Genomic DNA, 127,161 nt, shown 5'->3' with positions numbered 1-127,161 from the left:
TGATTGTGGCAAAACAAAGAAGCTAATATTTGCATGGATACTAGCGAGAGTTAAGATGAAGATAGAGGGTTGGAAGGAAAAGCTATTGTCTAAGGCGGGAAAAGAGATCTTGATCAAGACAGTAGTCCAAGCACTTCCATAGTTCTTCTATCTCAATTTTTAAGATTCCTATCTAAGTGTGCAAAGCTATAGAACAAAAGAAGGCCAATTTCCAATGGAAGCAAAACTCGGCAAAATCTGGTATTCATTGGAGGAAATGGGAGATTTTGAAGAGTATAAAGCTAGATGGGGGGTTGGGATTTAGGGATATGGTTGCCTTAAATAAGGCTATGTTGGGGAAGCAAGCATGGAAACTTGCTCGAAATCCATCATCCCTTTGGAGCAATATTTTCAAAGGGATTTATTTCCCTCACTGTTACCTTTGGACATCAAAGAAATGGGCTAGACCCTCTTGGGGTTGGTTGAGTTTACTAGTAAGCAAGGACTTCATTGGCTCGGACACAAAATGGGCGATCGGTGATGGGGAAAGAATTAACATCAAGGAGCAAAAGTGGTTGCCCTCGAGTGTTTCGGGGGGGCCTGCATACAAAGGAGACCCTTGCAAAGTAGCTAATTTGTTCATTCTAGGGACCAAATCCTAACATGAGCAAAAATTGAATTTCTTTATTCTAGAAGCATACCAGCAACCCAAAACCGAGCCAACCACCATGTCATATCAACCCCTTCCAACCCTATGGAAGTCGATCCGGAACACCCTCACCCTACTAAAGATAACAAATTTTCTATGGAGCATTTGTCAAAATGCATTACCTTCGAAGGATAACCTCTTCAACAGAAAGCTCCTCCCTAACCCGCTTCGTCCTATGTGCCATCGGCCCCTTGAAACCCTAGAGCACCTCTTTCTACTATCGACCGAATGCAAATTATTTGGGATGACTCACGGCTTAAGTTAGATACCTCTCCCCTCACAATCATAAGAATCAACATGTAGGTGGGGGACAAACTTATAGGTCAACAGAGCAACCCACCTCGGGAACTCGTCGAGAACGTCCTCCGGCTCCTCTGGAAAGAATGCAACAAGGTTGTTTTCTACGTCCGCTCCCCTAAACCAAAACTAACCGTAGATGATGCGATCATAGAGGTTGCTAATTATAAGCGAATCTCGGCGGAGAAGCTAAATCAATGTGAAAAGGTTCGAACTTTACTTGCACATTGGGATCCTCCGAAATGGGGACAATGATGCTTCAATGTAGATGGCTCTTGGATTGAAGGAGAGAAGGACAGATTTGTGGCGGGAATTTGTTGAGACGGATAGGGATGTATAATCACCAGCTTCACGAGCAAGGAGAAGGCCAAATCTATGCTTGAGTTGGAAACCCTAGAGGTGTTGCAAGCCATTCAAAGTTTGAAGAGAGAGAGAGAGAGAGAGAGAGAGAGAGAGAAGGCTGGACTTCAAGTGTGGAAAGTTACTTGGACATACAAAATGTTCAAGGTGTTGAGATCCTCACTAACAATGTATCTATTGTTTCTTTCTTGGCTAAACCCAAAGATGGCCCATGGGCTTTCGGATCACTATTCAATGAATGCCACTCACTCACTTTTGGCTCAACTTAAGTTAGTGATCAAGTCATACACCCTTCACGAGGCTAACAAAGAGCCGGATTGGCTTGCCATGACTCACTAGAGAATTGCACTTCCGTTTAATTGGATTATGAAATCCCCAACCTTTTATGTGATTTGTTATGTTTTGATTCCATAAACACTAGTTCATGTAAGCCCTCTTTTATTGGATGAAAGGAATCACTTGATTTTCAATCACACAAAAGAATCGAGGTCATGTACAAGAAATGACAACATTTTGGCTATCAATGAAGTTAAGGACCAATTTGGGTGGTTCTATATTCACATTTTAAGGGAGAAAAATCAGGAAAAAAACAGGTTTAGTGTCATAATTTTCCTATGACACTCATTTTGGTGCCAAATTTTTTTTTCAAATAACCTAAGTGCCACTTTTGAAAAAAAAAAGGAAGAAAAACTTGACTTAAGTGCCAACTCCGATTTGGGTTGCTGAAAATTCGATGTGACAATCTTTTATCAATTACCTCAACCGATATAGTTCGCTGGTATATCCGGTCAGCATTAATAAGCCATAAGATGTCGTCTACATGTTTTTCCCCAAATATAAAAACTAATTTGGACAATCAAACCTTTTCCAAATTGTTCGAACCCTAATTGACTCCCAAAATTAAGAGTTTATTCTTGCAATGGAGAACAGGAGCAAGGCAAGGAGCTCAAATTCGTATTAACGAAGCGAAGAAGAAGTTCATTATTATTGTTATTGTGGGCTCTTAAGTCCAAAAAGAACATCTTGGACTCCGTTTAATCTTGGAAGAATATTCCATGGACGTGCCAGGTAAAGCTCGATAAATCACAATAAAGCACTTACCTTTTACCCATTACGAGATTCCTCTTTGAGTACCGAGCCCCAATTTTCCCTCTAAAGACCGAGCCCTAATTTTTTCCCTCAACCACCAAACCCTAATTTTTTTTCCCTCACCAATTGAGTAACCGAAAGAGGATGATGATGGTCGAGTGAGAGACCGAGTGTGTGAGAGAGAGATGGCGCATAAAGAGGAAGAGGGCGATAAGCCGACGACTCCAACAGCCAATAAGGTGTGTAGTTTGAACAAGCGAGTGGCTCGGGAGAGATCTTAGTGTTGGAACCAAAGACAATAACGATGATTTTGGAAAATTTAGAACAATGGCACAAAATAAAGATCGAAGGGAGAAATTTTTTTTATTGGAATGCTTTCTTTTTTTTTTTTTTTTTTTTGGGTAAGGCACATCTCATCCATATTTAGTGATACACATTATGGATACATGAATTTGATTCAATCTAACCAATAAAGGATTAAAGCTAGTTGCCAAATACCATTTTGATCGTTTCCAATCTTATTGAATGCTTTGATGGCTAACATACAACACTCACACTCACACACTTATATAATAGCAAAATACGCTTGTTATGAACAATTATAAATGAACCAACAAAAAATTCAAAAAATTACTAATAAAAAAAGACAAACAAAAGATACAAAAGTCAAATAAAAGATAAGATAATGAATGTTGAAAAAAAATGTGGCCTTTTTTCTTCTTTCTTCAACATTATCTTTCCTTTATTTATGATGAATAGTGTTTTTTATCTTGTTACTACTCATGAAAAGTTTTTCTTCAATAGCCGTAGCAATCCTTCCTCTTCTCTCTTCATTCTCCTTTCCCGGCGCCTACCATGAATCAAGGCAACCGATAACCAATCCATAAACTACGACAAACCAAAAATCAATTTTATGTTATTCAAACACTTAGAGGGTGCATAACAAACATTCTATTCCATAAATGGATTTCCGGCTATAGATAGATTTTTTATTTCTATTTTTGGATGAGTTTTTGAGTAAAAAAATGCGTTTGATAATGGCATAAATTTATGATCTTGGAACATAAGTTCGTTTGACAACAGTTGAAAATTTTTACTTCTAGAAATTATTATTTACTATTTAAAAATAAAAAAATATTATTTATATTTTACTCCGATGATGGTTGCGGCGACCGTGAGAGGTTGGCGATGGTTGGCGGCAAGCGCTGGTTGGCGGCGACGGGCGGTGGTAGGTGGTGGTCGGCAATGGTCGGAGGTGGGTGACCAAGGACAGTGGTTGGCGGAGGTGAATGTCGGCGGTGGGAGGTGGTTAGCGATGGCAGCCGGCGGTGATCACGACCGTGGGCAGTAGCAACCCACGGTGGTTGGCGGTGGTGGTTGGTGGTGATGGGCAGCAAGCTACCGGTAGTGGTTGGTGGTGGTAGGCGCGGCGGCATGAGGTTAAGTGAGGGACGATGGTGGGAGGTGGCGGTCGGCAATAAGAGATCGATGATAGTGGTTAGCGGTAGCGAAGGTCGGTGGTGGAGTGTGATTGGTGGCGAAGACCGGTGGAGATCGACCGCCGGTGGCGGCGGGTGATGAGGCGGGGGGCGACGGTTGGCAGAAACGGGTGATGGACGACCGAGAGCAGTGGTTAGCGATGGCGAAGGTCGGAGGTGGTTGACGGTGGCTGGTGGAGGTCGAGGGGGGGTGGCGATCGGCCATGGTTGGTGACAGGTGGTAGTGTGCGGCGGCGGGGTCGGCAGCAACCGGTGGTGGATGGCGGCCGGCGGTGAGGCAAGGGGCGGCGGCGGGTACTTCAGAAAAAGTAAAGAGTTATTATTTCTGATTTCTATTCCTCTAAGAAGCTAAAATTTTTTGTTTTTGATTTCTCTTCCAAGTATATTTCTAGGATAAATTTTTATTTCGGAAATAGAAAAATAGAATATGTTACCTAATGAGTTTCTGCTCTCGAAATGAGCTTGGAATAGAAATAGAAAAGTAGAATGGTTGTCATGCTCCCCCTTAGTCTTTTGAGCGAAAGACTTGAAGGGACATAATTTCCATCAACCCAGCACCATCCTCGTTATACCCGCCCCCCCTTTTTTTGTTAAAATGCGACGTAGAAATAAATAGTTAGCACAAGTCTGATACCTTTATCCAGGGAAATCACCAAGAAGGGCAAAAGTCCGATCTCGTTAACATATCCAATCAAACACACCTTCACTCAAAAGCTTAATTTAATGAGTTATGGGCCAATATGAGAATATTAATTGCTATATACCAATTCGATTATTGAGCTAATGATTTATGGGCCAACATAGGGATATTAACTGCTCTATGCCACTTCAACCTTTTCGATATGGGATTTCTTTAACACAACTTACTCACACGTATTTTCTAACAATCTCCCCCTCACGTGTGAGCTCGGTGTTAAGTCTGCTCCCCTTTAATTCAAGTATTCTTCCCATCAACTTATCTCAAGTTGAATCTCCATCAAAACCCAACTTTATAACCATGAAGTATGCCATCGAGCCCGCCCAAAAATCGAATCATTGACTCTGATATCATTTGATGAGAGTAAGTAGCATCTCAAGTTGAATCTCCACCAAAGCCAAACTTTATAACCATGAAGTTTGCGATCGGGCTTGATCGGAAATCGAATCATCGGCTCTGATACCATTTGATAAGAGTGTGCAGTAGAAGTCCCGTACCTTCACCCGGGGTGATTACAAAGAGGGAGCCCAAGTCTAAGTTCATTAATATATCTAGTCAAACCCACCTTCACTCAAAAACTTAAGCTAATGAGTTTTGGGTCAACATGGGTATATTAACTACTCTACACCAATTTGATTTTTCAATATGAGATTTCTTTTACACAACTTACTTACACGTGTTTCCTAACAATGTATGAGTTTTGGATGCAATTTGTAGTTGAAGTAACTTAAGTGATCGTTTTTTTTTTTTTCGATTTGGCACTAGAGTGATCCGGAGGAAAATTTTGACATCAAAATGAGCTTTATGACACTTCTAGTGCCATTTTTCCAAGAAAAATTAGAAACACTAAAAGTTTTAGAAGCTAATAGTTGCTAGCTTCCACAATCGTTTTTGGTTAGCCATTCTCTCGACTATTAAAACATAAGTTTGATCTTTTCAAGTAGTGAGGCCAAAGTTTCTAAATCTCTTAATGAGGTAAGATGGTTGGGTTTGGCATTTGCCTTGGTTTAAGCCGATCAAACTTTTTTTGGGCAGGTAAACCGGTAAACAGTTTAAAAGGTCCCGAAAGAATTTTTGCCCCTCTTGAAACGATCTTTATCCAACCTTACTTCTCGGGTTTTGTTGCCTAGTCATTGATGGGGAAAATAGCGGATAAATTTCCCTCTTTGACTGAACCCGTGAGAAAATGAATCGAACACAACCAATGAAAATACACAAACAAAAAGAAAATTGACACAATAATTTTTATGTGGAATGCTCCTCCAATGTGAAGGATTAAAAATCACGAGACTATTTACGCAGTCCACTCGAATCTCCACTATTGATAGTTTAGGTACAAAACCTCACTGATTTCAACAACATTGAAATCCCAAAACTATAAGTGAAGAGCGAGCATCAACATCACCTTTAACGAGAGAAATGAATGAAAAACACACCAAAAACGTAGTTTAAAACCACCCACTTTAAACTGTAGTAGACAACTTCAAAACACTATCCAACCATTCAGAATCAAGAACAATAAGTCTCGAAGCTGCTGACAAAATTTCAGCTCGATCGGACCATGAATGGACTTCCAATCATCGAGCTCATCACCGCTATACGGATTTGTTTTTCTAGAAAACTGCTACTGTCCCATGTTGTTTCCTTTTTGTCATTTTTATGTTTATGATATGTTACCCTAGATATAGTAGCCCCTTATCCAACGTAATAAGAGGCTGAGGGCTTACTCAAATGGGCTGGACCGGCCTAAACGGCCCAACAAATCTCCTTCTCTAGCTCATTGAGGGAGATTTTCATACAAAAAGAACTCAATAGAAATCTATGCTGGCTTGGCGCCGGCAAAACTCATACTTCTTTGTGGTGAGAGCCTTTATCATCATATCTAAAGCATTATCTTCTGTGTGTACTTTCTCAAGTTTCAACCTTTTGAATTCTAAAATTTCTTCTATCTAATGATACCTCACATCAATGTGCTTTGACCTGGCATGAAAAGTGGAATTGTTCGCAAGATGTATAACACTTTGATTACCACAAAATAAAAAAGACCTTTCTTAAGCAAAACCAAGTTCCTATTGAACTCTTTCATCCAAAGCAATTCATTACATGCTTCGGTTGCTGCGATGTATTCTACCTTTATCGTCGACAAGGCAATACATTTTTGTTGTTGTTGAAATAGAAGCTATTGGATGCGGTGTGAAAACTATCGCTAAAAAATATTGACAAAATAAAGTCACCAAATTTTTTAGATTGACCGTGGTCAATAGCTTTGACAAACCATGAATTTTTATATAATATAATGCTATAATGAATATAATATAATTATATATAAAAGAAAAAAACGTGAAGTTGATGATTTCATGAACTTACCGATCACTACCGTTACTAATTCTACTTTTGGTGTTGCTGATCTTGGAGCTAAAATATTTATAATAATAAGAATATTTCGAAAATTTGCATTCATCATAGTATTCTTTGAGGCATGAAAAGATATTTATGATGTATGAGTCGAATATACTTCGCTTGGACAATGACTTGAGGAAAAAAATTGAATGAATAATGTTGTCATGAATATTTCATGAGCACAAACTTTGCATGTAAAGATTATGTTTCGTCATCCACATAATGGTGGCGACGATGTCGCGGAGTTACGATGCCCCGTGTATCGGGAAGCCTCGATGAGTGTTTCGGGTGCGATAGAGTGGCGATGCCCATTGTGTCGGGATACCCCGTGGGCGGATGTTGCGGGATGCCTTGGAGTCGAGATGCTCCATGTGTCGGGATACCCCATGGGCGGGAGTTTCGGGATGAAAGATGAAGTAATAAAGACGATGCATGCTTACATATATACATTTGATTGTATGAATAAGACACTAGGTAATACTTGTGCATTGTGACATAATGTAACATTGGCTTGCATCACATGTACAATATTATAAACATATTATGGAAGAAGATCATGCGAATGTTCATGCACTCATTTATTACTTTGAATGCTTATGATTGTGAATGAGGATCATCTGCCTTAGACTTAGAGATTTCATTTACTTGGACCTCGACTCACCCATTATTTTTCAGATATGTAGGATGGCTTTACCATTGCCACCATTATTTAGAGCCCCAGCGCATATAGAGTATGCATATGAAGATGTGGTGGTGCCCAATCTAGATTTTATATATGTTAAATGTACTACTACGGTATGGGTTGACATGTGACTTACCGAGTGGGTTCCTCATCGGTATATAACTTGGTATACCGTTGCTGAGGATATTTGGGTGGGACCACATAGAGGTTTCGACGGTCCTCCAGGTTATACTGCCGATGAGCCCTCGACCGGAGAGGTGATTGACCCTTAGGTACGGTTCGATGATGTACAAATAGACTTTTGGATCGATGGGGAAGTAGTATGTCACGCCTCGATCCCCGGACCCTCAACAACCCTACCAAATCGCCTCGGGTCAAAAGGACGACGTCCTATGCACGTTATCGACCCATTATTCTTTATCTTTTAATTAACACGGGCAAAACGTGCTACTTCCAAACAATTGTAAAAATAATAGGAATAGAAAAGTACGATATCATCAACCACAATAGTAACAAACTTTTATTTATTTTATAGATACTTCTTAACCTCGGGAGACATAGTGATATCTATAAGCCTACTCTCTAGGGCGGCTCCACATGACCAACAAAAAGATACGTAAGTCATCGGGGTTAACTCGTATCTACATCGGCTAGAGGGGCCATCCTCACCCTCTCGAGTAACAACAAAAGGCCACATCAAAAAGTCTCTACGATCGCACCCGGGGGTGAAAACACAGGGGGGTCCAAGGGCAGAGTCCTCGGAATCCATATCGCTGTCCGGATCCTCAACCTCCCCGTCTAGAGTGTCTAAGTCCATGGGATCCCGTGATTGGCTCGGGGTCGTAAAAGGTGGTCTATCAAAACCTCGAAGGGGTGCATATAGGATGTCACCATCACGAACGAACCAAGCCTTAAAAACATGAGGTATCAAATGACGTAGTCATTCTTCGATCCAAATGGTGGTAGTGTGGTGCTCCCATAACTAGTCAGATCCGGGAATAGGGAGGTGGATAATATCAAAAGATTGGTCTACGGGAACCCCGAACCTCACGGGGTACACTAAAGGCATCACAAACCCGAAAATATTTAACAACAACGGATGAGTTATAAAATTTCCGTGAGTTAACGCCTAAGTCCGAGCGGGATGCTAACTAGCTCAAGGCATCCTATGCGAGCAAGACAACATTGATGGCAAAGTAATAGTGTGCAACTCACATCATATTATAATTACCACGTGATCAAGCATAATATTTTATTGAATTATCAATCACATGCAATCTTACCCCACATTGGCCCACACATGAACAGTTTATAAATACATGCTATCAATTGCATACAGCTAAGGCATATAACAAGAATACTTATTACAATTTGCATACACAATGCACTACTTATGTTCCAGTTATTAGTGACCGATCCCGGTCTAGCAAAACCATGCTCTTTTGGCAAAACCGGGCTTCTTCCCATTCCTTTAGCGACGGCGACTAACCAGCCTTGTGGTTCCATGTACCCTCAGCATGGACTAATAATCAAGCATATCCTATAAGGAGCGTCGACCCATCACAAGTTGCGACCGACATTTAATAAATCGTGTGGTTCCCAATACCCTCGACACAAACTTACCAGGCTCGAATCGTCGTCCTCGGGGGTCTCGACCAGTCCATTACTGCTTCTATCTTGGCTAGATCCATGGAGATTCCTTCAGTAGAAATTACATGGCCTAAGAATGCCACATGAGTCAACCAAAACTCGCACTTACCGAACTTGGCGTATAGCTCATGTTCCCTCAAGGTTGTCAAAATCGTTCTCGGATGTTGTTCATGGTCTTCAAAACTTCTCGAATACACCAAGATATCGTTAATAAATACTATGATGAATTGATCCAGGTATTCTTTAAATGCCCTTGCTCATCAGATCCATAAAAGCAGAACGCATATGTTAGACCAAATGGCATTACGGTAAATTCATAATGACCATAGTGCGTCCTAATGCCATTTTTGGTATATCATCCTTTCGAATTCTCAACTAATGGTATCTTGTCTACAAGTCAATCTTGAAAAATACCGACGCCCCTTGGAGATGGTCAAACAAATCGTTAATCCATGTTAACACACAACGACAACCGTTATTCCGACAAAAAAAGCGATGCACTAGAGTGAATAAACCCTTTATTCTTGATCTAGCTCCTTTAGCACGATCATGTATGGAGCTTTAGAAATTGGCTCCATTTCGGGTTAACTCAATCACAAATTCAATTTCTCCATCCGAAATGGAAACACAAATGCAACCGCATATCTTCCATCCTTGGCTCCCCTACATACGTTAACTACGCAAATTTCCTGACAACCACTTTCCAAAGACAATTGCTTCTAACAAAATCAACAGCTTAGTTCCACCGTGGCTTGATGAACCAAACCTAGAGTGAATAAACCCTTTATCTAGTAATTCCTACAGCTGCCCTTTTAGCTCCTTTAGCACCGACAAGGCCATCATGTATGGAGCTTTAGAAATTGGCTCCATTTCCGAGGTTAACTCAATCACAAATTCAATTTCTCCATCCGATGGCGGACCTGGTAACTATTGTGGAAAGACATTGGGAAACTCGCATACAACCGCGATATCTTCCATCCTTGGCTCCTCCACATACGTGTTAACTACGGTTGCCAAATATCCATGACAACCACTTTCCAAAAGACGAATTGCTTCTAACGACGAAATCAACGAGATTGATGTTCCACCTTAACTTCCGATAAACTCAAACCTAACCCCATTTAGCGGGTTAAATTGAATTGCCTTACGGTAGCAATCCATTGTAGCTCTTTGCTTAGTAAGCCAATCCATGCAGATAATTATATCAAAATCATGCATTTCTAGCACGATCAAATCTATCATTTCCTCATGACCACATATTACTAATTTCCAAGCGGGACAACCTACAATAGATGCTCTACTATCTTTTAGCGACGTAGATATCTTAAAAATCGTTCCCAATGATTTCGAACTCAATCCAACTAATTTAACAAACTTCTTAGCAACAAAGGAGTGTGTGGCTCCAGTGGTCAAACAATGCATAAGCAACATGATCATGCAAGAAAACCGTGCCTGAAATAGTAGACGAATCCTTCGCCTCATCTCGTGTCACTATATAAACCCTTCCTTGTCTTTGGGGGTCGGCTCCGTAATTTCGCGGCTCATTTCCACGCAATTATCCTCCCTACTATGGTGGCGCTGGAGCTCCTCCTCGCACTTTGAGGGCAATCTCTTAGTAGATAGCCCAACCGGCCACAACCAAAACAAGCTCCATTCCTAAAGGGACATGGGGCGCTTTCATGCCTCCGATTATAGAATCGGCATATTCCACCATTACCAAAAGCTGGCTTCCCCATAGCATTTTTCCGGTTAGGCGGAATGGTAGACCTTCCCTTAGACATTGGTCCTTTGTTAAACCTACGATTATTCCTGCCGGTGGACACAAATCGTGATCCGGATGCGGCAACCTTTTCAATCATATTTCTCTCAATCGGTTGAGCCCTTTCATACGGCTCATTGTAGTTTTTCGGGTTCAGTGGCACCAATTAGTCCTTTAGCTCCGGTTTCAGCCCGTCCCCGAATCTTCTTTCCTTGTCCACTGGAACTTCCACCGTTTTAGGCATATACCTTGACAGTTCAGCAAACTTAGCCTTGTATTGGTCCACCGACATCCGGTTCTAACGCAGTTGCATAAACTCATTCATCTTTTGTTCCCCGGTACAATCACAAAAGTACTTGTCATTAAAGGATTCCATGAAGGCATCCCACATCGAGATCGTACCCTTTGGAAAGATCCGTCTACATGAGGCTTCCCACCAGGTGCTGGCATTCCCTTACAACTAATACACTACTAAGGTCACCTTGTCCTCCTTATTGCATCTCAATAGAGCAAAAGCCTTCTCTAACTCTTTTATCCACAGAGTGGTAACCTCGAGGTCTCCGTGTCACAACTCCTTCCTAGTCCCACATTGCCTAGGAGGAGGTCTTGGGAAGGCTTTATAAGCCTTGGGGTGCCCTTATACTTGCAAGAGGCCTTTTTCGGGCTGTGTGCCAGGAAAAATAAAATCGTGTGGGTTGCAAAGCCCAAAGCGGACAATATCGTGCAAGTGGGACCCAAGGCCCTTACGGTTGGTATTGAAGCCGACCTTCGACCGCATGTGGGGGCCACGGTGGGCGCTCGTTAGTGCTAGAGGGCACAACGGGGACGTTGTGCCTTTGAGGGGGGAGTTTGTCACAACTCCTCCCTAGTCCCACATTGCCTAGGAGGAGGTCTTGGGAAGGCTTTATAAGCCTTGGGGTGCTCTTATACTTGCAAGAGGCCTTTTCCGGGCTGTGTGCCAGGAAAAATAAAATCCGTACGGGTTGCAAAACCTAAAGCGAACAATATCGTGCAAATGGGACCCAAGGCCCTTACACTCCAACTCCAAAAAATTTTAGCGACTTGAGGTCCAAGAATTGCTTCACTATTTTATGCATTAGTTGGCCACCATTCCAGTTTCCAGCTAACGGGTTCTCGGGCGGAGCAGCTGCTTTCTGGTTTCTCACCTACTGCCCAACAATGTTTCCCAATGCTTCCATCGCTTGTACCAATCCATCTACTCGGGGACCTTCTTGTGCTGCTCCTCCTCTAAGAGCTCCGGCATTACGATTGTTCATCTTGCGGGTTGATTATGGAGTCATGTTCATCCCAAAGTGACACGTAATAAGAACTCAAGCTTACGACCTTAAAACCTTAAGTAACAAACACATGCATGGGATTTCAATCCTACTAACTATCCCAAAAATTCGACGCTCCTTATTACTCAAGGCCAAGACCGGGTAGTTCAAGCTAACCTTGCTCTGATACCACCTTGGGCGAGGTTGTCACGCCCCGAACCCCGGACCCTCAACGACCCTACCAAATCACCTCGGGTCAAAAGGACAACGTCCTAGACACGTCATCAACCCATTATTCTTTATCTTTTAATTAATGCAGGCGAACGTGCTACTTCCAAACAATTGTAAAAATAACATGAATAGAAAAGTAGGATATTATCAACCACATTAGTAACAAACTTTTATTAATTTTATAGATACTTCTTAACCCTCGTGAGACATAGTGATATCTATAAGCCCACTCTCTAGGACGGCTCCACGTGACCAACAAAAAGATACAAAAGTCATCGGGGTTAACTCGTATCACATCGGCTAGAAGGGTCATCCTCACCCTCTCGGGTAACAATAAAAGGTAGCATCAAAAAGTCTCTATAGTCACACTCAAGGGTGAAAACCTGGTGGGAGTCTAGGGGCAAAGTCCTCAGAATCCATATCGCTATTCGGATCCTCAACCTCCCCGTCCGGAGTGTCTAAGTCCATGGGATTCACGATTGGCTTGGGGCCGCAGAAGGTGGTCTATCAAAACCTCAAAGGGGTCCATATAGAATGTCACTATCATGGACGAACCAGGCTTTAAAAACATGAGGTACCAAATGGCCTAGTCCTTCTTTGACCCAAATAGTAGTAGTGTGGTGCTCTCATAACTGGTCGAATCGTGGAATAGGGAGATGGATAATATCAAAAGACGGGTCTATGGGAATCCCGAACCTCACCGGGTACACTAAAGGCATCACGGATCTAAAAATATTTAACAACAACGGGTGAGATATAAAATCTTCGTGAGTCAACGCCTAAGTCCGAGCGGGACACCGACTCGCTCAAGGCATCCTATGCAGACAAGGCAACATCGATGGCAAATCAATAGTGTACAACTCGCATCATATTATAATTACCACGTGATCAAGCATTATAACACATCGAATTATCAATCACATGCAATCTTACCCCACCTTGGCCCACACATGAACAGTTTATAAATACATGCTATCAATTGCATACAGCCAAGGCATATAACCGAAACACTCATCACAATTTGCCTACGCTATGTACCACACATGTTCCAGTTATTAATGACTGATCCTGGTCTAGCAAAACCATGCTCTTCCGGAAGAACCGGGCTTTGTCCCATTCCTTCGGCGTCGGTGACCGTCAAGCCATGTAGTTCCAAGTACCCTCAGCATGGATTAATAGTTAGGCATTTACGTAAGGAGCGTCGGTCCGTCACAAGCTGCGACCGGCATATGATAAATCGTGTGGTTCCAAGCACCCTCGACACGAATTTACCGGGCTCGAACCCTCATACCCGAGGGTCGGCTTCGTCTTCACATACTTGAGAAGACGATATCCATTATGTGACCACACAAGCATGATAGTCAATCATCCAATTTACATCTTTGCATTTAACTCAATACACTCTCAAACAATCGTGCTCAAAACTTGGCTCGAGGCCCTTTTTATGCTCAAAACTCTAGTTTACATGCGGTCACATATACACATATATTACCCACTAAACTTTGTATTTACATACGGGATAATCAAATGCACATTAATCATGATATTCCACAATCATCATATAATTACCCAATAACATGTAGTAATTACTCGAGAATAATTATTTAGTAAATAAATTAACTATTAACTATTTTTTCAGGCCATATTTAATTAATTAATGCGGATTCTAGTTAATATTATCACAATATTTAGCGAGTTCGATTTCGGACAAATAATTCGATCTCAGATAACTAAATTATCTAGCCCCAAATTTATTTGCAAATAGCGATAATAAAACTAATCCTTTAACGTAGTTAACGCCCAATTCAGAGTTTAGGGGTTAATTCACTACTACCGCGTTTGATGTCGGGTGGGGTTCTCGATTTAGTGTGACGTCACGGTTTCAAGCATCGGTTTGAATTGATTCAAGTCCACAGCGACCAACGATAACCGCGGAGGTTACAAATGATGCATCCGAGTCGAGCTTGATGTCGGGTCGATGGCTGGACAAAGATAAGGCTCGGGTTCGGCGGTAATTTTGTGACGAACAACAAAAGAACTGCTTTGGTTTTGGGGGGCTACATGGGATGTGGTTCGGCGTCGGGGGTATGGAAGGTCTCAAGATAGTGAGCCGGCGGCTGAACAACGGCTCTGGATGGAAGAATTAGCGGCAAGTTGGCGTCGGTGCAACAAAATAGAGGCGTTGGGGCTCTGGTCGATACTGTTCACGGCATGGAGGCGTCGGAGTGTGTGGTGTCGCGGGCGGAGCACAACGTCGGACTAGGCACGGTGGTGTGAGTCGCGTTGGCCCTCGGTTTCGTGAGCTTTCACGGTTCAAGGGTGGCACGACAGCAAAATAGGAAGTTCAAGGGAGGCACGATGGCTTCAAGGTGAGACAGAGGTATAAGGGTGAGTGGCATCGGTGGTGTGGGTCGAGCGGAGGTGAGCTAATGGCAAAGTTGCATAATAAATAAGGAAGAAGATGATGATGGATGGTGAAGACGAAAGAGAAGATGTGGGGGAAAATTTTCGTTTTATCAACAAGAACAAAGAAAAAAGAAAGAAAGAAAGAAGATTGAAACTTGGGGGGTTTATCTCATTTGGTTAGGTATTCAATGAGAAAGGACAGAAAAAGAAGATAAGAGAACAAGAGAATAAGAGATCACGTGAGATAGGGACATAACTTGGGCTACAAGGGAAAAAGTAATGATGTCAACAAGAAGATGAAGTCAGCAAAATAAAAGTGAATAGGGAGATGTCGGCTGATTTGAGCATAAAATGGGGCCCACTAGATTCAGATCAAAAGAAATAAAATGAGACCCACTTGTCTAACTTAATTTTGATTACTTTTGTCTTTGGTAAATCAAAATCAAGGGTGAAATGGTAATTTAGTAAAAGGGATATCGATAATCATTTGGCCCAATCGACTACGGGAAAAAATGATATTTTTGCATTTAAAATTCAGATGAGATTAAATTTTACGTGCGACGAATCTCGATACTACGAGCCAAAGTTTAACGATTCAAACTTGACTTTTTTTTACAAACATCTTGGAACAACCAATCGTCGACTTCTAAAACCTCAAGATCAAATTTCACTTTGCACGTTGAAATTTATAATTTTCTTACAATCATCTAAATTTCAGGATGTCACATAGTACATGGAGATAGATGACCCTAACTCTCTTGCCATGACTTTTTTTTTTTTGTGATATGATGTTACTAGCTATGTTGTAATATAAAAATAGTATTAAGTACATTTGGTAAACTAGTAGTACAAATAAATGTTGCATATGTATTTAGGAAACTTGTGCGAAGATGTGTCGGGGATGATGATGTGAGATTTTTTTTTTATTACGCTTCCGCATTCAAATATATAATAAAAGATATGAATAGAGATGACACGTGTAGTGTGTGATGCTCTGGAGCGTCACAAAGAGAATCATGATTGTGTAGAAGGCTCATTTGTCATAAAACCCTATTGGCTCAAATGGAAGGTGTGAATAGTGAGTTAGGTTATTGGCATCATTTCATTTAAATAAATTTTTGGCATACATTTTCATGGGTGGCCAGCCATGTAGGGGTAAAAATGCCCATTTGCCCACATTATCTTAATTATGTACATTATGTACATTAATCATTAAATTGGACTATAGTTTTCTCTATAACTACTTGGCATTTTTAATTACCATGTAATATTAACCTCATTACCATATAGTTAGTCACATAACATGTTTAAATTAGTAGGATATCAAATTGACTATAATATCAAGTATTATGTTCTTGATAATTTTAATTATAAGCTAATGCATACTATAGTCCTTTAATTGATTTGTTTTAAACTATACCATAGAATATTAACTTAATTTAGCACATAATTAATCATGTGATGCACTCTAGCTATTAGCTTACTCCACTAGTTCAAGCATCATAAATAATGTCTTAGGCAATTTCACTTTTGAAGTATAATTTACACTATAGTCAATTAGTTGGCCTCGCAATACAATCAAGTTAATAAAAATCGTATATATATATATATTAATATATATATTAATATATATAATCGTACTCAACTAGATATTGACATTTTTAGAGTGTCCCCTTTGTATGACGATTACTTATCATCCATCTTTCCGAGAAATTAATCTCGGATTATCAACTCTCTAAAATTACTCGACATTAATCAATGCCAAGTCGGATAATTTGACTCCAATATAATTACCATCCTTAATTAATTAGACAAGAAAAATCAGGATGTCACATCCTATACTCACAATTGTAGCCAAACCGTCATTGCCCATCATTAAGGTGCCAAAATTTCTCAACCTATAGGATGTAAAGAACTCCTTCCTGGATGTGATATGAAGGGAAGCTCCACTATTAATAACCCAATTCAAATCATCATAGGCAAAATTAAAATTATCGTTATAGCAAACAATAATAAGTTCCTCGGTAGTAGTAGCCACCCGATCATCATTACCATTATCTTTTTTCTCATTGTTGTCATTGCTATTTTTCTTCTCATTTCTCTTCTCGCTGAAAATATTTTTTTCTAATATGACCCATCTTACCGCAGTGGTGACACTCAATACTCTTTTTCCATGATCTTGAGTTGCTTCGCCTCTTGTTTCTACGTTTCGAATCTCGACTCTGACTTCTTTGCCTGTTTTCAACAACTAAAGCTTTGGAATGAGAGGAAGAACCATGTGTTTTTCTTCTCATCTCTTCATTCAAAACACCACTTTTTGCAAAAACCTTGATAATAGTATCATCATGCACGGCATTAATCAAAGACATACAAAATATCTCTCAAGATTCCGGTAAGATACACAACAGAGACAAAACCCCGTTCTTCATCATCAAAATTAATATTCATGGTAGAAAGTTGGTCTATCACTCCCTAAAACTCATTTAAATGGTCTAATATAGATTGACCATCGTTGTAATGCAACTCCATAAATTGTTTAATCAAACATATTTTGTTATTGCCAATCTTCGGTGCATATAATGACTCAAGCTTGTTCCACAAAGTTCTGGCATGTGATTCTTTGTTGATGTGATTCAAAACATTATCATCGACAAATTGTCGGATAAACCCACGCACAATTTTGTGCTCAAGATTTCAATTGGCATCGATCATGTTATCGGGTTTAGCCTCGACAAACACCGGTAAATGCCAGTACTTCACATATAGAAGTTATTCCATTTTTCCTTTCCATACATGATAATTATTTCCATTCAAACCGACCATCATGTTCATATTTAGTTCAATCGTTCGGTCAAAAAACCAATACCACTATGATGGGAAAAACAACGGATAAATTTCCCTCTTTGACTGAACCTGTGAGAAAACTAATCGAATACAACTAATGGAAATATACAAACCAGAAGAAATATGACACAAGAATTTTAACGTGGAATACTCTTCCAATATGAAGGATAAAAATCACAACACTATTCATAGAGTGCACCCAAATCTCCACTATTGATAGTTTAGGTATAAAACTTCACTGATTTCAACAACAATGAAATCTCAAAACTATAAGTGAAGAGCAAGCATCAACATCACCTTTAACGAGAGAAACGGATGAAAACTACCCCAAAAACGTAGTCTGAAATCACCCACATTAAAATGCAGTAGACCCCTTCAAAACACGATCCAACCATTTAGAATCAAGACCAATAAGTCTCAAAGCAGCTGACAAAATTTCAGCCCGATCGGACCATGGATGGACTTCCGATCATCGAGTTGATCGCTGCTGAACAGATTCATTTTTCCAGAGAATTGCTGCTGTCCCATGTTGTTTCTTCTGCCTTTTTCCCGTTTTTATGTTGCTGATACGTTACCCTAGATATAGCAGCCCCTTCTCCAACATAATAAGAGGCTGAGGGCTTACTCAAATGGGCTGGACCGGCCTAGTCAACAGCCATATACTTCTTCGTCATCATTGAGGACTCCTCCAACTGTGTGTGTATATATATATCCAGTGCAGTGACTTCAACAAGTGGCTTCTGGGGAAGTTCATCATGGAGATGAACTTCAGTTCTTTTTTCCCTTTTTTTTTCTTTTTATCGAGCAGACTTGTCCAGAACTGTACGGTGCGTAATGTTTAGGAGAGGCGACTTTTTGAAGCTGATGTTAAAGTGGTGAAGAGATTTTTCAAGATAAATAAGGGCTTATGAACAAATGCATGCGTCCTAGTCTTCTTTACGCTCAATTAGGTGTTCTTAAGATCAAGATTATGCAATTGAGTGCATCAACGATGTGATGTCTTCCATATCTCTCTTGCTTGCTCCAATGCGACTAGTAGGAGGTTCCAGTCAACCACTCTGGTGGATGGATATGCGAATTCATCTTGGCTCATCCAGTCGTATTCAGCCGAACCTAGAAATGCTTCCCGGTGTCGGTCAAAAGGACAGCATCCCTCAGACTTGTTTGTCAATTTCTTTGGTGCTTTTCGTTCTGCCAAGTCAATTACAGCTCAATAACTGTTTGGACGTGACCCGTTTTTTTCGACCTGATTAAAGTAAAGGACCGAGGGACATGAAGCAGAGGAAGAAAGACAGATTTCTGAAGCGAATTTATTCATTAGCATTCATTGTACAAGACAACCATATAGGTACAAGATCTGCATCAAGAGTCTGTGATAAGTCTTGTCATATTATTGTCCTTATTTATTTAGGATAGGATGACAGGGAGCTTTCTTCTGATCTGGTGTCTAAACAGCTGCTTCCCTTAAGCCTGCAAAACCCAAAAGTAAGTTGTTAGACTGGGAGGATGATACATTTGAGTCTCCGATAGCAATGAGACCATATTTGTTAAACGGGTCACCTTTTATGTGAAATAGTTAACCGTTATAAGCCTGTTTGTTAATCCTTGAGTTTTGTGAAATACTTTACCACCTGGTTTTCTACCTTTTATATCTTCACCTTTCAGCAGCGGTCGTTGTCGCTCTCACTCTCGCTGCTGCTGCTGCTATCACCATGTTTGCATTCCCTGGAATTCCTCTTGAATATGTTCTTCTCTTTCTTCTTGGGTTCGCCCTTCTTCTTAGACTTCCCATGGCATGCAGAACTCTCTTTCTTGTGGCTATGAGCTTGAGTAATGCAGTGAGTCTGGGCATGCTGGCCGAGGATATGGCCATTGTTTTGGCCCGTGCAGTGAGTCAGGGTTTCGGCCATGGCGTGCTCGCTGGGGTGACCATGAGCTTGAGCCATGTGGCCATGGCCTTGAGCCATGTAGCCATTGCCCAATGGAAGGTGCTTCTCGCTCTGGCCATAGCATTGGGTCTGGCTGTGGCTCATTACATGCTCCGTGGGATGGCCGAGGTGGCTCTGTTGGTAGTAGGTTTTCTCAGCATTCTGGAAGCACTGGACCGAGGCCACGGCAACCGAAGCAAGAGGGCTTTTTGTGCAGCTCTCTCAGGCTATTTCTTGTGCTTGCTTGGCACTGTGAGGCAGTCTTGAGCAGCAATTTATAGGCACGGCGTTGAGTGGAATTCTCTCCTTTTGCAGGATGGGGACTAATAGCATTTATTCTGTCTCCAGAAGGTAAAATTCCAAACTTTATTCTCAATGGACCGTTGGAGAAATTCCGATGAATATGGTGGAAAATGGTTTCCAAGCGGCACTAGTTTGTCTACCTCCATCCAAATGATTAGTCTCTCCACGATCAGAAATCGCGTGCAAGTCACGGTCATGAATCCAATCGGGAGTGTTTGCATGAAAAGAGTGAGAATAGAGCTCTTTTGAAACGGGTTGGATTCTGTCTGAGTCCTACTGCTGTTTCCTTTTTGTTTTCTTTGGTCGATAAAATGGCGATTCACTCGGCTTTCCGATAGTTTGTTTTGGAGCACGATGCAGCATAGCCTTCAATAAAAGAAGCAATCGCGACATGTAGATTGTAGGGTGATCATGGTTAGTTCCTTATGATGATCCATACCGGCATACAATTAAGTCCGTTTTCATACTCATCATGATGTTATAAGTGCTCTCAGATTTCATCTTCTCTTCCAAGGGAATAGTAAGTTCGAGAGAGCGACTGCTAACGTGATGATCAGATTCGGCAGACGGTCGCACCTCATTTGGAGGGCAATCTTTCTTTGATAATAACCCTCCTGACATCTTCGTTCGAACCCTGAATTGTTTACCTGAAGAACCGAAATATGTTGTCTACAAATTCTCGTGCATTTGCAACGTCTGTGCAAGCTTCCTTCTGATATAACCCTCCGTGCAAATGAAATACCATAGATCCATGAACTGGTATAGGAAACAATAGGTTAATCACCTGCGTAATCTCCAGACCCTTTGGGCTTAGTTCATGTCCCCTACAACCTCTGTAAATAGAAGGCATATGTTTCTTTCTTGAAGGTTTTAATGGATAAACCATGACCTAGAACTAGTAAAACTGATGCTTAAGACATTTGAATCAATGATTGCAAGATAATCTGATCGACATTATTTTCCCAGGCCCATTCTACCTCAGAACTAGCCTCCGGATCGCTAGAACCGCTCCAACCGAGCTGGCTTCAAAGCCTAAACTGAAGACCGAACCTCCCCGACCAATTTCAAGCTTTGGAAAGGAACCTGCGAGGAACAAGCCCGACAAGGTCGGCCTTGGCCAATTCCTGATTACCCCCTCGACCATTGGTCACCCCTACACTTCGAACAGGCCTCCTACCACAAAACAACTTGTAGAGAAAACTCATTAAGGACCATAAACGTCACCAAACACAATAGCAAGGACTAAAAACCGAACACCTACTGAAGTTCAGGGACTTCTAAAAGTACTACCATACATAATTGCCGGATCACATGAGATGGAAAAGGGCCATTGCGATTGACCAGACGAAGAAGGCAAGAATATGAGGAAGGAAACCGGGCCCCGGTTGGTGCAATCTACCCCTTGGTTTCATCCTCAATCATAGAATGTGCGCTTTCTGGTAGGACCATGATCGCAGCCAGAGCTGTCCATCATTTTGGCGGATAACTTTTCCCCGTGAATGATACAAACATCTTTTCCTAAACTACCACGAGAGATGATGCTAAACGTACTGAAAGAAAAAACTCAAACCGATATGGCAAAGAACAATCAAACCAGTATATCTAATTGGCGAGTGGATCAATCCGATGATGAGTGAGAGACTTTTGTCCTAGACAGCGATCTCTTCCATGTTGTCCGACCAAACATCCGTTTACAGTACGAGTGAAAAAGCTAAGTGTACCCAGTTGTGTTTCTCAATGAGTGACAATGGTGGAATGACATAACTACAAGTCAACACACACACACTCTCTCTCTCTGCAACATACTGCGTGTGTCCCGGTCGCTAGCACCAGCCATTCCATGCAAGACTTTGCATGATAATCATTACCTTCTCCAAACCCAAGTCTTCAAATTCTTGGGCTTCTTGTGCAAATTTTTCCACATTTCTTCCATTTTTTCTTGTCTTATTGCTGGTTGCACTTATTACTAAAATACACGCGTTAGTTGTGTTAGAGAAATCCTGCATCAGAGAATTGATATGGTGTGGAGTAATAAATATATTCAAGTTGGTCCATAACTCAATGTCTTAAGTTTTTTAGTGAAAGATGTGTTGATGAGCTCGGACTAATGGTCTCTCTTGGTGATCTTCCTGGTAAAGGTATCAGACTTTTGCTATACGCTCTCAATACTTATCTGATGTGTTGCACGATATATATATATAGAGAGAGAGAGAGAGAGAGAGAGAGAGAGAGAGGCTTGTTTCTTTGTTGAGGCCCTCCATTTCAAGCGAGAGTTGCCACTTTAGCACCGGACATTTTTATAAAGCCTCCATCTTCTTCCCTTGTCTTCTGTTTCATCGTTTCTTGCTGTCGGTGATATCTGCCAAGCTCACCCTTCTGTTCCAGTTTCTTCCTTCCTATGTTGAGTTAACTCTTTTTCCTTCTCTCTCTTTCTTCTCTGAACTACTTAATCGAGTTGATTCAAATCCTAACCTAAACTCTCTCTCTCTCTCTCTGTGTGTGGCATGAGAAGAAGAAATGGATGAACGTGCACACAAGCAAGCGAAAAAATCAACTACTTCAAGCACCGACTCAGAAGGTTCCCTTCTTACACTACCATCAAACTTTGCTCATTTGCTTAAAAATAGAAGCTCCTTTGAGGGTAAGGATCATAATCAGCTGTATCATTCTCTTAACGCAGTAAGTATCATGGTCTAATTTGCAGAAGTGAGCAGCATCGAATGGGACTTCATCACGATGACCGAGCAAGAAGAAGATCTCATTCACAGAATGTACAGACTAGTTGGAGACAGGTAATGATGGAGATCTCAAGCTCAACGCATCATGCTAATCTTTTTACTGGTTTGCATGGTTAATCACAACTGCAAGCTCTCGTGCGCGTGTGGACGACCCCATCATAAAGATCACTGGGTTTGAAAGGGGATCCAGATGGAAATAACTGTACTTTTACTACTTATTTGATAGCATGTATAATGTTGGGTCATTTAACACCTCCTTCACAGACCCCAAAGGACTGTTCTAAGGAGGCTCATGCTCAGCCATAATAACTTTTCATGGGGTCCACTAGCAATGAACATTGAAGGAAGCATGCACTTCCCAGGCTAGGCTGAAACACTTTTTACTTTCCGTCTTTTCTCACTTTTCAACCCAGAGGTGAACAAATAAACGAATCTTCTGGTCACCCATGAGAGGGAGAGAGAGTGAGGTGATGATGAACAGGAAAGGCAGAGGAATAATTACAGGAAAGGCACGCTATGCAACAGCATCATATCAAAAGGTTAAGACAGGAGGACCAAGACCAGGAAATATACTATTCCATGGAAAAATATAACCAATTTGGTTGTGATAGTATGTACTTTTGCAGTGACTCCAGCTAGCAGATCATCAGTGCTATCTGTTAATATGAGTATATTCCAATTTGAAAAGGTCTTAATAAGTGATGTGGGGGCAAATGGAGATCAAAACAGGTAGACCTATCGTCTGACCATCACTCTAGTTCGACCTTGCCTTTATTTTTTGCCAATTTTTGTCGTAGTACAGTTCAAGGACACATGAATTGGATGGTAATTCGTCATAGTTTCATGCTTTTACGGCGTGTTGTTATACTGGCAAAATGTCGTAAAAAAGAGGTACGGTACACTGATGTTCAATACAAGTATTTCAAATTGTTGACTTGGAGTAGTAAAAGATGAGCTTTTGCTATTCTTCGATATGAGCAGAGATTATTTATCTTTGATCTGTCTGGTGAAAAGAAAATCACTAGGTGCTGCAAAATTTGAAGGGATGATCTTTACACGAAGGCAATTCACCTTTGATAATCACTAATTAGTATCTCCAATCTAGTTTACTATCTCCTAAGACCTTGAGAGGGTGCTTCTATCTCAAAGTGGAGTCACCACGTGTCGTGGAGCATTTTACTCTTACACTATCGAACAAGTCAGAGCTGGCGACTGAGTTTTCCTCTAATGATCAAATTATTCACTGGGAGAAGGAGATATTGCCGTGACACACGACAATGTGTCATATGAGTGCAGGTGGGATTTGATAGCGGATCGGATCCCAGGTCGCAAAGCGGAAGAGATAGAGAGGTTTTGGATCATGAGGAATGGAGAGGCGTATGCAGAGAAGAGGAATGAGTTCAACTCCAAGACTGGATGATGATGTTGCTTCTGGAGCTCCTTTTTCTCGGGGGTGTTTCACGACAACAGGTTCTTCGGATTGGCTCTCCTCCACACAAATCACTTTCACAACTACCATCTTCAAATACTTCCTTACTTAGATTGACTTTGTAGAGATTCAACCAGTCCCTGGTAGTGGATATAACATGTCCATGTGGATTTCTCATCTTCATTGTGCATAGTAAAGTTGATGACTCTGTTTCATTGCTATCCAAGATAATGGAAAATTGGTTTATCATTGGATCATCCTCTAAATCGAAAGGAACTTGATTAAGACCTAATTTGTTTTCTCGCAGGATGGAGCTTCTCTCTAGGTTCAAAACCATTCTTGCCATGCATGTAAGGGACATTCTTTGCTAATGTAGTTTGAAAGTCGACAAGTTTGAAGAAGCTCTTTTGTCTCCTTCAGATGTTCTATCATCCCATGTTCCCCATTTTGTCCCAGTTGTCACCATGTCTGTATTGCTAGTAGAGTCTGCAACACAACAGGAGCAGCGATAAAACAAGTTCTTAGATAGACCTTCAATGGGAAACTATCAACAACAACAACCAAAAATGTCCTAGGCATTTTGAACTTTGAAGTTGTCAGTAATTGCATGGCAGAACAGTAAATTATTCTGGAGCAACTTTTTTTTCAGGCCCAGCTAGAGAAATTTAGGAAGAACAAGCATGTGTTTGCATGAAGAGCGGAATGCTGGAGTAGCAATTACTGTAACCCTTGAAGTTGGGCTTAATCATTAGCAGAATAAGATAAGGTTTCTACCTGCTGCTCTGGCGATGTGTTATTCTACACTTACACTTCCTTTTATCTCAAAACGACTGGACGATGGATTCCATTCACATGCATCTAGGTTGGCCTAATCAGTGCCTGTATTGTCGTTTCAACCGATGGAGCCAAGAACGCTGCTGATTACCATATAAACTATGGCTTGGGATTACGGTTGATTTGGTCCCCCCCCCACTCCAAATGAACAGACACTATGCAGACTTGCCTGGGTCAATGAGAGCGCGCTCGACGTGCCAATTGTCGTTTTCAATACAGAGGTTGTGTCGTATCGTCGGTTGTCTGTCCAACAGGATGTGCCTATTCTAGCTCTCTACAGATGGGACGAGGAGTTGTCTCCTTTCTCTGTCCATTTTGATTTTGGATCATTGCATGAACGTCGTTTTCGGAATTCGGTGACCTGATTTTGCCCAGAAATACGTGCTTGTCCGAAACCAAGACCGTGAAATGTTCATCGTTCTGTTACAGCGTTCCAATGCTCATATGCATCTGGTTTTTAATTACTTTCTTCAACATCTTTTTTCGGGAGAATTACCAAAAAACTTGTAAACATATTGTAATTGTGTCAATTCAATCATAAACCTGTTTTTTTTTTTTATTAATACAGTCATATATTTTTTTACATTTGTGTCAATGCAGTCTTTCCGGTCAATTTTGGCCAATTGGTACTGATATGGTGCTACCGACGCCGACGTGATAATTTTAAATAATATTTAAAAAATTTAATTTTTTTTAATTTTTTTTTTTACTTTTTGTTCTCTTTCTTTCTTTTTTCCATCTTCCTCCAGCCAGTCTCCTTGAGCAAAGCTCGCCCTCGCTATTGCTGGGCGAGCTTCAACCGAGGTCCACCTCACCGGCCCGCCTGCGGCCTGTCACCAAGGCCCGCGACCGGTTGGAGGATAAAGATGGAAAAAAAAAGGAGAAAGAAAAGGAAAAAAAGTTAAAAAAGAAATAAATAAGTAAAAAATCACAAAAATTAAAATACATTTACAATTGCCACGTCATTCCCGACCAGCCAAAGTTGATAAAAAAAGCTTAAGACTGAATTGGCCAAAAAAAAAGTCTTAAACCTATTGTAATTGTGTCAATTCGATCATAAACCTATTCTTTTTTTTTTAATCAATACAGTCATACACTTTTTTGTATTTGTGTCAATTCAATCTTTCCGATCAATTTTGGCCAATCGATACTAATATGGCACTACCGACACTAGTGTGATAATTTTAAATAATATTAAAATATTTTTTAATATTTTTTTACTTTTCGTTCTTTCTTTCTTTTTTTTCCATCTTCCTCCAACCAGTCTCCTTGAGCGAAGCTCGCCCTCACTGTTGCTGGGCAAGCTTCACCCAAGGTCCACCTCACCGGCCCGCCTCTGGCCAGTCACCAAGGCCTACGACCGGTTGGAGGAAAAAGATGGAAAAAAAAAAAAAAAAAGGAAAGAAAAGGAAAAAAGTGAAAAAAGAAATAAATAAGTAAAAAATCACAAAAATTAAAATACATTTACAATTGCCACATCGATCCCGGCCAGCCAAAGTTGACCAAAAAAGCTTAAGACTGAATTGGCAAAAAATAAAAATTTAGAACTGAATTGACACAATTACAATATATTTAAGAATTTTTTATTATTTTCGCATTTTTTCTCGTACCATCCATCAAAAAATTGGATTTCTGTTAGCCAGTGATTAGTTCTTGTTTTATGAACAAATCACAAAGGATCCAACCTTCCAACTTGAGTCCACTGGCTTAATGGTTGAATGTCATGGGGAAGATGCTCAAGAAATTTTTGAAGACTGATTTGGTCACTTGTAAGCATGAGGGGATTGGGTTCTGATTCTAGCAAATTGGGTGAATAGATGATCAAGTACTAAAGCGGATATTAATAAGCCTTAATTGCTTGAAGTCTGAAAAATATCAAGATCAGCCACCAAAGCTTTTGTTAATGACCTAGCCTAACTAACCCTTTGCTTTTTGCAAACTTCCTTCCTCACAAGATACGATTACAATTACCGCAATAAACAAAACAGACCTCAAAAGGATCAGTGCAGTTAAGTAGGCACAAATGTAGCTTGTTCCTGCCATGAACCCTTCAAGTTAGATTGCCACAGTTTCACCGTGCCATCACTTGCAGTTGTTGCCAAGGTCATTCCACTCATGTCCCATTCCATTTGCCACACCTAGTCGAGAAAAATTCAACACGTGATTTTCCAACAACCATCTAACTTGTCTTACGGAAATGCTAAGGCGAAACAAAGTTATGCACAGCACTCGAGTAACAAGTATTGCCTACTTCTAGACATCTTAGCAAGATGCCGTCATTTTAGCAACAATCCAGCTTCTTGTCCAATTTAACGATAAACCTGCAGTTTGAAAAGCTTTAAGATGCTAGAATGGGAGTGTTTACCTCGCCTTCATGACCAGAAAGAGACGCAACCTTTTCCACCGAGAGCCTTCCATCCACTTCAACATTCAGGCTAAGATGCCAGATTGAGATTCCTTTCTCAGTTGCAACAGCTATGACCTCATAAGGCCTGAAAAAGAATTTATTGTATTTCCAGTGAAGAAGAAGGCATTTTGTAGTTGATTGGGTATCTCAATGAATTCAATTTCTTCATATTCAGTTGTCTACCATATGCATGATTATTCTGCAGGAGTCAAAATTATCAAGATAATATGAACTCACATCCTGTCTGAAATCATGAGGCAAACGCTAATGCCAGAAAACAAACCATATATACCTTCCAATGTTAGGTGCCCATGCAACGCCATGAACCTGATCACCCCTGTCATCAGGCAAAGCCATCTCTGCTACTGGGAGCCACCTTTGATGTGCCCGATCAAATTCCCACACCTAAAAAATAAAAGGAAAGCAAGCGAAATATGTAATTTTACAGCAGCATCGTAAATCTCTTACTCACGGACATGAATTTCCATCAAAAATTTAAAAAAAAATGGCACGATCTCTTCATTCTAACAATCTAGCCCTGCTTCAACACACATTAACAAGTGAAAAATTCCTCCCCGATGAATTAAGTGAATACCATTGATAGCGAGCAGGTAAAAACTTTTCATCATGACGAACATAGGTTGTATTCTTCCTGTAATGTTGAGGGTTACCACAATTGGAAAGGAAAGGGACGAAAAAGAAGAGGTAGCCAGAGGATATTGAATCCCAAAGGAGTCACATATTTTAGAAGAGGCAGCCGCACCCACCGTTGAATCGATATCCAGGATGACCTTGGAATATCATTACAGGAGGAGATCAGTTATAACATCGTGTTGATCAGCAGTGCCGACTATCTTCACTCACATGAGTGAATAAAATCTATACATTATTTCAACTTTATAAATTAACTTTTCCAAAATCTAGCTGGATGAGAAGCTCAATATAGACAAATGGGAGCACAAACACGTTCTATGTGTAAAAACATGTCAATGCCATAGATGTGCACCGATCTCGAAATGCACCCATGAGCATCTGACACAGCCAGACAAAAAGCAAGCGTGCACAATGTGAAACTGTTGATTCCATAGAAAACACTACAAAAGAAAGTTGTTGATGGTACACATAGGAAAATGGAATGAAATGAAGAGAACAAAAACGTGCCTTGGAGGAAGTAAGCTGCGGACTATCTGAACTGAAACCCAAGACAAAGCTCGATCCCTGGCCTTCACCTCTTAGTGGATTCCAAGAAATTGATGCCGACAAGCACAAGGTCTTTGAAGAAGGGGAAACCAGATCGATAACATTCTGGAATTCGGCCTGCAAATAAATTAAAATAAAATAAAATAAAAAATTAAGATTCTTGAACTATGAAACACATCTAAAAAAATTGAGAGAAATGCTGACAGCCAATAAACAATGGATTGCACTTGACTATGGAAAGACAGATACAAACAAATTAATAAGAGCAAAGATGGTATATATCGCTTGTGGGAGCATGCACCGGCACATTGTGTAGCCTCAACACATTTCAGTTCAAATCCCAGTGACGTGAGTGTAACACTGAAGAAAGAACAAACTTTCTTTCTGACTGAAAAAAAAAATACTATTTCTCAGTGAGATCACGAGGGATAAGTTATGATAAGGGCATTGCAGAAACAAATCCTCTTTCTATTTCCACTTTGTCCTGGGATAAATATAGTTTCATAGTTCAAATTTTCTCACGATAATTCTGACATATTCTACCTTAATATTTTACTCAGCCAAAAACCCAAGCCAAAGACCCTACTTGAAAATTTTGCCTTTTGGGTCTAACTTTTCTTTGTTTCCATCTGGCGAAAACACCTCATGAGATGCAATCAAGATATCCAAAACAAGAAGCCACCATAAAAACTAGCAAAACCTTATCAAGTCTTGAAAGAAGGAACTTCAAGGAGAAAAAATTTGATGGCCCGTAAAAGGGGAAAAAATTGCTTCCAACTCAGTAAGGCTTGATAGTCGATAGTATCGACAGTAAATCAAACATGATGAGCGGCCAAGTGTCATGTGTTAATAACAATTAGATGACATGATCACCTGAAGTTGCCAATTCTTCAGCTCCATGGGATTCGTCAGTTCATAGACTTTCACATACCCATTTGAGGAAGCAACGACCTGTGAAATCATCAAAGAACTGCTCATAATCTCCCTTTCTTTACTATTTTCCCCTTAGGTACAACATTTAAGACCCATCTGAACAGAAAGACAGTGTAAAAACTTGCAACTGAAAATAGGGGTTCACATTGTAATATGCATGATGCACAGAGCAACTAATTGTAGACATCACTGCAATAAAATTTCAGGTGATCTATGAAGTTAAACAAAAACTCAAAAAAACAAAAGAAAATGAAATATGGCTCACCATTTTCAAACTTGAAGGAGAAACACCAAATTGGACATCCAACACCTTCGCTGAACTGCTTTTAAAGCGCTCACAAAGTTTCCACTGAACGGGTAGAGAATCTACATAACATAACAACAAGTTGTATTTAGGTTCTTTTGTAGTCTTCACAAGATCATTAACTCATCATATCATATCTGACCATACACGAGATTTTCAAATTCCATGGGGACAAAAGTGGTAACTAAGGTAAATGCATTTTACCCTACACAATTTTCACCTATTACAGACCAGAGCATGTTTGCTATTACTCCCACCCTGCTTGTAAGTTAAAGAGAATAACAAAACCCACGATTTACCTTCAGTGAGCTCTTCCCACAACGAGAAAGTTCCATCCTCACATACGCAAGCCACCGCATCGCCATATTCTGGAGGAACCCAGACTATCTTCACAATACTCCCCTCATCCACCTACAGGGAAAAGTTCAGGCTTCTATTAACACAAACCACAATCCCAATACATCATGAGCAATTCTGTGGTATATCATTCCCTGCTCAAAGCCCACATATGAACTGCAAATTGGGTCAAATTTTTCAATCATGTCGGAAGTGTTAACTTGAATTCAGCTATTGTCCTAATTGACCATCACATATTCCAATTGCAACTAGAAAATATAAGCAGCCAAGATTGCCGACTCGGCTGCTCGCTAATCAGTGAAGACACACTTAAAAGCCCCAGGTTTTTTCCCAATCACCTTGCCCTCTGAGGCTGTCAGGCAAACGCATTAATCGAAATGCTACAATTCACGGCTATCATCAAGCAACCCCAATAGACTAAGCGAGCGAAATCACTTCACTCGACCATGCTCTCGAATCGACGGTTCACGCCATCCAAATACAACCACTGGCATAAAAGCAACAAAAGAAAAATGAGAACACCTTGGTTCTGGAAGTGCAGGCAAAGGAAGAGGAAGCCGGGTGGCGCAAGTCGAAGACGGCAAGGGTTCCGTCGACGGAGCCGGAAGCCAATCTGTCGCCGGAGTAGTTCCAGGAAGTGCAGGTAGTGCCCTTGTCCAACTTCAGCAGCGACTTCTCCATCGTTGCCCGGGATCCGTCTCTCCGAGAGCGGGTCGGGTGAGCGATTGATTTGAGTTTGGGCGTGCGAGCCTGAGCCCGCCTGAAGTAAAATACCTGTCTAGGGCTTTTTCGGAATTTTCTATGGTCATTATGCAAAAAAAAAAAAAAAAGGGAAATGTTTTTCCAATTTCTTCATCATCTTATTCTTTTCCCAATCGATGTTGGTTGCAAATTGCAAGTCCTGAGTAATTGTTAGTTCTTACAGTCGTTGATAATTGGCTAATTAAGAGTCGCACAAAAAGGTTTAATCGTGTTACAAGAAAAAAATATATGTTAAAATCCGTATGAAAAATATCGTTTTTGACCAATTTTATAATGGATAGAAACATCTGAGTACACCATCCTTATCGCCTATTATTCATATTATTGTATAATTCTCATGAGAGAAAAAAATTGAATTCTCAAATTGGTCTTTATGTTCCTATCAATCCTTTTCAACAAAAATATGTCGATGTTGTCTGGATTACTCATCTCGTCTAGAATGAAACTAAAAAATGAAATAAAAAAAACTCAAATCCTAGAAAATTATTTGGAGTTCAACCCAATTGAAAAAATAAATGTTTATAAGCTGCTCAAGTTTGATTCGTAAGTTATTTCAATTCAACTTGATTCTTTTTTAGCTTAAGTAACTAGAGTTAAAAAAAAAACAAACAAACTCGAAGAGTTCACTAACTTCTTGTTTTGTTACTATGCATATATTTGAATTCCGCAATGACTTAATCGAAGATCTCTTGTGCATTAAGGGAAAAAGACCAATTTACTTCCCTTGTGAGCTGTTTCGACTGAAAACTCCCCTTTGGATGCAAGCAAGGGTTCGGATGCAATTTTGTTGAGAGAGACAGATTGAAATGTTGGTGGCTGTGGCTTCCTTCTATTTGACAAGTGATGATGAACAAGGTAGAAACACCTGAAGACAAAAAGTACTGGCGCCTTCTTGAGAACAAATGACGTTTGCAAGATCTCGTCGAGGATCCGTCCTGTGATAGAAGAAAACAAATAATAATAGAAACTTTCTTACAATGTCCATGCGGTTCATGAACCGCCGGTTCTAGTTCGTGGCCATGCTTGAACCGGAACCGGCCCTTGAAGGGGTGGTCCTCGGTTCAAGTATGGAACCGCCGATTCCGGGCCGATTCAAGGGCCTATTCCGGTTCCGAATTTTAAATTGAATTAAAAATAAAAAAATTATGAAATAAAAAAATTATCAATTTTAAATTATAATCAAAGTGTACACTGCAATCAAATTTGGGGGGAAAAAAAAGGAAGAGGGAAGGGACTTGAACTTAATGATTTACATTAAACGCCTACATATCTTCTTGGGGTTAGAAAAAATCAAAGACCATGTAATTCTTTTACATTTAATAACCCCAACTTATCTCATCGTCAATCGTTACTACTCGTTGCGGTACCCGCAGCGATGGTATTTTCACTATCATCATTGAAGAATTCATTGTCTCGATCTAACTCTTGTTATCAAAATTTAGCCTTTGTCCAATCATGGACACAAGCTTAAGCCTCCATAGCATACGGATTTAATCTTGAACTGCGATCGTCCAAAATTAATCCTCTAGCACTAAATGCATGTTCAACTACAACTGTTGAAGAAGGAGTTGCTAACATCTGTCTTGCGATGAGAGCGAGGACCGAGAATTGGGTTGAATGAGTCTTCCACCACTCAAGAATTTTAAAATCTGTGCTATGTTCGGAATCACGAAAATCAAAAGCAATAGTTAAATATTTTTCTAATTCGGAAATATTACATATTACTCCATTTTGTCTTTTTTTGCCTACTAATGAGTAAATTGTACCATCTACTAAGTCTACCACTCTCCTCCCTTTGTAAGGCACTAGGTTGAGAAGATCCACTATCGCCTAAACCATATTTAATACAAAATTCATTATATAATGCTACTATAACGTCTTTAATATTGATCATGAGGTTGAGGATAAGTTGATATTATCATCGGCGTTTACCTTACATGTAAAATCATGAGGATCATATTGATCATGAGATTGAGGATAATAGGATTTCCTATCCCCATCGAGATCGTTCTCTTTCCCTTATCACCAGCACCACTTCCACTTGCCATTTTTGTCAAAGAATTGAGTGGAAATCCAATTCAGAAAATTGACAAAATTGAGCCGGGATTGAGAGAATTTAAGAGAATTGAGAGAAATTGTGAGAACAAATGAAAGGGAGGGAATGGTATTTATAGAAAATTTAAGAAGAAAAAAAAAGGGGGAAGGGGCATATAATGGCGGCCCAATTTTGGGCCGTTGGCTCTTTTCCCCTTTTTTTTTGGGCGGTTCAGAACCCGCCCGTGAAGGGCCAGGCCGGTTCCAATTCGGAACCGGCGGTCCCTCACAACGGACTAGTTCCAGTTATTCCACGAGCCGGTTCCGAGCCGTTTCTCGGCCCAAACATGCCCGTAGCCATGTCTACCCATGCCTTTATACCAAAACGTGGTATATTCACATGATCCTGTTAAGGCATAAGCTAAATTTGGGAAAAATTACCAAAAAAATGTTAATTTTATTGAATTTGTACCAATTCAATCTTAAATATTTCAATTGTGCCAATTTAGTATTTTCGATCAATTTTAGTTGAAAATCGCTTGTGTGGCAATCTAGTCAACGTGGCGTTCTAGTCAATGTCACCCGTCTTACGTAACACAATCAGCGCTAATATGATTTTTCAAAAATATTCAATTTGGTTCTCGAATTTTAATTTTTGAGATAAGTGCACTAAAAGTTTTACAACTTGTAATAGAAGTGCAAGTGAATCCTAAAACTTGCAAAAAAATGTAATCAAATTTTGAAAGGAAAAATGACACAGATAGTCCATGAACTTTGCCCTAATGTATAATATGATCATTGAACTTTTAATTTATTTAATGTGGTCCTTAAAATTTAACCTAATGCGCAATGTGATCTCTAACTTTTAAATTTGTTCAATATGGTCCTTAAAATTTCTGTACATACTCAATTTAGTCCCTGGACTACCGAGCTATTGAGGAACAACGAGGGACAAGATGAAATCCAGGGATATAATAAATCGTAGACTAAATTGAATATTTATCAAACGTTTAAGGACTATGTTGAATAAATTAAAAGTTTAGAGATCACATTGCACATTAGGACAAAGTTTATGGACAATTTGCCTAATTATTACATCCAGCAATTGGGTCATTTCGTTAATTCCATCAAAATTCGATGCTAGAAAATGATGACGTGTCTTTTTTTTTAAAATTATTTTCTCTATTTTACTAGAGGGGGTAGGCTGCTAGTGGCGACCCTTGCCCATCGGGCCGGCCATTAGCAACCTTGCCGTCCCTTTCCGGCGATGTTGAAGCGGCGGCCTAGTTTCTCATCTTTCTTGCTTTCTCTTTAAATTTTGGTCTTTCAGATTTAGACCAAAATAATGTCGTTTTGGCCACATTAGCGCAATAATAAACCATGTCAACATTTTTCCGGAGAGAGAGTACAAGGATTGACGATCAGGGGCCCCTCCCCTCGTTTGGACAAAAAAAAAAAAAAGAAAAGAAAGCTGTCCAACCCGGTTTTCCGTTTGTTTAATTCCGCTGCACAACAGGACGGACGTCCAATAGGAAACTTATACGTCTCGTTGCCGCGAAATTTCCTTTTGCATTGACATCAGGACAGGAGCTGCCTAATTCGGAAGCTCCACCGCTGGGATTTTACCTATAATTAATGTTTAGTCGTGTAGTCCCACCATAATAATAAACTATGCTGCATAAAGAATGAATGACAACAGGAGGAAAGGCCAAAAAAAAACCGACACGTGTCTGTTATCCGGACACGTGAATTTTTCGTTTTTTTTTTTCTGTTCCTCTTTGCTTAATTAGATGTGCCGAACAAGTGGAAACAAAAAGAAAGGGGGAAAGGGTCGATTAGGTTGCACCTAAAAGCTTCGAAACAAAAGGTCGATTTGGTCAATCCCACGAGGGAACGGGGAACATGACCTCGAACCCGACCCGAATGCGACAAAGAAATAAGCCACGACACCCCGAGCCAGCCTAAAAGCAATTTTGGGCAAGACTTATCCGAAGAGAAGAATGGGGATTCCAGGAAGGAACTGGTCATGGCAACATTTGCATCTTTCATGGGACTTTGTACTAATTTTGCCGACAATCTACTACCTGTTTCAATAAGCCAGGAGGGTTCTTAGGGTTCGTAAATTCGAGTAGCTGCGAACCGGAAGCAAAGCTGCGTAAATTCGATCTCATCGCCGTTGCGTTCGTCTTCATTTCGCTACTTGATCCGACGGAAACAATCTCGTCTGTGAAATCACCTCGCTAGAATCATTCGCAGGCCACGATCTCCTTCATTTCTCTGCTTAATGATCGGATCAAAGCATAGCGGCAGCAGTAGCAGTCAAGTGTTCTATGACATCGCATGTATGTATGAACGAAAACCTATACAAAATGATCATGGATCTCACATCATTTGACCGACTGACAACTGACAAACTTTTTATGCACAAACCTATTCGTATTCGTATAGTCCTCGCTATCGGGTTTGATCCCCTCCCTGCTTGTCAGGCACACGAGATACCGATGGAACTAGGCGCGAACCTCTTCGGACGCGGTCTTCCTCACGAACCGATCCATCTCTGGCGACAACTTCCCCAGGCACTCAGCCTCCGGGGACTCCAGAATCGTGGTCAGCGCGCCGGACTTGTCGTACGCGAGGCAGAGCCCCTCGCCGACGACGCTCGAGTACCGATTGCCGATGCCGAACGCCGGGGGCGAGCTCGGCTTCGGCTTGAAGACCGACCGCAGCAGCTTCTGGATGGACCGCGAGATCCGGGAGTGCTTCTTCGCCGCCGTCGAGGCGGTCGGTTTCGGTTGCGGTTGCTGTTGCTGTTGCTGTTGAGCAGCAGGAGGAGGAGGAGGAAGGGGGAAGGCGCGGCGGTCGGGGAGGTGAGGCATGGACAGGGTGCGGGCGGAGATGGCGGAGTCGAGCTGGCGCTTGAAGGACTTGAGCTCGAAGGAGTCGTAGAGGGCGCTCCCGCAGTCCCACACCACGGAGCTAGGCCGGTCGAGTCGCTTCTGCTCGGACGATTCCAGCGATTTCTCCGTTTTTCTCATCCTTTCTCCTTCCGCCAAGTTCAGAGAGAGAGAGAGAGTGGTTGGAAGAAGGCGTGTCAGAAAACGAACTGAGCGCGAAGGTTTTAGAGAGAGAAGGTTGGAGGGTTGCAGAGACGGTTGGCGAAGAATGAAACGCGCAAGGTAGCAGAGGAAGACGACTGAAGAAGAAAAAGAAGAAGAAGAAGAAGAAGCGGAGCTTTTTCACGCTCACGTTCACCCCGTGTCCGCCATTAAATCCTTTTTATTTTTTCTTTTTTTTCCCCCATTTTTTTTAGCAGGTTTGGGTTCGGGCTGTGCATTCATTGAGACTCGAGAGGCGGTTGAGGCAAAAGTGTGCTCGTACTTTTTTTTTTAATTTTTTCTAATTTAATTTATGTTTACCACAACGGCATAATTACCATTCTGTAATATTAGCATGATATAATTAGTGGGGAATCAACAAAAAAATTATTAAAACTATTACAATTACGCCAATTCAATCTATTTGATCGATCGATGATGTTGATGAGAACTTCTTCCTTTCTTTTTCCTCCTTTTTTTTTTTCTTGGAACAATACAAAATTATAATAAATTATATACTTCCTTTTTGAGATTTTAGGCTTTCAACTCTTGTTTGCAGGAGCCCCTATTTGCGCAAGGGCTTGCAGCTAGCGAGGGCCGCGAATCCTTGCCCAATGACTAGCGAGGGCCGCGACCTTCTCTGGCAGCCACTCCCAAATCAAAAAATAAAAAATAAAAAAGACGGAAAAACATGATTACGGAATTCAAAAGATATTATAATATTATCAAAAAAATTTGTCATGTCAATGTCCTCTTTTAATATTAATTAAGAACATATTACTTACGCAATAATGTCCTCTTTTATAGGTACTTTTCGACTTACGTGTTTCACAAATTTCATTCTATTATGTGGTCGCACGAAAAATCTTAAATTTATTTATCACAGAGAGAAGGGAAAAAAGAAAATCCCTTTTTCACTACGTGCGCACGTACCCGGAACGAACATCCCGACGAACAAATCCAAGCCTCTAGCCGTGCCCCCGCGTAATTAACACGGTCTTAATTAATCATCGAGATATGTGATTTTGAACATTATGGGATTGAAGTGGGGTGCCTAATCATTTTCGTAAGCAACAAGATGAGACGGCGGCCATACTCTGATTAGTCAAATTAATAAAAAGTCCAATGGGTACGGGGCGGACTTAAACGAGCCATCACCATGTGAACATGACGATCCGATTGGAGTTTAAGGAACGCGGAGGATTCGTTCGATTTCTGGCTTCGAGCTCGTTACGCAAGCGCGTGTGTGGAGAGGGAGGACCCGTTCAACTTCAACCCCCCAAATTAAAAATACATTAAACTTGAAAAGAATGTATCTCCCCCAAAATCATTAGAATGAGTCGAATTTCGTTGTTTGTTGACCCAACAACCACGGATTGTACAGTTGGGTTCCCCTCTTGGGAATATGAACGTCTTCATGATCATGACCATGCAACTATGCAAGAGACATGCTTAAAAAAAGGAAGAAGAATTGTCAAACAAAAAAAAAAAAAATGGAGTTGGTGCTCATGTCCCCGCACGGACGAATTCTATAGAATTTCATATTCTGCGCTTCCCTTTTTTTTTTTTTTTGGGGAGGGGGTCGAAAAAGAACTTCATTCCCGGAATTAAAGGTTCTTACATAAAAGCCCAAGAAGGAGCATCGGCACGAAGAAAGTCCCAAAGGGATTGAGGCGGAGATGAAACTCGAAAAGTCGGAACACAAATTTTTTTCTGTCTTTTTTTTTTTGGCCGCATCCGGAGCACGATTTGAACGGTGCGATTTCGATAGCGAATCTGCCACCCGATTAGTAGGCTACCGAGATGTTTTGATGACGAGCCAAGATGAATTGGGCTTTGAAATAGATGAGATATTTTATGAGATCGAAATTCATTCATTGAAGAGGGGACTCTTGCTCATGCGAACGGAAATAAAAGGAAAAACGAGAAGGCATGCAATATCAGCGCCGAGGCATTCCCGTTTTTAGCCGTCTACACAATTTTAACGAATCATCAACTGATTTAAGTACGTGAAGTCCTTGATAAAGACTTGTAATTGAATTCCATGGGTTCCTTTTCTCCGTGGCTACTCTTCTATCTTGCTTTTGATTTTTTTTTTTTTATTCTCGACTCTCGTATTACCGCAAAGAATTCGAATTATTCCGGATCAAACCTGTGGGATATAGTTAGCGACGAAGGGGTGGATTTATGCGTATGAATTAGGTGTGTGACTTATATTTGATTTCAATACCACTAGCGAATAAAGTCATAAACCTATTGCTATTGTGTCAATTCAATCCTAAATCTTTTTTTTTCCCGATTGAGTCCTAAAATTTTTGTAATTGTGCAAATTCAATCCATTTGATCGGCCGGTGATGACGTGACAATTTTAAATAATATTTGATATTTTTTTATAACTTGTTTCTGTTTTTTTTATTTAACTTTTTTTTTTTTTTTTGGTTTGGCAAGATAGCCCTACTGGCCAAAAGCCGAGGGCCGGCGAGGGTCGCGTCCCTCACCCAAGTACGGCTTCCATGGCGATTGCTTGCAACCCTTGTCATCGTCGGTCCCTAACCTTGTTAGTATTCGACGCACAATCAAGTTGAAATAAAACTTAAAATGAGAGATAAATCAAGACATGAGATTTTATCTTGGTTCATTCTTAAATTAGGGTTACGTTCAATAGAGGATTTCATTATAATTAGGACCTCGCACCTTTCGTTACATCATTTAATTTCAAGTGAAAAAAAGTATATATAACGGTAGATATTCACGAGCCAAAACTCAAACTACTAATGAAGAATTACGGACTTAAATCATAAAAGCTCTCTGATATCTAGGGAGCGCCACTCTCTTGAGACACCCGTCGGGTCGGCTCTCCCGAACCCTCACCCGCTCAACGTGGAGCGGGACCCATGTGCTTTTCTGTCTCACAAGAGAATGAACCACACCCTAATAGACCTTGTCAACCCTAGGCATGTGGCCCGCATGGCTGCCTGCCCAAACCCTTAAAGAAAAAGTAAAAAAAACAAAGAGATAGGAAAAAATTATTAAAAAATTCAAATGATTAAAATATTATTTAAAAATTGCCATGTCAACGCTGGGAGGCCAAATGAACTAAATTGGCATAATTGTAAAATGTTTAGGACCCAATCGATAAAAAAAAATAAGTTTTTAGGACTGAATTACAATAGATTATAATAAATTTTTTTTTTTTGATGATTTTCCCGTGAATAATGCGCGCCCGCTTGTTCAGGAAATTTTCGCGGTATTTTCATGTGCAGTATTCACTTCGGATGTACGTAATAGCTCAAAGCAATTTGTTACTTATCCTCCTTGAATGAACCGAGTAACGACGTTCAACGATGGGATCCCTCGCAACGACCGCAATGATTGTATCTGTATCTGTATCTGTCAAATTGATGTAGTACAAAGACAACTCATTATACTTAAATATTGGGTGTTACAACCTCTCCTTTCGGTTTTCTGCCCAAGTCCCACCGCATCAAAACGATCAGATTTCTAGTTACAACCCCAAGCAATTGCTAGGTGAAACTAGTGATGGAACTACCAAATGGCTGAATAAACTGGTCGCAACGAGCATGGGGCGGTCCAAGCGGAAGCATTGTTCGTCTTGCTCGATTAGCTTTCTCTTGGGAAGCGTCTGACGGGGCCTATCTTAAAGTAAACGCTGATAAGAAGGACTGATCAGACAGCGAAATTATAATTATAGCTATGAGATGGATTGCCTTGACAACCTTGCGCCAATCCCATTTGCTTGAGGAGGAATCAAATTGCATGCTTTGCGAGCACTTTGAACTATTTTGACAAGTAACTTGCCTATGCACCCTCAATCCGATCCATTTGTTGTTGTAAATTAGAGATATCAAATAGGTGGGTCGGATCAAATTTAGGTCGGGTCGAATGTGGTCCAACCCATATTGACCCATTTAATCATTTTTAACTCATATTCATGCAATGAAAATTCAATGATCCATACCCGACCTGACCAACACTCGACCCATACCCGACTCAATCCATATTGACGCCTCCCGCCTTTTCCACAGCAGCTGCCACCCGCCCGCCCTATTCAAAGATTTCCCGGGAGAATTGATCAGGAACAGGTTCCCCAATCCAACTACATTGCCTCTCTCTCCAGCTCCTTCTCCTTCTGCCGGTTCAATCGAGCTGCTTCTTTCTCTGTGTCATTAAAAAACTATTGCACCCAATAAGCGAAACTCGCAGCAGGAGACTTGTTAGAAAGTTTATCTGTTTTTCTTGCTTACGAAGACGCTGAAGTTGCTAATTACCTCTAAACTCAGATAAGAAAATCGACACATTCTTCGTCATGTCATGCTTACGACACAAAAGCACACCGAAAACAGATAAATAATACGTCGGACTGAACAAATGGATTGTTTAAGCCGTCAGATGAAACTAAAAGCAAACACAAACGAGAAAAAGTTTGCCGTGACACACTACGAAACACCAGCCACGATCGTCGTTCTCGAGCTGAAACTGGAGGACATCGAGTGCCATAAAAAACTGATCGCTCTATGCCCTCCACTGACTAAGCATGCCTAAATCACTCCATACCCTCTCGAATTCTCAAGTACCCAGAAGCTCAATTACAGTAGAATCTAATCAGACATCCTTAGGGCCTGAAAAAGAAAAAAACACAGGGTGTCATAACCTCTAAAACATATTTTTGTGCTCAGACGAGGAAAGTCGCACCCGCAGCGAACTCGAAAATGAAGGCTGAGGCTGATGGCCGAGGCTGAGCTTTTCTGGTGATGGTGGTGGGAGAGAAACTTGGATAGAAGGAAAAGTGGCCGGTTGCGGTTGGTGGTGCGGTGATGATTACTGGAGCTATGTGAAAAGTTGACGGGTGCGCGTAACCAAACCATATTGACATTCCCGTAACCTTCGACCTCTCCTAACCTTAACTCGAACTTCGGGTGGTGGTGGCAGTGGCAGGCAGGGGGCTGCGGTGGCCGGGTGGTGGTGGGCGGCGGTTTTGGTTTCTGTCATTACAATGCTTTTATCTTTTAAATTGAAGCATAAGAGACGGTACGACTAAATTTCTTGCTTGTAAAGAGGTTGCCAATATCGATCATCATTTCTGGGACAGCGTTCACAAACATCCCGTGATTATAAGTAGTTGCTGTGAGGAAGAACTGGCCGAAAGAGAGAACCGCTTGGCGCCTGTTTATATCGCATAATCAAACGAGATTGCATGTCTTTCAGAGATCAGAGTACACCATGAAAAGCCTCTTTTTGTTTGCTGAATTGAAGCTTGGGATATCAACTTTTCTACACTTCCAAATGATGGTGCCTATAAATCTCCCACCTCCTTTCATTGGCACAAAGCAGAGGACAGCATCTAGTATCCATGATTCACCAATCACCCCCTTGAATGTTCCTTTTTTCCGCCCTTCTAAACGTGTGACTTTCTCCTGTAACTTTCGGGTGCAAGTACATTAGAACCGCAGAGTTTATGTTTCTGTACCTTAGTCCACCACGTCACTACTGAAGAGCTTGAACTGGTTGGCATCAAGAATTAACTTCCTTATGGAAGAAAATGCGCCCATCAGTCCTGCGCCGGTGAAGACAATGATGATCGACATGTTGATCAAGTAGGTTAAGGATGATTTCGTTGGCTTGAATGTCATGTTATAGAGAACCATTGGAAGAACGAAATCTAGAGGGATGAAGCCAATAGCTCCCACGACACCGTTGATGTCCCCAAAGAAGGGAAGCATGGCCGCCATGAACCCGCAAAACACCACGTACAAAGTCCGAAGAATTATCCTAGGAATAAGGTTGCGCCAGGCGAATATTCCTTGCTTCACATCGGCCGATTTGCTTTCCATGATCTCGTATGCCACTTGAGAGTAGACCTGTTTCCAGGCCCTTGGAGATGAGTTTAGAAATTCCAATCAAATGGAGTACACTACTACTACTACTACTACTACTACTACTACTACTACTACGAGTGATTACCAGGCCAATTGCAAAGAGCTGTAGCAGGACAAAAACCACACCGAGGCCGAGAACCCAAGTCGGAGCTAAAGCAGGTCCGTTATCTGGCAATAGGCTTTTGAGTATGTTTGAGTTCGATTTGTTGCCAAAAACCAAGTACCCAGACACGGCAGCAGAATAGAATGTGACAAAGATCACTGCATAGCACATGAGAAGGCCTTTTACCATCTTCCCAGTCACAGGTGGTGCCAGAGTTGCCTGCAATGAAGCATAACAATTCAGAGCAGAGTTCTTGTTTCTAACAGCCAATGGATATGAACATACATTACTAGATAACACGATATCGTCAACATGTCTTTTTAGTACTAGATGCTTCCTAGCCCATAATTCAAGCTTTCTACACTTGCATACTTATGGCGATTTTAAAAGTTGAAACAGAAGTTGAGGTTTACTTGTATTTCTGGCAGTATACCGTTCCCATAAATGGCAGCTATAATGGATATGGAAGTGAAAGCGCTAAAAATCCTTGCAGACTCTGAAGATTCCAAGGAATAGTCTCTTGGAGGGGCATTCTTTGATAAACCTGCAAGATGTAGAAGTTGGTTAGATGGCCAGAATGGAAAAACAATAGTCTGCTTTAGGAATATTGCTGCCCCTTTTATGATTTCTATGTGGAAAAAGGTTAAAGAACTGATTTATCCCATAGCCAACTCGTGCCTGTACAAAATTTGACCTCCATGAAGAACATAAATGTCAAATTTTTACGGGGTTCAAAGTGAAATAGTAAATGTGGGAAGCTGGAAGACTAGTTTCCAAGGGTGATCTTTGACGTAAAACTGTAGATAAGACTGGCCTCCCCGCTCAGCCATGCATTCATTGCGCTCTACGGGGAAGACTGGACAGTCAAGTTCTAATTCCTTCTCTCATTTGACCTCGAAGGAAGTATGCAAGTGGATGAAAGCTCCACAGGAGTCCTCCAACACGCCATGCATCTTATTCAGAGATGGGGATTATAGTTCTAATTTAGAGATTTTCACGCAGATTTCACTTCATAATGTGACTGGTAGTGTCAGCCGAAGATGCCTAGAAATGCGGTTTCAGGATTTAACAGTAACTTCTTGTACCCATCTCAGAAATTTCGATCTTCTTTCAGTTTTTTTTACGGGTTAAACCAGAGAAGTTAGAGGTTTTGTGATATCAAAAAGGTGTTCCATGTCCATGTGCGACATTTGTTCAATTACCAATCAAGTATTGATATCACTAGTTTTTGTTTTGAGCTGCTAAGAAACATTTCACCTTCCTAAAGTAGTGGCTCTAAAAAAAAAAAAAAAATTATTTGTTTCTCAGCAATGTTAACACCGACAAGAAGCTAAAACATATGCAATTTGATTAAAGCACGAAAAACATGGATTCAATACCTGCGTGAACACAAGCACCAACTACAATGAAGGTATATCCCAAGCTGAGAAGCAGCGAACCCAAATTGAGGTGCCTGAGAGAGTGGAAGGTCGGAAGCTGGGAGAGAACTATCATGACCACCGTCACCATTGCTATGAAGTCGTACAGTTTTAGGGACCCATTAGGAGAAAGGTTTGAGTACACGATCTTGTACGGTCCAAACAGAAAAAAACAAAGTTGTAAAAAAATAAAATCCATCTGTCTCGGTGTTGATACAAGAAAGAAGATCAATACAGCAGACAGTGAATACATCTAAATCATGAAACATTCCTGCATTAACTTTTTTTCCGGGAGACTCGTGAAGAGCCACATTTATTCGAAAACATCGAAACGATCCATTTTTCACGAAGGCTTGTGAAAATGGCAAAAGTGTCACGAAACTGCATTACACTGGAGCAGACATAGAACAATACCTGAAGGCATTCTCCAGCCAGCAGAATCGCCCCAATTCCGATCCCGGTGTTGATGGCAGTTTGTATGAATATCACAAAGTAAAACATCCATCCGGATCCTATACACAGCAAAAGGCAAGACCATAAGATCTGTATAGATCAGAACGATAGCAACAGCATTATTTCCGCAAGTAAGAAGGAATTTACCCATGAGAACTTCATCCATATGGCAAAGGATCCATCATCTTAATTGTCTAGAACATGGATGAATTAACTTATCAAATTTGACCCAACTGGAAGGCCTAGTTATAGTACACTACATTAATAGGGGTGTCAACGGGGCGGGTCTCAGCCAGCCCGAGCCCGAATTATATATGTCCGAACTCTTCGGGCCGGGCTGGGTCGGGTCAGGTCGGATTCTTCTTCTTTTTTTTTTTTTTTAGAATCAAAATCACTTGATAAGCCTGTCGAATGAAATAATATATAAAAAGAAAAAATGAAAAGAAAGTAAATTACAAAGAAAACACCGGTGTCAAAAAAGCCAGAGCCGACCTGGCCCGAGCCTTACATGGACAGTACCTGAAGGCCGGCATGAAAAGGCCCGAAAATTGGGTGAATTTTCGGGCCGGGTCGGGCCAGCCTGGGCTTTTTTTACACCGCTACAGTAATACATGATCCATCAGAAGCGTCTCTCTCCGAAGAATCGACAACGGACTCGCCACGACCCACTATAGCCATGGGCCTTGGGCCACCAACTCCGACAAAATATGACGCAGGCATTACGAATGAAGGAACGAGGAAAAGAAAAGTAGCCACCAAATACGAAAGTCCACCTCCAACTCGACAAAGGAAAAAGACAAAAAGAGATAAAGATAAGGAGAATGATGAAAGTCCAGACCGTTGGCCAACGTGTCCGAATCATCCGTGCAGGCGTTTTTCACGGCGCTCATAACGCCGATCCACATGCCGAGGTCCATAAAACTTGTCGACCGTCAATTTGATAATGATCCTCTTTCGAGAAAAAAAAAAAAAGAAAGCAACCAATTTACTTTTACAATGTCATTTATATGATTCTATAATGCCCAAACTAGAAACTACGCATACTATCTGTCAAATAAGCATCATTATTTTCACTTGTTATAGTCCATAAAATCTACATTAGAATTTAAATCGGAGCCTTGTTTTTCTCGTTTTAGATGTAATAATCAAGATAGTGTATTATGCACGAGAAAATGGTCAATATAGAAAATTTTGAGAACAACCCAACTAATACCCGATAATTTAAATGGGATGAGCTAGATATGGGCTTGCAAAATTTTCAGAAATTAGCATACCCGATACCATCGACATATATTGTTTTGGTGTATAGATTTGCTTAAAATTAAACAAATAAGAAAAATACGCGACTTTCAACATATCAAAATTTTCCGGTGAGTTCTAACTTAATTAATTTCTGGACGTTAGTTATGCTCGTTTTTTCTACCACGAGTCTTAGCCAAGTGGCAGAATGCCTGTTTCTTTGGTTTTTTTTTTTTTTCTTGTTTCCGAACATTAACAAATGAATAAGACAATTTAAAATACTGCATAAATTCTGACAAATAATGAAGAGGTCATACGTGAATTTAAGTATTAACGTTGTATACTGTATAAATACGAAGTGTTTTGAAATTTTTAAATAAGCAAAAACGTGCGATGACTCGCTCGTGATTAATTAATAAAAAGAAAGTGAAAAAAGAAATTCGGTTACCAGGCAGGATCGAAACCGAACCCCTGGTAACCGAATTCGCTACAAAGCGGGGATCGACATTTGCGGTAACATGAGGCACAAGAAACCAGCGCGTCGAGATCATCGCCTCTCATGGCCTCGAACGAACCGGTCGAACTTGTCCAGCGGAAGAATCGATTGGTTACTAACTTTACCTAGGACGTCGGCGGCGAGCTCGCGGAAGCGGATGTGGCGGCGGCCTTCCTTCTCGCAGTGCTCCAGCACCTTGGACATGAGGAAGTAGGAGTAGAAGGTGACGATCCCCATCGCGGTCAGGCAGAGCATGCCCAGCCCCCACCCCAGCCCCCGGAACGCGTACGGCAGCGTCAGTATCGTCGGCCCCACGATCGCCGTCGTCAGATGGAACCCCGCGTGCCACCACTCCCCTGTCCCAAAACACGAAGGGATCGAAACTCGATTCAGTATCTTCTCGATCCGGCGAAAAGGGGGAAAAAAAAAAAAACATGATACGGAGCGAGCGTTGCATTGGCGGTCATCCAAGCGACGTCGATGACCGCCGTGAACAGCGAGCTTGAATGGTTTTAGAATGAATCTGAAGCGACCGCGAGCAGTGGCTACCTTTAGACTCGAGGACGAAGGTGGCTCCGGCGTCGGTCTCGCGGCGGAGCTCGGGGAACGAGTCCTGCTTGGGAGGGCTAGCCATTGTTGACGTCGGCTATGAAGGACTGAGTACCGTTGACGGGGAGAGAGAGAGAGAGAGGAGGGAGAGTTATAATAAGCAAGCAAAGCTAGTGATGGAGGGTGCGCAGGTTTAAGTAGCGTGCGCCCACGGCGCAGTGTAGAAGCCGGTGTAGCGGGAATCGAGCCACGCGCGAATGGTGTGAGAGTGAGAGGAATATGTGCTTAGCGATATTTTTAATTTTTTTAATTTTTTTTTTTTTTAAAAGGGAGGATCGCCCTCTTTAGATGCGATCGAATCGCTCTCTCTAGACATGGAAAAACAGGCTTGATTTTCCAAATCTTTTGAAGTGTAATTCGGCAGATTTGATTCAATTTGAATGGAAGCATAGGCCCACATCGTCAAAGTGAGAGAGTGGAATTAAGAAGACCACACCACCACCACCGAAGACGTATTCAAAGATTTTTCTGTTCACGCCGAAATTCGTTAACGTCACAAGTTATCAACGGAGAACATGTAACCCATTAGGGTGGCCGGGTCGATGTAATGGAGTTCGATGTAACCGCAACTATCGAGATAATGTGTATATTGCAGCATCCGGTAACCTTTTATTAGATTTGGAAGTTATTCGTGGATTTAAATTCAGTAAGCATCTGTGTAACAGTGTGCTCTTTGTAAGACCTCCCTAATAGATTACGGAACTCAACGTTTTTATGTAAATTCATCAATTGTCGTCACTTTCTTACGATGTACATCGATGGCGACGATTCTTTTCCGGCATCGTGCTTTTAAATTCTTTTGCCATTCTATCCTCCTTTTTGTAGGGTACAAGGAACGAGTTAGTGGTCATTGTTGCGGGCACGAAACGGAGAGACTGGAGTGGCGTGACTGGAGGAGTGTTTTGATTGATTGCGTCCTAATTATGTTTTAAGTCCTAAGATAAGACGCCACCCCCCCACACACGAACTTGGCCTACGAACCTCCCAAGTTCGGATGCGTTACATGAAGATAATCACGCATCTCCTCGAAGCCTTTCGTCATTATGTTCTAATTAAGACAAAGTTTCTTGTCTTAACCTCAACATGTACGAGGAGGGGACGGGGAAACACGTAGCCAAACGGGGAGAATTCTGAAAAGAAGGGTGTAGGCAATTGGAGGTAGAATCTCATTATCTTATCCCCCCACCCCCACGAACCGATTCTCTTCACTTTTATCACGTTAAGCAACTCCTTAAGCTGCGTCTCCGTCTGTTTTCTTGGGTAGAGAATAAAGGAAAAAGCTCCGTTTCACCTTTTGGATGGACCTTCTTTGATAACTAACGGAGACCTAAATAGGGTCCATCCTATAATGTCTCAGGAGGACACCTGGAGTATGCAAACTTCGTATGCAGATCATCTTTTATGTCCATGTCGGCCCGGCTCCAGTGTACATCACCTCGACCCCGACCCACTCAGTTCATTTTTGTTTGTCCTTGCACAGTCCGTCTGGCGTGCGGAAAGGGAAAGACACTTGATGACCGTGTTGATTGAGCACCCTTTTGGATTGATTTCTAAGAAATGTTACAGTTCAAAAGATCAGATCATCACGAGATCAACACCGCAGGACATTGGAAGTATTCCATGGTCAGTATCTCGGTTGAAACAACCTGAGTCTAGTGAAACTCAGAATCAAGTACTGCAATCGCATAAACCACACGGTGCAATACAACTCCATGCCATTCCTTTCGCCAATAAAACACCATTTCTGTTAGATTCCAAAAAGATGCTCTCTTTGTACCATCAAACGGATAAATTCCTTGACTGGCCATTTGGTCTATGTAATAACCTCACTATAATGGGAGAGCTGAAGGAACTAGAACATATTCACAACCATTGCAATACATCCACAGACTGCGAACTCCTGCCGAGTGCGCATCACGTCAACCTGTTGCGTGCATTTACAAGTTCACCATTCTATCGATTAGATCTCGGGCTTTGCTGCTGTGGTTCAACTTGCATTCACCGCAATTTCCATTATCAAGTCGTTCCAAGTGTCAATAGGCCCTGGCAAGCACCAGTGCAAGCAGTCATTCTGGACTTTGGCGTTCTTATCCTTCGAAAACGGATAAAACTCCCTGTAGGGACCCGGATGCCCGTCAGGCCTTGTCAGCAAGAGATTAGTGAAGTCGAGAAGCTTTAGATCCACGCCATTATTAGCAGCTATGGCTGATGCCTTCTTGTACTCGTTGAGTTCGATGTCACGGAGAACTCGGTTTACGTCCTTCAATTCGATCTCACCTTCTTTGACAGGAGCTGTTCTCCGGCAGGTCCCGCCGTTATGCCACTCCCCATTCTCAAAATGATCTGGTGTGGATGTGCGAAAAAATATCAGACCTTTGTGCTTAGATTTTGCTATGAAGTTCATCACGTTGTGCAGAGTCTTCCTGTAGGCAAACTCGAATCCAACCTCGGGTATGTCTTCTTTGTTACAGTTATGGCAGCCCACGGCTCGACCATTCTCATAGTATATCGAAGTTTTGAGAAACCATTTCCCCGTTGATATTATCATGTAATCCAAGTTTGGATACAAACTAGTCCAGTTCGTATCAAGCTTGTCCAGATGAAGCTTAACTTCTGATGTGGAGACGCCATTGTAGTCCTCGAAAATTGCCGCTTTTACAAGGAAAGGAGTCCAGATGACCGAGATGTTGAAGTTGTAGGAGGGGAAGTGCCATCTTCTCGATTTGTATTCTTTGTCATGGTAGACGTGTATCGGTTGTTCTACCTGAAAAATTTATTCACTGAGCTTGAAAAACAACAAAATTGGTTGACAAATTTCAAGAAGCGTAACATAACAATGAACAAAAGTCAGAGAACAGTGAATTTTCACTGATACACACCCAAAATCACGATGAAATATCTCCAAAGATAACTTCTCTCTCTCTCTCTCTCTCGCACAATGACAACACGCTCAATAAGCTTGCCCGTCTCTGTTTTTGTGTGTTAGCACACCATATCATGCACATTATGCAGTCATGGACTGAGAAACAAGGACAAGCAAAGAACGATACTGTAATCTGCAACTGCCTGATCTACTCAGAAAACATCTACTTACGGCACATTCTGAGGACAAACAGGTACTACCCTTTGCTCATCCGCCCGCCCGTCCAACCATAACATTCAATTGTATGCAGTCGCATTTCAAAGAAACTGAGAGGTCATGCCAAGATGAAAACATCCTACCAGTATCATTCCAAGAAAAGAATGATACTGTAACCTGCAACTGCCTGATCTACTCAGAAAGCATCTACTTACGGCACATTCTGAGGACAAACAGGTGCTACCCTTTGCTCATCCGCCTGCCCATCCAACCATAACATTCAATTGTATGCAGTCGCATTTCAAAGAAACTGAGCATTCATTCCAAGATGAAAACAGCCTACCAGATCAATTTTGAATAAAAACATAAGGAAGTGATCAAATTTCTAAAGTCTCAATATGCCAATTCAGCTTCCATCCTCAGACACATAAATCAACTATAATTTTTCTTTAAGCAAAAGCCTAGAATGTCTATAGATGATCAAGGACATTCTGTTTTCTCATCAGTAGATGACGTCCTAAAAAAAAGAGACAAAAATCTACACTACACTCTCTTTTCCGTCAACCTTTCGTTCATAGGCACAATCATCCTCACATGCGCAGGCAAGATGTAGCAAAGTCCGTCCTAAAGGATCTTGGTTTATCATCATGCTAATAAAGTTTGACCCATTTACACTGGTTGGAGTCCCATTTAAAAGAATCGGCAATACCACGATTGATTGATGCAGTGGGCACATCAACCCCAATGCCTATTGCTTATTAACAGGCTTTATCTAGCTTCAGTTGTCAGATGAGTTACAAGGTCGCAATCCAGAAAAGCAATATCCTGGAGTTTTTTTTTTTGTAAAGTAAGTGTGTACTGAACTTTTCAAAGGGCTAGGTACAAGTAGAAAACCGGACACAAAAACCATGAACCATGGATGGCACCATTATGTGCTAGAGAGGGTTCAACGGTGAGCCAACAAGAAAAACAGAATATACACTTGCATAAAATATTGAAGTTGCACAGGTACTATAACTGGACAGACATTGACCCGACAACCACCAATCAATGAAAATCATACTTGATAATCAAGTACAACCACCGCGATGTTGGATGACATTTGCACAACATTAATCCCAGAAACCAGCATAATACAAACAAGATGATGAATAACTTCATTCCCTGGAAAGGAACATCAGAGAATCAAAACAACCCCCCCTTCAAAATCTCTGTAGGCAGCAAACCTGACATCTAACTTTCGAGTAAAGAACGCTACAACTTACAGTTGAAAGCATGCATAGCAAAGACTGCACATGGTTACGAGAAATCGAATCACCAATCAATGCCCATGCCTTGTTCCTCATAAACTTGAGAAACCTCCGCCCGCTGAATGGTGGCAATTCGCAGTTTCTCGGTTTCCACCTCCAGTACAAATACCCTTTATCCGGCCTCCCATTCCCCATACAGTTTTGGTGAGTCTCGATGAAGGAGCAGCTCTGATTGGTATAAACTGGACTAGACCGATGTGGAATCCAATCCCCAGAGAAAAGATCACATTCATCTGAAAAAAATGTCGACATCCATTGGCAAACACCAAATCAGTCAAAAAATGTGAACTTTTCATGGGACAAATAAGAGGATTGCCCTTCAAAATCAGCTAAATGGAGATCAACCAAAAGAAGAATAGAGTTCACTGCCCACAAAGACTGTCTCTAAGCATTTCATCATTACAAGTTGAAATATTCACGACTGAAGCAGCCACGGTCAGTATCCCACAACAATTTAGGCAACTTTCCAGTTATATCTTGCTTCCCTTGTCCCAATTCAGCAACTACTCAGTAATTACACAACAAGAAAAGAGAACTGATGCAGACCAACAAAGAATACAAACCAAGAGCAGCAAGAAACACGACCTGCGCTAGCATTTTCATCTTCTGCACCTGTTGAGTCGAATTGAGGCGAGACTTCATCAGATTCAGTCGGCTTTGTCGCCTCCGATTTTTCGGCGACTGCGTTCGCCACATTGGGCGTCAACTCCTCGGATCTTGAGAAGAGAAGCCTAAACGCGAGACCCACCAAGAGAATCGAGACTGCTAGCTTCACCGCCAAATTACTGTGCTTGTTACGCGACGGCAGTCTCCAATTCAGCTTCATTTCCTTCTTCTTTGTCGCTTTTGCTAGCTCCCAGAATTGAGTCCCAGCTATTGGTTGCCCTCTTGCGAGCAGACTCAGAGAAAGAGAAGAACAGTTTTGTTTCTTGTAAGGACTTTATACGTGGGCTCCAGAGAGGGGAAAGAGTGAGATTAACTCAAGAAGACCAAGATCTCACGGTATCAATAATTCCCCGGGAATCCAGCTGTGATTGTTAAATCAAAGAAGACAAACAATTAAGACAGGAGAACGAGAGCGGGCGACCGGCACGAGGTGGTTTTGTTCAGGGACGTCGCGGTTTATGAACAGATCAATTTTTCGTACAAGATTGAGTTTTTCTTTGCTGACCGTTGTCCCAATACAGTTTCTAAATACGTTTCATGAAACAATTTCACAATTATTTCTAATGAAAGGAGAATAGTGTAATTTCATAACAAGTGTCCCAACTCCCAAGGTTCAAAACCCTTTAACACACTTGTTAAGCCTTATTGAATTTACTATTAGACATGTAAAAATTTCTATTTATGTTAGTCCCGTCAAACGGGTGGATCGGATCGAAAATGATCCAATCGAAATTGATCAGTTGCTATGCAATACAAATTTAGGTACCTACTCCATGCTTGATCCATATTTGTCCGGACCTAAGATCCATTTTTAGCAATATTTTTCCCTTTAAATTGTTGCCTTTGAAGAATGAACACATTCATAGACTGGCTCATCAACTTACAGTGAGAGAGCTCGAGGATCAGGCCATGGACGGGGATGTAAATATGATGGTGATAATGCGGCCTGAGCCACCCATAGATGATGAACAAGGTTCGTACTTGATTTTGGACATGGACGATGGATCTCTGTGTATTGGGCTTGATGAAAACCCAACCTACATTACTCTCGTAACGAAAACAAACCCATATTAATTAATCTTCTGTCGATTATTTTCTGAAATTACACGTCTAGACGAGCAAGTCATGGATTTTGCTACACAACAACATACTTGTCGAGCATCATCAATTGGATTAATCAAATCCTAAATTGCTAGAGCTCATTACCATCGACCATTTCTCGCGATATGGGGGTCACGAAAGTCAACGATTAGGGAGTACTTGTCGGCATATTCCTCCGGCGGAACTCCAAATAACCAATCTCTGAGAAAAGAGCTGAGGCTGCTGTTAAATGGGGTTGCTTGATTAACCCAACTTAGGCGTGCAATGTTTCTTCGTTCAACGAACGGATTCTAAACCGAGAGCCTGAAGAAGAAGACTTGCCGGACCGAGTCATTAAACCTGCGCATGAAGAGAAGCGTGTAAGCAAAGTAACATGGAAAACATACTCAATAGGTTCGCCAGCGATGGATTGACGTGTTCGGAGGTGTGCGAAGCCAGATCAAGCAGAAAGCAGAGTTCGTACCCATCTTCTCTTTGTTTCCCATGCTTATAGTGAGTTACAGATAGAGTTCGATAATTTCATCGTACTGATGGATGGAGTTCCGAAAATTTTTGGATAAATACCCTACATCTGAACTGAATTCTTTCTAGTTGCTCTGAAAAAATTAGGAGATTCTCTAGAACAAATACAGGGTTCTATTTCTGGCGACAACATGCTATGGGGTGGTGGTCCCGCTTATTGGATCAAATCAATATGCTCTAAGAAGAAATATTTGAATATCAACCTTGTCGATTTCACAAGCGCGCGATGCTGCAGAAAAATGAGTTCAGCTCCTTGAAGGACCACAGTAGATGGGCAGTGGGGAAGCCGGAGTTCGACGGCGGGGACGGAGGTGACGGCGATCAGTTGGGATCAAAGAGGAAGGAGAAGCTCGTGACTCACGATCATAGAATACTAGAATGACGATAAAAGGGGCAGAGAAGAAGACTAACGAAGAAAAACCAAGGTGGGCTGAGTTATATAACAAACCCACTAAAATCTATCTACCCTGGGTTTAATTCTTTAGAGCTTATCATGGCCTATATTTGAAATTTAAGGTTACCCATATATAACCCACTCTGATAAATGTGGGTTAATATATCGATTTGTGGCCCCATTTGACAGCCCTAATTTCAAGTGACTAGCTTTCATAAAATGCCTGCTGCAATTTGAAAATCTCCATGAGAAATGTTGTGTTTTATATTTTGTAACTTAACCAGTGCCTTCAATATAATTATCAACAAGACCCAAAAATTACCACACACATCTGTTATTAATTAAAACGATAAACAACAATTTTTACTTGCGGAAACAATATCGGGTCATCACACATATGAACATTTCATATGATCGAGGAAATTCACCTCAAAATAGTACGATAATGCACACCGAGACAACATAGAAGGGACATGTATAGAGCCGAACCCAACGTAGCAGTGGGACAAACAAATTAAGCAGGTTTTGGATCAGCTAGGCTCAGGGATGCATCGTCTTTATGTCCATGTCGGCCGAACTCCGGTGTACATCACTTCGAGCCCGACCAACTGAGCTCCTTTTTGTTTGTTCTTGTGCTGTCCATCCAATGTGCAGAAATAGAGGGACACCTGACGACAACGATGACAGAATACCCTTTTAGGCCATCAACGAAATGTTCCAGTTCAAAGGATCAGGCCGTCTTGAAATCAACAATGCAAGACGTTAGAAATGATCCATAGTCAATGTCTCAGTTGAACCAATAGATTCTAATGAAACTAAATATCAAGTAGTGCAATCAGATCAACTGTACGGTACGATTCACCTTCATTAGATTGTTTTGGCCAATGCAACATCATTTCTATTAAATTCAGAGAAGATGCTCTCTTTGTACCATCAAACAAACTAATTCCTTGACTGGCCATATGGTCTATGCGCCCATGTAGCATACGTTACCTGAAAATTGTCTACCTGAAAATTGCGAGCTGAAGAAGGAACTAGAACATATTCACAACCACTGCAAAGCATCCATAGAGTGTGAACTCCCGCCAAGTGCGCACCTCTCTGCTGCATCCATTTACATCCTATCCAATCATCTATCGACTAAATCTCGTGTTTCGCTACTCTGATTCAACTCTCATTCATCACAATTTTCATTATCACGTCATTCCAAGCGTTAATAGGCCCAGGCAAGCACCAGTGCAAGCAGTCATTCTGGACTTTAGCGTTCTTATCATCCTTTGCAAATGGATAAAACTCCATGTAAGGACCCAGTTGCCAATCAGGCCTTGTCAGCAAGAGATTAGTGAAGTCGAGAAGCTTTAGATTCATGCCGTTTTTTGGCAACTATGGCTGATGACTTCTCATACTCGCTGAGTTTGATGTCACGGAGAATCCGACTAGGGACCTTCAATTGGATCTCGCCTTCTTTGACGGGAGCAGTTCTTGGGCGGGTCCCCCACCGTTATCCCACTCCCTGTTCTCAAAATGATCTGGTGTGGATGTGCGGAGAAAGATCAGACCTTTGTGCTTAGATTTTGCTGTGAAGTTCATCACGTCATGCAGGGTCTTTCTATAGGCAAACTCAAATCCCATTTCAGGGTATGTCTTCATTGTTACAGTTATGGCACCCCACGACCCTGCCATTCTCGTAGTATATTGCAGTTTTGAGAAACCATTTCCCGGTTGATAGTATCATGTAATCCAAGTTTGGATACAAACTAGTCCAGATAGTATCAAGCTTGTCCAGATGAAGCTGAACTGCCGATGTGGAGACACCATTGTAGTCCTCAAAAATCGCCGCTTTTACTAGGAAAGGAGCCAGATGAACTGAGATGTTAAAGTTGTAGGAGGGGAAGTGCCATCTTCCCGACCTCTTTTCTTCGCCATGGTAGATGTGTATTGGTTTGTTCTACCTGAAAAATGTATTCACTGAGCTTCATAAACCACAAAATTGGTCACCACCACTTAAACAGCATAACATGATAGTGAACAAATCAGTGAACAGTCAATTTTCAGCAGACATGCCCAATATCAGGAAAATATATCTCAACAGATAATGTCTCTCTCTCTCTCTCTCTCACGACATGCACATACACTCTCGCACAAACTCAGAGCAGATCAGACAACACACCCAATAAGCTTGCCCATCAATGCTTTTGTGTGTTACTGCACCATATCATGAACGTTATGCAGTGGCTTGAGAACAAAAGAAAAGAGTAATACTGATAATGTGCAACTCCCCTATCTATTCAAAAAATATTTACTTATGGCACACTCTGAGGACAACTGGTACCAACTAAAATTTTCAATCATGTGTAGTCGCATTTAAAAAAAAAAAGTTGGAGGTCATCCCAAGATGAAAACATCTTACCAGATTAATAAGGAAGTGATCAAATTTTTAAAGCCTCAATATGCCAATTCATTTTCTATCCTCAGACACATGAATCGACTTTTAGTTGTCTATAATAAAAAAGCTAAAATGCAAGTAGATCATCAAGGACATTCCGTTTACCCGTAAGTAGACAACATCCAGATAAAAAGAGACAGAAATCTAAACTAGAACTCTCTTTTCCATCAAACTTTCATACATAGGCAAATTTAACCTCACATACACAGGCAAGATGTAGCAACGTCTTAAAGGATCTTGGTTCATCATCATACCGACAAAAGGTTCAACCAATTTACACTTGTTGGATTCCCGTTTAAAGAATCTATACTAAAATAGAATGATGTACTGGGCACATCAACCTATCATTGCTTATTAACAGGTTTTCTCGAATGGCTTCAGTTGTTGGAAGAACTATCAGAGCAAGGCATGTAAACAAATCTCTGAAAAATCACACTTGATAATCGAGTACAATCACCACAATTCTAGATGACATTTGCTGCACAGGAACCAGTATAATAAATCGAGATGACAATTAATTTGATTACCAGAAAAAGGAATGTCAGGGAATCAAAACAATTCTCCTTCAAAATCTCTGAAGGCACCAAAACTGAGATCTAACCTTCGAGTTAAGAATGCTAAAACTTACGGTTGAAAGCATGCATAGTAAAGACTGCACATGGTTACGGGGTTATCGAATCACCAATCAACGCCCATACCTTGTTCCTCATAAACTCAAGAAGCCTTCGCCCATGGAATGGTGGCAATTCGCAGTTTCTCGGTTTCCACCTCCAGAACAAATACCCTTTATCCGGCATCCCATTCCCCATACAGTTCTGGTGAGTCACGATCAAGGAGCAACTCTGGTAGGTATAAAGCGGACCAGATAGATGTGGAATCCAATCCCCAGAGAAAAGATCACATTCATCTGAAACAAATGTCGACATACATTGGAAAACATCCAATCAGTCAAAGAAAATGAACTTTTCATGAGACAAGAACAGGATTCCCGTTCGAAGCAGCTAAATGGAGATCCACCTAAAGAAGAAGAGAGTTCACTGCCCATAAAAACTGTCTCTAAGCATCGTTAACAAATTAAAATCTCCAAGACTGATAACATTTGAAGCAACATTCTAAGTTATATCTGGCTTCCCTTTACCCAATACAGACCGACCAAGAATACAAACGGAGAGCAGCAAGAAACGTTACCTGCGCTAGCATTTCCATTTTCCGCACTCGTGGAGTCGAACTGAGGCGACATGTCATCGGATTCAGTCGGCTTTGTCACCTCCGACTTTTCGGCAACTGGGTTCGCCACATTGGGCGACAGCTCCTCGGATCATGAGAAGAGAAGCGTAATCGCGAGATCCACCAAGAGAATCGAGACTGCCAGCTTCACTGCCAAATTACTGTGCTTGTTGCGCGACGGTAATCGCCAAAAGGGATACATTTCTTTCTCTTTTGTCGCTTTTGCTGGGTCCCAGCTTGGAAGCTGAGCTGTTGATTGCCCGCTTGCGAGCAGAGAAAGACAAAGACATCATTTTGGTTTCTGAGGTAAGTGCTAAGTGCATGTATGAGGACTTAAGAGAGTGAATGAGTGAGATTAACTCAAGAAGACCGAGATCAAAGAGATTAATCATGACCCGCGAATCCAGCTGCGATTGCTAATTTCAACAGGGGAAGGAAGACGAACAAGTCAACGGCCAAAAGTGTTGTTCTTAGATTTGTTAGGCCTTTAACGCTTTCAACTTAGGTTAATACCATAAAAAATTTCAAATTAGTACATCCATAATAAATTTATTTCAAATTATTTTTTGATTACAAAAAACTTCAAACTGGTATATCTATGATAAATTATCCCAAACTATTTTTTTGATCTATAAAAAATCTAGAAGTAGTATTTTTGTGATAAATTTATCCTAAACTATTTTTTTTACTAAGAAAAACTCCAAGCTAATATACCCGTGACAAATTTGCTTTCCATTAAATTGGATTAAGGCCATGAAAAATCTTAAATTGATAAACTTGTGACAAACATAAGGTAAAAATCATAAACCGGTACATCGTGAACTGCTCACATGCCATCTAACTTAGCAATTTGATGGTTAAATTTAACGAAAACTAACGAAGAGTAAATTTGTAACAAGTGTAACAGTTTGGGATAAAATTGTCACAAGTGTACCAATTTATGATTTTAGTAGTCAAAAAAATAATTTGAGGTAAATTTGTCACGGATATACCAATTTGAGGTTTTTTGTAGTATTAACCCTTCAACTTATTAGGTTTATGTAACTTAACTAGTGCCTTGGAAACATTTATTAACTAGTCCAAGGATTTATTTTAGAAAGCTGTTTTAATAAAGAACTATTTTTACCACCGAATCATGACGTGTGATAGGATAGAATGACTTGAAATATAGAAATTTATATAGACGTTTCGTATTTATGTTTCAAGGAAAATAATCTAAATATGAAAAGAAGCTCAAAAGGAGAAGACTAACAAATGAAAACATTGGTATCTTCAAAAGGCAAAAAAGTCTTAAACCTTTCACATTTTTGTCAATTTAGACTTAAACCTTTTAACATTTTACCAATTCGGTCATATTCATTGGAAATCTCTAACATGACACTATCAAGACGACATGGATAATTTTTAATAATTTTTTAACACTTTTTAATAAATTTTCCCTTTTTAAAAAATTTTGAATCTTTTTTCTTTGTTTTTTCTTTCTAAACACGACGGGGCAAAAAAAAAGTGAAAATAAAATAAAAAATAAAATTTTTATAAAATTATTTTAAAAAATTATTGAAAATTATCTATGTTAGTGCCAGCGGTGCCACGTAGGACTCCCAAGATCCACGTTAGTGACTTTTGGCAATTAGGAATGAATCGACAAAAGGTAAAAAGGTTTAAGATCGAATCGGCAAATTTAAAAAGTTTAAGACTGAATTAGCAAAAGTTTGAAAGGTTTAGGATCTTTTTGATAATTTTCACTCTTCAAAAAGACAACATCTGTATATTGTGAAAAATTATATGTGAATCAATGTGTCAACTTCTGCATATTGCAGAAAAAATAATCATTATTTCAAATAAAAATGAAAAGGTCAAAGTGTGTCCGTATCGAAAGACTTAAATCGAATGAAAAGTGAAAAATAAAAATCTATCTAGGCATGAAAAAAAAAAAAAGATAAAGAATCTCCTCGATTTTGAAATAATCAAAATACTGAAATCCTTGGACAATACCAATCAGCCGGTCAACAACAAGTTGTTCGTGAAAGAAGCCAATCATGCCAATTCCAATTTACCAAATGTAAATAGCCCAGGCCACACTCTCAAGCATGATATTGGGCACAGCTCCTCCAATTAGTCAACTTTATCATATATGGATAGGCTATGACCATGTCTTGCAATTGCCACTCTTCGAAAAAATTAAGGTACTTTTGTATAAGGATTAAGAAGAGTGAGAGGCTAGAGCTACCTGTGTGATTGGCAATGGACAAAAGAAATTGAGAGGAATGTTGGTGGAGATGAGAAATCCTAGTGCTCCGATGCCATTGCGAAGGACAGTCTCTTGTTTTGATTTTCGCTTCATGGTATTGTTCTTGTGCATTTTCCTTGTATACAAGAAGATGATGACAATATAGGAAGCATTTAATATGGGACTTAAGGTGGTATCCACTATCCTCTATCAACTTTTAACGAAAGTATCCATTTCCTTCTCTTGGCAGGGTTTTCTGCTTCGTCTTGAAAAGATTTAGTCAATGATAAGATTCAAAATTCACCTTCTAATGCAAAACGAGTGATCCGATCACTCTATTATAAGCAAATGGTCCGTCGATTCATGTTAGGGTCGCCTGATTAATGGTTCCACCGATCGGTCCAAATAGTTCACAATAGCTTCTCGGAGAAATGAGACCGGATTTTTGCAGGGTCATCAAGGCCCTGTAGTTAGCACATAGCATCGACGCGGGCGTGCCTAAGGATAGTTCACTAAATTAGTCTTGTTTTTCCTTTGGGTCAAAAGCTTATCAGTATATGATATTCCTCAGTTCTCTTGACGACTTGTACTTCCACTCCGGCTTGACAACATGTTTTCTTTTGTGGAACACCGTGGGCAGATGGCTAATGCATATTTTTTGATCTGAAATTTCAAACCATGACTCCCATAAATTTGAAGAAATGTTAATATTCATGATCATATCTACTATGAGATTGCACTTCTACTTTTTATTTGACCTGGTCTCCAAGTGATGCCACCATTTCCTCCTCCTTTTTTCATAGCAGTTTTTTGGCTTGGGTTCAACTGACACGAGTCGCTTGCGTTGACGCTGAAGTCAAATTACAGAAAGCTGGGACGAATACAAATTGGAGGGCGTTCAAAGTCAACGTAAGACTTGGTCAACGGGTCACTCAAGCCTTGGTCTCGTAATTTAACGAAGCTATGTCCCAAATAGTTCTGGACGATGACCTGTTCTCTTCATTCTCGTTTAGCAGATTAACTGTGACCTTGGTCAACAGGGAGTTACATGAACGTAAAGATTCTGTGGGGTTCTGTTCATCTGTCTCTGATGAAGACAGGAAGAAATTGATACTTTATCATAGCCTTTTTGAAAGAAAAAAAAATTATACATTCGCGTATCGGTTTTCATGTATTTCGAGAAGTTAAATAAAATTTCAATCATAGGGGCAAGACTTGGGGGAAAAAGACACTAGAAGTAAAAGTCAACTAATGGACCATGATAATACGTTTACCAGCACCACACTGGGTTTTAGCAGGATCTCCGAGACCTGTGTCTGCTTTCATCCTTGGGCATATTGAAGCTGGTTTTGCTCGTTTGCATCTTGATTCATTATCTATAAGCTTTATGGATTTTCATATTTCTTAATCTAAATCTTGAAGCCTGCCTTCTGCTCCGAAGACACTGGTTAAGGAGTTCGCCATTCTGCCACCAAAATTTTCCAAGCAGATTTTCATATGTGGTAAGATAAATGCAAATACACACTTCTCTCAGAGACCATAACTTTTAGGATCTTGAGAACATGAGGTGGACAAAACATAAATTTTTGACTTGTACACAAAACCCTAAGGTTCCATAAAACTGATTTTGGATCCAACACCAAGTGCATCCCATTTCAGCAGGATGAACAGAAAGCTCCCATTTCATCAAAAATCTTGATATTGAACACAAATACACTTCCCAGATGTTACATTTCGAGGGGGGGGGGGGGGGGTGTTGTTGGGGTTCATCACCTGGAAGAACAACCCGTCTGAAGAGTATTATGTACCCATTTTTGTAGATGAATTCCAATTGTTTAATCGTCATCAGAGGCAACCTTTTGCTTCTTCCATTTGTAAGCAGCTTCCAAGATTTTGAAATTTGTGGTCTGCGTTTCTTCAGGGAACAAGTAGTCTATGTATTCCTCGTACCTGCAATTCAAGAATGTTAGACAAGCTTCAAAGGGCTGATCGAAGTGGACAGTTACAAATAGAGAGCAACAAAATAGGTATGCCTGGTATCAGACACATTACACCCCACCTTGCAGAAGCAATGGTTCAACAAGTTTCTATCAAATATAGACACCAGTGATTGGCCCGGGAATAGGAAAAACTTGGACATCAACACAAAAAACTGCATTACGACAGAAAAGAAAATCCGAAACCAGAAAGAGCAGAACCCAACAGACAACTCACTGGACCTATCATCAATGGACATAACCAGATTTACAAAATTTAGTACTCACTATGGGGACAATCACTCAGATAGACCAACAAGCATGAACCGAAATGAATAAAGAGGACAGCACTATGGCAGGAAGTCAGTAAGTTGATACCCAACAGACTACAGTCGAAAATCAACTAGAGAGATATGCTTAAAAATCAATATAAGGACATCTTCGTTGCCAAGCATCAAATATAGCAAAGAGAAGAAATGAGTAACAATATAGGCCAGTTACATACCCAGCTGGACCGTCCTCAGCCAAAATCTGCCTCCTCTTCTTCAGCTTCTTTGGCAGTTTAGGCTGGACAATGCCAACATCACCAAGTTCACCAAAACTGCTCTCCATGTTTAACCACTCCTCCAATAGCATTGCCCTTTCTTCTTTAAGTTCGGGAGCTGACGTTCGGAAGTAATTAATGGCTCTTTCAAAGACTCCTGATGCATTTCCAAGAGGAAATAAGAATACCTCAATACTCAAACCACAAAGGGGAAAAAACCTCAGTTAAATTTCAAGTGAGCACTCACTTCTGGCATGTTGTATGCATTCCCTTTTTTGGTCCAACAAATGTGATTGCAATTGATCTTCTGACAAATCTGAATTAAGGGGCATCCATAGCTGTTGCCTCAAACTTGGCATAGCTGATCCACACTTTCAGGTGCTTAGTCCGATCCAATAATCTCTCATATAGCTCTCTCGTTCGTTGAAATTCGCCCTCAGAAATCTCAAAATCAATGTATGCCTGTTATCAAAAGAAAACTACAATTAATACCATATATTCTCTCAATTAAACAGCACGCATCAACGGTAACTCAAAAAATAAAACTCTGTGAGTCATTATAATTGCCTCTGCAGTAAACAAGTGGGAACCTTAGAACCCTATAAGACTTAATATCATATCAAGATAGGCCATGTAAAAGCTCTATTAATAAGAACTTGTGCCACTAAACTACTGTGCTGCCAGTCAACTAATACAGATAACATCAGAATAAAAGTGGATAAGATAGGACTCAAACACCATCCTACAGATCCACATAGAGACGTATGCTGTTTAAGTAGTAAGATCACATTGGGCAAAATCATTGCCGAGCACCCATTGTAAGAAGACATAAAGGTTACAATTTTGAAAGTAGAACCCTAGGCTAACTCAATTGTATATCGAAGAATTAATATACTAGGGTGGGCATGGAATGAATATGGTCTTTTAATTGTTCACGTATAGTTTTGCATTTTGCATTTGAAATTTGATTTTTGCCCAACATTGAACACCTCACATTTTAACAGTACATGGAAATGTACGTTAGAAAGCATTTGAAGCTGTATGCTTTCATGAGTCTTTCAAGATATAACAGTATTTTTCCCTTTTGACGTTAAGACATACATATTTTGGGTAAGTAAAACCAAAGGCAGGCCTTTACCTTCCATAACAGTTCAGGCATGTCAAGTGCAGGCTGTGCAATTGCCAATTCAAAAATGGCTCTAGCTCTGTTGGTTTCTGCCAAGGATATCTCCAATTCAGCATACTTGCTCCAAGCGTAACAGTTCTCTGGAGACCACTCCAAGTATTTCTCATATAGTTTTCGGCATCGATCTATGTTGCCGAGTTGCAGCTCTATCTCAATGTATTTTTTAAATATCTGTTGATATCCAAGCACAACAAAGAAACTTGTTTAGAAAATAAAGCGGAGGAAAATTAAAGGACAAGAATGACAGGAAACTGACTTAGAGACTATTCTCTCTCCGTGAAAACTTTTTCCAATCAACATTACCTTATCTTTAGGAGCTTTGCCAATTGCATTGCCTAGGATCTGCCTTGCACCCGTAAGATTCATTTGTCTAATCTCAAATTGAGCTGCTAAGAGCCAAATTTTGGCAAATGAGAATTTCTGGTGAGGAATCAGTTTGAGACACTCTCTGCAAGGATTCAGAATTCGATGAGAAAGCTCCATCAGTAATTAGACTAGTCTTCAATGCAGAAAAGAGAGGAAACAAAAAGATACATTGAGTACTTGCGTTTACATGCATTCAACCCCTCATAATCATGGCTTCCATGCTACAGATTTACATCATATCTGTATATTTAAGCCAAAAAGTGGGTTTTGTGTCACTTTTAGTTGCTCCCAAGAATACCCTTATATAAATCATATTCTATCGAGTTTGGGCTAAAAACACAAATTAATTTGACAATGTGTATGTGAAGAAATGCATCTATCCATCACTCTCCCTCTCCATTAGGCATTAACTATCACCCCCACCCTCCACTAACACCTGTTCATCCAAGTCCAGCTATAACTGTCTTTGCAATAAAAAAAACCTTCCAACTCCTATATGTTGGGTTAGAAACATGGGTTTCTTTTTATCTGTATGCACGTGAATTGACTTGAGAAATACTGTAATATCTATCTTGCAACAAAGCAACAAAGACTAAAATCACCTGCACAAACGTAGGGCGTGTGCCAGATCTAGTTAACAAATTAAAAATATCTATCAAAGCTAGGACAAGTAGTCTCACTTAGAGTTGACAGCTTAAATTGATAGTAAAAAAGGAAAAGCATGAAAGTGTGACAAACAGAACACACTTGACAAGAAAAATGAAGTGAGTCAACCAAAAATGAAAGAAACATAAACTCTATCCTGAAGAATGCATCAAAGTACCACAAAAATACTGCAAAGATAATATCTGCTCGAACTACAATCCCGCCACCAAAACTTTCAACCATGCAGCAAAACCACTAAAACCTTGAAAAAACACAATCTCCAACCATTAACCTCAGGTCAAAAAGCCCCCCTTCTTTTAAGTAAAATAAGTAATTACTCAGATAGACAGGCCACCGATTCCATTTTACACTCTCATACACCTTGCGAGTCATGAAGCTTTGGAAAACAGAAAATCACATGTCATCAGTTTAGCTAGTACAAGTCCTATGTAGCATCAACTCTCCCTAGACATCAGATATACTACCTTGTTCGTGGGTTTAGAAACAAATATAGCAATCATCTATAGCGTAGCATAATCAACGAACCACTCTATCTTTCCTTAGCATAAATAGGAAAGTTAGTATAGATCAACAAATTATCTAACCTCACTCTTTTGAAAACACAAACCGGGAAGATGTGAGATAGATCCCATCCCTGTCAAAAAGGTAAAAATGCAACTTCCACAACGCAAGGACATACATACCTGTATACATCCCGTGTACGCTCCATATCTTCAGCATCAAGCTCTTCATACAATGCATAATTGATCCTGAAATACCAATAGAAACACCATGAGGCATATTTCATCTCAAAAGAAAATATGAGCATATAAATTTGACAAATATATACCTACCACAAATAGATATAACGTTGCCAGTACCGCTTCTCCTCAGCAGGTGGCACATTGGCAATTGCACGCTCATAAACTTCCCTAACCCTCTCTTTATTTCCCACACTTTCTTCCAAGCGAATGTAATCAAACCATGAATCATAATTCAACGGATTCTTTCTGACCTCATCCTCATACTGAAATCTCCTCTTACCCACAATAGCATCCTCAATTCCTTCCCTATCACCATACTGCTTTTCAAAAGCTACAAACTTCCTATACAAATCCTCTGCCCTTCCTTTTGGAATGTGGTCTAGCGCAAACTTATATATGCACCTCGCCCTCTCTGTCTCCTTGCAGCGCTCCTCAAATTCCGCAAATGCCACAAACAAGATCTCTGCTTCCTCATCATCAGCGAATTTCTCCACTGCTCTCTCATATACGTGCCTAGCTCTAGCAACCTCACCATTCTTCATTTCAAATTTCGCGTACTTAATCCAAGCACTGACCTTAGGGTGGCACTGCACAAATCTCTCATAAATCCCCCTCGCACGTTCAATCTCTGTGTACCTAAGCTCAAACTTAATATAAGACAACCAACCTTGCTGGTCCGGCATCCAGCTCATCCACCTCTCGAAAATCTGCCTTGCGCCCGCTACATTGCCCAACTTCTCCTCCATGTGTATATACTTATACCAAAGCTGATCGACCCTTGGCAACAGCGAGACCGCGCGGTCCCACACATTCCGGGCGTGATTTATGAACTTGTTCTTCATCTCCATCTCCACGTACTTCAACCACAGCGTGTGGTTACGGTAATCGACCTCGAGGGCACGCTCCCAGACGGAGCGCGCCCGGTTGAAGTCTTTCTGCGACTCCTCCCACTGGGCGTACTTCACCCACACGCTGACGTTCCATCGGACGCGGCGGATGAGGTCCTCGAACTCCTTGCGCTTCCGGAGGCGGTAATCCCCGAGCTCGGTGTGATCTGTGATCTTCTGCTTCGGGGGGCGGATTTCAGCCTCCTGTCGCTCGCGGGCCTCCCGGAGAATCTGCTCGGCCGTTATCTGTATCGGTGCCGGGGTCTTGTTCTTGACCCTGGTAGGACGCGGGAGCTTCACCTCCGTGTCCCGTCGGGTCAAATACCCCAGAGTCCGATCTGACTCCGCCATTGTTTTCAGCTGGGATTTAGTGGCGATGCGAGGGGCGGATGAGAGTAAAACCAACCGTAATTGGGCGAGACCAGAGAAAGAGAACGAGGGGAAGAGGAAGAACAAGAAGAACGATGGAGGCGTTCTTGAGGATTGAAGGACGCAAAGTAGAGATCCAGAAAAAACTCTCTCCGGCGACGAAACCCTAGACTCCGGCGCGAGAGGAAAACAGAAGAGGAAAACCACCGATTGAGGTCGGGCGGGTCGGGGCTGTTAACCAATATGATTCATTCGCTTAATCAAATAATTAGGAGTAACACAGGCGCTTAGTACGTAATTAAGTAATTATGCATTAGAAAAAGGGATTAATTATCTCTGAAAGCAGGTGATTGCGAAATAAAAGAAGTCAAGATGATTTATCGAGTTCACAAGCGAGAAGAGAGAGAAAATCAGTAGCTATTTTTGAAATGAGTGGGCACGAGAGAAGGAGAATTTATAAAATTTAGAAAGTGAGACAATAATGGGTTTTGACTTAAACATACATATATATCGAAGATAATTGTTTCTTCCCTACGGAAATTCGGGCCAATCTATTTATGGTTAATATTATGAAAAATTCTCAACTAGTAGACATGTAATAAATTTATCGCAAATTATTTTTTTGATTAAGAAAAATCTCAAATTGGTACACCAGTGATATATTTACCTTAAATTATTTTATTGACCACAAAAAAACTTAAACTAATATACATGTGACAAATTTATCACAAGCTACTTTTTTTACCATAAAAAACCTCGGATCAGTATAGTTATGACAAATTTACCCTCCATTAGTTTCCGTCAAATTATGTTAATACCATGAAAAGGCCCAAATTTATACACATATGACAAACATATGGTAAGAATCCAAAACTAGTACAATTGTTAATTGTTACGTGTCGCCTAACTCAGCAATTTGATGGTAAATTTTAACGGAAAACTAATGGTCGGTAAATTTCTCACGGGTTTATGGGTTTGAGATTTTTTGTGGTGAAAAAATCATTTGGGGTAAATTTATCGCAAATGTATGAGTTTGAAATTTTTGGTAGTAAAAAAAATAAATTAAGGTAAATTTATCACAAGCATTCTAGTTTGAAATTTTTGTGGTCAAAAATATAATTTGAGATAAATTTATCAAGGTGTATCGCTTTTGAATTTTTCATGGTATTAACCCACCTATTTATACTTAAGCAAAAGTAGTTTCTAGTCAGAATCTAATTCATTATTCAAATTTCATAGAATTATTTAAAAATTTGTATTTGAATTTACATATCAATATTTAAGCATCGTGCGAGTTACAATCATGTGTACCGTGTGAGTTTGATAAAATAGACCGTAAAAAGTAAAAATCAATTTAGATTGCCTTCATAAATTGTACATTATTTCATAGAAATATTTTTAAAAGAAATTGAAAGAGTTGTAAGGATATGTAGCATTTTTCTTACCTATAAATAAATAAATTTATGAAAAATTTCAAATAATAGCTTAAAATGCCATTATTTTCTCAAATAAGTGCTTAAAGTGGACTTTATTTTAAATGAAAGTCTAAAATAACGAAATTGTCTCAAATAAAGGCCCAAAGTGGCCAAATCATCTGAAATAAAGGCCCAAAGTGGGCAAATTGTCTCAAATAAAGACTTTTGGCCAATCAACTAGCATATGACTATTCCGATCGTCTCGGAAGGGATATTTTAGTAAAAAACAAGTTCTAAAAATAATTTTTTGAATTGTTTGAATTTTCTTTTCTTTTTTTTCCCTCGGATCATCAAGCTTTGTTGATGGTCAAAGGAGGTCGCCAACCTCAAGCGGAGGGTCGCCCTTGCCATATCGGGCGAGGGTGAGGGTTGCCCTCGCCGGCTTTTGACAAAGCCCGACAATGGACGATAAAGAGAAGAGGGAAAAAGAAAAAGGGAAAAGGAGAAGGAATGGAAAAAAATGGAAAAAGGAAAAGAATTCAAAAAAATAAATAACGAAAATGCCATCCCGTAGGAGAGGTCGGGCTTTTCTTTGAAACCGATATGGGCATTTTAGCTCTTTATTTGAAACAATATCCAATTTGAACTTTTATATGAAAAAAATGAGGGCATTTTAGATTTTTATTTGAAAATTCCTTGAGGTTATGCATTGAAAACTAAAAGGAAGAATAGAAGTTTGAAGTTCGAAATTCTTTTCAAAAGTTCCATGAAAGCTATGTGATTTGATTTCAAGATAATTATCATCTAATTTCAGTCATCTCTCACATATTAAATCGGAATTTGTTTTCTTTTATCACCTACGATTACTTAAATCAATTTTCCAAAATAAGTTGATTCTATAGGTATTTGCTCCTTGACACGAGCAAAAGAGCACAAAGACAAATATACGTTACATTTGATCTATGAGCTTATCATTTTCGATCTCGTCATCATATATTTTCTTAATATTCAATTTTATTCCTAAGTTTTTATTTTGTTTGAGTTCATCCTAGTAATTGGCAAGATGTAGTAACTCCATCTAATTTTTGCTGTGACGTTTCTCGTGGTGGACCACCAAAAGAAAAGCTAATGGATTACTAAACCAAAGACTCGCAGACTCTCCCAAGCTCATATTAATCGTGGTTTGAGTTTTAACTTCATCAATTAAACATGCAATTTAGTTCAATTAGAAACCGCCACTAATCTATTATGAGTCGACTAGAAATCAAATTATTCTGCAAACTAGAGATATAATCGATTCGAGAACTCGGTTACGTTGAACAATTTTGTGCCTTTCTCCTTTATTAACAAAAGTATTATGCAAGTACTATTGGTCCATTTTAATTTTAAGCCACCAACACGTGACAAGTGATCCTTCGGGTGTGCAAATAATTAATGGAGCACTCAATAATCGGGCAATAAATAAATTGTTAGAAATAGGTATGCGTTTTTCAAAGCAAAAGCGAAGCTTTATTATCATCCATTCACGGAGGAGTCTTAAGAGAATAATTACAAAAGCAAAGCACGCGATTTCATGCCAATACGATTGAAGAGCCAACATGGGATTGATGGCAACGTGCGACCGAAAAGCAAATAGGGAGATAAGTACATCGTGAGTGTCATAATTTTTGTACGGCATTCACTTGAGTGCCATAATTTTTTTTTTCGTTCACTTGAGTGCCACATTAGAGCAAAATCGCTCACTTAAGTGCTATTTTTGACAAATTATCTTACGTGAACTTTTTATTTATTTTTCAGCTGACACATGGATTTTTAAATTTTTTTTAAATATTTTATGGAAATTTTTTTTATTTATATTGATGTTTTTATTTATATTTTAATTATTTAATATTTTATGGAAAAAAAATCCTTGGATTTCCCCATGGCCGGCTAGCCTAGGGGCCTAGGGCCTCCTCGCCCTCGTTCGTTGCGACCCCGGTGGCCAAAGGCGAGGACCCTCGAGGCCCTACCGGCCATGGGTGAGGTCGTCGAGCCGTTAGCCACAATTGAAGGGGCTTCGTCAACCACGGCACAAGGCGCGACGGCCCTCACCAAGTCTAGGCAAGGGCTGACGACGGCTATTGCCCAGGGCTGTTGCAACCCCCTTGGATGAGGGCGAGTCGGCCCTAGTCCTTGGGCTAGCTGACCAAGAGGAGAAAAACGAAAAACGAAAAACAAAACAAAAAGAAAAATTTTTCAAAATAACTTAAAAAATAAAATAAAAATCCACATGTATATTAAAAAATTCATAAAAATTGCTCCGGCGATGCCATGTCATATTTTCCGACGTCTAAGTATGATTTCCAATGAACGAATCAGCGATGACATTTAAGTGATCGTTTTTTCAAATTTGTGGCACTTAAATGAGCAAAAAAAAAAGTTATGGCACTCAAGCGAACGCCGTACACAAGTTATGACACTCCCAATGTACTTATCCCGCAAACAGGAGACTATGGTTCGAACAGGAGTATACAGAAAGTGCGGATGCTGCAGATTTAAAGCGTTAATCGAGCTAGCAAAAGGATGGAACCTAACAGACACTATAAATTCAAGCAAGAGAGGCAAGTATAAACCCGAAACGAACATCTCAGAATCGAACGAGAAGTTTTTTGAACGAGGGCAGAACAACGACACGCAGCGGATGGCCGACGCAGGTCTTAAACACCGTGGGCGTGGCAGCCGGACTAAGCAGACATACAGATTGAGCGTGGAATTTGCTCAGACTTTTATGTTGGATGGTAGCGCGATTAAGTTCAGTCGAGAGCATCTATACTGGGTGAAGACCTTAAGGCGAATCATGGGCTGGCGACCAATAGTAGAAGGTTCTAAGTCTGGACAGACACGTCCGTGGTCGAGCAATTGATTATGGAATCAGGAGATGGACGAGTGAAGATGGAGGGTCGATGCTTGGAGACGAAGGATTGGGGAGGGGATTGGGGGGGCTAGGTATATCAGGATGTCGGCGCGGATGTCGAGGGATCGTGACTATAAATGTCGGGGAGCTTGAATTTTCATGGATGGTCGTCCCTGTGCTCTTGCCATCGCTGCTCGACGCCGCCGCGACCCGGCGAACCGACGAGGGAACCTCCAGGATCGCCAGAGACCAAAGACGGTTGGAGGAGCGCCTCGCTTTGGGAGAACCGTTTTTTTTATTTGAGAATTTTTCAATATCTTCCGCTTCGTTTGTTTCATAGATAATTACTGATTTCTAAAAATGTTTTCTTAAAATTGATCCCTCATTTCACTTCAAATAATTAGTCTCCAAAATATTGGCCACCGCTGACAATAATTTACGTCTGTAATTTTCTTGGACCACGAAAATATCTTCCATTTATTTATTTTGATAAGTGACTCAAATAATTATTTTTAGGAGAATATTTTTCAAATCATTTATTTTCCTTGAAAAGGAATCAAACCTCTCTTTATTTTTAAGGAAAGTGGCTTTTGTAGATAACGGATCGGGGCTTTTCAAGATATCAATTAATTTTATCTCTTTCCTATGTTAAATCAAAAGAGTAAATTCTTATTTTAATGCCTAATGCCATTAAAAATTTTAAGGATTATATTCTTCATTTGAGAATAAGAAGAGCCCTGCTTCATGATAAAAAGTCTGAGCACATTAAATAGCAATTTGTTTTTCAAAATCTGAGTCGTCGGGGCGGCGCATAATAAAAGGCTTAAAAGGGTCCATCCGCCCAAAACACGTTGTAAACTCTGTCATGCACATGTATTGTGTAAACGGATTTTGTCAAAAACCGTAACTCACTCCGAGTCGTGACGGATTTCACCATGGAGACATAGGATGTATCCGATTGAGAGACCGAATCGTGGCATATGCATTTAGGGCACATTAGCGAGAAAAGTATGAAGGTTCCGAGTGAAGGGAAAGTCTTATGTGTTTATGCGGCCGATGAACCGAATGCACAAAGGTGCTGAAACTTAGATAAATGGCTTTCGACTGTCGGAATAGCCATGGAGATTGGAAAGTTAATTCACTTGGATGCTTGCAAGTAGTTAACGATTTTGAAAAGAGTATTAGATTTATGTTAACAGTTGTGGGCAACGCCTCAAATAAGACTCAAGCGTTTGTGTTGAATCACGAGTTCGATATTGTTGACGGGATTATGCAGTCAAGAACTTTGATTGAAAAGGAGATTGGTTTTTTACGATCAAGCATTTGTGGATTGATAGTAACATGGAGTTCTACTCGAAGCTCTTAGACGAATTCTCCATGAAGAAGGGCATAGTAAGGACCATACTAGTGCTAGTGAACCACATCATGTTACAGAGTTGATGACCAGAATATTCCTACAGATGACCCATAAAATGCTCTTTACTGTGGGTATGGCTAGGAAATTTATAGAAGATGCACTTGGTACGTCGAGCTACCTAGTTAATAGATCCACATAAACTGTAATTGGATGTCAAACTCCAGAAAAAGTGTGGTGGGGGACACAAAAATATGTTAGAGAAGAAGAAGAGTTTCGCTTCATGATAATAGTCGAGCATTAAAAAAATTTCTTTTTCAAATTCAAAATCGCCTTTTAAAAAAAAAACTAGAATAAACAAATCACACGATTTAGGCTTGATCTAACATGCTCAACCCCCACAATGTGCATTAAAAGATTCCATGATTGATCCGCACATTTTAACCGAACCTATCGTATCTTGGAACCTAACTCGTTTATTTTTTTCATTTTTAGTTAAGCAAAATAAGAATAACTACAAGATCTAAGAGAACATATAGGTCGAGGTTTTAGGTTAAAATGATTATTTAAAACTTGGAAAACAATCTATTGAAATATGTTTATCATTTTTTGGAACCTGAAATCTAAAAATTTATTTGGCTTTAGATTATACACTCATCATCGGATACCATAAAATATTGTAGGATTGTATAAAAACATATATCAAGAAAAATATAAAAATTTATTTTATGATTTAGGTTCCAATTGGAACTAAGGCACGTTTTGAAACTTCATCACCATAATTTGGAACTGTTACGTAAAATCCTAAAGATCGCTCTCAATCACAACAAGGCATGTTGATATTCATCACCATAATTTGGAGTTAGTAAAAAATAAGATCGCTCTATCACAAAAGAAAAATGTTATTACCACGAAAGAGCACGATTCATCATACTTCGAGACAGATTTACCATAAAATAATATTGCGGCTGAGTTTGCACTAAGGGTTAATTTTATTTATCTTCATACCGTCTAAATCGGATCATTTTTGCTCCAAAAACAGCGTAGCACCGAATTTAATGAAAATGTTCGTCAGTATTGACATTAATAATAGATTATAAAAAAATTACCAATAATGGAGGGAAAAAAAAAGATGATTAATTAAAGAAATTGCATGATAAGAGTTCTTTTTTACAGCATTTTTGCCTCCAAAGCAAAATGGCAATTTGTGGGCTATACACTCGCAACACCCCATCAACTACGATTACAGAATAAACGAACTGTCATGCAACCATGATAATAACACGAAATGACAAGTTCCATCCCACGCTCTCTGAGGCGCGTGAGCGTCGCACCGTTCAAGATCTTCCTTCCAAGGGTTAGCTTAATCATCGAACCACGCGCTCACCGTATCCGTGGCGCGCGTGTCCCAGAACGAAACCTCGATTGAAGCCCAGATAGTTTTGTAAATCCGAACATTTAGATTGGCGTCTCTGCTTTTTGGTGCCCTCTCTCTCTCTCTCTCTCTCTCCCCCCCCCCCCCTCTCTCTCTCTCTGCTAGGGTTTCAGAGTCGCCGCTTCTCCCTTCCCGAATCGATTGACTCACTCTCCATCCCCGAGTTCACTCATCAACTCGGTGTAAGTGCTCTTGCTCTACCCTTTGTTTTCGCAGTAACAGCTGGTATGGATTTGGGCGTTCGAATCGTCGATCTAGGATTACGATCGTGGATGAGTGTGTGATCTTCGACAATGTTAGACCAGTTTGGTGGTGCTTGGTTTCCAGCATCGATTGAAGTGGGTTGGTGCTTGCGATTTTGCTTCGAAGTATCTTTTGCTCGCTTTCTGCGTCTCGGCGAACAGTGACCTCTGAGTAGCGGCCGTAAATTCTGCGATTTCCTTTTTTTTCCCTGAAAATTTGAATTTATTGCATATTTTGATTTGTTAAACCATGTAAGGAGGGTTGAAAACCCTCCGGCTGATCTGCTATGGGATTTTTAACTGGAGATCGTTGATCGAGTCAAGTTTGGGGCTTTGCATATTACTTGATTCCTATTTATATTTTTGCTTCTGGTTTGGTAATTCCTGGTATGTCCTTGGCTGGGTAGTTTATATTTCAGTCAGCTGCATCACAGATCATGCTTTGCTGGTTCGTTCTATGCTTCAATTTCAAGATATGTTGTTTGTAGGGTTGATTGTTTGGTACAGTAGTGGGGAAGTTCACTTGCTGTAACTCTGTTTTCCCTTTCCTTTTGTAATTAATGTTCGAACATTTGGATGATCTTTTTAGTTGTTTTTGGTGCTTCTTTTGCTCTTCTCTGCTTAAAGCGTGTTAGTTCTTGAATTAATTTGACTAGGTTTTCAGTTAGTCCCATCTTTGATTAGAAAAGGACGGTGCCTGATTATTTTCTCCTGCCATTTCACTGAGCTCTCTAATTGACTTGACCTTTTTTCTCTCTCAGATAGTATGGCGATGGAAGTCACGCAAATTCTCTTGAACGCACAATCAGTTGATGGAGCTGTGCGCAAGCATGCTGAGGACAACTTAAAACAATTTCAGGAGCAAAACCTTCCAAGTTTCTTGCTTTCCCTGGCTGGTGAGTTGGCTAATGAAGAAAAGCCTGCTGAAAGTCGTAAACTGGCTGGTTTAATCCTTAAGAATGCCTTGGATGCCAAAGAACAGCACAGGAAGTATGAGTTTGTACAGCGCTGGTTGGCTTTGGACCCTTCAGTGAAGGGCCAAATTAAAAACTGCTTGATAAAGACACTCTCCTCTCCTTCTCATGATGCTCGTTCTACTGCTTCACAAGTTATTGCAAAAGTGGCAGGTATAGAGTTGCCACAGAAACAGTGGCCAGAGCTGATTGGTACTCTGTTATCAAATATTCAGCAGCTTCCAGCACATACCAAGCAGGCCACACTTGAAACGCTTGGATATATTTGTGAAGAAGTGTCCCCTGAAGCTGTGGAACAAGATAATGTCAATCAGATACTTACAGCTGTTGTTCAAGGTATGAATGCATCTGAGGTGAACAATGATGTCAGACTTGCTGCTACCCGGGCTCTCTATAATGCACTGGGTTTTGCTCAAGCAAATTTTTCCAATGATATGGAACGTGACTACATTATGAGAGTTGTTTGTGAAGCAACTCTTTCTCCTGAAGTTAAGATTAGACAGGCTGCTTTTGAATGCTTGGTAGCCATTTCTTCAACATACTATGAGAAATTGGCTCCTTACATTCATGACATTTTCAATATCACTGCTAAAGCAGTCAAGGAGGATGAGGAGCCTGTTGCACTTCAAGCCATTGAATTCTGGAGTTCCATTTGCGATGAGGAGATTGATATCTTAGAAGAGTATGGCAGTGATTTTACTGGAGATTCTGAAGTTCCTTGCTACTATTTTATTAAACAGGCTCTCCCTGTACTTGTTCCACTGTTACTAGAAACACTTCTTAAGCAAGAGGAGGATCAAGATCAGGACGAAGGAGCTTGGAACATTGCAATGGCTGGAGGGACATGCTTGGGTTTGGTTGCACGGACTGTTGGAGACGACATTGTTCCGCTTGTTATGCCATTTATTGAGTTGAATATTACAAAACCAGACTGGAGACAAAGGGAGGCTGCCACTTATGCTTTCGGCTCTATTCTAGAGGGTCCATCTCCAGAAAAGCTCGTGCCTCTTGTTAATGTTGCCCTAAACTTCATGCTGAGTGCTTTGATGAAGGATCCAAGTAATCATGTGAAGGACACCACTGCATGGACTCTTGGTAGAATGTTTGAGTTTCTTCATGGCTCAATGCTTGAGACTCCTATAATTACTCCGGCAAACTGTCAACAAATTGTCACTGTTCTTTTGCAAAGTATGAAAGACGTCCCCAATGTTGCTGAAAAAGCTTGTGGGGCTTTATATTTCTTGGCTCAGGGGTACGAGGACATGGGACCCTCACCATCTCCACTGACTCCCTTTTTCCAGGATATTTTGCAGGCACTTTATGCTGTTACTCGCAGAGAGGACGCTGGAGAATCGCGCCTCCGCACTGCAGCCTACGAAACTCTAAATGAAGTTGTACGGTGTTCCACAGATGATACATCTCCAATGGTGATGCAACTAGTTCCCCACATTATGATGGAGCTTCACCAGACTCTTGAAGCCCATAAGCTTTCAACTGATGAGAGGGAGAAGCAAAATGAGTTGCAAGGTCTTCTCTGTGGTTGCTTGCAGGTCATTATACAGAAACTGGGGTCATCTGAGGCAACAAAGTATGTCTTTTTGCAGTATGCTGATCAAATGATGGCGCTCTTTTTGAGAGTATTTTCTTGTAGAAGCGCCACCGCTCATGAGGAAGCCATGCTTGCCATTGGGGCACTTGCGTATGCTACAGGCTCAGGTTTTGAGAAATATATGTCAGAATTTTATCGGTATCTTGAAATGGGTCTTCAGAATTTTGAGGATTACCAGGTTTGTGCTATCACAGTTGGTGTTGTAGGAGATTTATGTAGGGCTCTGGAGGATAAAATCTTGCCATATTGCGATGCAATAATGACACAACTGCTGAAAGACTTGTCGAGCAATCAGCTGCATCGTTCTGTGAAGCCTCCCATCTTCTCATGCTTTGGTGACATTGCTTTGGCAATTGGGGAGAACTTTGAGAAGTACTTGGTATATGCTATGCCCATGCTGCAGAGTGCCGCAGAATTGTCAGCCCATACGTCTGGTGCAGATGATGATATGACTGAGTATACTAATTCCCTGAGAAATGGAATATTGGAGGCATACTCAGGGATCTTTCAAGGATTTAAGGGCTCTCCAAAGACCCAACTATTGATGCCTTATGCTCCTCATATTCTTCAGTTTTTGGATAGTCTGTACATGGAAAAGGAAATGTGAGCGTGCTGTTACTCGTTCTTGTCTCGTCACTCCAGATTTTGACATTACATTTGTTTTTGACTTATCTGTTTCTTCTCAGGGATGATGTGGTGACCAAGACAGCAATTGGGGTCCTTGGAGATCTGGCGGATACTCTGGGAAGCAATGCTGGTCCCTTGATTCAGCAGGCCATATCAAGCAAGGACTTTTTGAATGAGTGCTTATCCTCAGATGATCATATGATTAAGGAATCTGCTGAATGGGCCAAGTTGGCTATCAATCGAGCCATTTCTATTTGAGGCCGCTGATAGTCCATGCATTCCTTAGTCCTTCATGCATTTGGGTGTGTTGAGTTGGGTCTGGCATTGCATTCCATGAGTCAGGTCATCACCATTTTTGGGTTCAAAGATATGGGTTTTTTCACCATCGTTGTGTCAAGTCAGCAGCAATCCGATGCCTTTCCTTTCAAATTAAGTGATATTAATTTTATTATTTTCCTTTCTGTTGGAGGAAGATGGCGGTGATGACCCATGTATCTATCTGCTGACTTGGCAGATAAGTATGGACATTTACCGAGGAAGAAAAAACAGTTTAAATGGTTGGGGAGGAAGACATCCAAGAGACTGCATTTGGTTCTGCGAATATATTTCTCATGGTGGGCAGATGTGGTTTCTTGTTATGGAGAGGATGGTGCTGAAGGCATGCCTTCAGAGTTGGCGGTTTTGGCCCAAGTCGAGTCTGCATTTTCTGATCGTCTTACATTTGTCCTGTGTTCTTCCCTCCCCACACCAAACTTGGGTATCCAAAGCATTGCATTGTTACAATTGTCATAGAGTTTGGTCTTTGCCTCTCTGTACTCATTTTGTATACTTGCTCCTTGTGTGGTATTGCTGAGAACCACACAATTTAGGGCGTTCATAGCATGCATCATTCACATTTCATCAGTTTAATGTTCAATATAATGGGTTTTTTGAGTCAATATTCAAAGATCTTGTGCTTAAAGCTCATTTTTGCTGCCATTTTCTTGGCCATTATGGTTCAGTTTGATTAGATGTGGATAGTTTATCTTTTTTCCTGAATCATACTGTAATGGCATCAAAGGACGTTATTGCCTCCCTTTATTGGCTATTCACAGAGACAACAGATATGTCGTTACAGTATGTATACTGGATTCGGGAAATTCTGCTTCTTTGTCCTTTATTACAGTTGCTGGATGGATGTGGTGGATATGGTTGCCATCCTTGTTTGTGGCTTACTCTTGAAGCCTGTAAAATCGTGTCTGGCTTTTATGAAGATGTGACTACTACCCACTGGCTATTGCATGCAATGAATGAAGATCAGTTGCAACACTTTCACGATGCTTTGAAAATATTTGGTTGGGATGGCGAAATTCGGAAATTGGAAAAACAGAGCCAGATCGGGCTGCGGGCATAAATTTGACTTTGATATTGTGTTCTATTCTGTTTTCAAGTTTGTCTTATTTGTTTTTTTAATTGCTTGTCCTGTTTCCCAGTTTCTGTAGTTTTTTCATATAGTGGAATATGTGTGCTGCGTCATTAGTCAGTAAAAGAGTTATTGTGGGCCCCGTTTTGCAAGTTGACAATGTGGTTATAGAAGTATAGTGTATTTGTATTGATTTAAGTGAATCTGGGGGCAAAAATTTGTAAGGTTTTTGAGCTTAGGGCTGTGGGGTTTTTTACTATTTAGAAACGTATATTCCTTTAGCTCGGATAGTGATGCTTTCCAGTGATCTGGGGTGAGGAACTCCTCTAAATAGTAAATGGGGAAGATTAGGGGTGACGTGAACATAACACAAGGCGAGGCATGGAGTTCCTATGAGTGAATAATCCGGCATGAGTCAGGCCGGTGTGTGGTGTGTCCTCATCTTGGTATATTGCACTCTTTAGGATGGTTAGTCATATACTCTAGTGTCTTTGATGATTTATGGTGGGTTGAATGGATATCTATATGATCCGATCAATTGCGTAAAGCCCACTAGTTTGCAGAAAACCCAATAGTTCCCAATGTCCCTTTGGATTTCCAGTATCTCCTTCATGATCAACATAACCACGAACCTTCTGCTTCAAGCCGTTCCACTTGTGGTTCGTGCTTCGGAAGTTGGGTGTTGCCGTCAATTTCATCAGCCAACCAATGTCTGTCCAATGTTGCCTCGGGTAGAGGAGTCCACCCCAAACTCGCCCTGATGGGCTATGGCTGCGTTCGGGGATAGTTTTGCAAAGCCCTTTTGGAATAAGCAGAAGATAACTCAAATGGATGATAATAGCACTATTGATCGGTCATTGTAGTGCTTCACTTGTAATGTCGAATAGAACGAAGAGGAAAATGTGTACATTCTTATATTATAACAGCGAATCCGAATGAGACGACCCTTGTACTGCTCACATGACGATCGACGTGCCCGTTCCTGTAACAAGACCTGTGGTAAATCAAGATGTAGGTAATTACGGTTCACTGGTGGCCATACTGCCAGTCCTGGCCGCTCACAAAGGAAAAAGTTATCCCGTTCCTGTATCAAGACCTGTGGTGAACCAAGATGTAGGTAAATTACGGTTCACCGAAGGCCAAACTACCAGTCCTAGCCACTCACTAAGAAAAAAAGTGTCTCTCTTGAAACTTTTGCAAGTTTCGTGGACAACTAATTGACAACCTATTCAAGCAAGCTTGAGGTTTCATCCTTCCACAGTGGAGAAAGAGCGTTATAGTGCTCTGCGAATTGGCACTAAAGGATTGGCCGATCCCGGGGTGGACAAGACTATGCAGCTCCTTTATGCCTATCGATAATACTCAACGTGCTGACTTATACTTCGGGCACATTTAGGTGGATGATCCTCACAGACATATTTGGTAGGTTGTCACGTTCCATTGACTGGAAAAAAAAAAAAAAAAAAGGAGCCTGTATTATCTGTTAATGTATAGTGGGCACCTTCTGTGGCTGAAGAGAGCTCACTGTCCTGCAAATTCTTGAAAGTGACCAGTCCCATCATGGTTTTCCTCCCTGATTGACAGTCTCACCTAAATTAGCACAATTTCACGATCTGTACTCCTTCCTCGGCATTCAATTGGCTATTGGCAAACGACAAGACTTGAAACTTCTTCTCTAGTATCTGTAAGCACATCCATGAACTCCAGAGACCACCATCAGAATAAGGTGGCAACTTTATATTCATCTTGGAGCGAAAAGTTCTATGTGAAGGATGTACTAGAGATATTATTTTGGGGTGAAGCTTCTTGATTCATTGGACCGAAATGTTCGAGCAGTGAATTTGCGTGTCATCAGTTTAACGGTAGAGAGAAGTGAAAAAGAACCGAGTAAATGGATTGTTAAGCAGCCATTGAAGCTTGTCAAGGTGAGGTAACTGAAGTTCCATGAGTGACGGGGTAAGGAAGTGAGAATGGCATGTTTGACAGAGACTCAAGTCACTCGACCATACAGGGAAAGGAGAAATCCGACAATTATTTTGATCATCTCACAATCTCGCGAACACGGTGCTCATCAGACTTCATAAGCATGTTCTATCATCCGCCTAATTGCTGAAACTCCATGCTGACAAGCTTCGAAGACGTTATAGGTTATAGTGAATGTTGCTGTCACTTTTTTAACTTTCCAAACCATTCAAAGTTTTTTCTCTAGAAACAGGAGAGAATTGCTAGAGGAACAGTTGGGGATGTAGAAGTCAAGTGTCTGGTGCTCGATATTGAAATTAAAAACCAGCTTCTGTGAGAACTTTACATTCGGCTATGCAAAATCGTGTAGTTGACTTTGTGCACTAAAATCCTACTTATTATTATGATGTGACCGAGTTTCGTCCGGCATAACCGAGTCTCACTGGTGCTGTAAACGTCCTAGATGCCCTTATATACCCCTTTAGTCCTCCTAAATCTAAACTCAGGATAACTCTGGTTCTCGAAAATGCTGCATGGATCCTTATAATAAGATGGCAATTGTCATCCTGTTCATGCTCTTTGTCAATAGTTACTCAGGTGAGAGAGTTCCTCACATTTTTTCGAATTGCAAAGACTATACATCCTAACTAAGCTTGAGCTGCAAATTCATTATTCTGTAGCAGCTGTTATGAGCTTCGGCGAAGGTGAGAACCCTGCAGAGTCGCTGAGCAAGGTAGCTTTCTATTCGTGTTCAATGTACTTAGTTGAATCTTTCATTTTCCCAGGGGACATGCACCTGTAGCTTTATTTATTAATTATGCAGTTGATTTTCTCTAAGTTCCTCGTGATGCTCAAATCAGTTCAATATTCTTTGCAAAGCTCTCTCTCTAGATAGAATTGTCGGTAAGGCAATGAGTCAACTTACAAATGGAGGATGTTTCAACTTTTACATTCACAATAGGAACTTTCAAAACTAGGATTATATTTGCTAAGTAGTCATTTCTTGGTAATACTCCATCATAAAAAAAATGACTTGTTCAAGCTTGCATAAAAGTTCCTCCCCTTATCCACACATTTTTGTCTGCGTGAAGGTCATGAATCAGAGGAACAAGAGAGGGTTGATAATGCTCGAAGCTGTGTCCGACTATGACAAACCAGGGCCAAACCCGAAGCACGACCAAGGAAAAGGGAAACCCGGTCCTGGTGGAGGCGGCACCTCCAACCCCTGACCTGCCCGCTTCTTCCTACTTTTAAGCGCTTCTTCTGTTTACTCCAATAAAAGTTGTTGCTTTCAATAAGGAGACTGGGACTTTTGACTGCACTACGATCAATCTTAGTTCATCTGTTATGATGTTCGATGCTAAAGTTAAGATTTTTAAGGTTGATGTACCCATCGGCAGGAACCGGTAATGATTATGCTCCCCGTTCCTGTTATCTACAATTTGCTCTGGTTTAACAACTCACAAATAGATCTCTCTCGTCTTGCTCTTCTAAGCAAACTTGTGGGCCGTTTTACTTCTTAAACTAGAAGGTCACTATGTTAGCACTTTCCTAAATAGATTATACGAATGGAGACTTTAGAGTTGTTGTGGGGAACATGGAAGAAGGTACCGGAAACTGAAGCCCAGTGCTTACAGGTTTTTTAAGCGGGTGTTTATCTCTTCGGTTTGTTCTGAAGAGAGACCGGGTTTGTAGCGTTGAGGAGTGATGTCAAGAGAGACAGTGCCTTTAGAAGCTTCATAGGACAGTATACTTATACGAGTGTGTAGTGAAAAATCTTCAACTGCAGCAGAATTTTCCATCCATGATTTTTGGTAGAAATCTGGTTAGAATCAATAAGTCTGTAGGATCAACATAAATTTCAGGGTTGTTTCGTCACTCTTGACTTCTTATTAAAATTAGCATACTGATATGCCAGAGTTCATAGGTTTCTTATAGATTGTGAAACTCAATTTTTTACCGGTCTTGGCGTTTTGACTCAGATGATGATCTCTCCTCCTACTAAATGTCCCTACTTTAGAAGATTTTTCCTTTTGCCCAAGTTACTATAAAAGAATGAACAACCATTTTGAAGCTTCAAGGCCTTCCTCGAGCTATACTATTCTTTGGATCTCACACATGAAAAAAGATTGCATAAATTAATATGTTCCGAGTTCATTAAAAATCTCTAATTTTTTTTTGACCGTTAGCTTGTCGGACTCCATTGGTTTAAGGGCGAAATAAAAACATTTGTATACAGAACCCTGATACCACAAGTACGGTAGAAACCTTAATTAAGGGATTATTCTTACAGCCTGCATTTGGTCTATTTGAACACTTTAGATCTACTCAAAACTTACTACATGATCCTCCCATGATGTTCCATGAATATCCATGCTTGTGCATATGTCCACAGCCAACTTTATGATCCACAACACGATTGCTCAGCTACAACTTCTCGGACCATAATTTTGGCGATCTTTTTTATCCTGGTTTGCAATTGATATTTACGCTGCTCAATGTTTAAGGGTTCTAACTGTTTCCTGAACTCTCTTTTTCATGATGGTATGCATGTTTCCAGAGGTTGACAAACTAAGATTGCTTTTTGTTTCGACCAAAAAAAAAAAAAAAGATTGCTTTATGTTGGAAACATTTGACTGTCGGTAACAAAGGCTTTGACACCACAAATGGTGGTGTCGCCTATGAAAGATCTCTGTCAATGGAGAAAATGACATCGAAATGGTGGCATCGACAATTTTCAAGTTAATGCAGACTAAAAGATGACTTCCTGGGTCTTGCTGAGAAGCCGATAAGTCAATTCTAGAGGAAGTGCCCTTGGTATTATAGAACTGAGTACTGACCAGTGCCTACCACCTTGTAACTCGTAAAGAATATTCGAAGCATCCTGGCCACAAAGAGGGCGAGTGATCAGGAATCACCTGAAAATATCCATACATTCTGGCCAAGAACACAAGTAGACTCATCAGGAATGAATGGAAGGAAAAAGGAGGGATGAAGTGAGCATGCATGACGAACAGTGCCCACCATATGAATCAGAATCAATTGTTAATTTTGGGGTTGTGATGAATGCATGTACTCTGCAGATGTAAAAAGGTTGACTAAGTTATTTGGGGTCATCATTCGATGGCTGAATATTTTATGAGATCCAAATTACAAAGAGAATTTGGCCATAGCTTTCGGAGACAGGACATCCGTGAGTGCCTTGGTTGGTTCCCGGCAAAGGCCGCTTTCGAGGTCGGCATTAGCTATATTGGAGAAGACGGCTATTGGATGCATGATACGATGAACAGCGAGAAAAAAACGACAAAAACAAAGACAAATGGACGTTCTTTTAACGTTATTATTTCTTCTTTTTCTATCTTTTCGTTCTGGGAGTACTACTACTTAGATGCTGCTATGAAGAAGGTGGATGGAGGAAAAATGCACCGACTTCTTACCAGATGAAACCTAAAGGGAGAATCAGCTAACTCCTTCGTCAAGAAATTGTGGGCACGATTTTGATTTCCTCAACAAAGTTGGGCTAAGTGGGTATTCTCATATTTCCCCACAATTGGAACTTTTCACTTTACCTGATATAGAATAGTAGAGGGATAAGTACATCATGAGTGCCATAACTTGTGTACGGCGATTACTTGAGTACCATAACTTTCAAAACGTTCACTTAAAGTGCCATAACTTTCAAAAATCGTTCACTTGAGTGCTACGTCGGAGTAAAATCGTTCATTTGAGTACTACAGTAACTTTTCCGGGGTGCCACATCATTTTTCCGACGAGCCACGTCATCTTTCCGGCGTGCCACGTTAGCTTTCCGGCTGCCACGTCAGCTTTTCCGGCATCCACGTCAACATGACACTCAAGTAAACGATTTTTGAAAGTTATGGCACTTAAGTGAACGTTTTGAAAGTTATGGTACTCAAGTGAACGCCGTACAAAAGTTATGGCACTTCTAGTATATTTTTCCCAATAGCAAATAAAAGTCACAGTTTACTCTTGTCAAACATCACCAGACTGAGCCAAACCAATGGATCTCACCAAGAGATCAAACAGAACTTCGGTGGGCGAGACAAACCCTCGCAAGTGCTTACCAAAATGATCTCACTTTGGACCTCTGCAAACTTTCCAAAATGATATCTCACTTTGGAACTCTAGAATAGCAGATTTTTGTCACAGTTCACTCTTGTCGAACATCACCAGATTGAGCCAAACCAACGGATCTCACCAAGAGATCAAACAGAACTTCTGTGGGCGAGACAAACCCTCGCAAGTGCTTACCAAAATGATATCTCACTTTGGAACTCTGCAAACTTTCCCTTTGCCCTGAGCAGTCAATGGAATGGTGCCTAACAAGTTGAATGGCCCATGTTTAGTGCTTGGCAATTTTATAAAAAGAGACATAATTCAAGACACCCAAAAAAGTGTGTGTCAATTATACACCAAGTGTTCCCACGAACCCCTTTGCATTGTCCCACGTCCAGACAAAAAACCAGAGGGGGAGGGCAAAAAGGAAAGAAAAACTATGTGATGTAACCAGAGCTTTTGGTGCAGTTGACCTTTGAGGTGGGGAATAATGGGAATGCATTTTGTATTGTCATTTTTTTCCACAAAGCTCTTGAGTGATGTTTCATCATGGCGAGGCTATTTTGGCTCCATTCTCAACCCCCCCTCTCCCACTGAGCATAAAAGGGCTAAGCTCTCACCTTCAAACACTACCCCAGAATCAAACAGCAAGAAGAGGAGAGAGAAAAAAAAAAGTTTATCAGCAAATGTCTCTTCCTTTCAAGTCCTCCCTTATCATCCTCCTCATCTTTTTCCATGCATGTCTGGGTGAGAAAGAAGGCCCTGCAATTAATTGGGAACTCATTATCTCACAACTTGTCTGAATTCTCAATAATGTTGACATAGAACTCGCCTTTTTCTGTTCTCGTAGGCAATAGCGAAAGCATCGACAGCGCGAAGTCGCTGAGATCTCCAAGCAGCGAGGTAAGAAACCGACCACATGCATGCGAAGATTACTTAGCATTTGGTTGGTACAAAATCCTTTCGTTCGCATTTGGTGCACCTTCAAGGTCGCGATATGGCGTGCTTTCGCACACAAAGAACACCCTTTTGTTTCATTTTCCTTTGGTAGTAGATGAAAAGGAATTGCGTAGGTTCTCCCCAATGGAAAGACTGAAACACATGTGGCGAGAGTAACATGAACGTCTGATTTGCTTGGAAACATGAATGACTTGAAGGAACATGAACCTTGGGAAGAAAAGTCGGATCTTTTCCTTATCGTATGCGATCCTTCACATTTCAAATTACACCATGTTAATTCTTATGGAAATGTTGTCACAGGGCAATGTTGCGGTGAAGGTGAGGAAGCTCATTGGACTGGAAGCACTGCTGGATTATGAACCTCCAGGAGCTAATCCTGCTCATGATCCACGCAAAGGTGGCGGAAAAGGCAACAACCCTTGAACAAAAACCCTCCAAAAATCTAATCTGTCTATCTTTATGTGTGTTGTCTTATATAAGCACCAATGCATTCGGTTTAACGTGCCATGGTGATGAGAGAGAGAGAGTTGCATGCCAGAGAAAAAGACTAGGCTCTGGTGCTGAAACGGTGTTGGGAAAATGGATTGATAAAGTTAAGCTTGTGCATTGGGGTATATATGTATGAGGTGGATATGTATTGTGTTCTTATATTTACATTACATTGTGATGGTTCTATGGTTGTATTGCGAAGCACCATTTTTTACCAAAGAAAACAGAGAAAAAAAGGGAAAAAAATCTTCATCATACCCATTGTTATCGAAGTAATTTAGGTGCATATCAGTCAAAGAAAATGATATGCATTTCCCATAAATGAATGCGTCGCATATTCACTCAGGACCTCGTGAGAACTGCTGAATGATCGACCGTGTTTTTTCTCAATGAAAGATGGATGTAATGATTCGAACAATGCAACAGTAGAAGTACATAAGCCCTGAGAAACAAACTGTGCGAAGCTTAAAAGAAGAAAGCTGCCAGCCTTTCAGGTTGTCCTAGATGGGAATAAATCGAAGTTGAGGCAACACAAACACTCACAACTCACAAAACACTCACCAAGGAGGAGGAGACAGAGGGAGCTTTCCTATGTATTTTGCATTCACCTTGATTCACTCATATAAAAAATAGTTACAAGACGTGCGTATTTATAGATTTGAAGCACGACTCTTGAAGTAATCTAATAACATGAATAGACACAATGTACATATCTAGTATCGGTATATGAACCGACTCTTATAAAATGACTTAATAATGACTCTACAATAAAGACTCTTAAAAGGAACGCTTACAATGAATACTTATCTTGGTTCGTGCATTCGTCTTGGGAGTCGAACGGATTTCCGCATGCTAGTCGACAATCATGACTCTTCATATGCATTAAATCAACAACTATTCATGAATTTGGTTTAATTTCTAACACTTTCCCTCAAACCAAATTCTCTTCTATCAATCATTCCAAAACTCTTGAACTTTCGAAACGCATCGACCTTAAAAAGTTTAGTAAAAATGTCTGCTACCAGGTCTCCCGTCTTCACATGTGAGACTTCAATCTCCTTTTCTCTTGTTCTCAAATAAAGTGATATCAAACATCAATATGCTTGCTTCGTTCATGAAAGATTGGATTTTTCGCTAAAGTTATAGAAGAAACATTATCCATATAGATTTCCGTCGATCGAATCTCCTTGAGAAGTATTCTCAACCATATTGCATGACATAAACATGAGGATGCAACACATATTTAGCTTCCCATGTCGATAGAGTAACATTCAATTGCTTCTTGGATGACCACATGAAAACTGTGTTACACAAGAAAAATATAAAGCCTATAGCGCTTTTTCGATCATCGACATCTCTCCTATAATCATTGTCTAGATAACCTCTAAGCTCGAAAGATTTAGACTGACAGTAGTGTAAACTGTGAGAGACAGTACCTTTGATGTAGCGAAGTATCCTCTTTGTAGCTTTGATATGAGCAATAGGCGGTGCTCCCGAAAATTCTCAAATGAGAGACACTAGGTGTTCTCCTGCTCCATACTTCTTGAAGGGTTACATCTTTGAGCCCATATGTGGTACATCAAATTTGTAGATAGACTGTACACATGACAGCTTCACCCCATAGCTTCTTAGGCAAATTTCTGCTCTTCAAAATGGTTTGAAGCATGTCAAGAATGGTTCTATTTTTTCATTCCGCCAAGTTGGGGAGAATATGGAGCCGTCAACGATCAATCCTCAAGGCTTTGATGAAATAGTCACTCTCCTTTTCAACTAAATGCTTGAATTACATGAAAGTATCATACATTTTTTTATTTTTCTTTCAGAAAATACACTCAAGTTTTTCGAGTAAAATCATCAATAAAAGTAACAAAATATCGATGATTATTATAGGATTGAGAAGTGATTGGGCCGCAAACATCGGAATGTATCAACTCAAGTGGCTGCTTCGCACAATAAGTTGTTTTCTCCAAAAAGCTTGTTCTTGAATGCTTGCTAAGAACACAACCTTTACATAATTGATTGGAATGATCAATAAGTGATAAGCCATAAACCATCTTCTTTTGGAAAAGCAAATTCATTCCACCAAAATTGAGATATCCAAACCTCGAATGCCATAACCACGAAAGATCATGGACACATGCCTTTTGTTGGGAGCGCGCAGCAAAAGTCCGATACTTTCACCTGGGGGGCATCACCAAGAGGGAGTCCAAGTTCGAACCCATCAATATATCCAGTTGAACTCATCTTTACTCAAAAGCTTAAGCCAATGGGTTATCGGCTAACTTGGATATATTAACTTTGCATACCACATTAATTCTTCAATGTGAGACTTTTCTAACACAACTTGCATGTGCATTCTAATAATCTCTCCCTCACATGTGAGCTCCAGTGTAAGGTTTGCTCTTCCTTAATCCAAGTATCCTTATGCACTAACATATCTCAACTTGAATCTCCATCAACGTTCATCGGTCCCGCATTGCTACACCACAACGCCACACCAGCTCCGGAAATCGCGTTGGTCACAAGATTCATTCCTTGAGATATTTACTAAACACCGAAACAGATTAGAGACCCACCAATCAACCATCGGCTCTGATACCAATTGTTGCGCTGAATAAGCAATCGAACAATAAGTAGACAAAATAAGAAAATAAATCGGACACCGGATATACGTGGTTCGGTCGTAGAGACCTACGTCCATGGGGAGAGTAACAACGAATTTCACTATAGATCAAGCAATACACGGAGATTACAGACCAAACTCGAGTAACTCAAACACTCTTAGTATTTCCCAGCCCCAATTATAACCAATAACTTACACAGTATTTAGCCCCACAATTCCTCGTGAAATAATTTTTCAGTCTCGCAAAGGAATTACTAACACTCGGTTTCTTGGATGCAATTTGTGAACACCACCAAGCTTTGAACACCAAATTGTAAATATTGGCATAAGCTTCACAAAAAAATCCACTACATAGGAACAACACTTCCTTTTGGACTTGGAGCACTCAAACGGCACGAAGACCCATGCCCTGTCTTCCCTTCGTTTGACTAATATATATAACGTTAGAGAAGTGCAAAAAATCGGTCTGCACATATTGGTCAACAACATTCAAGTTTGACCCAATAATTCAAAACCATATCCACTGTTGGACTTTCCAAGATTACGCAAAAATTATAACAATCCGAATAAACGTTCTAATCCTTTCTCTATTATAGATTCCAAATAACCTTTTATCCAATCTTGATTGCATCTTCAAAATAACATCCGCATTCTTTAAGATAACTTTCGTAATCAAAATATATTTATTTTTGAAATTTAGATTTTTCGCGTCAAGCTCAAACTCGAGACATGTTCTAACACCTTCAAACATCGAGTCATCTCATTTTTTATGTTGAGAATGAACATCCCATTCTTCGACATTTTCACATTCACAATCAATTTGTTATTTTGATCTCTTATCACAAGGCTAAGATTTTTCATGTGGACGGTGTAGCATTTCTCCATAAGATGTCCCAAACTCAAAATGTCGCTTGACATTTTTGGTACATAATACACATTAGTAATAAATTGACGTACATCATTTTTCAAGCGAATCGGGATTATACCTTTGTCTTTGACAGTGGTTTTGGTGCTATCACCGAATGAGACTTTCCCTTTAACGGTCTCATCCAATTAAGCAAACACCTCTTTTTACCTGCACATGTGATTGCTTGCACTAGTGTCTAAGTACCACGTATCGCTTTATCCACCTTCATCTTCTTCGAAGCCCAACATAAGAACTTGGTCGGCATCATACACCAAGTTTGATATTTTCACACACACAATCAATTTATTGTTTTGATCTCTTATTACAAAGCTAAGAGTTTTCATGTGGACGGTGCAGCCTTTTTTCAGAAGATGTCCCCAACTCAAAATGTTGCTTGACATGTGCGGTACATAATACACATTAGTAATAAACTGTCGTACATCATTTTTCAAGCCAAACTAGTTGCTTGCACTAGTGTCCAATTCAACAAACATCTCTTTTTGCTTGCACATGTGGTTGCTTGCACTAGTGTCCAAGTACCACGTATTGCTTTGTCTACCTTCATCTTCTTTGAAGGTCAACATAAGAATTTAGTTGGCATCATACACCAAGTTCGCCTTTTCATCGGCTCCACTACTTTCTTTGCTCCAATATTCAGAAGCATAATAACCAAGTTTATGGCAATGATAACATTGAATTTTAGATTTATCATACCATTAACCACTCGAGTTCCGTCATCTTCCACGAACACTTCTTGTGTTTGGTTTCAACCGACGTTGCAAGTAATATCTCATCTACTTCATCCACGACCTCTTCCTTGAAAGCGACCCAACGTCGGCGTCAATCTTGATTCATCCACCGGGTTTGCATGACCTTTTAGATTTATCCACCGGCTTTGCTACTTTCTTTGCTCCAACATTCAGAAGCATAATGACCAAGTTTATGGCAATGATGACATCAAATTTTAGATTTATCATACCATTGACCACTCGAGTTCTGTCATCTTCCATGAACACTTCTTGTGTCTGGTTTCAACCGACGTTGCAAGTAATATCTCATCTATTTCTTCCACGACTTCTTCCTTGAAAGCGACCCGATGTTAGCCTCAATCTTGATTCATCCACCGCGTTTGCATGGGACCTCTACTTTGTTCCTTCTCATCTCGGATAGTCAATCGAGGTTGGAGTAATTCCTCCATTGACTCATATTGGTTTCTTCTTAGTCGTTCTTCATGGGCTTGCAATGAACCTAAAAGTTCATCAATTGTCATGATATCGAGGTCTTTGGACTTCTCAATGGCAATAATAATGTGGTCGTGCTTCTTGTCCAATGACCTAAGTATTTTCTTAACAACTCGAGCATCGGGAACATCTTCACCATTCCTTTTCGTATGGTTGACAATCGCCAAAACTTTTGTGAGATAATTAGAAATCAATTCAGATTATGTTATAAGGATTACCTCAAATTCGCCTCTTAGAGTTTGCAAATGAATCTTCTTTATTTTTTCAACTCCTTGGTGTGTGTTGTTAAGGATCTCCCTTGCCTCTTTAGACATCGGCACATTCTCGAACATGGAATCATCTAAGGCTTGATAGATGATCGACAAGGTGAGTTGGTTTTTTGACCTAACCTTCTCCAAGGCATTCCTCTGATTTTGATTCAAGGTGGCATCGTCCTCCGGCTCCTCATGGCTAATATTGACCATTTCCTATCACCATGAGCTCCGAGCAAGGCTTTCATTCTAGCAACCCAATTACCATAATTTTCTTTGGTAAAACTTGAATATTGAAGAGGAAGCTGAGTATTTATTGAAGCTATGATTACAAAACGTAAGCTCTGATACTAATTTGATGGGATAAATCAAAGATGAGGCAACACAAACACTCGCAACTCACAAAACACTCATGAAGGAGGATGAGATGATGAGAGCTTTTCTATGTTTTTTGTATTCATCTTGATTCACCTATAAAAAAATGATTACAAGACAGGTCTATTTATAGGCTTGAAACATGACTCTTGAACATGACTCTTGAACTACTCTAGTAATAAGAACAAACTCAATGTACATACATAATATCGGTACATGAGTTGACTCTTGATAAACTCACCTAATAATGATTCTTCAATAAAAAGTCTTCAAAGCAATGCTTACAATAACTACTAATCTTGTTTCATGCATTCGTCTTGGGAGTCGAACGGACTTTCGCACGCTGGTTGACAATCATGAAATTTCATATGCATTAAATCAACAACTATTCATTGATTTGGTCTAATTTCTAACAGTCCAATTGAGTTGTGCAATGAACTTGTCCCTTTGAGGGATGTCCCAAATAGAAAAATGTCATGGGTTGGTAGATTTAGGTCACGGAATCAACTCTTGAGGCACTTAGTGATCCGGGAACACGCTAGGCCGGTCTTCCTTCTCATGTTGATCCTAAGAAGCGAATAGCTTCCTCGCGTCAAGTTGTAACATGCCCGGCTAAGCGCGGACATCCAGTCCAACGTGCAAGACAAGCACAACACTTTAGGCACCACAACTAATTTTGGCTTGCCTTGACCTCTTTAGGAAAGCATCATCAATTCTGACCATTTTGTATATGGAAGGCCAAACCCACCTTCAGCTCTGACCATTCTATCTTAGAACTCTTAGCACAAACCACCTTGACGCCTCTCCCACAAACCAGTTATATCTTCCCTTTTACATCGCTCACTCACTATGATGATACCAACAAGCTTCCACTCATAAAGGTTAGGCGAGTGCGAGAGGAGATGGGACATGAGACTTTCAATCTGTCTCATCATACACGTATATGGATGGAGTCCCAGGAACATTCGGTCCATGATATTCTTCCCCACTCAATTCCATAACGTCCTCATTGCAGGCTATTCTGTCTCTTCCCTGCGCTACTACACCATTAATGCTGTTGTGGGGTCTTACGGGGATGGTAGGCGCTTGCCCAATAGAGCAAGTCCTCTATACTGGTAGCTACTTTTGAGCGAAGTTCGTTTGGGCTCTTTCGATCACTTGTGTACTTGACAAGGTAGCACTTTTGGCCGACTATGCCTTTTGACAACAACCTCTATCGCCTATTAAACATTTCTTACTCCCAACAACCAATGGAGGTTCTTTCCTTATTGAAAATGTAGTAGCAAACCCATTTTGAGATTCGCCGAATTGATCCAGGAACGTTATCCCATTTTAGTGAGGAATTGGTTCCTTGCGGAAGGCGGTCGAGAGCCGCACTTTGTCCGAGCATGGTCGCTCCAACGATTCACTCTTCGCCCTTGTGAATTAGGTGGACCATAGGCCCTGCGCCCCCATTGTCATCCCGGAAGCTGGTCAAGGGTCGCTTTTTGTCCAAGCATGACCACCCCAGCGATTCACTCTCCGCCCTCGTAGGACTGGGTGGACCATAGTTTTTCTCCCAACTCGCTCACTTTCTAGAGGGACTCCTGTTACGATACTAAGTTGTCACGGGCTAGCAAATTTCAGCCACGGAATCAGCCCATGCGGTACTCGGTGTTACGGGATCACGCCAGGCTAGCCTTTCTTCTCATGTTACCCCTAAGAATAGTATGGTGAACAATGTCCTTGCATCATGTCGTACCATCCAGCTAAGCTCGATCATCCGGTCTATCGAACGAGATGAGCAGAACATTTTAGGCACCACAACCGGTTTCGGCCTATCATGGCCACATAATGATAGCAATATTAGCTCTCGACCAATTTGTACACAAGAGGCCAACCCCACCTTCAAAGCTCCCTAGAGATGTAGTTTTTCGTCATAGAACTCCCAGGCAAAAACCGATTTAACGACACTCCCACGAACCAATTGTATCTTTCCCTTTGCAACTTTCACTCACCATAACAACACCAGCAAGCAAACTCACGAAGGTTAGACGAGTGTGGGAGTAGTTGGCATACGGGACTTTCGGTTTATCGCATCGTAAACGCAGATGGATAGAGGCTCGGGAACATCCGGCCCGTGATACAAACTTGTGAATTTAAGTCGCTAGTGTGAGGATTTCATGAGTCATATCTAATTCTTTTCCACATTGTCAATACATAGTGAATTTTTTTCCAACGATTTTCCATTGTTTTCATCTTTCTTGAATTTTTTTATGCCTTTTTTTAACGAGCCAACCATCCATTCTCATTCAAATTAATCCCTTTTGATCTCTCTTTGCACCAAACTTATCGGGATATTACGAGAAGACACTTGTTCATCGAATTGATATGCGAAAGTCATTGGTCATCTCCTAAGTGTTTGAAAAATATAAAATTGTATTGATACCAAAAAATAATAAATACCAATACCGATCGAGCAACGGCATTACTACGTCCTGAAGTTCGGTAAGTTGGGAGTGATAGACCGAATAGGCAAAAGTGTTGCTACGTGCCGAAGTTCGGCAAGTTGGAAATGATGCACCGAAGGACTGTAGGGTCGCTAGATCCCAAGATTCAGCAAGTGGAAGACAAGGTTATTGAACTTCGAGATTTTGTAGGTTAAAGGTAACTTGGAAGCTTACCGAAAGAGTTATAAATGGTTATCCATGGTAGCAAGGGAGTTATAAGCCAAACGAGAAGGTAGTGGGCATGAGCGGATCGTGGGAAGTTACTTAAGAAGATTCAAATTTGAATCTATTAAGGAAGTTTTGAATCAAGAAGGATTATCTGAATTTTGACGGACAGGCAATGAAGAACGTAGGCGAAAAGAAATTATTGAAGGCGCCAAGATTCAAGATTTAAAAACATGAGAGTAACAAATTGAGCGATTACAAGGTGCGAGAGAGTACAAGTATGTAAAGGAGACGAGGAAAAAGGGAGATCAACAGAACACTCAAAAACACATTTATCTTTTGCGCAGCTTAACTTTTATCGCTATTTACGTTTCCTGCACTTTTAGTTCAAGTAGCCAAGTTTATTTTCCAGTCATCTACTGCTTTCTTAGGAGTATTGTAATGTAAACCGTAGAGGTTTAACCTCTTGTTGAGGTCACAATCCTTATCACATCCATTTTCACCCAATCCATTTCCATATATTTGCTTTATCAAGTAGTTCTCGCTAGAATTCTCCTTGATAATTGAGCCACAAAACTCTCTTAATAAAAATCAAAGAACGAATTTCGGTGAAAGATCTTCCTTGTCACAAAACTAGCGAACAAATTGATATTTGGATTTGAACACGTTTGTCACGGTTTCCGGATTTGGTTGGTGGTGGCCTTGATTTACGGTAGGCGCCTGAAGAAGAAGAATAAAAACGAATCGGTTGAGTGCGATTCATGATGGGCGTTGGGAAAGGAGAAAAAAGACGAAGATTTCTATGGAACTATCCATGAATAGTTAAAAAAAAGAAGCCACCTTCAGCATTTATTGTCTCTTTTTTACCTTGTCTCAGACATGTTTCAATTTGTGGGCTGTTGTTGTTTCTATTTTTTACTTTAGTGCTCAGTAGATGTCCATTTTTCTTCTTCATTTAGCGCTGAGAAGATCTCACACATGGATGGCATTAAATGCAGTCTTTGACAAATGATTTTTCATTAGCTGAACATTATATGTTGAACTTTTATATAAGTACGTGAGGGTGAGTGTTGTTTATGTATCCGTTAGAAAGCATTGCAATAAAAGTTCTTCCTCCGATCTTTATTTTATGCCACTATTCTAAATTTGTAAAATTACCATTATTATTTTGGTTCCAACATTTGGTATCAGAGCTAGAAATGGCATCCATTAGTTCCGTTCAATTGCAACTTTCAAAGTTGAACAGAAAGAATTTCAACAACTGGTTCGTCCGGATGAAGGTTCTTTTCAAATCGCAAGATTTGTGGAATCTGATTGGAAATGGCTACAATGAAGTGACCGATGCCAAAGTATTCGAGGATTTAAAAAAGGAGGAGAAAGAATCTTTGGTGGAGTCCCGAAAGAAAGATCAGAAAGCATTATATACAATCTTTCAAGCTGTGGAGGAAACGATATTTGAAAAATTATTGAGTGCAGAGGCTGCAAATGTAGAGTGGGATATTTTACGAAAATCCTACAAAGGAGACGATCGTGTTCGGCGAGTACGGCTGCAAACACTTCGAGGGGATTTCGAGTCTTTACACATGAATGACTTTGAATCAATCTCGGCGTATTTTTATTGTGTACAAACCATCATTAACCAATTGAGGATTAATGGTGAACAACTCCACGATGTACGTGTCATAGAAAAAATCTTGAGGTCTTTAACTGAAAGATTTGATTACGTCATCGTTGCAATTGAGGAAGGGTAAGATGTGTCAACCTTAACATTGGAATGGTTGATGGGTTCATTATACTCGCATGAGCAAAGAATGAATCAAAAGTCCGTTAGTTCGGTTCCCGAGTAAGCATTACAAAGTCGGGTCGCTCCATTTACGTCGAAAAGGCTATCAAGACGGTCGAGGTCATAGGAGAGCCCGAGGTAGAGGTGGAAATTCAAATTTCACCAGAAAATTTAAAACACGTGACAAATCAAAAGTCAAGTGTTTAAGTGCAACAAGTTCGGACATTACAAATCTGAATACCATGCAAAGGCGACGTACGAGTAGGTGGAGCACACATATACCATCGATGCTGAAGAATACATGGTGCTAGCATGTAAGAAGGATGACTCGAGCATCGTAGACACCAGCATTTGGTACCTGGATACTGGTTGCATCAATCATATGATCGGCTTGAAAGAATTATTCTCACAGTTGGATGAGACAAGTCGTAGTGAAGTCTACTTCGAGAATAAATAAAAAATTCCTATGATGGGAAAAGGTAACATTAATATCAAGTCAAAATATGGTACTAATTTTGCTATTGCAAATGTTTACTTTGTGTCGGGACTTTTTTGAAATTTACTTAGTGTTGGGCAACTTTCCGAAAAAAGCCACAAAGCTCACATGGAAAATGGAGTTTGCACCATCGGAGGTGTCAACAATAAGTTGATCACGATGGTGCAAATGACGAAGAACTGGATGTTCCCCATGACTCTTCATACGAAGAGTCTCTTGAGTTTTCAAGCGATGATGAAAGATAACAACTAGTTGTGGCATCTTCAATTTGAGCATCTAAATTTTCGTGGACTAAAACTACTAGTCCATAAAAAGATGGTGACCGGCATTCCTTTAATTGACAGTCCAGATTGTCCATCCGAAGGATGTCTCATTGGAAAACAACATCGAGAATCATTTCCAGTTGGGAAAGCCGGAAGAGCAAAGCAACCTTTGGAGCTGGTACATACAGAAATTTGTGGCCCTGTTGAGATTGAATCATTTGGACAAAAAAGGTATATGCTAATTTTTGTGGATGATTTTACCATAAAAACTTGGATATGTTTCTTGAGAGAAGTCTGTGGCAAGTTCAAAGAATTTAAAGTCCATATTAAAAAACAAAGTGCCTTTAATCTTAAGACGTTAAGATCAGATAGAGGGAGAGAATTTGCCTCAAATGAATTTGACAAGTATTGTAAAATTCATGGAGTAAAACATCGCTTAACTGCTAGCTATACACCTCAGCAAATGGTATAGTACAAAGAAAGAACATGATAATTTTTGAAATGATAAGAAGTAGGCTAAAGAACACTAAAAGTGTCAAAACTTGTGTACGGCGCTCACTTTAGTGCCAAAACTTTCAAAACGATCACTTAAGTGCAAACTTTTTTAAAAAACAATAACTGAAGTGTCAATTTTTTTTCAAAACGATCACTTCGATGCCAACTCCAATTTGAGCTGACATGGCTTGCCGTAAATTCGATACGTGCTATTTTTTATTAATATTTGAGCTGATGTGGCTCGATAGAGTTGACACTAAAGTGATCGTTTTTTTAAAAAATTGACACTTAAATGATCGTTTTTAAAAGAAGTTGACACTTAAGTGATCGTTTTGAAAGTTTTAGCATTGAAGTGATCGTTTTTCAAAAAAATTGGCACTTAAGTGATCGTTTTGAAAGTTTTGACACTAAAGTGAGCGTCGTACATAAGTTTTGGCACTTGTAGTGTACTTAAGCCTAAGAAGTATGCTAAAAGCTAAAACTTTGCCCAAGAAATTTTGGGCAGAAACTATTCATGTGCTATATTTGTACTAAACGGGTGTCCAACAAGGAGTGTACTTGGAAGAATCCTAGAAGAGGCTTGGAGCAAGAACAAGCCGGATGTTTCATTCCTATGAGTATTTGGGTGCGTGGCATATTCCCATATATTGGATGAATGAAGAAAGAAGTTAGATGACAAAAGCGACAAGTGCATTTTCGTTGGCTATAACAACACAACTAAAGGTTATAGGCTGTATAACTTAGTCACTAAAAAGATAATCATCAGCAAGAATGTCCAATTTTTTGAAGAAGAAGCCTGGATTGGAACTAGAAGGGTGACCAGAAAAGCATCACCATCGAAGATGAACCATTAGAGAGAAAAACATAAGAACCCCCATCATCTTCAACTGGTGGTATATCTTCACCAACAGCGGACTTCGAACCACCACTATGTCGTTCACAACGATTGAGGGAGATGCCAGCAAAATTCGGGGATTATGTTGTCACAAGATACGATGACAATGATAATGACGAAATCAACGATGAAACAATAGTACACTTTTGTTTATTTGTTGAATGTAACCCTACAACCTATGATGAAGCAAATGCAGATGAAAAGTGGATCTAATCAATGGATGAAGAAATTCACTCCATTGAGAAGAATGACATATGGGTGCTAATTTCTTTACCACCTGGTAAGAAACCCATTGGTGTCATGTGGGTGTACAAGATGAAGTACAAACTCGACGGTTAGGTGGACCGTTACAAAGCCAAACTACTTGTAAAGGGCTACAAGCAAAAGTCAGATATTGATTATTTTGAAGTATTTGCACTAGTAGCTTGAATGGATACCATTCGGATGATCTTAGCACTTGCATCCGAAAACCATTGGAGGATCCATCAAATGGATGTGAAGTTAGCATTCCTTAATGGCAATCTTGAAGAGGAAGTCTAGGTGAAGTAACTACGGGGTTATGAGAAAGGGCATGAAAATCAAGTTTACAAGCTAAAAAAAGGCATTATATGAGCTAAAACAGGTACCTCGTGCTTGGTATACACGGATCGACATGTACATGTTAGAGCATGATTTTCAAAAGTGTCCTTATGAGCATACAATGTATATCAAGTTAAATACTAAATGTGACATTATAATTGTGTGCCTTAATTTTAATGACTTGATATTATAAGGAGCTGTGAAAAATAGTTTTCTAAATTCGGGAAGGCTATGACTAGCTAGTTCAAGCTAACAAATTTGGGATTGATGTCCTATTTTCTTGGCCTTGAAGTGAAGCGGACACTGAATGACATATTTATTTCACAGCAGAAATATGCTAATGATATTTTGAAGCGATTGAAAATGGAATTGCTAAAACCAATTCGGACTCCTGTAGTAGAACGGTTGGAGCTAAAAAAAAAAAGGAACCGGTCAACTAGTAAATCCCACTTATTTCAAAAGTATTGTTGCCAATTTGAGGTATTTGGCTTCTACTAGATCGGATATTACATATGGAGTGAGAATTATTAGCGGGTTCATAAAAAAGCCGTATCAATCACATTTGCATGTAGCAAAAAGAATTTTATGGTATGTCGGTAGAACTCGTGACCATGAAATTCTATATTCTTGTATTGACAATTTTAGTCTAGCGGGTACACAGACAATGATTGGGCGGGCGATACCGAGACTTAGAAGGGTACTTTAGGATGTGCTTTCTTTCTCGAATCGGGAGTAATTTCTTGGTCTTTGGCAAAACAGCAAGTTGTTGCACTCTTGACAGCTAAAGCGGAATACATAGCATTAGCTTTAGAGGCTTGTCGGGCGATATGGCTTCGTAGGATGTTGTATAAATTGATGCATGAACAAACATGTCCTATAAAAATGATGTGTGATAATAAGTCGGCTATTGCATTAGCTAAGAATTCAATTTTTCATGGCAAGAGCAAACACATTGATATCAAGTATCACTACATTCGTGAACAAATCAAAGATGGTGAAATTAAGCTAAATTTTTGCGGATTAGAAGACCGGATTACAGATATCCTAACAAAACCATTGAAGGCAAATTCATTTGAAAAATTAAAGATGATGTTTAGTGTTATTAAATTCCAAAAATCAATTTTAAGGGAGGCTGAAAAATATAAAATTAATTTTTGGATTTGAGCACATTTATCGCATTTTCTGGATTTGGTTGTTGGTAGCCTTAATTTAGGATAGGCACCTGAAGAAGAAGAATAAAAATGAATCGGCTGAGTGCAGTTCATGGTGGGTGCTGAAAAGGAGAAAGAAGATGATGACTTATGTGGAACTATTCATGAATAGTAAAAAAAGAAGCCACCTTATTGTCTACTTTTTGACCTTGTGTTGTACATGTTTCAATTTATGGACTGTTGCGTGTTTTTTTTTTATTTTTTACTTTAGTGCTCAGTAGATTTCCATTTTTCTTCTTCATTTATTGTTGAGAAGATCTCACGCATGGATTGCATTAAATGCAGTCTTTGACAAATGAGTTTTCATCTGATGAACTTCATATGTTGAACTTTTATATTAGTACGTGAGGGTGAGTGTTGTTTATGTGTCCATTACAAAGCATTTCAATAAAAGTTCTTTCTCTGATTTTTATTTTGTGCCATTGTTCTAAATTTTCTAATCACCATTATTGTTTTGGTTCCAACACTAAGTGGCTCGCATCTCATCCTCCAGATTCGACCAAACTGCAAACCCTAGTTTCCGACATCAAGATGTACCACAAAAAAAAAAAAAAAAAAACACTCACACACACACGTTCAAAAAAGAAATCCAGAACACAGTTAGACAAGTCTTTGAAAAGTTGACGACAGCTCTCAAGAGAATGATGACCTCGAAGTAAAAATTCTCATCTGCATCAAGGACAGAAAGATGAATATATGTGATGATGGGGAAGCGAAGATATAATTGTTTCCTGAACGGGGGAATGAATCTAAAAGACTACATTTTATATCGTTTCTTGCTCTGAGAGCTAGCCAGCGAGATGGGAGACACGCATTGAGTTCGGGCCAGAAATGACCCACGGCCACCATCTTTAGTTCTTAGACATCACATGAAAAGGTATCCATTTCCTTTTTATTATCTGTCCAGCAAAAGAAGTATATAAAAGCTTGTCGTCATTATTACACCCCTGTACCCAACTTCAAATTGATTACACCATTAAACCTGCTTAACTTTATGATGCAAGGAGGATTATCTCTTAGAAAGTCCATGGAAAAAGTTGCAGTGGACCCGTTTCTTCTCCATCCCGTGTAATCGTGATCATATGAGTATTGGAATATTGTATGTGATCGACGCGCGTGTTCCGCCCCGGTTGCCGAGGGGGCCTCACCGACGGCCTTGTGAATCTCGGACTTACATGGTTAGTGAATTGGGTAGTCGGGATTTCCTTCGAATGTCTGATGGCGAGAAACGGGGTCTCGTAGGATGGTTCCATGAGATGCTAAGCACTAAATACAGGTTTAACTGGACTGTAATGTCGATAAAATTTCTAACCTAGCACAAAAGGGTCAATTCTTGGACGGTGAGAGTTTGTCTGCATTAAGGTAAATCTGAACATGCATGGCAGTTTGACCGTCAAAAGGACTTACAGGCGATGATGGGCCAGAAGGAAAAAGGAAAATGGGGGATCCTTTGGGCTTCATCTTAAGATGTAGCTCTGGACTGGCCTTTTTTTGGTCATGTAGTCAGTTGTTTTTGTCAAACCATAGTGTGTTGGACACATTAGGGCGTGCATGACAACACTTCTATTCTAGAAATCAACTTTTAACTGAAAGTTAATTTTTCTACTCTTAAAGATGAGTAATTTTTTTTTTTTACTTATTCAAGTGTCTCTAAAACTACTTCCGGAGGAAAAAAAAATGTTCCAGAAGTAGACAAATGAAATCGCATAACCCAATGGATTTCTACTCTAGAAATTGCTTTATCAAATAGATTTCTGCTCCAAAAATGCTTCTGGAGCAAAAATTCTTCTTTGGAAGTGTTATCATGTGCGCCCTTAACTTTTTTCCCTGATAAATATTCAATTGATTTATCATATATTATTAAATTTCAGATGGTGTTTGCTTAATTGAAGATCTGGTAATGACAACCTTTTTTTCAATGAATGAGCAAATTTCTATAGTTCACCCGTTTATACATGAATAGTTATTTGTCCTTCGTGACTCGATTAAACATTTCGCATTTGTTAATGATACGTTCAGACACATTTAATACTGTATGTTAATGTGTTATCCCTTTATGACCCGTTTGCCTGTGGTCGGGTTTCTAGAAACAAAATAGAATCAATAAATACTGTTTGCAATTTGGATTAGAAGTGGTCCCATCCACATGAAAGGCTGTCGTGGGATGGTTTCGATTTGGGCCTAAATCTCTGCATTAGCCCATGGAAGTCTTCGGGTCAGGCCGGACTTTCTCACTAATTGCCCTTGCTCAAGCCCACCCATAAAAGTCATCGGGCCCTTGTGGCAGATTTGTGGGCCGCCAGATCCATGATCAAGCCCAAGAACATTTGATAGACTCGGAGTTCCATCTTATTTTGAAAAATTTCAAATAATGGCCTAAAGTGTCATCATTTTTTTCAAATAAGAGTTTGAAGTAGACTTTATTAAAAAAAAAAAAGGCATGAAATGCTCTTTTTGTTTCAAAGAATGGCTTAATTAAGGGCATTTTTGTCTTTTACTTTTTTCTTTTCTGTTTTCCTATTTTTCACCGGTGAGGCGAGGGGTGCCCTCACTTGCCTCGCTCGGCCCTTGCCCGGATGAGGCAAGGGCTGTCCTCACTCAATCTTCAGCCCGGGCAAGTTGAGGGCTGCCCTCGCCAGTGGTAGAAGGGAAACAAAAAGGGAAGAAAATAAATGATGAAAATGTCCTTGGTCAAGTCATTATTTGAAATAAATAAGGCATTTCATGTCTTTATTTGAAATAAGCGCCACAAAGGGCATTTCAGGTCCATATTTAAAATTTTCCCACTTCTTGTCGGCTTATTCGAGCTCTTAATTATTCGTATAGACAGTCCACCAAATCCGCCTATTCGCAGCTGTTAATTATTGTAATTAAGGGCGTGGCTGGCTGATGGGTTTTGCATACGTGTGGATTTAGTGGGGGTAGCTAACCTAAGCTCTTGGATTTAGATCGAAGGGATAAATCATGACGTGAAGATCAAGGCACACAATAATATCGCATGATTCTCGCCTAACCTTTCCTTAATTAAAAAATGTACAATTGATTGTGGGGGCATGATTTAATGGTTAATCAAATGGCTGCACATGCCTTAGTGCTCTGGAATTGCGTGGATGTCTCCTTTAGCACGTCCATGGTCCAGCCCCGTTCCAACCATTTTTGGACGCCACTTGCACCTAACGCTCGATTGACCATAATGGTTTCATCATTCCATTCCTCCTTTTTCCCTTTTTGTGCTTAAAATAAAGTAATCCAGGTTTAGAAACGTTTCCAATTAATTAGTTTTCGGGGTAATTTGGCCAGTTCACTTCTCCATGAAGAGAATGTCCTTGGGACCCATTTGTGGAATTCTGAGTTCATTCGCAATGCGAGATGGTCACGAGACAATCATCGGATGAATTATGAAAGGTAGAGTCTGATTCAATTTCTCGATAGTAATGCTATGTCCTTATGTTATCATAAGAAATCAAGATGTGTCCTTTCACTGCCCCACAATTGTTAGGACGAATCTACACGGATAGAATATAAAGAAAAAATAGTTTACTATATAAACCCCGAATGATTTTCCGGAAATCCAGAGAGAGGGGAAAATTAAGCCGCGGGGTCAGTAGGGTTTCGTCATTGCAAATTCCTAGATTTTTAGAGTTGGGACTCCGGCCTTGGGACAGTCAGTCGATTATCATGTACTAATGGAACGGACTCGATTAAGGCGGGACTGGTTTTGGTTCAAACAGATTTTTTGGGATTTGAATATTTTTTTTTTAAAAAAAAATATGATGTGCTTATTGTTAGTATTATTACAATTTTTATTTTCATAATCCATGGGACATCGATTCGGGGATTCGGACAGGTGCCCAAAACTTGTAGTATGGAAAGGGTGAAACAGTGAAAGGCCTGAGAAAGTATTGGCACCGATTCTGAGGTGGGGCAAGAAAAGAGATATAACAGTAACGGTCACAAAGAGACGACTCGCTTAGGGTGCGCATGAATACACTTCATAAATTGCATTTTTCTGCCGTAAGCCCATTTAGTAGAGAAATGTGTTTGATAAAAACTTGATCAAAGTAGAAATCTGTTTGGTAAAAAATTCACTTATGGTAGAATTTTTCACTTCTAGTAAGATTTTTCACTTATAATACGATTTTTTGCTAATTTTGAGAAGTAAAAAATTTTAACTTCTCGACTCCAGAATCACTTCTTGGATCATACTCGCCTTTGCTAACCACCGTTGCTGTGACAGCCGCCCGCCGCCGACCACCATCGACCATCGACCACCGCGAACCACCGTTCTTTGTGACCGCCGGCCACCGACTATAGCCGATCGCTAGCTACCGACCATCACGACCACCACCTCCACCGACCACCGCGACCACCACCTCCGCCGACCACCGCCATCGCCTCCACCGGCCATCGTTCATGTGACCGTCACCCGCCGACCACAGCCGCCGCCGCCGACCACCACGACCATTGCCGCTGCGGCCACCAACCACCGCCGACCACCGCCATCGTCGATCATCATCGCCGAAGATTTTGTTAATAATGTTTTAAAAGTAGAAATTTTCAACCGTTATCAAACGAATTTTTTCGATCAGAAGTCAATTTGGAGTAGAAGTAGAAAAATCAATTTTTACTTTTAAAGAGAAGTAGAGAAATCAACTTCTGATCGGAAGTTGATTTCTCATGGAAAAATGTTTTCATGCGCACCCTTAGTGGCTACACCCTATATAATCAATCACGATTCACAAGGGACTGTTGTGCAAATAAAGATAAATAAACACCCGAATAGACATAAACTAAAGGAAAAGTTAAAAAAAAAAAAACGAAAGTGTCATTATTTTTTTAAATAAAAATATGAAGTGAATTTTATTTCAAATAAAAACCTCAAATACTCAAATTATTTCAAAAAGGGCAAATTTTCTTTATATTTTTATTTTTTGTTTTATTTTTTTCTTTTTCTTTCGCCGGTAGCTACATCGCCGGCAAGTGGCCCGGCCAACCAGAGAGAAAAAAATAAAAATAGAAAAAGAAAAAATTGAAGAAAAGGGCGAAAATGTTTTTCGATTAGGCCCTTCTTTGAAATAATATGATCACTTTAGAATCTTATTCGAAATAAGATTCACTTAAAGTTTTTATTTGATAAAACGAAGATATTTCGGACCTTTATTTGAAGTTTTTTTTTAAATAAAAATGGATCTGGATAAAGAAACGAACAAAACAAAGCAAATAAATGAAAAAGAGCGGAGAAAAGAAAAAGAGAGAAGTAACCAACCAACCACTGGCAAGCAACCTAACAAAAAGATGCCTAGCCCCCCCCTCTCTGTGGCTCCAACCGAAGTCAATACGCAATTTACTATTTTACCCCCTGACCGTACCGTGCACGCTCTCACGGACGACGACGACGACGAAGGAGAAGGAGCGAAAGCTCCAACTGATCTGGATCGATCCACAGTCTCTCTCTCTCTCTCTCTCGCTGGGTTTACGCAGCAAAGAGGTGATCGACAGTGGTTGAGAATGGTGGCCAGTCCTATTTCTACTTCTTGAATTAATCCCCTCTCTCTCTCTCTCTCTCTCTCTCTCTCTCTCTCTCTCTAGCATCAGTTTCTGCGTTGCCTCAACAAGGAATCCCCCCACCGCCGCCATGCCCGGCCTCGTCTCCGTCAAAACCCCGCCCGATGCGCCGCCCCCGCGCATCTCCCTCCCCGACCCCACCCCGAGATCAGACCCGACCCCTCCCAAGCCCGCCTCCCCTCTTCCCCAGGAAGCCCCCTCCCCTTCCCCTTCCCGCTCCAAGTTCTCGCCCAGGAAGCCCCCGCCGGAGTCCCCGAGCTCCGTCCCCAACCCCGCCCTGCCCGATTCCTCGCTCGACAACCCGGATCTTGGGCCCTTCCTCCTCAAGCTCGCCCGCGACACCATCGCCTCCGGCGATGGCCCCGCCAAGGCCCTCGACTACGCGATCCGGGCGTCCAAGTCGTTCGAGCGGTGCGCCGCCGACGGCGAGCCCAGCCTCGACCTGGCTATGAGCCTGCACGTGCTGGCGGCCATCTACTGCAGCTTGGGCCGGTTCGAGGAGGCCGTCCCGGCGCTGGAGCGCGCGATCCAAGTTCCCGAGCCGGGGCGCGGCCCCGATCACGCGCTCGCCTCTTTCTCCGGGTATATGCAGCTAGGGGACACGTTCTCGATGCTGGGCCTGGTTGATCGGTCCATTGGGTGTTATGAGCAAGGGCTGAAGATACAGATTGAGGCACTGGGTGAGACAGATCCGAGAGTGGGCGAGACTTGCAGGTGTGTTACGGTGGTTTGATTGCTAGATTTTTTATTTTCCTTTTTGTCTGTCTTTCTTAGATTTTAGTATTCGTATGCGACGGGCGGGGCATATGTGGATTTTGGAAGGTTCTTGCTCCCCTTAGTTTAATGCGCGTAGGTTGCGAGGGAGTTGCAATTAGCAACCTTGGGGATATATGACGGAAACATGATGCGAAATGGGTTCTGACTTTAGCCAAAAAATGTTGCCTTTGGGATTTGGGCTGCGTGACTTGGATCCGTGGAGTGCTGATCATTGATGTAGACGACACCACCCTAGGTTAGATGTTCATAATGTGTTTTTGTCGGTGTCTTTTAGTTTCAGGTTAGTAATTGGGGAAACTTAGCACGACGATTGAGGTGACTCTGGGATTAACTATGGTCATTGACTTTTAGCTATCCTGAACTTCAAAATGTATTAGGTGCTTGCAGTCTGATGTGTAAATGAACTCTAGGGAAGACAAAACTACGGTATTCTGGCAAATGTGGTGATTAGATATGAGAACCTTCATTGCCTTTGTACTTCTAACTTCAATTTTGGGAGGATTATCGTCTCCAGAGAACTTTACTTGGCTATATCTCGGGAGTAGTTAATTTCTGACCTGAGCTCTGTATCCGTTCTCCATTTCCAGTCTTCTGTGGCTCGAGAGTAACTGTTTGTAGTGGACAGGTAATGATGTTTTCTTGCACTGTTTTCCATGCCATTCCATACTTGTTGAAATAACTACAAGATTTTGGCGGTCATTCTTTAACTGGTCTTTTGCTGAAATTCTTTTTGCAGTTGAAGTATTACTTTGTGTTCTTTGCTTGATCTCCTGGACATGGCCAATTAGATTGGCTTCTGATGAGTTTTTCTTGTCATGGATCATTGACTTGAAACTTTTGCTGAACATTCCGTTTTCTTTCTTTGGTCAAACTTTCTGGAATATTCTGACTGCCCAAGATTGAGTTGGAGTGCGTAGATCTGGTCACTGTCCCGTAAATTTTACTTTGTTGCTTTTCATGATTTTGGACACATCTCAAATGTCTCAGCACTCATAAACTGCAGGTACTTAGCTGAGGCCCATGTCCAAGCAATGCAGTTTGATAAAGCAGAAGAGTTGTCCAAGAGAACTCTTGAAATCCATCGGGCGCATAGCGAACCAGCATCTCTTGAAGAAGCGGCTGATCGCCGGCTCATGGCTCTAATATGTGAGGCAAAGGGAGACTTTGAGTCTGCTCTTGAGCACCTTGTCCTTGCCAGCATGGCAATGATTGCAAATGGACAGGACAATGAGGTTGCTGCAATCGATGTTAGCATCGGCAACATTTACCTTTCACTTTGTCGTTTTGACGAGTCTGTGTTTTCTTACCAGAAGGCCCTTACTGTCTTCAAATCATCCAAAGGTGACAACCACCCTTCAGTTGCCTCTGTTTATGTACGTCTTGCAGATCTGTATCATCGGACAGGAAAATTACGTGAGTCTAAATCTTATTGTGAAAATGCCCTCCGAATTTATTCCAAACCCTTGCCGGGAACTACAGCAGAAGAAATTGCTTGTGGGTTGACTGAAATTTCAGCAATTTATGAGTCTGTGGATGAGCCTGAGGAGGCGCTTAAGCTCTTGCAGAAGGCTATGAAATTGTTGGAGGACAAGCCCGGACAGCAGAGCAGTATTGCAGGAATAGAAGCAAGGATGGGAGTGATGTTTTACATGATTGGGAGGTATGAAGAAGCACGAAGCTCCTTTGAAAATGCTGTGACTAAACTTAGGGCCAGTGGGGAGAGGAAGTCGGCCTTCTTTGGGGTTGTATTGAACCAGATGGGATTAGCTTGTGTGCAGTTGTTCAAGATTGATGAGGCTGCTGAATTGTTTGAAGAAGCAAGGAGTATTCTTGAACAAGAGTGCGGCCCTTGTCATCAGGATACACTTGGGGTGTATAGCAATCTTGCCGCAACATATGATGCAATGGGAAGGTACTTTTTCTTTCAGAAACTGTAAATTGCTCGGTGTGCGTGCGTGCACGTGTGCGCTCTGCTGTCAATTTTGACTGCTTAGTCCATTGAATGGGCAAGTAGGAGGATTGCCTACCCAAAGCAATACATGTGGCATAATGCCATATTGTCATGAGGTAGGTTGACTTTGTGTTTAAATTAACTCTGTTGAAATCAATTCTGAGGTATGGTCTATAATTTCATCTCAAGTTATTGGGGAATTGGCTATCTTTCCTATGGCTGTTAGATATTGTCTGTGTTTTATTTAGACCTCACAGCTTTGTATGCTATGTGCTACTTTTTTCTCTTTTTCTCTATCTGCCTTTTTGGTGAAGTGCACACACAAACTGTAATGCCTCCTATTTCTGTTTTCACTTTCCATATCATGTTCCCAAGAGAAGATTTATAATGAAACTATCTCGTATTAATTAATCTTTAGCATACTTGCAGCAAATTGCGTTACAAGCCGAAAGTTCAACTTTTCACAGCATTAGTGTTACTTATTTTCAATTATGTGCATGCTCTTTACTTAGGCTGCTTTATGTAACAGTCTTACTTCTTTTGTGGACCAATTTCAGTTGAACTGTGGTTGTCCACACCGATCATGAATTCCAGTATAAACTGCTAGCTAGCTTTAACTGTGATTATTCTGATATTATACTGACTTTGTTACCCCACTTACAGAGTTGAGGATGCAATTGAAATCTTGGAGTATGTGCTCAAATTGAGAGAGGAAAAACTTGGCATAGCTAATCCTGATTTTGAAGACGAGCAGGGTAGATTATCTGAACTGCTTAAAGAAGCTGGAAGGTCTCGCAATAGAAAAGCCAAATCTCTAGAAAACCTCATTGACCCCAACTCGAAGAGGACGAAGAAAGAAGGTCCTAAGAGGTGGCCTGGCTTGGGCTTTAGGATCTAAGCAGGCACTACTAATTATCCGCATCAATCCACGATTTCCGACACGCACATCCTGTAACATAGAAGATCATGTATAGAGTTAGTGTTGTTGCCCAGGCAAGTTTCCACGTTTTCGTTGGCTTCAAATCTTTCATTTGCTTTCTTCTTTAATTGTTTATTGGCACTGATGTGTGTTGTGATCTTTTGGGATCTTTGGACTGAGAATGGGAATGGTCAATCGGTTGTATGCATTTTCGATGTGCTCTCTGCTCGCTTCTCCTGATTACATTTTCTTTCCATTTGTTTTGATTTTGCTTATCATACCTTGTCTCCTTTCTATTTTTGGTATCTGATGATTCGGCCGAAGTCGAACTGCAGAATGTAGTTGATGTAAGTGTCCCTTGACAAGAGAAGGCCCTGTAGGGATTCAAGGATGCAGTATCCTCAAGAGTGAAAGGTGCCCCTGTATTCTTGCTCCAGCCAAGTGAAATGATCCATTCCATGCTGTGAATCGATACAAAGATTGTTTCTGACCTTTGCCTCATTTTGAATGCTCCTCTTCCATTGATAGGGGACTTCATGTGGCACCTAAACAGTGAACTCCTGTACATATGTAGTCAATGTCTCATCTCGTCCATCACGTTGCCTCCCACATTACAAAATCTGGCTTAGGCCCTGATTATAATTCTCATTAAGGTCAATTTTTAATACTTACACCAAATCTCTATCTAGATATTTTCATTCATGATGAAAATATATTATGTTCATTCACTTTTGTAAGCGATACGAAAGATCAATTATAAAAAATGTGATTCTTCAAAAATAAGTACATCTTACTATCTTAAATAAAAGTTTGAGAAACATGATTTCTCTTCCTTTGATTATTGTTTTTTTTATGTCAAAGGGATTTTTTGTTCAGTTCTAGAATGCGTTAAAAGTTTCTGAACAGCTGTCTGACTTCGTGGGGTCGAGACTCGAGTCAATAGCAAGTAGCCCATGATTTCGGAGCGTCAATAATGGCACCAACACTAATGAACCAAACCTCCTCTGTCGATCTCATTATTATCTGACTCGCTGGTCATCTGAGCTTCGCCCGAACACTATCCAAGATTCACGTTACGCTGATCGTGGATCTGATGCTTTATCACTCATCACGAGTCCAAAGCCGGCCCACGCCGGCGGTCTATGATCGAGGATCTGATGCTTTATCAGTCATCACGAGTCCAAAGCCGGCCCACGCCGGTGGTCTATGATCGAGGATCTACGTGACCACTGCATAAGCTAGGGGAGGGCTGGTGGCTGCTGTGCCCGACCGCAGCAAGAGTGTCGCGACCCTTGTCACATCGGGCGAGGCCGCATGTGCTCTTAACATGGCTAGGCAACGGTCATGTTGCCTGAGGCCTCACTTGCGAGGTCATGTCCAACCTTTGCATGATCTAAACGAAGGTTGCACGGCCTATAGCCAAAAGATGGCAGGTCCAGTCGTCCCATAGTCGGCATGACCTAGCGACATAGGCATGAAAGCGGGTTGGTTTCCATAGAGTTTTCGTCCAGTGCCAAGCCTAACACGACTCAAATGAGTTTTCGATTTAGGGTTGCCCGGTCGACGTGAGATTACATTTACAAAATTTTCTAAGGTAATGATCTTGTGATTTGAATGGATTGCATTTACACTAACTACTCTAAAAAACGATTCAGTTACCTATATAATTTTATAGATCCCACAACATCATACGGACTACAATCGAACAATTTTCTGCAACATCTACCATTTTAAGTTCGCTTTTTCGTTTTTGGCTAATTGTTTGATCAAAACCTTCGCAATCTTGTTCTTGCAACTTTATAAATTTTCTAATTGAGGATCTGTGATTATTGAGTATGAATAAAATGATGTGGCTGGAAATTTAATGTGGTTCATCATATCTTTAAGCGTGAGAAAATTTATTCGTTAAAAACTACTATGATAGGTTGTTATTCCGACGGGGTGCGCCGACTACTTTAGTGACCCCCACCAGCCATCGTCTTATCATTGCCGGCCCTTTTGGGGATGGTGGGGAGGCGGCGGCGAGGGCTGCTGAATATAGTCCTTATGTAAAGGCAAACCTATCATGCTTTCAAGCATTAAGATATATTTAAGTCATAGATGAGTATCATAATAGTTTCCGAACATAATCATAAAACTCTCGTTCTTGAAATTTGTACTTTTCCAAATCCAAATTCAAGGATTACTCTTCGGGGAAAATACTTTTATGTATACCTCTTCCGGTTGTTCTATACCATACTCTATTATCGTAAGATGATACATACTATCTAATAGTCCACCGGGTGCTACATCATAAGCACATTGTGAACGTAGATAATTGTAACCATATACGCCCTCCCCTGTTTCTCTCTCTCTTCATTTTTTTTTTCTATTTTTTGGTTTAAATTTTAAAAAAATTGATTTAAAAAAAGTTGGATTAAAATGACGTAATTTTAGGCCTTACACTTTATGTTCTAGTTACATTAGTGCCTCGTAGGAGAGAGAAATTAATAATATAAATTCACGGCGGCATTTTTTATAAGCCAAATTGGATGGAACTAATAGAAGGACTTGATTGCATCAATTTAACAAGGACTAAAACTTGATTGCACTTTTTGAAATTTTAGGTACACTTTCGTGACAAGTTTTAAGAGGAAAAATTATCCACAAAGCCCTAAATCTATTACACTTTTGCCAATTCATCCCTAGACCTTTTAATTTTGTAATTTTTTTTTTTGTTGGAATGAAAATCTTCATTTCATATGAAAAAAGGAGTACACAACTTTAAGACAAAGATGCAAGTCCCATAAAGTAATTAAAATAAGTACATCCGATAAGTAAATAAACTTGATACTGCTTGTAGAGACGGGGCCCATTCTACGAAGACAAATTTGTCAAAGCATTAAAGCTCAAATGGTGGCCGATCATCGAATCTCTCATCACCATCGGTGATGAGCACATATCGAGAAATTCCTCTCTAGTAACTACGGTTTTGCTAAAAGGTGGTGTGCACCTAAGTGCGGCATCCCCAACACCATCATCATGTAGAGATCACAACAACACCAATAGGTTAAAAGAACATAGAAAATGCATTCTAAATCCCAAATCTATCTCTAGATTGAGATAGAAGAGCATCTAAATTTAGATTTGGCTATAGATCGAGAGAGAATGAGTACAAAAAAGATATCAATTGATCACAAAATCACTTTCAAATAAACCGAAGACAATAGCAAAAATACCTCAAAGACTTGTGGAGAGCTCGACAATCTAGAGCAAGCACTTGGAGCCGGAGTGATCGAGCATTTTTGGATAGAGCCGATTCTTCGGACATACTCACACTTTGATCTTCAGAGCTCACTTCCGTTGAGAATGTCAACTGCATTGTCCACAAAATCGACAAATAAGCCTAAAAGACAGAAGTATAGAAAAAAAAATTAAAAAACCCAAAAAGAAATAGCCCAAAGGGTTTCGTCAAAGCCAGGAAGGAAATGGGAAGGAAGAAGGGTCTCTCTCCCTCCCTCAAGGCCGTCTGCTTAGGTTTGGGCGGCGGTAAGAAACCCTAGGAGAGAAAAGGAAATGAGGAGGGAGAGAAAGGAACGAAAGAGTCCGTAGATGTGACTATTTTATCAAATGAATCATAAATTTTTCACATTTTATCAATTGAATCTATTTAATCAATTTTGACACGAAATCATTGACATGGCTGTCCGCCGCCCTACATGCCACGACTTATTGTAGGATGGTCGGTGCTGACGTGGACAGCAGCCCTTGTTTGCCATAGTGAGGGCGGCAAAAGTTGCCGTCAAATTCAAGATACAAACATCGAATGCCATCTTAAATTCCAAGATTAGCTTATCTTGCACGCCACAGTGAGTCATCTTTCAGTGCGACTTTTTTGCCCGTGACTTTTTTACCCACGGCTCGTTTGGTGGAGTGAGTAATGTTGATCGTTCATGGTGGAAGCTAATTAACAAATTGTTATCATGCTACTAATACATACCTGCGAAATTCAAATACCACACTCAAATGATCACAACAACGATATAATTTCAGCACCATTATCATCCTGGATACAAAGTAAATCATCGATCAACCCAACATGAACCTCCAATAAACATCTTGCCCCGGAGAATCCGTTAATGCTTTTCCTAGTTGCGTGGCTCCTTGTCCCTCCCCCTCCGTTTTTCTAGGCTCTCCTTCCTTTTTGTTTTTTAATATCATTAAAAATCTCAAATTAATGTATTTGTAATAAATTTACTATCTATTAGTTTTTATTAATTTTTACCGATAAACTATTAAGTTGGATAAGACTTGGCAGTTGACAAATGCACCGATTTAGAGTTTTTACCATCCGTTTGTCATAAGTGTACCGGTTTGAAATTTTTACCATTTATTTGTCATGTGTGTACCAATTTGAGTTTTTTTTTTTTTTTCTGGTATTAACCCAATTTAATGAAAACTAACAGAGGATAAGCTTGTCACAAATGTACCAATTTAGGATTTAATTAGTTTGGGAATAGATTTTTTACAGGCCTATCAATTTGAAAGTTTTTTTGTGATAAAAAAATTAATTTAGAGTTAATTTCTCATGTCTATCAATTCAAAATTTTTGGTCATAGTAACTCTTCCCCTCCCCCCCCCCTCTCCCAAAACAATGTGATATCTCACATCAAGTAAATCCTTAACCCTTCCCCCTCTTATTAAGACTACAAAATGTTCTTGTGAATTATGGCCAATACCAGGTATATAAGCAGTGATTTCAAATCCAGAGGTTAATCATACTATGGCAACTTTACATAAGGCAGAATTTGATTTTTTTGGGGTGATAGTGGAAAAGTTGATAGATAAGTCACCCTTACTGCTTGAGATATTGATAAGGTCAATATCATCAATATCGATATCATCAAATACGACAAGTAGTGGGGTCCTGAGCTAAGCCTTGGCTAAACCTTGAAAATCTTAATGTCATAATGCCTTTCAAATCCTCCTAGCCATTATCCTACTGTAATAATTCTTGCTAAGAAGAATGCCCATGTTCTGGCAATTCCCCCCTCTGTTCCCACGTTCCTTTCCCTTTCAGCGGTATCAAATCAGAAAGATGCAAAGACTAATCACAGCTTTTTCACTTGAAAACAAAGTTGAAGCCCGTCAAGCTCTGGGCAGAAAACTTTCCAAGCCGGGAGAGGAAGGGAGGAGGAACAAGGAGACGACGAGTATTCGGAGAGCAGCGATCGAAATGGCAAAAGGCCAAACGAGACGAGAGAACGTGCAGACAAATATCCCCACTTGGCCCGTGGCCGGTGCCAAGGGGGGGAATGTCGATTTCAGCAGACACCATCTCCTGCAAATTCCCACCTCCATCTTTGTTCTTCGTGTCGGTCGCAATGGCTCGCACAGATTCTTGAGGAATAAAGCAACAGTCATCCCCATCAATTCTTGATTTGACGTCGTGATTAGACGATAAGTTTTTTTTCTCTCTCGAAGAAAAAAAGACCATTCGTATATCAGAACAAATTATCGTGGAATAAAGCAACAGTCATTCCATCACTCCTTGATTTGACGTCGTGATCAGACGACTAGCTCTAGTTTTTTTCCGCAAAAAATAACATTCGCATATCAGAATAATAAAAAGTACCTGCAAGATTTTCGATTCTAATAAATTTTAAATAATTGCGGAACAAAATAAAATTTTAAAAATACGTAATAAAGAATAATTTGTAGCTAGAAACGCACTCTCAACTATTGAGAATGAATCTGCCATCGTAAACGTTCGACGGCCGATCATCAAATTTAATGATGAGCACACGCCTAGGTGGATAGAGGTACGTTTTTTTTTTCCAGACTTCTTGAAAGAATTGAGACATTTTTTAAAGTATCACTAAGGAAGAGTATATGCATCTATGCGAAAAAGTTCATATACTGTAAATGTTTTAGGTATACAGTCAATGCCCTATTTATAGTTTGCTGTTAAAAAGTCCAACACAGAAATTTAAATTGATAATTAGAGGAAGACCATATGAACGGTGCTTTGGACTTGCTATCTAGCGATATCTAGCAATGTGAGACGATATCTCAATAAATGGACGTCATCGAGAGAAGTATCACTACTCAAATAAATATTCAAGCATGTATATGTTTCTACAAATTATAGTTCACAGTGTAAATCTATTTTAGGCGATCGAATAATAGTGAATACGGAAATCTTATATATATAAAGAACATCCCGAGATGTATAAATATTGAAGTATAGAGTCGTTTTCGAAATGCTTTTCACGCTCAAGTGTTTTTGTTTTCGTACTAAAAGTATAGCAAAAATGTCAGCATAAACGGATTTGAAATCTTTTCTAACGAGGTTTCTCCTAGGCGAATGAAATGGATCTCTTGAACTTTTTTTTTTTGGTTCAAGGATCTCTTGAACTTGAACGATGTTAATTTCGTCAAGTCGTAAGGTCTTTCAAGGAGCTTAAGCTTTTCAAAAAATGAGCTTACAATACAGCAAACCTTTCATGCAAAAGACATGGAAACGTAACAGAAAATATGAGGAGAGGATCGAAAAAATATATATCTAGAAATTCATGACGTTTCAAACTCCTGACACGTGCTCCAATATCATTTTGTTTCGTGCCAAAGAAGATTTCCGCAGCACAGGTCAGCCAGGTTAGTCCCTCACCCGCCAAATCCCTTGCCACCCTAATGACTCGCTAGAGCTTGCCCTTGTCGGTCACTAGAGATCGAGAATGTCAATTCAGTTTTAAACTTATTTTAATTATATCAATTCAGGTTTAAACTTTTTTTTTTTTATCAATTTTGTCATAAACCTTTTATATTTATGTCAATTCATTTTATACAACCATTTTTGGTCGGAAATCTTTGATGTGACGCTGCCGGCACTAACATAGCAATTTTTAGTAACATTTCAATAGTTTTATTTTTATTTTTATTTTTCTCTTTCTCTATCTTCTTCTTCTTCACTAGATAGAATCAGTTGATACAAATGCAATATGTTTAGGACTAAATTATCACGATTCACCAAATGGAATGAATTGGTGTCCTTGCCTCTAGCCGATCGGCGGACCTCAAAAAGAAAAAAAAAATATGATTAAAAATTTTCACGATAGTGATTTCCGGCTAAAATTAGCCAATTGAACTAAATTGATGCAATTGCAATAGGTTTAGGACTTTTTTAGTAATTTTTTGTTGTTCTAAGAAGAATTCACAGGATTCATACAACAAAAAATTTATCTTAGAAACAGAAACTGTCTTCATACATCTGTTCAAGTTGTCAAGGAATCGAATGCTGTTTTTCTTACATGTGATCACTCCCTCTCTTGGATGCGCACTCAGCTCTTCCACCGCCGAACGATGTGTCGTGTCGGGTCTCCTTGCTGAATTGGTGCATAGCTTGTGGACAATGCTTCGTGATATTTTGTGAGAAACCCAGATCTGGTAAGAGATTGATAATTTACAAGGAAATAGAGATTTTTGGGGAGGAAAAATTGGGAGCGATTACATTATAGTCTCCAAAGAAGTTCCCCTGTTTCACGGAATTCTATTTTCTGACGATCAATTCTCTTATGCTTTTCTACAGTCAAAGCTTTCTGTTTCCCTCAATGGAAAATTTCCAACTTTTTAGGTTGTTTAAGTTTTTCAGGAAAGGTTTCTACCCTAAATTCCATGGCTGTTGGCAATAATACTTTGCATTAGAAGAATTGGTAGCTCCATCTCTAGCTAGTGTAAGTAGACCTTGGTTAGGTTAGGTCCATAGTTGAGTTACATTAACATGATCTACTTTCTGGGGGCACGAAAACCCAGCTATCCAGTGGCCTATGGAACACCTTGCAGACCTCATTAATCGATTAAGTCTTAAACTCTTGACCAATACTAATGGCTCGGACTCGGAGCAGTTTACATGTAATTGGTGGAATTCGGATGGACGGCTTCCAGTTTCTGAGCTAAAAGTCTCCCAATACCATAACCTAATGTGCCAACTCTGAGGTTTCGTATGTATATATGAATTTAGATCTTTAGTTACAATTTTAAGCTTGCAGATGGGAAAGATGATGGTAGAGTTAATCGTGATATTTCCACCGAAGTGCCTCCGATCATTTTTGTACTTTGAAACGATTGAATTGCAAAACAATAATCGAGTTTCTCTCGCATCCTGGGAAATGAGAGTATCATACAGGAAAATGACTTTGAAGGCAATCGCAAAAGAATTTATTTAGCTAAACTAGCTTGTTTTTGCAACTTGCAGGCCTTTAATTGTTCATCCAAAATCTAGGTTTTGTTTTAAACGATGAACAAACTCGTTTAGTCCGCAAAATATATCAGAAAACAAACATAGAGTAACTCTATATTAGGTGGGACTAGCCAATCAATCACTGAAGTTTCTGTCTCTTATACCCATTACCAACCAAACAACGAAATAATTATTTTGGCAAGCAATAATACCGAAAATCATATAGATATTCTCTTTAATGAAATTAAATTGCTCTTTTTCCCAATTCTTTTTTGGGTCAAAAAGCACATTTTCCCAAAGGAGATGGAAACCGGCACCATCAACCTTGTAGCCAGCACCATCCAACCGACATTCAACCGAAACTTTTCCTTTCCCCTTTGTTTTTTCTCTTTGTTCTCTTGCTTTTTGGCAACAATCACAATCTTAACATGCATTAATCCAGCTAATTTATACCTAATTAACTGTTAAGAACATTTTCGTCACTACTTCAAAAATTTGAGCACTATATACATCATACACTTTACAGGACATCATGTGAAGCATGCCGAAACAGGTGCAGGAAGCATGCCTAGCAATGTATATTTCCTAATCCTTTTGTTTTTTTGTTTTACAAGAATCGTGTCCATTGTCCAATAATATTGAAATGGGGCAGTTACAAAAGTCATCCTTTCTTCGTTCATTGTTTGATATTCTAGTGTCCTAGGCGTATAGAAACATATGTGTAGAAAGCAAGTTCTAGGTCAAGAGGATCAAGGGCTGCCCGACAGCCTCAAGTATGGACTAAGCTAAATTGATGCCCACAACTATAATGGTTCTATGGTAGCAAAATTCCTGATCCACAACTGTCAATATATCTCGCCCCCAAAGGCGAACCAAGCGGCGCGGCATGTGTTATTTAGTTTACCACTATTTTTGCACCCTTAGATGGAGGAAAATTACAATTTACCACTGTATTTTCTTTTGAAATTTACACTTAATGCATTGAATTTTCAAATCTTAGCACAATGCGCATAGTATGTGTTTGGAAACTAGAGAACACAAAAGTACACATGAAAAATTTCGACCATTGTTTTTGTAAATTTCCAGAGGAAACTCCAACTTTATGTATTCAAATGATCGAAGTAGTTTAAATAGAGGAAATATATAATGTGACGATAGTATTAAACGACGATAGAGTTAATTTGGTCTCAACAAATCAATCAAGCGCCTCATTTTCATGACATGATATGCGCAATGGAATAGTAGATGAATCTCTTGGTTGTAGAAAATGATTTCATATGAAAATTATAGAATACGAGATCTACTAATGAACATTCTTTGCTTTAAATGTTTATTGGCATTAAATGCCAGTCTTTTTTCTTTGGCTCAAGAGCAAATGTTTCAAATCACGTCTCGGGCTCATTGCGGAACGATCACTGCTATTGCAAGTGGATACTGTTGAGAAAACCTTTCTCTAAATATTTTGATTTTGACAAAACTATCCTATCTAAGAAAGAATATGGTTAATGTGTTCAAACACTTTATATGGTTAATGTCGTCACATATTTACTTCTGAATGAGTTGAATCTTATTCGGATGGAGTGAGATATCGCTTCTGAAGATTCAATCTTTATTATTGAAGAAGACTTATGTGAAACATCATCAATGACTTTATTTAAGCTCATATTCACTGTTCTAATCTGATTAGATTCAAGAGATTCTTCTACTTTTGAAGATGGATTCCGAGTTTTGTTGAGATTTTGCAATACATTCTATCCAGATTCCGAAGACTCGCGTTTGGAAGATTTTTGGTTTGGCTACATTATTTATGAAAGTTGGTAATATTTGATTGACATGATTATTTTACAAACATATTAGTAGAATATCCTCGATGGGAAACTACCTTCCATGGAATAAGAAAGCTTTCATATTTGAACAACTCTGCTTACAAAAATTGAGGATTTAGTTGTATAGGCGATCGAATCTGAAGAGTTCGAACTCTACTCTAACGGCTATCAAATTTCTCTAGATACAGTATCTTCTAATTAAGATTGATGATGTTCAATCAGCAATTGAAGAGCAATCCTTGGAGGACCTTTGCAACGGCTAGTTCAAAGTCAAAGGAATAGATAAGGGAGATCCTTGGTGATTGATTTAAGAGAGAGATCAGAACTTAGAATTTCAAAGTGCTTGAGTTTTTCGGATTCATATACTTGTTCTCAAGAGCTACATACTTTATCTATGAGAGTTTGTTATAAGAGTGAAAAAGTGTGATATTACTTGTAACCTTTCAACGATTCATTTAATGGAATCCAACCAATAGGTCATCGGCGTGGGAAAGTGGATGTAGACTTATTTAAGCCGAACCACTATAAACTTTGTGAGCAATTCTCTTAAACTCTAAACTCTTTCTACTGTGCTTAGACAAATGCACATTTTCATTTTGAATATGTTAATGAAATTCATTTAGATCCTATTTTAATTTGTTTATTTATACATTAAGTTTTCAAATTATTTAGAATTACCTATTCACCCCCCTCTAGTTGATGTTGCTAAACACAACAATTTATATCAGAGCAAGTTGCTCATTTTTCTAAAGTGTTCTACTTATGAGTTAACGATCTATCATGTATAGCAACAATTTTTCAAGTGCAGGTGATGCCCAATTCAATAACAAACCTCTTTATTTTGATGGAAAGGACTATAGTGTTTGGTGCAACAAAATGAAGAGGTTCTTGAAGGCATCGGATAATCTGATGTGAGATGTTGTGATTAATAGAGTTGTTCCTACTACTATAGTAACTCCTTCCACAGAAATGAGGGGAATAACAATACCAATACTATAACACTTTCAGACACTAAAAAGGCAAAAAGAGAAGGACTTGATTCAATGGCTGTTCATTCATTTTTTCTATGCTCTATCTACTCCTATATATAATCGTGTTGCAAAAGAAGAAATGGGACAGCCTTCATATCACATATCAAGGAACCGACAAAGTGAAAGAAACTAATCTCAGCATTCCGCTGGGTGACTATGAAGCTTTCAAGATGAAGCCTAATGAATCAATTGCAGAAATGATTGACAGATTTCAAATTTTAGTTAGCGGTCTTGCTCAGCAAGGTGCTCCTATCACTGAACCAATGTAGGTCCGAAAGATCCTTCGAGGATTAACAGACGACTAGAACTATATCAAGCCATCCATACAAGAATGTCAAACAACTAGACCTTTATCCATTGATGAGCTTGTTGGAACCTTACAATCGTATGAGACAAAGCGTGTCAACAAAACAAAAGACACAAAAGGTAAGAAGTTAATTGCTTTAAAATCTTACATTGATTATGAATTGCCATATTCATAAGATGAAGAAAAACTGAAGAGCTTGCACTTATGGTGAAGAAATCTAAGAAGATGGCTTGAAAAGGTAGAAGCTTCAAGGGCAAGAAATCATTCAAACAGAATGATCAGCAATAGCCAGGTAATGAGAAGTAGGAAAGCAAGGACGTAGTCTGTTTTCACTGCAAGAAGGTAGTACACATCAAGCCAAAATATCCACTTCTGAAGGACAAAGTTAAATATGAAAAATACCATAAAGCACCGAAAGCGGAAACCTTGAGTGATTATGAAGAGAGTGATGAAGACTATGCAAACATATATCTCATGAAAAATTCAAATTCAGATTCAAACTTAGATGTCAAGGTATGTCCTTCTAAAATACCAGATGAAATTTTTGAGTAAATTTAAGAATTGTGTACGAACTACAAAGAAGCTCTCAAAAAGGTTTCTGAGTTAAAAAAAGAAAAGTTTCTTTGTTAAAACAACAAGATGTTTCTCAAAAAGACAAGATTGAGTTTTTGCAAAGAGAATTTCATCAAATCAAAGAAAATCGAGATTTAATTTTGAAAGAAAACGATTCTTTGAAAATTGAGATTGAAAATATTTTAAAAAAAGGTTTTCTCATAGTTCGAAAAATTAATATTATTTCCAAAAAAGTTCCTTGCAATGACAAATCTGGTCTTGGTCTTGAAAAGAAAAACAATCTTAAAAACACTTTGTAAAAACCTACCAAATCTCCATATCAACGGCACTTTCATAAACAATTTACAAAACCTTTTGAACGAAAGTTTTGTTCAAATTGTGGTGGTTCAAATCATTTCGAAACAACTCGTATGAAAGTTTGGAGACCCGTTAATAGAAATTCCTCAATTGTGACTAACTTAAATGGACCCAAGAAGATCCGGGTACCAAAGAAATAGTGAGTTATTTTCATCTTGCAGGTACCAAGAAAAATAAAGAATAAATAGTTTATGGATAGTGGGTGTTCAAGCCACATGATTGGTGATCCAGAAAGATTCATTCAATTGACAAAATACAATGGTAGAAATATGTATTTTGGAGGAAACAAGGAGGAAAAAATAATTGGCAAAGGAACTGTGAGAATTGAGAATCTTACGATCAATGACGTCTCTTTAGTCAAAGGATTGAACTACAATTTGATCTTAGTAAGTCAATTATGTAATTCTGGATATCAAATATGTTCTCAAGATACAAAATGTTTTGGTATTAGTAAAGACAAGAAGCAAAGTTTTGCTGGTTGATGATACGGAAACATCTACCTTCCGGATGTTGATTTTGAAGACATCAAGTGTCTTATCTTTATCAAGGATGAATTTAAACTTTGGCACAAAAAGTTAGATCATATCAGCATCAAGCATATTGCAAAACTGTCATCCAAGAAATTGGTTCGAGGTTTATCATAGACAAAGTTTGAAAAATCTGAACTTTGTTCAGCCTGCACTCTTGGAAAATAGGTGAGAAGTTCCTTTAAATCAATCAATCATGTTTTCACTAAATGTTCACTATAGCTTCTACATATGGATATCTTTGGGCCAAATAGAACTCTACATCTTGGAGGTAAAAAATAATTTCTTTTTATTGTTGATGACTATTCAAGATTTACACGAGTTTTACTTCTTGCTCATAAAAATGAAGCCATTCTCTTCTTTTTCAAAGTTTTCCATAAAGGTTCAGAATGAGAAAGGCTACGCTATTTCCTGCATCAAACTGACCGTTGGAGAGAATTTGAAAATCAAAGTTTTTTCTTATTTTTATGATGATATTGGAATTCAACATAATTTCTCTTCTCCTTACACACCTCAACAAAATGGGGTAGTGGAAAGGAAAAATCGTTCTCTATAAGAAATGGCAAGAATTCTTTTGATAAAAAGCAAAATAACTTCGCATTTTTGGGCAAAAGCGGTCTCAACAGCTTGTTACATTTTAAACCATGTTTCTTTAAGATCAATTCTTGAGAAACCTCCTATGAGCTTTTTAAAGAAAGAAAACTAGATCTTGCACACTTTCATGTGTTTAGTTGTAAATGCTTTATTCTAAAGAATGCTAATGATCATGTTGGTAAATTTGATGAGAGATCGGATGAAAGAATATTCCTAGGATACTCAACAACGAGCAAAACTTATTGTGTTTAGAACGAAAACTCTCGTGTTGTTGAAAAATCCATAAATGTCAAGTTTGATGAAAATATTCAGAAATAAAGTGATCAATCTAAATATGCTTAGGTTTTCATGCTTCCTCAAAGTTCAAAACCAACTCAAGACTCTAAAGAGAATAATGCTTCTGAAAGAAAATCATGCTTCGAAGAAGTTTAGAATCGAGAGAATGACCAACAAATGCCAATAGAATAAGAGGAAATGCAACCTAAGTCTCAAAACTCGGGTGAAGCTCAAGACGAGAGATTCAACAAGAACTAGAAATGCAAAGTCATCCTAAGGAACTCATGATAGGAAGCTTAGATGAAATACAAAAATGCAAAGTACTACGCTAAATGTCCAAAGTGTTATATTCAAAACGACAACACGGTGATATTCTTCCAAGCCTTTTGTATAAATGAGTGCATATTATTCAGATTCTCATATCATAAAGATTCAAATTCATTCTTTTGAAAGATTCACAAGGCTTATTTGTTTAAGTATTTGTGAGATCTTTCTTGTGCCAAATTATTATTCAAATGTTTTTCAAAATCTACATTTTACTGAGGAAGTTTTGTCATCATAAAAAAGGGGCAAATTATTGAGAAAATCTTCCTCTGAATATTTTGATTCCGACAAAATTATCCTATTTAAGAAAGAATCTGGTTAATGTGTTCAAACACTTTATTGCACAAACAACATGTGAATAAAAGGTTTATATTGTTCTAGACCCAACTCATTTAGAAGTACATACGTCGCTTCTGAAGATTCAATTTTTGTTATTGGAGAAGACTTATGTGAAACATCATCAACGACTTTATTTAAGCTTATATTCACTGTTCTAATTTGATCAGATTCAAAAGATTCTTCTACTTCTAAAGACGTCTTCCGAGTTTTATTTAGATTGTGCAATGCATTCCGTCCAGATTCTGAAGACTTGCGTTTGGCGGGTTATTTATAGAAGTTTGTAATATTTGATTGACATGATTATTTTGCAAACGGACCGAGAGAACATTCTCGATTGGAAATTACCTTCCATGGAACAAGAAAGCTTCCATATTTGAACAATTTTGCTTATAAAAACCGAGGATTTAGTTATATGGGCGACTAAATCTGAAGGGTTCGGACTTTACTCCAATAGTTACCAAATTTCTTTAGATACAGTATCTTCTAATCAAGATTGATGATGTTCAATCAACGATTGAACATCGATCCTTGGAGGACCATTGCAATGGCTAGTTCAAGGTCGAAGGAGTATATAGGAGAGATCCATGATGATTGATTTGAGAGAGAGATCGGAACTTAGATTTCTAAAGTGCTTGAGTTTTTGAGATTCATATACTTATTCTCAAGAGCTATATACTTTATTTACGAGAGGTTTTTGTAAGAGTGAAAAAGTGTGATATCACTTGTAACTTTCCAACGATTTATTTAGTGTAATTTAGCTAATCGACTATTAGCGTGAGAAAGTGGACGTAGGCTTATCTAAGCCGAACCACTATAAACTTTGTGTGCAATTATGTCAAACTCTAAACTCTTTCTATTGAGTTTAGACAGATGCACATTTTCGTTCCGAATCAGTTAATGAAATTCATTCGGATCCTACTTTAATTTGTTTATTTCCGCATTAAGTTTTCAAATTATTCAAAATCACCCATTCACTCCCCCACTAGGTGATATTGCTAGACACAACAGACACTTCCTACCATAAAGTTAGCATATTCAAATATTGAATTACACTTTCATCTAGCAACTTAAAATTTTATTATAATTAACACCGGTTCCACAAATCTCACATAGCATTAGAGTTAGTGCGATCCCTTTTGTGTATGTGCGTCTACCCCATTAATCAATTTCTACATGTCACTTCTAATTCGGCTTGCATGTGAGGAGGGGTGTTGAAATATTGTCGCATCACTTGGCAACATGTTTTACATGCTCTTCATATTTATGTAATCACCCTCCACCTATCAGCTTAAACTTTTGGATTGAACTTTTTCACGTGATATTAAGATAGGAGGTCTTGAGTTTAAATCTTTCATGGCCACTATTTACCTCCCCGGAATGCATATTTCATGCTTTGGGCTTAAGCCAAAGTCGAGCATACGCATGAGGGGGGGGGTGTTAGAATGTTTAAATATCAAACCACACGTTTATTTAATAGCTTAAACTTTTAAAACTTGACAGTGATCTCAAACAATCTCATATATAAAATGACCGGTTGACCATGTCCAGTTCTTATAACCTCATGAAATAAAATGAGCCGCCAAAATACTCGGGAATGATTTTTCACTTTGAAAATATGTGGTTTACTTCATTATATTTCCTAAAATTCTATGTAGACCCTTTGGCTTTATCCATTATTACATACTCTCGAGCAAAGGCTCCCAAAGCTTTTACTTTTTTATTATGACAAGAAAAGCCACCTAAATAGCTAAATCTTGGCCCATGAAATGCCCGACTTAGCATAGACATTATTCGATGCATCTCCATCAGTACACCCAATGACTTACTAAATACCTCATGCAGCTCAATCTCCTGTATTGAATGACCAAAATATACTTCCACTTAAGCTACGTAGGAAAGGGCCAAAATCAATCCGCATTTTGGGCCCTTTTTTGAGAAACAAAATAATGAAAAAATGTCATTTTGAATGCACGATTATTACCGTCTTATATGTAATTACATTTTCTGAATATCGATCTATTTTTTTTATCAAATAAGTTCAATGGATATTTTGAGAGCGATGGTCGATAAGTTAGTCATCGTATTGTGCTTGTTAATTGGGGGTACGCTGCCGACAAGCTGGTTAATAGCTGTGTGAAGCACAGGTCGATAATGCAAGAGGTGAAACTCCGATGACTCACTCTAAGCGCGGGTCGCTACTTTACGAGCCTACCCGATGGTAGGCATCCGAAGACGACGCACCCCCAAAGTCTCTTTTTTGGTCGGACACCACCACCCCCAAAGTTGAGAGAATATTTTTTTCTTCCTCTCATCTAAAAAAAATTCTCTCGAGTTTAATGTCGCAGATTTCATATGAAATAGTTTAGGGATTTACTCAAGTCACTTAGTCTTTTAGGGCAACCTAGTGAAAAATCCTCGTAACGTTGTGATGACCTTAAAGGCAGTGCCGAAAGAGAGGCAGACATGGAAGGCCACTCTCCTCCATGTGTAGCATAAAAGCGTCGAAGAGCCAGCACATGTCATGCAAGTGACCAACCTGCCTTTCTGATACATCTTGAGGGAGATACTTCACACCTGATCTTGAGAGAGACACGAACCGAACACCCTCTCCCTTTCTCTCCATCTCCTTTGCTTAGTATTTAAGACTCTTTCTCATCATCGACTTGGCATAAGAACACCCGAAAGAAGAAGGCAATCACCCTCTCTGACCTGGGCTTCAGCTCGAGCTTAGCCTCTCTCTCTCTCTGGTTTGGTGCTTTCTTGGAGTTCAGTTCGCTTCATCATTATTCAGCAGCCATGGTTTCTGCAGATGCTGCCCGTACAGCAGTCGGCGTCTTGGGTGAGTTCCCGTTCATGCATCCTCCCGGAATGTGTTCAGATCGAGGCTCTTACGCTCTCATGGAATCGAAGAAAGCAGACTTGATGTGGTTTCTCATGCTTTTTCTTTTCCTTCTTTGTTTTCCCTTTTTCAGGAAATGCGATCGCGCTCTTCTTGTTTCTATCGCCGACGTGAGAACTGTGTCAATCCCTGTGATTCTTTGTCTTGGGGCGGTGTAAACTGGATTTGCTTTGACTTTTTTGAAGGAAGAAGTGAAAGTGAAGTTAACCCATATTGCCTAAGGCTCTAGGGTTTTTTCTCGTAATCGTAGAATGATTAAAGAAACTTATGCCGCAGGGATTCTGAGCATGTCCCCATAACCTGTGGACAATGAATCGTGGGACAAGTTTCGTTTTGCATATAATTATCCACTCAAGATTACGAAATTATTTGTTTATATTCTCTTTTTCTCTTTCGAATTCTAGTCCCCTATCTAAAGATATATTATTTTCCCCCCAGAGGGTATTATATCAAACCCGACATAACATGCGGCTTCTCTTGTCATTTTGAGTGAAGTTACATACGTACGATGTAATTCTTATAAACACTTGTCCACATGCATTTTGCGAGGGAAGTGAATGCCTTGGCATCTACAGCCTCCCAAAGCTTGACTACCTATTTTCTTCTCCATTGTAGATCCATGATTTTTGTTTTAACCATCTCGTTAATCGAGTTTGTAGATCATACAAGTGTATTTGACCCAGGCCAACGTTCATCCGGATATGGAAGAAGGGCTCGGTGGAGCAGTACTCGCCCGTGCCGTACCTGGCCACCCTCATCAACTGCATGGTGTGGGTTCTGTACGGCCTCCCCATGGTCCACCCCCACAGCACCCTCGTCGTCACCATCAACAGCGCAGGGACCCTCATCGAGCTCGTCTACATAATCCTCTTCCTCTTCCACTCCGACCGGCAGAAGAGGCTCTGGGTGGCGGCGGCAGTGCTTGTCGAGCTCATCTTCATCTCGGCCCTCGCGGCCCTGGTCCTGACCTCGGTCCACTCCCACCAGCAGAGGTCCATGGTTGTCGGGATCGTGTGCATGGTGTTTAACGTCATGATGTACGCCTCGCCGTTGTCCGTCATGGTAAAGCTTCCACCACGATTGATCACCTGTCTCATTCTTGAACGAGGTATCCAGCTCAACTCCAGGGATGAATGTTGTGTGTTTGGATGCAGAAACTGGTGATAACGACGAAGAGCGTGGAGTTCATGCCCTTCTTCTTGTCCCTCGCTTCTTTTGCCAACGGCCTGTGCTGGACTGCTTACGCCCTCATCCGATTTGATGTCTTCATTGCTGTAACCTCTCTCTCTCTCTTCCCAAGAGGATTGGATATCATAAAATGACTCATATCATCTTC

The 127,161-nt window shown here is 40.0% G+C and overlaps 10 protein-coding genes, 1 long non-coding RNA gene and 1 pseudogene across 15 annotated transcripts in view; 6 read left to right on the top strand and 6 right to left on the bottom strand.

Moving 5' to 3' along the window:
* Nucleotides 1-22,348: 22,348 nt before the first annotated feature.
* Nucleotides 22,349-24,949, top strand: LOC115730466 (transcription factor TRY-like). 2 transcript variants are annotated; one of them, XR_007199710.1, is made up of 4 exons: nucleotides 22,349-22,688; nucleotides 22,815-22,902; nucleotides 24,145-24,318; nucleotides 24,585-24,949. XR_007199710.1 is itself a non-coding variant. In XM_030661084.2 (3 exons), exons 1-3 carry the CDS (start codon nucleotides 22,628-22,630, stop codon nucleotides 24,266-24,268), a joined length of 273 nt encoding a protein of 90 aa, XP_030516944.2. In that variant the 5' UTR covers nucleotides 22,349-22,627; the 3' UTR covers nucleotides 24,269-24,454. The 2 variants fall into 2 exon arrangements, 1 of the variants encoding a protein (XP_030516944.2); XM_030661084.2 differs by lacking the exon at nucleotides 24,585-24,949 and having other exon boundaries at nucleotides 24,145-24,454.
* Nucleotides 24,950-26,937: 1,988 nt separating this feature from the next.
* LOC115740817 (protein SEH1) lies at nucleotides 26,938-31,092 on the bottom strand. Of its 2 annotated transcripts, XM_030674413.2 has the most exons (8): nucleotides 30,835-31,090; nucleotides 30,255-30,366; nucleotides 29,917-30,017; nucleotides 29,592-29,669; nucleotides 28,680-28,835; nucleotides 27,811-27,923; nucleotides 27,477-27,603; nucleotides 26,938-27,249 (listed from the first exon to the last, which is right to left on the bottom strand). In XM_030674413.2, exons 1-8 carry the CDS (start codon nucleotides 30,991-30,993, stop codon nucleotides 27,121-27,123), a joined length of 975 nt encoding a protein of 324 aa, XP_030530273.2. In that variant the 5' UTR covers nucleotides 30,994-31,090; the 3' UTR covers nucleotides 26,938-27,120. The 2 variants fall into 2 exon arrangements, with proteins under 2 accessions (XP_030530273.2, XP_048141670.1); XM_048285713.1 differs by lacking the exon at nucleotides 29,592-29,669 and having other exon boundaries at nucleotides 30,835-31,092.
* Nucleotides 31,093-35,268: 4,176 nt separating this feature from the next.
* Nucleotides 35,269-36,304, bottom strand: LOC115740819. The gene has a single exon (XM_030674414.2). The coding sequence runs from the start codon at nucleotides 36,141-36,143 to the stop codon at nucleotides 35,616-35,618; it is 528 nt and encodes a 175-aa protein (XP_030530274.2). The 5' UTR covers nucleotides 36,144-36,304; the 3' UTR covers nucleotides 35,269-35,615.
* A 5,056-nt stretch (nucleotides 36,305-41,360) lies between these two features.
* Nucleotides 41,361-46,512, bottom strand: LOC115740815 (probable GABA transporter 2). The gene is made up of 7 exons (XM_030674411.2): nucleotides 46,359-46,512; nucleotides 45,935-46,165; nucleotides 44,036-44,133; nucleotides 43,583-43,769; nucleotides 42,617-42,747; nucleotides 42,186-42,422; nucleotides 41,361-42,082 (listed from the first exon to the last, which is right to left on the bottom strand). Exons 1-7 carry the CDS (start codon nucleotides 46,441-46,443, stop codon nucleotides 41,693-41,695), a joined length of 1,359 nt encoding a protein of 452 aa, XP_030530271.2. The 5' UTR covers nucleotides 46,444-46,512; the 3' UTR covers nucleotides 41,361-41,692.
* Nucleotides 46,513-47,943: 1,431 nt separating this feature from the next.
* Nucleotides 47,944-51,804, bottom strand: LOC115740816 (protein trichome birefringence-like 24). Its single transcript, XM_030674412.2, has 3 exons — nucleotides 51,393-51,804; nucleotides 50,763-51,040; nucleotides 47,944-49,182 (listed from the first exon to the last, which is right to left on the bottom strand). Exons 1-3 carry the CDS (start codon nucleotides 51,631-51,633, stop codon nucleotides 48,406-48,408), a joined length of 1,296 nt encoding a protein of 431 aa, XP_030530272.2. The 5' UTR covers nucleotides 51,634-51,804; the 3' UTR covers nucleotides 47,944-48,405.
* LOC125316629 lies at nucleotides 49,514-49,891 on the top strand. The gene is made up of 2 exons (XR_007199748.1): nucleotides 49,514-49,614; nucleotides 49,813-49,891. It is a non-coding gene; the product is annotated as an uncharacterized LOC125316629 (long non-coding RNA).
* A 2,605-nt stretch (nucleotides 51,805-54,409) lies between the features above and the next one.
* On the bottom strand, nucleotides 54,410-57,517 carry LOC115740790 (annotated as a pseudogene).
* Nucleotides 57,518-61,224: 3,707 nt separating this feature from the next.
* LOC115740855 (crooked neck-like protein 1) lies at nucleotides 61,225-66,354 on the bottom strand. The gene is given in 8 exon segments (XM_030674480.2): nucleotides 61,225-61,343; nucleotides 61,875-62,070; nucleotides 62,161-62,237; nucleotides 62,239-62,375; nucleotides 63,052-63,270; nucleotides 63,403-63,547; nucleotides 64,815-64,880; nucleotides 64,965-66,354. Coding segments are annotated over 8 exon segments (2,103 nt in total). The 5' UTR covers nucleotides 66,113-66,354; the 3' UTR covers nucleotides 61,225-61,228.
* Nucleotides 66,355-73,243: 6,889 nt separating this feature from the next.
* Nucleotides 73,244-77,818, top strand: LOC115740808 (importin subunit beta-1). 2 transcript variants are annotated; one of them, XM_030674402.2, is made up of 3 exons: nucleotides 73,244-73,409; nucleotides 74,231-76,655; nucleotides 76,739-77,818. In XM_030674402.2, the coding sequence occupies exons 2-3, from the start codon at nucleotides 74,236-74,238 to the stop codon at nucleotides 76,935-76,937; spliced, it is 2,619 nt and encodes an 872-aa protein (XP_030530262.1). In that variant the 5' UTR covers nucleotides 73,244-73,409; nucleotides 74,231-74,235; the 3' UTR covers nucleotides 76,938-77,818. The 2 variants fall into 2 exon arrangements, with proteins under 2 accessions (XP_030530262.1, XP_048140875.1); XM_048284918.1 differs by having other exon boundaries at nucleotides 73,248-73,409; nucleotides 74,235-76,655.
* Nucleotides 77,819-80,133: 2,315 nt separating this feature from the next.
* LOC115740881 lies at nucleotides 80,134-81,719 on the top strand. Of its 2 annotated transcripts, none has more exons than XM_030674521.2 (3): nucleotides 80,134-80,640; nucleotides 80,724-80,776; nucleotides 81,135-81,719. In XM_030674521.2, the coding sequence occupies exons 1-3, from the start codon at nucleotides 80,577-80,579 to the stop codon at nucleotides 81,270-81,272; spliced, it is 255 nt and encodes an 84-aa protein (XP_030530381.1). In that variant the 5' UTR covers nucleotides 80,134-80,576; the 3' UTR covers nucleotides 81,273-81,719. The 2 variants fall into 2 exon arrangements, with proteins under 2 accessions (XP_030530381.1, XP_030530382.1); XM_030674522.2 differs by having other exon boundaries at nucleotides 80,138-80,640; nucleotides 80,727-80,776; nucleotides 81,135-81,717.
* Nucleotides 81,720-104,716: 22,997 nt separating this feature from the next.
* LOC115740844 (protein KINESIN LIGHT CHAIN-RELATED 1) lies at nucleotides 104,717-108,757 on the top strand. Its single transcript, XM_030674464.2, has 3 exons — nucleotides 104,717-105,621; nucleotides 106,688-107,596; nucleotides 108,299-108,757. The coding sequence occupies exons 1-3, from the start codon at nucleotides 104,978-104,980 to the stop codon at nucleotides 108,531-108,533; spliced, it is 1,788 nt and encodes a 595-aa protein (XP_030530324.2). The 5' UTR covers nucleotides 104,717-104,977; the 3' UTR covers nucleotides 108,534-108,757.
* A 16,838-nt stretch (nucleotides 108,758-125,595) lies between these two features.
* Nucleotides 125,596-127,161, top strand: part of LOC115740789 (bidirectional sugar transporter SWEET4) — a 2,420-nt gene continuing 854 nt past the window's right edge. Inside the window, exons 1-4 of the mRNA XM_030674383.2 lie at nucleotides 125,596-125,765; nucleotides 125,899-125,935; nucleotides 126,509-126,887; nucleotides 126,980-127,099. Of these exons, the coding sequence (XP_030530243.1) occupies nucleotides 125,723-125,765; nucleotides 125,899-125,935; nucleotides 126,509-126,887; nucleotides 126,980-127,099 (579 nt within the window). The 5' untranslated portion in view covers nucleotides 125,596-125,722. The remainder of the gene's footprint in view (nucleotides 125,766-125,898; nucleotides 125,936-126,508; nucleotides 126,888-126,979; nucleotides 127,100-127,161) is intronic.

Source organism: Rhodamnia argentea, chromosome 9 (genome assembly GCF_020921035.1).
Source record: "Rhodamnia argentea isolate NSW1041297 chromosome 9, ASM2092103v1, whole genome shotgun sequence".
NCBI classification, from domain to species: domain Eukaryota; kingdom Viridiplantae; phylum Streptophyta; class Magnoliopsida; order Myrtales; family Myrtaceae; genus Rhodamnia; species Rhodamnia argentea.
The sequence above is the reverse complement of the archived record's forward strand: the minus strand, read 5'-3'. Positions and strand labels throughout refer to the sequence as shown.

Bases quoted from the DNA above. Each gene is read 5' to 3' on its own strand.
- LOC115740819 (XM_030674414.2), bottom strand. From the start codon at position 36,143: ATGAGAAAAACGGAGAAATCGCTGGAATCGTCCGAGCAGAAGCGACTC.
- LOC115740815 (XM_030674411.2), bottom strand. From the start codon at position 46,443: ATGGCTAGCCCTCCCAAGCAGGACTCGTTCCCCGAGCTCCGCCGCGAG. The intron at 44,134-45,934 runs GTAAAGTTAGTA...TGCTGTGTATAG, and splicing joins GCTCGCCGCCGACGTCCTAG to GATCCGGATGGATGTTTTAC. The intron at 42,423-42,616 runs GTAAACCTCAAC...GCTTCATTGCAG, and splicing joins GTATACTGCCAGAAATACAA to GCAACTCTGGCACCACCTGT.
- LOC115740881 (XM_030674521.2), top strand. From the start codon at position 80,577: ATGGATCCTTATAATAAGATGGCAATTGTCATCCTGTTCATGCTCTTT. The intron at 80,641-80,723 runs GTGAGAGAGTTC...ATTATTCTGTAG, and splicing joins CTTTGTCAATAGTTACTCAG to CAGCTGTTATGAGCTTCGGC. The intron at 80,777-81,134 runs GTAGCTTTCTAT...GTCTGCGTGAAG, and splicing joins CTGCAGAGTCGCTGAGCAAG to GTCATGAATCAGAGGAACAA.
- LOC115740817 (XM_030674413.2), bottom strand. From the start codon at position 30,993: ATGGAGAAGTCGCTGCTGAAGTTGGACAAGGGCACTACCTGCACTTCC. The intron at 30,367-30,834 runs GTGTTCTCATTT...TTTTCCCTGTAG, and splicing joins CCTGCACTTCCAGAACCAAG to GTGGATGAGGGGAGTATTGT. The intron at 27,250-27,476 runs GTAAACACTCCC...TTTCTCGACTAG, and splicing joins TTTCTGGTCATGAAGGCGAG to GTGTGGCAAATGGAATGGGA.
- LOC115730466 (XM_030661084.2), top strand. From the start codon at position 22,628: ATGGATGAACGTGCACACAAGCAAGCGAAAAAATCAACTACTTCAAGC. The intron at 22,689-22,814 runs GTTCCCTTCTTA...TCTAATTTGCAG, and splicing joins TTCAAGCACCGACTCAGAAG to AAGTGAGCAGCATCGAATGG. The intron at 22,903-24,144 runs GTAATGATGGAG...ATATGAGTGCAG, and splicing joins TACAGACTAGTTGGAGACAG to GTGGGATTTGATAGCGGATC.
- LOC115740808 (XM_030674402.2), top strand. From the start codon at position 74,236: ATGGCGATGGAAGTCACGCAAATTCTCTTGAACGCACAATCAGTTGAT. The intron at 76,656-76,738 runs GTGAGCGTGCTG...GTTTCTTCTCAG, and splicing joins CTGTACATGGAAAAGGAAAT to GGATGATGTGGTGACCAAGA.
- LOC115740816 (XM_030674412.2), bottom strand. From the start codon at position 51,633: ATGAAGCTGAATTGGAGACTGCCGTCGCGTAACAAGCACAGTAATTTG. The intron at 51,041-51,392 runs GTCGTGTTTCTT...CATTTTTTTCAG, and splicing joins AGATGAAAATGCTAGCGCAG to ATGAATGTGATCTTTTCTCT. The intron at 49,183-50,762 runs GTAAGTTGTAGC...TAAATTTTTCAG, and splicing joins TGCTATGCATGCTTTCAACT to GTAGAACAACCGATACACGT.
- LOC115740844 (XM_030674464.2), top strand. From the start codon at position 104,978: ATGCCCGGCCTCGTCTCCGTCAAAACCCCGCCCGATGCGCCGCCCCCG. The intron at 105,622-106,687 runs GTGTGTTACGGT...CATAAACTGCAG, and splicing joins AGAGTGGGCGAGACTTGCAG to GTACTTAGCTGAGGCCCATG. The intron at 107,597-108,298 runs GTACTTTTTCTT...CCCCACTTACAG, and splicing joins ACATATGATGCAATGGGAAG to AGTTGAGGATGCAATTGAAA.